Source organism: Astatotilapia calliptera, chromosome 1, assembly GCF_900246225.1.
Source record: "Astatotilapia calliptera chromosome 1, fAstCal1.2, whole genome shotgun sequence".
NCBI classification, from domain to species: domain Eukaryota; kingdom Metazoa; phylum Chordata; class Actinopteri; order Cichliformes; family Cichlidae; genus Astatotilapia; species Astatotilapia calliptera.
The window spans coordinates 337,809-481,987 of NC_039302.1; the positions used below are offsets into that span (position 1 = coordinate 337,809).

General features: G+C 41.1%; 5 protein-coding genes across 6 annotated transcripts in view; 2 read left to right on the top strand and 3 right to left on the bottom strand.

Annotated features, from left to right (window-relative positions):
- The first annotated feature begins 12,703 nt into the window (after positions 1-12,703).
- On the top strand, positions 12,704-27,648 carry tollip (toll interacting protein). Of its 2 annotated transcripts, none has more exons than XM_026181826.1 (6): positions 12,704-12,974; positions 18,357-18,506; positions 20,137-20,319; positions 25,632-25,784; positions 26,155-26,239; positions 26,314-27,648. In XM_026181826.1, the coding sequence occupies exons 1-6, from the start codon at positions 12,942-12,944 to the stop codon at positions 26,535-26,537; spliced, it is 828 nt and encodes a 275-aa protein (XP_026037611.1). In that variant the 5' UTR covers positions 12,704-12,941; the 3' UTR covers positions 26,538-27,648. The 2 variants fall into 2 exon arrangements, with proteins under 2 accessions (XP_026037611.1, XP_026037698.1); XM_026181913.1 differs by having other exon boundaries at positions 12,795-12,839.
- A 96-nt stretch (positions 27,649-27,744) lies between these two features.
- LOC113026898 (mucin-2-like) lies at positions 27,745-68,058 on the bottom strand. The gene is made up of 47 exons (XM_026176205.1): positions 67,991-68,058; positions 67,537-67,578; positions 67,170-67,428; positions 66,620-66,734; positions 66,202-66,286; positions 63,347-63,453; positions 61,008-61,218; positions 60,778-60,903; positions 59,020-59,137; positions 58,476-58,614; positions 58,190-58,300; positions 57,978-58,047; positions 56,747-56,884; positions 56,509-56,673; positions 56,263-56,357; positions 56,055-56,181; positions 54,067-54,303; positions 52,929-53,050; positions 52,666-52,817; positions 50,996-51,134; positions 50,635-50,745; positions 50,148-50,318; positions 49,663-49,902; positions 47,538-47,694; positions 47,170-47,298; positions 46,135-46,282; positions 45,493-45,536; positions 45,133-45,336; positions 43,094-45,013; positions 42,105-42,382; positions 40,152-40,323; positions 39,430-39,674; positions 39,132-39,315; positions 36,923-37,127; positions 34,493-34,665; positions 34,327-34,396; positions 34,024-34,139; positions 33,900-33,931; positions 33,648-33,816; positions 31,529-31,624; positions 31,350-31,390; positions 30,299-30,550; positions 29,096-29,197; positions 28,756-28,884; positions 28,624-28,663; positions 28,413-28,530; positions 27,745-28,115 (listed from the first exon to the last, which is right to left on the bottom strand). The coding sequence occupies exons 2-47, from the start codon at positions 67,544-67,546 to the stop codon at positions 27,914-27,916; spliced, it is 8,274 nt and encodes a 2,757-aa protein (XP_026031990.1). The 5' UTR covers positions 67,547-67,578; positions 67,991-68,058; the 3' UTR covers positions 27,745-27,913.
- A 30,137-nt stretch (positions 68,059-98,195) lies between these two features.
- snrpa1 (small nuclear ribonucleoprotein polypeptide A') lies at positions 98,196-109,192 on the bottom strand. Its single transcript, XM_026182030.1, has 9 exons — positions 108,984-109,192; positions 106,999-107,146; positions 104,097-104,175; positions 103,724-103,770; positions 103,532-103,634; positions 100,330-100,409; positions 100,072-100,144; positions 98,839-98,932; positions 98,196-98,487 (listed from the first exon to the last, which is right to left on the bottom strand). Exons 1-9 carry the CDS (start codon positions 109,063-109,065, stop codon positions 98,327-98,329), a joined length of 867 nt encoding a protein of 288 aa, XP_026037815.1. The 5' UTR covers positions 109,066-109,192; the 3' UTR covers positions 98,196-98,326.
- Positions 109,193-124,165: 14,973 nt separating this feature from the next.
- selenos (selenoprotein S) lies at positions 124,166-136,704 on the bottom strand. Its single transcript, XM_026182159.1, has 6 exons — positions 136,426-136,704; positions 136,034-136,159; positions 133,728-133,834; positions 133,549-133,638; positions 131,370-131,442; positions 124,166-124,817 (listed from the first exon to the last, which is right to left on the bottom strand). The coding sequence occupies exons 1-6, from the start codon at positions 136,517-136,519 to the stop codon at positions 124,738-124,740; spliced, it is 570 nt and encodes a 189-aa protein (XP_026037944.1). The 5' UTR covers positions 136,520-136,704; the 3' UTR covers positions 124,166-124,737.
- Positions 136,705-139,516: 2,812 nt separating this feature from the next.
- The window catches only part of chsy1 (chondroitin sulfate synthase 1), a 30,715-nt gene continuing 26,052 nt past the window's right edge, over positions 139,517-144,179 (top strand). The window contains exon 1 of the mRNA XM_026182265.1: positions 139,517-140,275. Coding sequence (XP_026038050.1) covers positions 139,953-140,275 — 323 coding nt within the window. The 5' untranslated portion in view covers positions 139,517-139,952. The remainder of the gene's footprint in view (positions 140,276-144,179) is intronic.

Consider the following 144,179-nt stretch of genomic DNA (forward strand, 5'->3'; position numbering starts at 1 on the left):
TGGTCTTGGCCATGGCGGAGTTTGGAGTCTGACTGTTTGAGGCTGTGGACAGGTGTCTTTTATACAGATGATGAGTTCAAACAGGTGCCATTCATACAGGTAACGAGTGGGGGACAGAAAAGCTTCTTACAGAAGACGTTACAGGTCTGTGAGAGCCAGAGATTTTCCTTGTTTGAGGTGACCAAATACTTATTTTCCACCCTGATTTACGAATAAATTCTTTACAAATCCTACCATGTGGATTCATGGATTTTTTTTTTCACATTCTGTCTCTCACAGTTGAAGTGTACCTCTGGTGCAAATTACTGACCTCTGTCATCATTTTAAGTGGGGGAACTTGCACAATCGGTGGCTGACTAAATACTTTTTTGCCCCACTGTAAATGCAGTAGCAGACAGATCTTTGCATTAACTGTTCAGAGGAGACTGTGCGAATCAGACCTTTATTGACAAATAGCTGGTAAAAACCACTACTAAGGAAAACCAACAAGCAGAAGACGTGCACATTATTCATTTTAGGGAAATATTGCAATTGAAAATGCAAGTACTGTGGAGATAATCACAAAATAGAGCATGTTATATTACCCTTTCAGAAGTATGACTAAGAAAGAAGACAAAACCTAAATAGAATTAAACTGAAAGTAGATTTAATTGATTTACTTAGAAATAACTCAAGAAGTAACAGTTATCAGGCAAATTTTAATAACGTTAGGCAAGCACATTTATATGACAACATGTAATCCTTAAGTGACATTCTGGTTCAACCACAAATAATTACCACTGGTTTAGCTCAGTGGAGTGAGAAGGCAACAAGCTTCAGTCATATGGTGCACGGCTGAGAGCACCATATGACCCACGTCACTTTGCTGAAAAAGGCTGATAAAAAATAAAAACAGTGAGAAGAAGCACCTGGGTACAGTGGCACAACAGCACAAGCTTCAGCATGAGGGGTTATTGTTGGCATTGCTGTGATTCTTATACATGGTACACTCTTATGCAAACTGTTTTTGTGCCTTCTTGCAGTTTAATTTGAGGTTTATAAACTGTCTTGCTAGTGTTAACCTAGCTTTCGTATCCCTGATGCTCTGTGTGCATAATGCTCCCTTTCAAACCCTGTTGTTTAAAAAAATAAACCCTACAGCTTTAAAACCCTATAAAAGTCTCTCAGTGAAATTTACTGTTGCTGGTTTGAAATGGAAAAGTGACAAGAAGTGCATTTTCTGGAAGTTGCCGCCTTGTTGCCACTGTTAGGTGGTGTTGTGTTCTTCTTTAGAGAGAGAAGATGAATATGCTCAAATTATAAGTTTTCACAATTTATTATCAAACATTTTCAAATTAGTTTTAGATGGCACCATGGACCGCCACCTTTCAGAAACATGAGACAAAGGATGCCTCATGCAAGCAGTAAACACTTTTATTGTATGTGGTGAAATACAGAATCCCAAAGGGTTGACTCTGTTCATCTGGACGTAGCGTTTTAAGTGGGAGAAACATTTTGTCACTCATGCAAGTGACTTCTTCGGTCTCAGCTGACTGAACATGTACATGGAAGAAATGGAGGCTATGTGGGCTTCATGGCGACATCATGATGGGTGAAAATCAAAGCTCAGGACGTACCGCAATTAACGGATCACATTAACTAGGAGGACCAACACATCAAATTCACCAGGGATGATATGAAAAGTTGCAGTTTGCCTTCTTAGACTGTGAGATTTTCCATTTAAATGTTAATGTATACCATAAACCTATACACATACAGATACATACATACATACAGTATTTAAGGTTTGAGTGTAAACATCCACTGGAGCACAAACTGGGTGTCATCAAGATGCTACAACATAGAGCGAACACCATCCCCATTACATCGAGAAGGCCCTGAGTAAATGTGGTTATCCCAACTGAGCTAAACCGGCGCCCTCTGTGGCATTTAAACTCCAAAACACCATGAGTGCCATGTTTTATACATCAGGGAAACCAAATAACCTCTGGCTAAGGGGATGGTGCAACACAGAAGAGCTAACTTGTCAGGCCAGGACTTTGAAAGCCTGTGGAGACGCTTTCAGTGATGAGGATGTAACATCCAGGACAGGGAGGAACACTGGTTTGAGTGGGGAGTCAAGGAGGCCAGTTATGTGAAAAGGGAAAGACCATCTCTGAATCGATGAGGGGGCCTAAGGGTTCATCTGTCACCATCTTACAATGCTGTGATTGCAGCTATTCCCCAACACTCTGTGAATGGGACTCATGGCCATTGATCAGTGGTCTTTGATCAATGGTTGTTGATCAGTGGTCATGACAATTTGCATATTAATGGTCAAGGAACTGACATCACACCTCATTGTTCCTTCAGTGTGCTGTTTATAAGTTTGGGGAAACCTGCAGTCAGCTGAGACTGAAGAAGGCAGAGTGACGAAACGTTTCTCCCACTGAAAAGTTACGTTCAGATGAACAGAATCAACCTATTGGGATTTACTTGGATTACTGAGCATTCATGAAGACATAAAATACACAATGTTAATGTGATTGGTCAGAAAGTTGGGTGAAAACCGCAGTTTCCCTTATTTGGTTTGAAATAAATCCATAACCCAGCTGAAAGCCTCTTGCTGCTCCTTGGTATCCTTCACAGGTGTGATGCTGGACCAAAAAGGTCTTTCTCCCTTAGACCTGTTTCACGGGTCCCAAAAAGTTGATAATATTCTCCCATGTCTCTAATAATAGTAGTTACTGGATGTTACAGGCCATTAGCCTTAGGTCAGTGGTCAACTGGAAATGATGACGCAATTGTTACAGAGGGAAAGAAAACAAAAAAACCTTTTAACCCATGGGAGGAAAATCTCCTATGTCAATATCCTCCCTCCAGTTTCTTTGATCTCATCCTCACTTTCCAGGACCCCCACCATACTCCAACAATGGCATCTGAAGTTGTGTATTTAAGAATGAAAGTGGAGCACAAAATACCAAATACTGAACAAAAACTTCCCCTCAGGAGCATGTCTAAGAACTTCCTATTCTATATCACCATCAGTGATGTGCCATATGTGCCTTATCATGTTCCGCTTTTGCTTTTTAATGTAGGACCTTTATTGCGTCATTATTTAGGAGTTGTGCTCCTGGGATATGTGGAGACCAATCCTCCTTTTCCCCACATCTTCCAGACGTAATCCAATGTTTTTCTAATTTTCCCCTTTTCTCCTTAATAGTAATTGAGAAACTTTCTGGCAGAAACTTGGTCTTGTTAGGAGAGATGTCATCCATTTCTAGAAATCTGGTTAAATTTATTAATCCCTCCAAAACGGGACTATTCAAAGTTGAGACCAGGAAGCAGATGTTCAGTCTTACATGCCTCTCTGCAGCTTCTCTCCTCCTGTTATCCCCCAAAAGCACCATCCCATTAGAAACATACAAAAAACAAACCAAAAACCAGCAAAAAAAAAAAGTGTCTTAAACATAAAAAAATCACAAAGAACAATACAGCATCCCCAGCGGCACCAAAGCGTAAAACAGTGAAATGTGATTTATTAAACATTAAGTCTCTGTCTTCCAAGTCTCTGTTAGCACAGGAATTAAAAATTGATCAACAAATCAATTTACTCTGCCATACAGAAATCTGGTTACAGCAGGATGATTATGTTAGCTTAAATGGATCAAGACCCCTGAGTCACACTATCAGAATCCCCAAAGCAGAAGCTGAGGGGGTGGTGTGGCACCAATATTCCACACCAACTTATTAATCAACCAAAGACCCAGACAGACTTCATTCATTTGAAAGCCTCTACCACCACCCTAGCTGCCACCTATCATCCACCTGGGCCTTACGCGGAGTTTCTGTCTGATTTCCGTCCACCTTCTTATGCCTCCACTCATCCTCCTTCATGTTTGTGTTCATGTTTGCTGTTTAGTAGTTTAGTTTGTCCCAGTATAGAGTCGTTTTTGTTCCATTTTGCCATTTTTCACATTTTGCTTTACTCTACAATAAACCACCTTCACATCTCAGCAAGTGCCTGCATTTGGATCCTCATTTATTTTCTCCACACGGCTCATCCCATTCGCTGTGACAGTGACGGTGTTTTCAGATCCAGTGACAGTATGCAGTACAGTGCAGCCATCTGAAAAGAGGTATCAGAGAGGCCAAGGCAGTGCACAAGAGGAATATTGAAGACCACTTAACAACAATTTGCGACAGGTATGGCAGGGAATTTAGCACCTAACAAACTACAAGCCTGGCAAAACCATGATGACTGAGGGCAACATGGCACTTGCAGAGGAGCTGCACAACTTCTTTGCACACTTAGAGGTGAAGGAATCAGAGGCAGCCGTAGCTCAAACATCGAACGGCAGCAGCAGCCCAAGCCTCGTGGTGCAGGAATATGAGGTGAGGTGCACACTGAGGGCTGTGAACGCATGGAGTTTTCTCCAAGCATGACATCCCAGTGTATTTCAGACCCAGCAACACGCTCAGACAGAAACTGGTTCACCCGAAAGACAAAACGCCAAAACACAGACTTAACAATGTGGTGTATGCTGTACAGTGCAGCGAGGAATGCTCAGACCTCTACATCGGAGAGACCAAACAGCCACTTCACAAGCGCATGGCACAACACAGAACAGCCACCTCCACAGGACAAGACTCAGCAGTCCATCTGCATCTAAAGGTCAAAGGTCACTCTTTGAGGATGCCAATGTTCACATTTTGGACAGAGAGGACAGATGGTTTGAAAGAGGAGTGAAAGAAGCATCTATGTCCACTGTGAGCGACCATCTTTGAACAGAGGCGGGGTTTACGACACCAACTCTCTGCCATCTATAATCCAGTTTTGAGATCCTTCCCAGACGCCTTAACACCCACTCACATCCTGGGCCATCTGACCTCAGGAAATCACATGATAAGGTGGGGCCAGGTTTCACAATGAACACACCCGAAACTCTGGCTGATTGGGACCCACGCCCAGTTTCCCACCTTGGCTCAGGCGATTAGAGGATCATCAGGGGGTCCTTTTGTCCCTCTGTGGGGGGAAACTCCCACTAGGTTTATATCTGGGACTCTCCAACATTTGACCTTAGAACTGAAGAAGCTTCTCGGATGAGAGGTGAAACGTCTTCAAGCAACTTAAAGAAGTCCAGACGCTTTTCTTTCCAAGCTCCTTTGACCAGCCTGATTAATATAAATGTCACTGACAGTTGCTAATATATTGGAAAACCAAAATACTTACCACTGAGTTGATGTCTTTCTGTCCAACAGCAGGAGTGCTGGTCCCGATACTCAAAGACTGTCATGGATCGCTGCGTGGCAGGCGGGAGGAGGACCCAATCGCAAGATTCACAAACACGGGGATGAACTCAAAAGCAGCTTTATTGCTGACAGGCAGAACATAGGAAATACAGAACTCAACTAAACTGGGAATCAATAAACTAACACTCGTAGGGAGACACAGGGAATCCACACAGCAATGAGGGAGAACGCGACGCCGAACAGAGGGAGACGCAGACAGAAATACACAGAGGGTTAACGAGGAAAGTGGGAACACACGGGGAACACAGCTGACACAGATAACCATAACGAGACAGGGCGGGGTGAACATAACACTGACGGGAGACGGGCAGAGTCAAACAGGAAGTACAGAGGTTCAGACAGGAGGAGAGAGAGCACGGGGAAAACACAGACATAACGGGCAGGGGAAACATGGAATAAAACAAGGAGAGACGAGGGCTCACAGATACACAGAGGGGCACACAGGGGGTAAAAACCACGAAGGGAAAACACTTAGGGAACAACATAACAGGGCAACTCAGGAAACATGGCCTAAATAGGGAACAAAATACAAACATACAAGAAAACTAAGAACACTGGGCCAACATGGCCCAGGACCATGACAAAGACAGTAAGAAGCAAGCAGAGGGAGAAAAAACAGAATTTTTTTATAAGCTGATTTGATCCTTAATGTCTGTGAAATCATAATAACTTACAACACAGAAGGTCAATGTAGACCCCATACAACCAAATTAGACGAACACAGGGGTGGGCAATTCCAGGCTTCGAGGGCCGGTGTCCTGCAGGTTTTAGATCTCACCTTGGGTCAACACACCTGAATCACATGATTAGTTCATTCCCAGCCTCTGGAGAACTTCAGGACATGTTGAGGAGCTAATTTAGCCGTTTAAATCAGCTGTGTTGGTTCAAGGACACATCTAAACCTGCAGGCACACCGGCCCTCGAGGCCCGGAGTAGCCCACCCCTGGACTAACACATATAGTATTAAAAACACCATCTACTACTGTGTCTGAATGTGCGGTATTAACACTGTCAGTTTAGGCCTAAAGAGATATGTGTTTAAAAAAAGACCACCTAATTTAAATATAATCATTACATGCTTGTTAAAAGCTAACTTCCAATATATAAGGTTTCTCATAAGCAAAATGACCAGATCTAACATATGGCAGGGTTTATATGTAACATCTGGGGCGATCGTGGCTCAAGAGTTGGGTGTTCGTCTTGTTTCCTTGGGCAAGACGCTTCACCTACCGCCTACTGGTGTTCTGTCAGTCTGCCCCAGGGCAGCTGTGGCTACAACTATAGCTGCCTCCACCAGTGTGTGAATGTGAGAGTGAATGTAAAGCGCTTTGAGGGGTCCCGAAAAGCGCTATATAAATGCAATCCATTAACATAATGTTTCTAGTCACTCCCGATACATGCTCGATAAAATGGGAGGAGCAAAAACACATCCCGGAATTTTTCGCGTTCTCGGCTTCATGTATACTTTGAATTGAAACAGTAGGTCTCCGACGTATCACAAGTCCATGAGAACACAAGTACAAGTACAAGTACAACAATTATACGCATACACAGGCTCCGACAACTGCGATCCTACTTTTCCCCAGATTACCCTTTCTGGGTCACAAAATAAACTTTTAAGATATTTTCAGGCAAGAACGTAGCTGTGTAATGCTCAAATATCTACTTAATTTATCAAAATGTGGCTCAGGAAACAGATTTTATGTGGTACACGGCGCTCAGCAATCTGTCAAAAAATGTTTTGGTACGACTTTGGTAAGCGACGGAGCTGCAGCGCTTGATGGATTGTTGGAGCATTACGGCTACTGTAGTCTGGAGCCTCGCAGAGTAACACGTACTCTGCTTCAACGTAATATTACCGTACTGTGTGTGTATAAGGACCATAAATGGCACCTGTTCAGAGACACGGTTACGAAGCAGATTTCAAACTCCAGGCTGTCAGTCACACAGTGGAACTTGGGAACAGAGCAGCTGTGAAATCTGTCTCTTTGTTATTATGCTCAGCGTCTGTTAGTTTACATTTTGACTGCACAATTGTGAGCTTTTTGTTATGCACAAAAACAACATTGTTTTCTTTTATTTATGGAGCATTATTATGTAATAAATGCTGATAATTTATTTCTGAGTAATGTTTTCATGTACATCTACGCTGTATGTTAATAAAAGTGCCTGTGTGAGATCTGGGACACAGCTTTGACTAAGAACCCTCTTAGTGACGTGGCATTTTCAAAACACATCTTTCATCCTTCTGCACTGAGAAGCTAAATTTCGAGCTTACTTGGTTTTTCTAAGTTAAGACAAGTCAAATAAATTGAGCTGATCAGTGTTTTTGCATAAAAAGTACTGGTAACTTATTCAAATTGAGTTCTAATAACAAATTGATAAAAAAAAATTGAGTTCAGCCTATTTAATATTTTTAATTAAACACAATATTAGATTTTACAGTGTAGGTGGAGTTTGCATGTTCTCCCCGTGTTTGCGTGGGTTTTCCCTGAGTAATAATATCAAAGTGCAATAAACATTCACTCTTTATTTATTTATTTATTAAGTCATTCCTTTACCTTTCTTTTTTGCTCATACATTTCTTCCACTTAAAAAAAATCCCCTTTAACTTACTGTGTTGTTTTGTTAGTGTGTTGTGTTGTGTTTTGTGGCGTTTAGTTGTGCATATTGCTGACGCGGGACAGTTTCCAAGTTTATTGTACTATTGTACTGGGTATGACTGTGCAATGACAATAAAGAGTTATCTTATCTTGAAGGGTAAAGTGTAGTTATGGTCAGTAAGACTAGAACATTGCAGTATAATGCAGTTGATAAGGGCGACATGGGCAGTTGCCCAGGGCGGCATTGTGGTGGGGGCGGCATCACGGGAATCGGCAAAAAACAAAAAGTTGCTCGTACTCATGCTGCCCCGACAACATGCCAGCGCATTTGGGGGATATCATAGGCACCGATTGGTTTTCTATCGCCCATTTGCTGGGAGTAAGGGCGCCCTCCATCCAAATTTAGATAAGGTGCAGTTTTTTAAAATTGTGCATGAAGTCGCAGGACTTTGTGATCACGGGTGAGGTGCGCCTGCTGCTTGCGGCACAGGGAGGAGAGGGGCAGGATGACGGGGGATTCTCTGGATGGCTGAAGCGGCATCCAATAACCAACTCGTGAAATAAAACAAAATAAAAACGAACCAACAAACACGAAAACACCAGACATTATGATACACACTTATAATTTGCACTAATGTTTTTTCAAATTCTATACGCGAAAAGAGAGCACGAGAGCCCTCGGTGCGCCTGCTCGCTGCTGTGCTGAAATCAAAGTAAACTTTATTGTCATCTCTGCTATATACTGCTATATTGGGGTCATCTGAAAGCAATTGTCTATGGTGTGAAGATACGAGATGTGCAGCACCTGAAACTACGGATACTGGATGCCTGTGCTGGCATTTCTCCTGCGGTGTTGCTATCAGTGTGTGAAGAGTGGGAGAAGAGGGTTGCATTGACAATCCAACACAATGGGCAGCACATTGAACACATTTTACAAGTGGTCAGAAACTTGTAAATAACTCATGAAAGAATAAAGTTACATTGAAACCAAGCACACCGTTGTTTTTCTTGTGACATTACCAATAAGTCTGATGTGTCACATGGCCCTCTTCCTATTGGAAAAACAAAAGTTGTATCCAAGATGGCCGACTTCTAAATGGCCACCATGGTCACCACCCATCTTGAGGAGTTTGCCCCCTCACATATACTAATGTGCCACAAACAGGACTTTAATATCACCAACCATTCCCATGTTATTACAGTGTATCCATATAAATGGCCCACCCTGTCTGTCTGTCTGTCTGTCTTGCCTATATATATATATATATAGGCAAGAATACCAGAGGCGAAAAACACCAGCTACTGGTAGACAGAACAGTCAGCCGAGACTGCAAGACCAGACTGACCAACCTGTGCACTGCCTGGATTGATTACAAGAAGGCCTATGACTCAATGCCCCACAGCTGGATACTGGAATGCCTAGAATTGTACAAGATCAATGGGACCCTAAGAGCCTTCATCAGGAACTCAATGGGGATGTGGCGTACAACACTAGAGGCCAACTCCAAGCCCATAGCACAAGTCACCATCAAGTGCGGGATCTACCAAACAGATGCTCTGTCCCCACTGCTGTTCTGCATAGGCCTGAACCCCCTCAGTGAGATCATTAACAAGACTGGCTACGGATACCGACTATGGAACGGAGCAGTTGTCAGCCACCTCCTGTACATGGATGACATCAAGCTGTATGCCAAGAGTGAACGAGACATCGATTCACTGATCCACACTACCAGGCTATACAGCAATGACTTTGGAATGTCGTTCAGGCTGGAGAAGTGTAGTCGGATGGTAACAAAGAGAGGGAAGGTAGTCAGAACTGAGGGGATTGAACTACCAGAAGGCAACATTGCAGACATAGAGGACAGTTACAAGTACCTGGGGATCCCGCAGGCAAATGGGAACCATGAAGAGGCCGCTAGAAAAGCTGCAACCACCAAGTGCCTGCAGAGGGTCAGGCAAGTCCTGAGGAGTCAGCTGAATGGTAAGAACAAGATCCGGGCCATCAACACCTACGCCCTGCCCGTGATTAGGTACCCTGCTGGGGTAATAGGCTGGCCAAAGGAGGAGATAGAAGCCACTGACATAAAGACAAGAAAGCTCCTGACCATGCATGGAGGGTTTCACCCCAAGTCCAGCACCCTGAGGCTGTACGCTAACCGGAAGGAAGGGGGCCGGGGACTGGTGAGTGTCAGCACCACAGTCCAGGATGAGACAAGGAACATCCAAGAATACATTGGGAAGATGGCCCCAACTGACCGAGTGCTCAGTGAATACCTCAGGCAGCAGAAACCCAAGAAAGAGGAGGGAGACGAGGAACCATCATGGAAGGACAGGCCCCTGCACGGTATGTACCACCGGCAGATAGAGGAGGTGGCTGATATCCAGAAATCCTACCAGTGGCTGGACAAAGCTGGACTGAAAGACAGCACAGAGGCACTAATCATGGCAGCACAAGAACAAGCACTAAGCACAAGATCCATAGAGGCTGGGGTCTATCACACCAGGCAAGACCCCAGGTGCAGGCTGTGTAAAGATGCCCCAGAGACAATCCAGCACATAACAGCAGGGTGCAAGATGCTAGCAGGCAAGGCATACATGGAACGCCATAACCAAGTGGCCGGCATAGTGTACAGGAACATCTGTGCCGAGTATAACCTGGAAGTCCCGAGGTCAAAATGGGAGATGCCCCCAAGGGTGGTGGAGAATGACCGAGCTAAGATCCTGTGGGACTTCCAGATACAGACGGACAAAATAGTGGTGGCTAACCAACCGGACATAGTGGTGGTAGACAAACAGAAGAAGACGGCCGTAGTGATCGATGTAGCGGTTCCGAATGACAGCAATATCAGGAAGAAGGAACACGAGAAGCTGGAGAAATACCAAGGGCTCAGAGAAGAGCTCGAGAGGATGTGGAGGGTGAAGGTAACGGTGGTCCCCGTGGTAATCAGAGCACTAGGTGCGGTGACTCCCAAGCTAGGCGAGTGGCTCCAGCAGATCCCGGGAACAACAGCGGAGATCTCTGTCCAGAAGAGCACAGTCCTGGGAACAGCTAAGATACTGCGCAGGACCCTCAAGCTCCCAGGCCTCTGGTAGAGGACCCGAGCTTGAAGGATAAACCGCCCGCAGGGGCGTGCTGGGTGTTTTATATATATGGACCGGCTGCTTCCAAATAGAGCCCATTTCATTCATAATGTTATGAATGAAATGGGCTCTAATCAGCTAATCAGAAGGTCGGTGGTTCGATCCCAGGCTGCATCCTGGCTGCATGCCAAATATCCTTGGGCTAAGATACTAACCCCATGTTTGCCTACTGGTGGTGGTCAGAGGGCCTGGTGGCGCCTGTGTCCGGCAGCCTCGCCTCTGTCAGTGCGCCTCAGGGTGGCTGTGGCTACAATGTAGCTTGCTATCGCCAGTGTGTGAATGTGTGTGTGAATGGGTGAATGACTGAATGTAGTGTAAAGCGCTTTGGGGTCCTATGGACTAGAAAAGCGCTATACAAATGCAGGCCATTTACCATTTACCAATGTTATAAATCCAAGCCCATAATGTATTCATGATTTGAATCCTGGGTTGTGCGAAATCCCAGAAATAAACCCTTAACAAAGCAAATCTGTGAACTAAGGTTTAGATTTATAAGGTCATGTTGTGGTGATCCTCGGGTTGTGGGATGGGTGTTCATACTGGAGTGCAAAATTAAAACCAATGGAAAATGGACAAGAAAAGTTCAAAGCCATCAGGTTCTCAGTTTAGAAAAAAGAGAAAAGAAGAGGAGGAGAAACGAGCAAAAGATACAGGTAAGCAGATGTGTCATTGGATAATGGCCGTTCATGTATCCTGAAACAATCAGAATCAGAATCGGAATACTTTATTAATCCCTAAGGAAATTATGTGGGTTACAATTACTCCAAGAAGAAATTGTAGAAATAGCAACAGTAACAGACTAAACTCCAAACAATACATTATGTTACAGATTTTACACATTTAAGAAATAGCACTAATATATACAGATCACTCAATTATAAATATCAAGGATTAACAGAGGTGATTATAAATAAATATCAAGAAAATTTACAAGAATATTACAGAATAGAAAAGAACGTGTATAAAAAGTGTATCTTTTGCAGTGTTTACAGTGCATTAGATGGAGGAGTGGTACAGGGAGATGGCCACGGGCAGGAATGATTTCCTGTGTCGGTCAGTGGTGCTTTTTGGTAATCTCAGTCTCTCACTGGACGTGCTCCTGTGAGTAGCCAAGCCTTCATGGAATGGGTGGGAGGTATTATCCATGATTATCCTTATCGTGGACAACATTCGCCTCTCAGACACCACCCTAACAGAGTCCAGCTCCATCCCCACAACATTACCGGCATTGTGGATCAGTTTATTTAGTCTGTTGGCATCTGTGACCCTCAACCTGCTGCCCCAGCATGCAACAACATAGAGGATAGCACTGGCCACAACAGGGATACAAGAAGATAACATTAATTAGTAGTGATAGTGAAAAAAAAAAATTAGTAGTGATAGTGAAAACTTTTGTTTACGTTTGTTTGCCACTTTCCTTTGTAGCTTACTGAATCTTTTGGACTGTGTTCAGCACAATATTAATTAGTCAGTGTCAATTGTTGATTTGTCCTATTCTCATTGTATGATGAATTATGATGGCTGTTTGTTAGTCGTTTGCTGTTTGTTATGGGGGGGGGGGGGGGGGGGGGTGCTCGCCCAGGTCGCCAAACAGCCTTGGACCGCCACTGAATGCATTCCATTCATTTGTGGATCAGGTGTGACTCTTCACCTTCTGTAGTAACTGAAAAATCTTGAAGGTGGTTTGGCTAGAGTGGGTCTATTGCCCACTCCAACGCAGTAGGTGGCGGTATAGCACTGTAACACTGGTTGTCACATGACATATATAAAAAAAACAAGCAGGAAGAGGAGGTCTTTCGAAGGGTAAACATCCGTTGTAGTGGACAGTATATGTTGTTTTGTTTTTCAACGCCGCAAGCTTGTGATTTAAGAAAAAATAGAAAATCCCGATAAAGAGGAGACGACATGGCAACTACCATCAGCACCCAGAGGGGACAGGTAGCGACCTCGGTGTTTGTCTAGTTTGTTCGCACTGGCACGCACACAGCTAGGCGTTGCTCTGGATTGTAGTTCTGGTTCATTAAATGACCAAGAAAGAGTTGCACAGCACGGACACTAGCTTAGCATTCAATACCCGTCATTCAAAACGTCGACGAAAGTAATTAACGGATAAGCGTTATCTTAGGTAGCTAATAGCAACTCAAGGATTAAGCTGCCAGGATAGCAACACTGACGTGTTCCGTGTTACACAACAAACGATAAAGAACAGTTTCACTCCCGTGCTTCAGATCTGGGAAGCTGAATTCCAGTTTCTGTGTTGCTGCTTAGAGGACCCCGGATGTTTTGTGATTACAAAGAGTCAGAAAAAATTAAGCCTTTGATTTGTGGTGAGCTGATCTAATGATTACTCAGAAACCGACTAATTACAAGTTAATGAAGTTCTGAGACTTGAGCAAAACGGTGTTCACGTCCAATATTTTCCACGTGCTAGCATTACGTTAAAATGTTGGAAGAAAGGCTAGATAAACATATTAAAGGCATGGTTTACGTCTTTTAAACTCACAAAATCCTAAAAAGTCCTGCTCTTAGCGACAATAAGTTTCGCATCATTTTCTGTGTTTATTCGGGTAGATGAAGACAAACTGATTTACCCCACTATGTCTTGCAGTTTTTTAATGCTACATTCTTTGCTCCTTCTCTCTTGTACAGTTTCACTCGTGGAAGACAGAAAGTGAGAGATATAGTCGGCTGTAATGACTGGGGAAAAAGACTCATGCTTGAACACTGCTAGCAGCATTTGCACCCACTGAGTGAATTCATTTGGATTGGTCAGAGCAGTAAAAAGATCCGTCATTATATAGTTAGAATTTGTTGGACAAAGTTTTCTGTCTGTAAACCACCACATTGGATTTTAAATCGGACAATATGTGATCAGAATGCATACCTTAAGTTTTAATTCTGGAGTTTTTACCAAAAATTTTGGAATTAATTGTTTAGACAGGTTAAATGGGTCCTGTTGCATTGTTATTACATGACAAATAAAGCAGCCATGATATCTGAAGTTGATTCAGAGTGAAGAATTTTGTATTCTGTAACTTTTCACTGTAATTGTGAATATGAAACCCAAGAGATGTCAGATGACAGCAAGGAAGGCTGTCACGAGGCTATTATGCAGAACGAACAAACTAAAGCATGTGGTGATGTTTGTGACATCACGCATGTCATTGATTGTCATTCATTGATTGAAAGGATTTTCAACTGTAGTGGTCTAGATACAAAAACTGAGTCTCTCTACAACAAGTGATGGACCTAAGTGTAGCTAACTAAAATTCAGCAGCATCACCAAGATGTCTTCCAAGTGAGCCATACATATAAATCAACACCTCTCAAACAATTTCAACAAAAGTTAAAAAACCCCCAAACCAAACCAAAAAACCAAAAGTCTCATCATGACTCACTTAATTGACTGTAGGTTGTACCTGCTAGTTAGAGTTCAAATTAGCATGCTGATATGTAAAACACGATTAAGTCCACCAACCCTCATTTGAATACGGGTGTCTAAGAATGTAACGTTAACCGAAGTCCTGCTTGTAGACGGGACTCTTGCAGTAACCTAGAAATACCTCTGGGGACTTTTTCGGGTAGTACTTTTGAAGCATTATCTAAATTAACTTACGTTTCTGTCGTCACTAGTACATCACCAGTCAAATAAGATAAAAACTGCTTCAAATATTTATTGACTTTGCCCCAAAATAAGGTTACAGTACCATATTTACCGCACTATAAGGCGCACCAGATTATAAAGCGCACTGTTGAAGACTGGCTCTGTTTTCATACATAAGGCGCATCGTATTATATGACGCATTAAGACAAACAAAACAGTCAGATAACTTGACCTTTAAGATAAGATAAGATAAGATAAGATAACCTTTATTAGTCCCACACGTGGGAAATTTGTTTTGTCACAGCAGGAAGTGGACAGTGCAAAAGTTATGACGCAAAAATTAGAATACAATAAGAATAAATACAGTACACAACTGTACAGAATAGAATAAAATAAAATACTATATACAGTAGAATAAAATAAAATAAATATACAATAAGATAAAAATAGAATACGAATGCTATATACAACTGAGTAAAAATACAACGATGCCAGAAAAGATTATTGCACTTAGTATTATTGCATATGTATGGATGTGTGTGTTTGTTCAGTTAAAGTCTTTATTATGGAGTCTGACAGCAGTGGGGAGGAAAGACCTGCGAAATCTCTCCGTCCCACACCGTGGGTGCCGCAGTCTCCCACTGAAGGAGCTGCTCAGTGCTGTCACAGTCTGCTGCATGGGGTGGGAGACGTTGTCCAACAGGGATGACAGCTTAGCCGCCATTCTCCTGTCACTCACCACCTCCACTGGGTCCAGAGGGCATCCTAGAACAGAGCTGGCCCTTCGGATCACCCTGTTCAGTCTCTTCCTGTCCCCAGCAGAGATGCTGCCGCCCCAGCAGACCACGCCATAAAAGATAGCAGAAGCCACAACAGAGTCATAGAAGGTCTTCAGGAGTGGGCCCTCCACCCCAAACGACCTGAGTCTCCGCAGCAGGTACAGCCTGCTCTGCCTTTCCTGTAGAGGGTGTCTGAGTTATGAGTCCAGTCCAGTCTATTGTTCAGATGAACACCAAGGTACCTGTAGCTGTCCACAGCCTCAATGTCCATACCCTGGATGTTCAGTGGTTGCAGTGGAGAATGCTTGTGCCTGCGGAAGTCTACCACCAGTTCCTTGGTTTTACTGGCGTTGATCTGGAGGTAGTTCAGCTGGCACCAGTCCACAAAGTCTTGGGTCAGACCTCTGTACTCCTTGTCGTCCCCATCAGTGATGAGGCCGACTATTGCAGAGTCATCAGAGAACTTCTGCAGGAAGCACTGGGTGGAATTGTGGGAGAAGTCTGCAGTGTAGATGGTGAAGAGGAACGGAGCCAGAACCGTTCCCTGTGGGGCCCCCGTACTGCAGACGACCCTGTCCGACACACAGCCCTGAGTCCTCACATACTGTGGTCGGTCGGTGAGGTAGTCCAGGATCCAGGTAGTGAGGTGATGGTCCACTCCAGAGTTCTCCAGCTTGTCCTTTAGAACCGAGGGAAGAATAGTGTTGAAGGCACTGGAGAAATCAAAGAACATGATTCTCACAGTGTTGAGTGTTTTATTAAGCTCATTCACAGTAACTCTTAACACTGTTAAGCTGTAACACATTAAATATTGAAAAATACACTTACTTTTTCCAGTACATTCAACTTCCACAATTCCCTCAAACTCTTCACCTTCCGTGTCTGAGTTACGGTAAACAGCTGGGCAATTTCAGCATCAAGCATGCCCGGATCCCTCTCATTATTGTCTGAATCAGTCTTGTTGCTGTTACTTAGCTGTTCAGTGATTATTCCAGCCTTCGTGAAAGCTCGGACGACACTTGAGACTGATGTTTTGTGCATTTTATGTTCAATAAAGGTATTTGTTGTGCCTGAAAATGAACAAATAAATGAATGAATGAATGAATGATACCTTAGCCCAAGCATCCACGATCCATTGGCAGGTAGCGGCGTAACTTGCTCGGCGTGGCCTCCCTGTTTTGGTGAATGTGTGTTCGCCTTCTGTCATCCAATGCTCCCACGCAGCTCGTAATTTAACTTTGAACAACCAATATCTAGTGGTTGGAGTTCTTTGGTTAATCCACCCGGAATGACGGCAAGCTCCGAATTAGTTTGCTTCACTTGGGTTTTGACAGCCTCGGTGAGATGGGCGCGCATGGAGTCGTAGATCAAAAGAGACGGAGATTTGTGGAAAAAGCCACCCGGTCTCTTGACATGAACTCAAACACTCGCTCATCTTCTCCTCGTCCATCCAGCCCTTTGAGTTAGCCTTGACGATGACGCCGGCCGGAAACTTTTCTTTTGGTAAAGTCTTCCTCTTGAAAATGACCATGGGTGGTAGTTTCTGGCCATTAGCTTGGCAGCCCAGAACTACAGTGAAGGATGACTTCTCGTTCCCTGTGGTGCATATAGATACCGTACTGGTCCCTGTTTTCTTGACAGTACGGTTCACGGGGATGTCAAAGGTGAGGAGGACCTCGTCCATGCTAGTGATGTGTTCTGGCCGGATCTTCTTTTCAGTGATCTCATTCTGGCAGTAGGTGCTGAAAATGGCCAACTTTTCTTTGTAATCGTTTGGCAGTTGCTGTGAGACTTTAGTTCTTGTGCGGATTGAGAGATTATGCCTTTTCATCAAACGGAAGCACCAAGAAGGTCCCCCTCGAAAGTCGCTGATCTGCATGTCATGTGCTGCCGCTGTTGCCTTGAGTCGAATAGAGACTGTAGAGACACTTCTGCCTGCTGTTCTCTGTTCAATAACCCACTCTTCAATTTTGTCCTCTAACTGCGGCCATCGCGCCGTGTTCCCTCGGAAACTCCTTTTGGTCTTCTTTACTTGTTTTAGGTCATCTTCTTGCTTCCTCCACTTGCGCACCATCGACTCATTAATGCCGAATTATGTCACAGCTGCTCTATTTCCATTTTCTTCTGCATAACTAATTGCTCGAAGGTTAAAATACGCTTAAATATGCCATTTTGGAGTCGTTATACACACACAACACGGGAATGTTGTGTTGAAGCACAGTACGTATTACTCTGCGAGGCTCCTGGCAACGGTCCTCTAAAAAAAATTTTGACAGATTTTTGAGCACAGTGTGCCACATAAAAGGTCAGTAAGCACAAACCAAAATTCATCCATAAGGCGCACCAGATTATAAGGCGCACTGTCGATTTTTGTGAAGATTTAAGGATTTTACGTGCGCCTTATAGTGCGGTAAATACGGTATATATATTTTTTACATTTACATACAAAGACCTGAATGAATATACTCTATAAAGACCTCATAATACTATATTTTCTCAATAGAGCACTTTCCTCTCCTTATTTGTGGTTCTGAGAGATTTCAAAAGTAGAAATGGGGGAGAGCTTCTAGCTTACTTGACCCTCTCCTGTGGAACCAGCTCTGAGTTTGTAGTCAGGGTTGGATCACCCTGCTAGAGTACTTCATTTGTTTTCCACTTGTTCTCCTCTTCGCCTTCATCTTAGTTTCAATAAGCACTTCATTTATCCCATATTTAAGTTATATGGCAATACTACATACTGCATGTCAGTAACTTTTGGTTTCTCTCTTCCATAGATTGTATTTTGTTCTTTTCTCTCTCTCAAAAAATACATACAATGTTAAATAATTTGCATGAATTAGTATCTCTCTTAGTACAGCACCAAGCAATCCTCTCTTCCTCCAGCCCCCTTTATGCTGGTTTTTCTGGGTAAAACTTAAACCAGTTTTTTGCTTTCAGGTGTATATTGGGGAGCTTCCACAGGATTTTCTGCGAATCACTCCCACTCAGCAGCAGCAGCAGGTCCAGCTGGATGCGCAGGCAGCCAGGCAGCTGCAGTATGGAGGCTCCATAAGCACTGTAGGACGACTTAGCATTACAGTGGTCCAGGTGAGCACAGCTTCACTATTAGAAGTACAACTGGATGTCATTTCAGTATTTGTACCATTGTGGATAAAATATACACACCAACAGCTTGTTCTTTTATGTTACACATAAAAGCTTCTTGTTTAGTTTGTTAAGTTCTAAATTTTAACTGAAAAGTCATTATAGCAAAAGTGCCACAAATTCTTTATAACTAGGGATGGGTATTGATAAGATTTTAACGATTCCGATTCCATTTTCAATTCTGTTTAACGATTCGATTCTTTATCGATTCTTATTTTTAAAAAAGGAGAACACTAAGGTCGATTAGCTTAGAACTTTGTTTTATATCTTCTCTTTGAACAAGAGACAAATTTAGGAGTAACATGGCCTTACAAACCCAACAGTGAGGTCTTAAGAGATCCAGCCTACGGCTCTTCAATGGGGTGTCACAGGGTCCCCAGGAAAAAAATGTAAATGTAAAATAATAAAATAAATATTCTTCTGTAGCAATAACAAAGTTTAACATAAATTATTCTGTAGCAATTACACAAGAATATCCAGTAATGTCCTGCCTACAATTAAACACATTCACTTACCAAAGTGAAATCGGGGGCATCTGCTGTGGCAAACGGGTGCAAACCTTTGACCACAAACTGAGTCACTGCTCGGTGACATTCGTCTATCCTGGCCTGAAAGGAGACGCTACCGGCAGACTGCAGCGAGAACTGCCAGCATCTGAGCCAGACTCTGTCTGTCTCATCATGGTCACCTAAATGCACAGTAATGGCAGGTTTGTAATAAGGCAGATCGCGCTAACATAATATGCACTGTTAGTTGATTGTTTACCTGCCGCATTAACGGGAGAGGACGTGCAAATGTTACCGCTGCTGCTGGGTTGAGATTCACGAGTCCAGAATTAAAAACACGACATTCCTTTAAGGTCATCGCGTGTTTTGTGAGCAAATGCTTTTGCATGTTCGTAGTGTTTCCTCCCTTAAATGAAATATCTACTTTGCAAGTATTGCAAGTTGCCCTGTCGTCATCCGTTCTCGTAAAGTATAACCAAACTTTTGAGCATTTGAGCCGCTGGTGCCGTGTTTCCTGCCGGGTAAATGACGCTCCGCGACGTGGTGACGTCATTCGGGGCGACTGGAATAGATAAGGGAATCGTTTGCAAAAATGGCAAACACTTCCAAGGATTTGAAACAGTGGGAACCGGTTCTCAACAAGAACCGGTTTTCGATACCCATCCCTATTTATAACAAACTGTTATTTTTTTGGATCTTCATCCATATTCTATGTGCTAGTTAACAGACAGGTTTATTTTGTTTCCTCCTTGTTGAACTAGTCTAATGCAGAGGTCAGTTCACTAACCCAGTGGTGGCGTGGAAATCTTTTTTGTCTTTCATGTAGTTCATGTTTTATGTCTGAAAAACCTTTTGGTTAAAAAGTTCCTCAGACCCCAGGAAGAGTAGCTTCTGCTATTACAGGAGCTAATGGGGATCTTGATAAACTAAACTAAGTTTTAGTTAGTGTTTATGTTTTTGTGTGTAACTTAGATTAAACACAGGAGTACACGTGCTAGCTATACTGTAATACACAAATCTTAAATTAATCAGTTAATTGAAGCCACCTGTCTTGTTTTATTGTGTAGGCCAAACTGGCTAAAAACTATGGTATGACCCGAATGGATCCATACTGTAGGATCAGACTGGGCTATGCTGTCTATGAGACACCAACTGCTCATAATGGAGCCAAAAACCCACGCTGGAACAAGGTGATCCAGTGCACGGTGCCTCCTGGGGTTGACTCTTTCTACTTGGAGATCTTTGATGAGGTGAGGAGGTCACAGAGCTTCTCTTCTGAATGGTTAGACATGGGCACAGCTTTTCAAAGATTAGCTCTATAGGGTCTTCTTCTTTGTTTTCTTCTTTTTTTTCATTTTATCTATTTGTCTGTTTCATTTTAACATTATCATATTGTGCAAGTAAGTGGACTGGTTCTTATATAGCACTTTTCTACTCTACCTGAGTACTCAAAGCGGTTTAAAACATGTTTCTATTCATCCGTTCATAGAAGCACTTTTTTAATCTTAAGTGCTTTGTAACAGTCACACTCTGATGTGGGTGTGACTGTTACAAACTGTTACAAACTGTTACAAACTGTTACAAACTGTTACAAACTGTTACAAACTGTTACAAACTGTTACAAACTGTTACATTGGAGGGCAACTTGCGGTTAGTATCTTGCCCAAGGATATTTGCCATGCAGATTGGAGCAGCTAGGGATTAAACCACCAACCTTTCAGGTTAGTAGATGAGCCAAGCATACATACCTGGTATGCTCAGGCTGTTAACCTAGTCTGACCCTGCTTAGCTTCCGAGATCAGATGAGATTGGGCATGCTCAAGGTAGTATGGCCAAAAGCTGTGAAATATGGCAATAACAGAGCTGACAGTCAGAGGAAAAAAACAAAAGGACAGAAAGAAAAAAGAAGCGGGGAGAAAATAGGAGGAATATAAGAAGAAGATGGAACACAATTAGAACAACATAATGGGTCGGGCATCGGTTTAGCTCACTGGAATGAGCAGGGGAGCATATGCAGCAAAGCTGGGAGCGGCCAGACCAGGTTCGAGTCCGACCTGAGACCCTCTGCTGCATGTCTTCCCCTCTCTCTTTCCCTCATTGTCCCTATCAAACCTAAAGCCATATATATATATATATATATATATATATATATATATATATATATATATATATATATACACATATATATATACATATATATATATAAGATCAAAGTAGCACGGAGGGAGGTTAGCCAACTAACGGAGTTGCAGAAAGGTGCGACAAATAAGGTGCCTAAGAAATACAGCAAGCTGTCCATACCTGAGGCCTTGGAAACTGCCAAGCAAAGACTCACAGCCTTGGCCAGCCGCTTGAGGAGGTACACCAGAGAGATAGAAGGCAGGAGAATAAACCAGCTGTTCTCCACAGAATCAGCAAAGGTGTACTCTCAGTGGCAAGGGAACAATAAGAGAACAGCACCACCAAGGCTGGAGACGGAGCAATACTGGAAGAGCATATGGGAGAAGGATGCAACCCATAACGGCAATGCTCAGTGGCTAGAGGATCTGAGGGCAGACCACAGCGACCTCCCTGAACAGGGTCCAGTAACCATCACAGTGGCAGATATCCAAGAAAGGGTCTCCAGTATGAAGAGTTGGACAGCACCAGGGCCCGACATGGTTCACGCCTACTGGCTGAAGAAGCTGACTGCACTCCACGAGCGTCTGGCAGCACAAATGAACCAGCTGCTAGTTAACGAGAGACACCCGGAATGGCTAACTGAAGGCCGGACGGTCCTGATCCCCAAGGACCCCAAGAAGGGACCGGTCCCCTCCAACTACCGACCAATAACCTGCATCAGTACTACATGTAAGCTCCTGTCAGGCATCATATCGGCTAAGATGAACAGGCACATGGGTCAATACATGAGCGGGACACAGAAAGGAATTGGCAAGAATACCAGAGGCGCAAAACACCAGCTACTGGTAGACAGAACAATCAGCCGAGACTGCAAGACCAGACTGACCAACCTGTGCACTGCCTGGATTGATTACAAGAAGGCCTATGACTCAATGCCCCACAGCTGGATACTGGAATGCCTAGAATTGTACAAGATCAATGGGACCCTAAGAGCCTTCATCAGGAACTCAATGGGGATGTGGCGTACAACACTAGAGGCCAACTCCAAGCCCATAGCACAAGTCACCATCAAGTGCGGGATCTACCAAGGAGATGCTCTGTCCCCACTGCTGTTCTGCATAGGCCTGAACCCCCTCAGTGAGATCATTAACAAGACTGGCTACGGATACCGACTACGGAACGGAGCAGTTGTCAGCCACCTCCTGTACATGGATGACATCAAGCTGTATGCCAAGAGTGAACGAGACATCGATTCACTGATCCACACTACCAGGCTATACAGCAATGACATTGGAATGTCGTTCGGACTGGAGAAGTGTAGCCGGATGGTAACAAAGAGAGGGAAGGTAGTCAGAACTGAGGGGATTGAACTACCAGAAGGCAACATTGCAGACATAGAGGACAGTTACAAGTACCTGGGGATCCCGCAGGCGAATGGGAACCATGAAGAGGCCGCTAGAAAAGCTGCAACCACCAAGTACCTGCAGAGGGTCAGGCAAGTCCTGAGGAGTCAGCTGAATGGTAAGAACAAGATCCGGGCCATCAACACCTACGCCCTGCCCGTGATCAGGTACCCTGCTGGGGTAATAGGCTGGCCAAAGGAGGAGATAGAAGCCACTGACATAAAGACAAGAAAGCTCCTTACCATGCATGGAGGGTTTCACCCCAAGTCCAGCACCCTGAGGCTGTACGCTAAGCGGAAGGAAGGGGGCCGGGGACTGGTGAGTGTCAGCACCACAGTCCAGGATGAGACAAGGAACATCCAAGAATACATTGGGAAGATGGCCCCAACTGACCGAGTGCTCAGTGAATACCTCAGGCAGCAGAAACCCAAGAAAGAGGAGGGAGACGAGGAACCATCATGGAAGGACAGGCCCCTGCACGGTATGTACCACCGGCAGATAGAGGAGGTGGCTGATATCCAGAAATCCTACCAGTGGCTGGACAAAGCTGGACTGAAAGACAGCACAGAGGCACTAATCATGGCAGCACAAGAACAAGCTCTGAGCACAAGATCCATAGAGGCTGGGGTCTATCACACCAGGCAAGACCCCAGGTGCAGTCTGTGTAAAGATGCCCCAGAGACAATCCAGCACATAACAGCAGGGTGCAAGATGCTAGCAGGCAAGGCATACATGGAACGCCATAACCAAGTGGCCGGCATAGTGTACAGGAACATCTGTGCCGAGTATAACCTGGAAGTCCCGAGGTCAAAATGGGAGATGCCCCCAAGGGTGGTGGAGAATGACCGAGCTAAGATCCTGTGGGACTTCCAGATACAGACGGACAAAATGGTGGTGGCTAACCAACCGGACATAGTGGTGGTAGACAAACAGAAGAAGACGGCCGTAGTGATCGATGTAGCGGTTCCGAATGACAGCAATATCAGGAAGAAGGAACACGAGAAGCTGGAGAAATACCAAGGGCTCAGAGAAGAGCTCGAGAGGATGTGGAGGGTGAAGGTAACGGTGGTCCCCGTGGTAATCGGAGCACTAGGTGCGGTGACTCCCAAGCTAGGCGAGTGGCTCCAGCAGATCCCGGGAATAACATCGGAGATCTCTGTCCAGAAGAGCGCAGTCCTGGGAACAGCTAAGATACTGCGCAGGACCCTCAAGCTCCCAGGCCTCTGGTAGAGGACCCGAGCTTGAAGGATAAACCGCCCGCAGGGGCGTGCTGGGTGTTTTACTTTTTTTATAAGAAAAACATAATAGGTCATCCACTGGTGCACCTGTACGGTATCATCCAAAAAACAAACTGCATTTGTAAGAGAAAATCCAATGCAATGCGATTTAAAAACAGCTACTTCAACATCCTCCAATAAAGCACAGTACTATACAAAATATGCAAGAAAACTCTTCCTTCTAAAGGTGAAAGAAATTGTTTGTCTTTTACCACTTGGAGGCAGAAACACATTGTTGAGTACGAGCAGGCTACAAAGGTGGAGGTTAGCAGTTGGTAATGTGCTAGCCAAGTAAACACAGCTCTGTGGAGGTTACAGGAATACTCCTCTAGCTCTACGTATGTCAGGGGGGTGAAATGGTGGATGGAAATTACTTTTGAATAACCCTAATATTTTTTTCAGTTTTATTATGTGACAGTATTGTGAACGCTACTAAAAAGTTACAAGGTTATTTGTTAAGCAGTAATTTTTTTACTTAAGATTTCCAGGGGAAAACTATCTGGGCTGCTTTTATGCTTAGATTTTATTTGCATAGTATTCCTGGACATAATGCCGTGTCAGTGCTATTACAATTCTCCTAGCTCCTTGTTTCTGTAGTTTCACCCTTCAAATGAGGAAATGTGTTGTCAAGGATGGACAAAGTAAATGAAACTACAGTTGAAACTATGTTTTCTTACATTCTGTCTCTATCAACAGTGCATATTTATTGATGATATAGGGTGTAATCATAAGGTTCAGGGAAAAGGCCTACAAAATCTAAAGATCCTGTTCTAATGCGCCTCTGGACCATCTTCAGCATGACTCTTACCTTTTAGATCTCTCGGGGGAAGTCCTGTTATGTCCCTTTGTACTTGTTCTTGTACTTCTTTTTTTGTTCTTCTGAAATACGTGCTGGATGTTCTCCAAACTGCTTGGCACTAACAAGAGACCCCACTCTCACCGCCAGTTATGATCCATTATCACAAAATGTAGTCAATTTGAAACAGAAGTTGAAAGTTTATCTGCTTGAGGTTGAGGTCTATGGTGAAATTACATCAGCTCATCAGTGACTGGCAGTTTTTCTTTTAATTAATTAATTTTTTAACGATGGCTGCCCCTCACTGAGCCTAGTTCTGCTGGAGGTTTCTTTGTGTTAAAAGGGAGTTTTTCCTTCACCAAGGAAAAACCAAGTGCTCGCTCATAAGCGGTTGTCTAGTCGTTGGGTTTTCTTGTAGGGTCTTTACCTTACAGCAGGGGTGCCCAATCCCGGTCCTCGAGAGCTACCGTCCTGCAGCTTTTAGATGCATCCTTGTTCCCACACACCTGAATCAAATGAATGGCTTGTTATCAGGCCTTTGCCAAACACGATGGCATGCTGAAGAGGTAATCAAACCATTTGATTCAGCTGTGTTGGAGTAGGGGTGCATCTAAAAGCTGCAGGATAGTAGCTCTCGAGGACTGGGATTGGGCACCCCTGCCTTACAGTATAAGGTGCCTTAAACTGTTGTTGATATTTGGTGCCAAACAAGCTTGAAGGAGAGACGGCTAAATTTAAATCAGGCAAGCTGTTTGTTATGGGCCTCTTCCCAGAACGTTTTGGTCACATCTTATATTCTGAGCTGAACTGTTGTGTGAATTGTTTTCATACTCTGGTAATTTCCTTGTCTTAAAGCCTTACAAATGAAGAAACCGTTGAATTTGAACTCTGCTGTTAATGATCCAGCAGTATACATTTGCATTTATCCACTGACCTGATAATTGTTTCCATGTGTTGATGTACAGAGAGCATTTTCTATGGATGACAGGATAGCATGGACACATGTCACCATCCCTGAAGGCCTAAGGGAGGGCAGAGTGGTGGATGAGTGGTTCAGCCTGAGTGGACGGCAGGGTGACGACAAGGAGGGCATGATCAACCTGGTTATGTCTTTTGCTGTGAGGACATTTACACGCACCCTTCATCAGATAAGATGGAAAGTGCATCACACGTCTGTGTGTTAAATCACAGATTGAGTTTTGGTTATGCTGTTACTATGGATCCACAGTCGGTTTATTATTCCCGGAAGTATTTGGACAATGACAAAGTTTCCATAAATTGTTTTGTATAGTGTAACAAAACTAATCTTGAAAGCTTGGAACATGATAGCCTGTAATATCTATTATTCATTTTGATTTAGTTTTAAGGAAAAGGCTTTCAAAATGATCAAGTGTTGCTTCACTGTCAGGAAATATCTTGAAAACCATCTTTCATTTCTGTTTCATTTATTTCCATGAAGTGAAATTGTTAACCCTGTCTTTGTGCCAGTCTTTACCAGCAGGAATGATGACTCAGCCTGTCGTCTTTATGCCATCTGTATATCAACAAGGAGTAGGATACGTGCCCATCACAGGTCAGTCAGTGAAACCTTGTATCTAATAAGTTAAAAGCTGGTTCTTGTATAAGCAGTGTCATCTGTGTTCCTAGGAGTTCCTGCGGTCTACAACCAGGGCATGATGCCTATGGCAGTGCCAACTACCATGCCAGCAATTGGGAACCAGGGCCTACCATGCACTGAGCAGGACCTTAAGGCTCTGCAGGACATGTTCCCCAACCTGGATAAAGAGGTGGTTCGCACTGTACTGGACGCACAGCAAGGCAACAAGGATGCTGCCATCAACTCTCTGCTGCAGATGGCTGAGGAGCTCTAACTATACAAGACAGTCTGATACCAGACATGCTAACAGATGCATGCATTCACAGTGAAAGTAGTCTATATACAGAGCTCCACCCCTTCTCTTATAGACATGTTTATAGTCCTCCCACAGTAATATACTCTCACACACTGCAGCAGCAGCCGAGTTCCCAAAAGAGCTTTGTTTCCAGTTCAAATAAGGTCCCTAGAGCTTAAACACAACTCTGCTCCCAAGTTCTGACAGTCATTTTGGTATAGCCACTCAGTGGGTGTTCTACCCTCTAATCACAGGATTGGATTTTCACAGTGCACCAAATATTTCTGTTGATGCTTTTGTAAACAGTTTGTTTTGCACCTGCCATAACTGCAGCAAATCACAACCTCCTGTATTATTGGTATCTGTAAAGTGTGTAGTGCATTTCAAATTATTCATTGTGTATATATAGAGAAATGTATGCAGTAATAATAATGAGTGAATGACTACCCTGGTTAGAAGAACTCTTTTGTCCACTGTGAGTCATTTCTAACAAAGTTAATATAGGTTTACCATCACTAAGTCAGGACATGAAGGTTTTATGTGCAGTTACCTTCCAAATGAGTTTGAAGATGTCACTTTGCTACTGATATCTGAATGGAGGACAACAGTATGACATCTGCAGAGGTTTTAAGACCCACAATGCTCCTTGGTGACTGTATATTCTAATCTTAAGTCTTCTATTCACACCTGTAACCTGCCAACATTTTGTCTGCCAAAGTTCTTCTCCATGAGACTGTCAGTCTGCAAAACTCTTAATGTTGAAAGTGCAGTGGTGTCATGTGATTCTGTTATCTCAGTGTAATACACATCTTTCAGTCCAGGAACTTTGGTATTCCATTGGTGTTTACTGATTTCAGAATATTCAGAATATTTATGATTCAGCATGAATTGCAGTCACATGTCACTAGACAAGAACAAGTAGTGCACATGTTTTTGCTACCTATGAAGCGCCTTGAGGCGACCTTTGTTGTGATTCGGCGCTATATAAATAAAATTGAATTGAACTGAATGTTTTTAAGTGAGAAGGTGATTTAGAAGCCAGCCGATAGCAGATGTAATGGAAATGGAATATAACATTTCTGTAAGATTGTTCCCTTCGCAATGTCAAATTTGTCTTCAAAAAGTCTTAAACCTCCATGTTTTTCAAACTTTTATGTTCAATCCCCACAAAGACTTGGTGTAAATGTTCATGTTGCAGAAAGACTTTAATGTTCATCACCAAGAAAAGACAGTTTACATCACAGTGGTATGTTGTGATACAGAAAAGGAGCATTTGTTTAACCAGAGATAAGAAAATGAGGCACACTCAGTGTCGAGGTGGTCGAGCCATTGTAAAGCATTTAAGTTACTGATGATCAGCGTCTCCTGCGGCGCTGTGGTTTGGGCGTTGTCCCTTCCACGCATTCTGTTTTGCTGCACTGGCATGACTGAACCATGGTGTAGCTGTGCTGCAGCTTAGACCCATCAGCACAGGTAAGCTCCACCTGCTCCACACTTGTGGTGGCTTCTTGGCAGCACTCGCAATTGTGTACCATTGTGTTGGCTTCCATAGAGTACCTGAACACACACACAGAGAAAGACCAGTTAATGAAGTCTGCACTAGTTACAGTAACTAATCAACAGAAAAATCTGAATGTTCTGTACAATGCCTAATCCTGAGTGGGTGATGTTTAAAGATGATCATTACTTTATTGTTGCACTCATATATACTAGTTCTTATTCATTATTCATGAGTTTGCCTACAGCAGATAAATAATAGTGTATTCTTTGGTATGCAATGAAAACAGTGAACATGTAGCAGCCAGTTAAGGGAAATGAAGGCGCTCTCGGTTAAATTTCAAATAATAGACTCACATGGAGAAACTGTCACAGTGTCCAGCGCAATATGTGATGTTAACTGGCTGTGCGCTCTTGCAGTTGTTCAGTTCAAGGATTCTCTGCTCCTTCTGGGTCTTACACAGACTTATATTGCCTGGAACATATAACAACAGTTGCACACTCACGTGAGGCACATTTTTAAACTTTGTTCTTAACATGTATTTAGTTATTTAGTTTGATGGCTTACAGGTTGGGCAGCACCCACTGGCATCTGTTGTTTCAGTGCCCTGGAGGAGGAAGACATTTCATGTTGTGTGAAATATTCAGCAGTAAAATGCAAAATCCACCAATCTGATCCGTAAAAGTCTAATAAACTCACAGGTTCACAGTCCAAGGGGTTAAAGGGAGGACAAGTAGCCTTGGTTTCCTTGGTAACAAGCTGTCCGTTGAGCTTCTCACAGGTATATTGCACACATTTGTCATTAGGAGGTGTGTAAGAGCTGTTGACCTGTAAAACCATGTAAAACAGCAATTCTGGCTCAAAACACAGGGTACCTGTGTGTCATCTCATTTCAAAAAGACTTTTTTGGCTTTGAATTTATAAGCTTTTGTTTTTTAGGTCCTAAATTGCTGATTAGTTTTTAAGAACGAAAAAGAAAGGAGTCCTGCTGTGGTGCTTCTAATGCTAGCATTTATTCGCTGTTGGCTGCAGTACTGACCTCAATAACATGCACCGTCACGTTGTCAGGTGTGGTGAAAATACAGTCCATCTGAACACATGTTCCACAACACTTTCCTGGTTCAGTCTGATATTCATAACCCTGCGAAAGAGTGAGATATGAAGAGTGAGAGAGCTTTGTAAGGAAAGAAGTATGTGTGTGTTTGTGTAGACCTGGGGATGCTGGAATATGCTTCACTGTGGCTGAATTAAAACATGTCTGCATGTGAAGGACCACTTATCACAAATGCTTGAATACAGTTGTTGCTAAGGGGGCACAGCCAGTTAGTAGGTTGAAGGGCCAATGACTTTTTAGCATCGTCAGGCATTCTTTTCTTTTCATTATTGAAAAACTGTATTTAATATTTACTTAAGTTATTTTTATCTAATTTAAAAATGTATTTGACTACCTTAAACATCTAAGTGTGACAAGTATGTAAAAACCTAAGAAATCAGTAAAGGGCTAAAAAGGTTTCATCATTACTATTTGCACAACAAAATGAAAGAAGAAAGCCAGTATATAAAGGATAAGTTAAACACTTATGTACTTAGAGGCTAACTTATTTGTTAATGATGCCTTCATAAAGTTCTTAAAGAGTAGCGTTTCAAAATCCACAGTGCTTAATAACATTTAGTTCATTATCTGAAACGTACTTTTAATTCTTCTCTCACCTTAAAGGTATAAAGGCCAACTTTCTATTGGACGGCTCCACCTCATTAAGAAAACATTTGAACAACAGACGGGTGGTGTTTCTATGTGCCCAGTAAACGTTGTGCACCTGAGTGATATTAGTGATATCCAATGTCAGTGACATCATAGCGAGTTACTACTAAAATAAATAGCAGAAATGCTGTTTAGAGAAGTCTGAAGGATTGCGTGTGCATACATATGTGGCCTCATTATTTGAAGCTACAGTTGTGTTTAATGTAACATAGCAACACCATTTCAGCAATGAACATTATTTTCTATTGCAGAAAATAAGAATAGCTCTGCTTCAGTGTTTTGTTTTGGAGTTTTTTTAACCAAGTTTCACAAAGCTGTTCATTTCAATTCACATCTAAGGTTCTAGTTTTTTGGTGCTATTGTTCTGGACCTTATACTGCGATTTGCTCAGGCTGGCTTGCTGGTGTGAAGTGTGGGGCGATGATTCCTCTTTATGATGTAATGAATGTGTCGTGCGAGTTGGCATGTGAATGAGCTTACAGCAGAACAGTTTTCGTTGCAGACGACAGGTTTGCAGATAACGATGTTCAGCTTGGTGACAGGATCCATTTCGGGGCCACAGTAACATTCCTGGCAGGGCCCGGGTGTAAACGACTCTGACGTTGTTGATATTTCTCCAGCTCCTGATGGTGTTGTTGTTGTTACTGATGCTTGTTCTACAATTGATTGTGCTTCTGGTGCTTCCAGCGGGGGTTCTGATAGTGTGTCTGGTGTTGGGATCTTGGTACCAGGCTAAAGAATTGTATGTTATATATTATATTAATTGCTTCAAGGAATATTTCATACCTCTATATCTATTTTAAGCCTTATCGTAATGATGAGTATAAAACAAAGTTCAGCACAGAGAGAGTTAGCTGGCTTGACAAAATCTAAAACACCAGTCAAAGATAACATATATAAGGGGGTGTTTTACATGTCAACTGAGCACTCCCTAGTCCAATCAAAGATCGTATCAGTGAAGTGAGTAATAGAGATCTATAAAGAACATAAAAATTGACATAAAAAAAACACTTTTCCAACAAATAGGAGAGACTGGTGATTTCATCGCCACAAGTGCGGTAAAATTAACTCAAGCTATAAGCACTTCATGCGGTCTCCGTGCTGCTGTTTATTTCTACCTGCACATTAGAACCCTATCACTTTGAACTGCAGGGCTGAATACACGTTAAAGCTACTTGGTGTGTTCAGCTGTGACACGTGAAGTTTTGCCTACAAATGTAACTGATTTACTTGCTTTCCAATAGCTGCGATTGAAATGAAGACCTAACCATCCATCTGAATACATACATTCCAGCGAAAGAGCCTCACACAATTTTCACTGTTGTAACTTTACAGCTGGGCTTCATTCAGTTTTCAGTCAGGCACAGTTTAAAAAGTTGAATATACTGATGTAAGTCATACATACATCAAGTGCAGGATGCTGCAGTATGCTGCACTTTGTTATGTGTATAATTCAGGACAACAGATGGTTCTTGTTTAGTGTATTAGGGAAAACCACTTCTTGTTTCCAGAGTTTGAACTGTGTGCTTACCTTGTATTCAGTCATGTTATAGACACATACACCTTTAGGAACTGCAGACACAAAGAGACATGGGTTTAGTTAACATTCACACATATGCATTGATGATCTGTTGTAGTTTACATTGTACTAGACTCCATCCATTTATTCATTCACTTCCATTCACAGGCTGATGGATTAGAGTGACATACCACAGTTGTAGGATAGACAACAGGTGCCATTGGTAATGCTCAGTTGGAAGCCCAGCAAGCACGTGGGAGGAGGAGGACACAGGTTTACGTTGCATTCTGTTGCAAAAGGAACGAGAACTTGTCAGAATGTGATGATGAAGATTTGCACAACTTTCCATTTGATAACAATAACTTGAAGAACCAGGAAAGCAACTGTTTACATGATTTAGTACAAGCTGGGAAGGGACTTTGCTGAGCCAAGCTCTCTTTTAATTTAATTCAATGAAATGAAATTACATTTTATTTATATAGCTCCAAAACACAAAAACAGTTGCCCCAGGGCACTTTATGTTGCAAGGGTAAGACTTTACAATATTGCAAGGTCTTACCCCAACAGTCAGATAACCCCTATGAGCAAGCACTTTGCTGACAGTGGGAGGAAAAACTTCCTTTTAACAGGAAGAAGAACCAGCCTCAGGGAAGGGCTTATATCTGCTGTGACTAGCTGCGGGTGAGAGGAGAAAGACAGGACCAAACACAAGCTGTACAAGAGACCCAAAGATTAATAATAACTAATGATTAAATGTAAAGTGGTGTATGAAAGTGTATACCTTCCATTTAACTTTTAAATATCTTACGAACAACAAGTAAGCCAGCAGTCTGAGAGTGAAGGACTGTGTTGACCTGTATTGACCTTAGTACTGTGACCTCAGTACAGTACCTTGGTACTGTGAGGTCCACACATACTCATATGTGCCATTGCCAGAAGGTTGGTTGTGTATTCCAGCACAGTGGAAGGGCTGGACAGGGCCATAGAAGGTCCTTAACCCACGAGTAGGACCGGTATCTTCTACTCAAGACTTATGATGACACCCGGACTGCCGGACTAGCATTGGGATGAAATCCTTGGATCTATTATCAGACCCTGGTGCACAACGATGAACAGGCTCATGTGGATGCAGATAGTTCCTCAAGGATAAAGGAATTAATATCATTGAATGGCTTCTAGGATTACCTGACTAAGTCCCATATAACGCCTCTACAACATTACGCTTTGGTCCATCCAACACCACCAGGTTGCACTTTAGACTGTCCAAGAACTCAGTTATACCCTAATACAGACCTGGGAGGAGTCCCTCAGGACACAGTCGGTGATCCACTACCCTGCACCGTTAAGTGCTTGGCATTTCCCATCATGGTGTCCCCCAGGAGATCCCACAGGAGACCATCTATATATCTGACATTGCCAGATTTAAGCACATGGGCAAACAACTAAATATCATTTTGAGTTGCTGCTAAGAAATTTTACAAAATGGACTAGCCTGCCACATATTTTTTTCACTTTGATTTTTGGGGTGTCTTTGAATTAAGCCCTATGTAGGTTGATAATCTCCATTTTCATCAAATAATATGACACGCTTTTAGTCCTAGAACATTCATCTATATCAGTTGAGAAAAGCAGCGTGATCGTTGTCCCTGAGATCTGATGTTTGTTCCAAAACATTGTAATCAACAGATTAATGTGAATGTAGTCTTTTTTTTTCTAAACAACCATGTGATGATTTCAAAGAACAGCAATAAGTACATTGGCACAAGCTCTACCGATCTTGATTTTTCTGTGATTTTGAGTTTTCGTTTTCATTATTATTCACTGACTGAGATGGAGATTTCAATCACACAGAACCAAGCTGCCTCTGAAAAGCAAACAGAAATGCAAATGTGCATATTTTCCATTAAGCTAAATAACTACGTTATGAATGTGCCAGGCATGAGACTACCTCCAGGTGTTATCTGGCATATTAGGCTCAGAAGGTGGAGTGGGTTGTCCACGAACCGGAAGGTTGTTGGATTGATACCTTACTCTTCTAGTTTGAGTATTCAAGTATCCTAAGTTGCCGCTGATGCATCCAATGGAGTGTGTGTGTAAATGTCAGAAAGCACAGAGGGATGAAAGTGCTGCGTGAATAATGTCTGTGATCGACTGGACGAGTCTTGTAACAAAAACGCTTTGAGATGAAATTTGAGCATAAAGACAGTACTAGTCCCAGGAAAGGCAATTTTCATCAGTGTCAGTCATCCATTTGTGTGATATCAACGGCAAGACATTGTTTAAAGCTAGTTCAAAGACACTAAAACTGACCACATGACTGTGTTGTGCAGCAGTTCACTGTATTGTTGACCAGTTGCTGGCCAGGCTCGCTGCAGTTAGGACTTTGTACAGACTGGCACTGAACAGGCTCACACTGGACGCTCATGGAGTCCTTGTCACAAACACAGGTTTGACAGTCACTTGTCCAAGTCTCGCCCAGCTGTTTAAAAGAAACACACCGATTCAGATTCACACATCTTATTCATTGTTAAGAAGGCATGAACATAAGAGCAGAGTTCTCACCTGTTTGGGTTTTCCATCAGGTCCAACACAGGCTGAAAGGCAATCACAGACAGTAGCAGGTGATGTTTGGGAGAAAAATATTTCAAAGCCCAGCAAAATAGCGTTCTGCAGAATCTGGTCTTACCACAGGTGTCAACACATATGTCATGTACTGTGTTGAATAATGTGGTACCATGAGGACAGAAACAACCTTCCTTAGTGTTGTTACTGGATGCCACTGTTTGGTATGCCGTGTTGTATCTGATGAGAGAAAATGAATTAGCCCATCAAAAATAGAGATTGGGCTAATCTTGATTAAAAATATATATATATTTAATTAATCCTACTATCAAAATATTCCATATCCCCCCCAGAAAATACACATCACTAAATTCATCAGGGTCATTAAACAAACAAAAGTTCTTCACACTGATATGGTTTACGCTACCCGTTGTTGCATGTAGGCTCTACGGATGGACCACAGGGCATGTACACTTTGTTGCTTGGACACTTGTGCTCTGAAAGATGGAAGTATGTTAAGAGCACATTGTTCAGAACTGCAAAAACCAAATAACCAAAAAATCAACTGTATGGATATAATATGTATATCTCACCACAGAGCCCATTGGTAGCATTTCTCCAATCGATACAGATTCCTTCATTAGAACATTCAGTGGCATAAGCCTCCAGACTGCAGCAGCTGTTTTTGCCAAGATTGCAAGTGTCAAAGACACATGATGTCACAAATGGTCCTGGAGGTACAACTTTGTGGCATGGTGCAAATAAACTAGAAGACATACAAGCCAGAGTGTATCAGGAAAATGATTATTCACAAAATGTGTACAAACATTCATACATCATACAATGACTAAAAACGTCCATATATGTAATAGGCCAGTTACTTGTCTCAGTGCTATCGCTTAGCTTATAAACTTCGTACAAAAAGTGAAGAAACTAGTGTTCGGTCAATTATTTCTTTGTTTTTGTTTTTGGTAAAAGGACTGGATAGTGCTTTTACCAAAACAAAAACAAAATTGGTGAGTGGAATGGACAGTGCTTGTCTACTCTACCTAAGCACTCGTGCCTCATAATGTACAACACCCCTCATCCAGACAAGCACTTTTCTTCCTATGTGTGTTAAGTGTTTTCAATCTAACATTCACATGGATCTGATGGATGCATCAGTGAGCAACTTGAGGTCAATATCTTACCCGAGGATATTTGGCATAGAGACTGGAGGAGCCAGGGATCAAACCACCTAACTTTCAATTAGGAGTTGACCTGCTCTACCTCCTGAGCTACAACCACCCAGACTGCTGCTCTGCCCACAAATGTGGGCTCTTTACAAATGTGGTACCATTTTATAAAGCTTGGCCTTCAATTTGGAGACGGTACTAAACCTCTACAAACCACTGTAGCAGGGTCCATGCTCACAGTTGTTTTTGATCAAGCACCAATAAGGTAACCAGAAGCTGAAAACCAGTCAATAGAGTTTGCTGTAAGGCATTTGTAGAGAAGATTTGGCAAGTTTTTCATGGGCGCATACACTAAAGTCAGTGGCTCCATTTAAGGAGAAATAAACAGGCTCTAAAACATTATGATTTATACCATACCATCTATATTTATAAAGCACTTTAACATAAAACCAGAGTTCACAAAGTGCTGTACATATGCAAATAGCATAAGCAACGTAAAAATAAAATTAAAATACGATAAAATAAGATAAAATGAAATAAATAACTAAAATAAAATAAAACATGTTCAAACAAATTGAGTCAATCTCCTTAAACAAAGGCTTCAGTGAATAAATATGTTTTGAGAAGAGTCTTAAACTTTATTTATTGGCAAGAAGCACTGTTACGACAAAGAAATACCATGTCCTTCCTTTTTGTGTTAATTTCAGTTATATCAATAACCAGTTATAGATTATAAAAGCTCCTCCCATTAAATTTTCTTCTTTTTATTTTTTATAAGTATTTCCCTAATGCTGTTAAACAGAGTAAGGCAGCTTTTCCAAATATCCTGGTTTAATTTTTGATGCTGACATTATTTTATGTGCACACAGAAACAAAATATGGTAAGAGTTATTTCATCTAGAATTGATGAATTTGTGGATCTTTTTTAGAGAGTGAGGAAGGTAACTGAAGAAGAAATACACAGTGCATCATGGGAATCCCCCGGCAGCCTACGTCTATTGCAGCATAACTAAGGGAGGATTCAGGGTCACCTGGTCCAGCCCTAACTATATGCTTTAGCAAAAAGGAAAGTTTGAAGCCTAATCTTGAAAGTAGAGATAGTGTCTGTCTCCTGAATCCAAACTGGAAGCTGGTTCCACAGAAGAGGGGCCTGAAAACTGAAGGCTCTGCCTCCCATTCTACTTTTAAATACTCTAGGAACAACAAGTAGGCCTGCAGAGCGAGAGCGAAGTGCTCTAATAGGGTGATATGGTACTACAAGGTCATTAAGATAAGATGGGGCCTGATTATTTAAGACCTTGTATGTGAGGAGCAGGATTTTGAATTCTGGATTTAACAGGAAGCCAAAACAGGAGAAATCTGCTCTCTCTTTCTAGTCCCTGTCAGGACTCTTGCTGCAGCATTTTGGATCAGCTGAAGGCTTTTCAGGGAGTTTTTTGGACATCCTGATAATAATGAATTACAGTCGTCCAGCCTGGAAGTAATAAATGCATGAACTAGTTTTTCAGCGTCACTCTGAGGCAAATTGTATCTATTTAATAGATCAGATTGGAATGGATGACTGGAGAACTGTTTACTAGGAACAGAACTTGGCTAAGTCATTCAGTACTGTCTCAGTTTCGTCTTCATCTGTATGCTCTGCAACTTTATGATACATATACTATTGATTTAGGATATTTGCAGCGCTCCTTCACAGGCTGTCAACTTGACAATCAAACTGGAAAGAAAATACCATTATACCACATTCCCCAAATCATTCTGTTCTACATGTGCAGAATAAGTACATTTTTCTATCTACCAAAATGAAAAGTATAACGAGTTTGCTGAACAGTTTGTGGTTCTCTTTACCTGGTAGTTAGTAGATCACAGACAGCAGGTTCACAAACAGGTGGTGTTGAGTGTGAGGGCTTTGATGTGGTTCTGGGTGTTGGTGGGGTTGTGGGGATAACGCAGGGTGTATGTGGGACCTGCCACTCGCCTGCAGTGTCTGAGCAACTTCCCACCTGGCCATTTGGAGAACGGCATTCATTGCTCTGGGAGTTGTCACAGGTACCTAGTAAAGGAAAAGCAGCAGAATGAAGCCTGAGCAGTAGCCTAAGAAAGAAACTTATTATATGATCAATATCAAAGTTATGTAGGCATACCTGCATACTAACATACTTCTTTTTCTTATCTAATCTTCACTCTAATTAAATTTACAGTTTGTTCAAGACATGTACAGATATTTCTTTAAATGGGAAATTAGTTAACATTTCAGTACAAACATAATTTTTAGCGGCAATCAAAATGTTTTATACCCACTACAGATCAAACGTTTTAGAACACCCCAATTTTTCCAGTTTTTTATTGAAAATTATGCAGTTTAATGTCTCACTGCACTCTGAAATTAAAGCATAGTACAAAATGACCAAAATGTACTAAACTTTTGTCCAGTCAGAACAGCTGGACACCCCTGTGGCACTCTTTCTACAATAGAAATCAAATATTGTTCAGAAGTTCTTCCCATATCTGTTGCAGAAGTTCCCATAAATGAGGCACTGCTTGGTTGCTTTGCTTTGTCTCTTCTGTCCACTTCATCCCAAACCAGCTCGATGGGGTTTAAGTCTGGAGACTGTGGTGTATGCTCAACAGCATACAAAGATGCTGCATGATGAACCAAAGATTTCAAATTTGGATTCATCAGTCCAAAATACCTTCTTCCAGTCTTCAGTGGTCCAACAGCAGTTGTTAATGGCCCAGACAAGCCTCTTTGTCTTATTCTGGCATCTTAGCGATGGCTTTCTTGCTGCAAGCTCAAAGTCTTCTCTTCACAGTTGAAACTGGGACTTCCTTACCACGACCACTATTAGGCTGTGCTTGAAGCTGTTGTCCTGCGAGCCACCAATCACACAAGCTGTTAACTCTCCAAAACTCTGATTCATTTGTGGCTTTGGGTCTGCCAGACCTCTTCCTGCCAGAGTTTGTTTCTGAGTGCCTTTTGATGGTGAAGGAAACTGTACTCACTGACACCTTGACATTCTTCCTAATTTCTCTGTAGATAAAAGACCTAACCTTTTTAGTGTTAAGATGGTCTGTCTCTTCCATTGTTAATTGCATTTTTTGTAGCAACACACTACTTTCTGCAGTACAATATTGTTCAACTGATGCTGACGAGGGTATCGTACCACAGTGTATTCCAACACTGCTTTTATGCAGACAGAGGGGGTTGTAAGCATTCCAGAAAAGTTGGAACACCTGTAGCAATTAGTAGCACCAGCTTTGCAGAACAGCTTTAAATTGTTAACTCATGTTCTGTTCCCTGAAAAGGGCCTTTTTGGATAATTCTGAAATGGACGTCATTTTTCAGTTTTGAGTAACCTTATGTTTTTTTAACCTCTGGCAGTTCACCACTTACCTTTGTACCATTTCAAGCAATTCATTGGACCTGAATGACATGAATTGCAATAAAAAACTGGAAAAATTGGGGTTTCTAAAACTTTTTTTTTTAAGTATATAACTTTGTTTGTGTTGCATTTTTAATTTCTCTTGGTATTTGGGATTAGTTAGATGTGTGAAGTTTAAAAAAATCATGACTCTCAGCTGGAACTGCAGTAAAACAAGGTGAGGAGTTTAATGATATGCAGCAGGAATTACAAAACTATAGCTATAACGGGCTTCAGTATACCAGAGAATTGGTATTGGTCTGAAACTGAAGCTTAGTTCCAGACTTAGTTCAACTAAGGCCCGAGGGCGCGATACCGCAAGCCTCGCCTCTGTCAGTCTGTCCCAGGGCAGCTGTGGCTACAACTGTAGCCTCCACCAGTGTGTGAATGTGAGAGTGAATAGTGGAACTGTAAAGTGCTTTGAGGGCGTTGAAAAGCGCTATATAAATGCAGTCCATTATTATTATTATTAACCAAAGTGTGCTGAGGCTGTCTCACCTTCTAGATTGGATATGGATTAGAGTTAAATTTGATTGCAAGTGGCCCAGGAATCTTTTCTATTATTAATATTTGGCTTATTAATGGTCATTGTTTAGACCTGGGTTAAAGATTGGGAGAAGTATTCTCTAACTCACCACATTGTCCCTCTGTGTTTCCTTCAAAGAGGGAGTAGGGAAGGTCAATGCTGAATGAAGAGCCTGAATAGACTATTTTTGCACTGATGTCTTGTAACTCCAATGTGGTGATTATATCTGTGCTAGTAATGCGCAGGACAGAATTGCTATAGGCAGGATAGATCTTTTGCTGATTGACAAACACCTGTAGGTAACAACACAATTTACATTAAAAAATAGTGTGAAACAAGCATCATACTCATTTGAAAGATTAACCATTAGATCAGCTTTCGCTTGGTCAAATTGAATTATTGCTTACCACATTAGTTGGTATTCCTGAAGACATCAGCTGAGTCAAAACCACTTTGAAAGATTTATATGTAACAGTAAGAACCTTGGGACAGAATGTACTGCTTGATGGATCACAATCACGGTTCACTACAACAGTCAGGTTATATTTAGCAATAATCTCTTTGACCAGGTAGTAAGAGCAATTCTCATTGAAATTGTAGGATTCTCCATCAAATGTTAAGTAGTGGGATCCACACCAGACACTGCACACACCTGCAGGGTGAAAAGAATCATGTATAGAAATGTCAAGTAATAACTGGAACAGGAAAAATAGACAAGCGTCATAAGTTAACAAAAGACCATAGATCTGCCTAAACAGTCAGAATGCAGGCTGATCTAATTTTATTTATAAAGAACATTTAATACAAGGTTGGCCAAAGTGCTGTAGATAAAACAGAGTATTGCACAGTAATGTAAAAACTTCACTATATGGACACGTGCCCACTCACAACAATAAATATGCCACAAAAAGACGATAGACAATAACAGCCTAAATAACTAGCAACAACATGAAGGGTATTCATGGCCATTGATCAGCGGTGGCTTTTCATGTATTTACAAGCCTCAAGGCTCTGACACAAGATTATCTGCAGTATATCAAAGAGACAGATTTCATATTGTGTATTTATATACACCATAAGTACAGTGTATATTTTGCTGTGTATTTATAATATACATTATTTAGCTTACATCGACATTCATAGTGAGGGCAGCATCCGTCATCATCAGAGATCTTAGCAGCACTGCGTCCATTGGTGCAGATGGGCTGCTGCATAGTAGGACAGACTGTTGGCATCGTTATAATCTTCCCATTAATGCACGTAGCTGTGGTGCAGTTGCCGGCATCCCAGGACTCTCCATTCTGAACAAGTATTGACAAACAAAAGATGATTTAGGAGATCATGGGTTTGTTTAAAATACACTGTCTTTCAAGTAAATTGTCATAATCTCATTTAGGTTTATAATTATTCTTATCCCAGACATATGCTCTTTTATTTAGTAATTTATTGCATTTTGCACATATCTAAAATATATGTTTATTTATTTTTGGAAGTTTTTGATCCACTTTTTACATTTGTAAATCTGTGAAGTAACAGTAAAGCTGAAGTCACCAGATTATTATTAATATGTGAGAGAACCCCCACAGGTACAGAACATGCTAACAAAGAGCCCCAAGTTGTTGTCAAACCAGAAACATTCATCCTGTGAAGCAGCTGTGCTAACCACTGCTCCATTCAGCCACTGTGTTTCATTTCTGCATTATATGTTTTTTTCAGCTTAGAGCAGTGGTTCCCAAACTGTTTTTGCTGGGCCCCCCTTTGTTTTAGAAGAAAAATGTTGCCCCCCCCCCCAACACGCAAACACATCCTCCCACCACACAGACTCATATTTTGCTTTCAAACTCCATTGCTGTTTATTTCACATCTCGACTCTGGTCCGATTTCACATACTAACTCTTTTACGCTATGTCCACACCTACACGGTCATTTTTGAAAACGCAGCTGTTTCTATGCGTTTGGGCTTTTCGTCCACACGTAAATGGCGTTTCAAATCACCGAAAACTGCGATTTTTTAACTTTTAACTCCATTTTTGTTCGTCACGCAACGTCAAAGGTATGCGCCTTTTTTCACATCACGCTGTGCGCAACGTTATTGTTTACATGAGATGAATTGCAGAATGATAGAGACAAAATACTGTTAATCTGACTGTCTGCAGGTTTTACACACAGTTACTGTCCCTCTGTTTACAAAGGCAGAGGCGTCACGCTGTGATTATTTTACATGTAGTTGTTTTTTTCCTGTGTAATAATGTTCAACATTGCTGTCAATACATTTTTCAAAAAATGCCTCTCTGTGCAAAATGGGTTCAAAAACATAAACAGCTGTGGGATCCTGTTTGTCTGTGATTTGAACCGAGGGGAATAAATCATGGCAGGATCAGCCTGATGTTATTTGCATCCCACTGTAACTTTATAAAGAGCAAAATGTCAGGAGTAGTTAATCATTATAAGAAGTGTTTGTAAACTAAAAATCAAGAATGTAGGATACTGTTTGTCCGTGATTTGGAGAGCCCAACGCGCGGGGAGATCTACCTCGGCACTTGTGCAGGTGAAGCCAAAGAGAAGATATGCTTCACCATGTTTTCTAGTTTTTGGCTTGGAAGGGAGTTGGTTTGGAAACATATTTGGCGATGTTTCATCTCCTGCTTTGTGTTTGTATGGAAGCCCCGTTAAAAACCTGTCAATTATGCTAGCAGTATCCAAACGTTCTTTTTTTTCCTCTCTTTTCATACCGCGCCCCCCCTGCAATGGCTCTGTGCCCCCCCCTAGGGGGTGGGCCCCACACTTTGGGAACCTCTGGCTTAGAGCATGGCTGTACACAGTGGTGCACTAAGGTAGGCCTATTATCAGCAAATCAACACCATGGACTTGGAATTACTAAATGGTCTATTGTGGATCTACACTCTACAGCCTCTCAACTGGTATTCACCAAGGCATCACAGTGGTAAATGACAAAAATAGATATAGCTATTATTGCAGTCAGGTTCAGGGTGTCACACCAGCACCAAAGTGGTATTTAACAAAAAGCCCATACATTGCCCTCACTCAATAAATAATAAAAACATATGTAATCATGTCACACCTGTCTCGGTGGATACACATCATTGCAGACATTTTGAGTAGATGAAGTTATTGATGTACTTGAAGTAAAGGAGGCAGGACTAGTTGTTGTCAGAGGTACTGAGCTGGAAATTGTGGCCTTTGTAGTAGTGCTGAATACTGTAGTTGTAGAGTGTGCAGTAGTGGGCACACTTGGTGTCACAGGACAAGGACTGGACTGTGTCTCAATTTCACAAGATGCATTGCAAAATGCAGCATAACACCACCCTAACCCATCAGTGACATTGTACACAAAGTCCCCTGTGAAAAAACAAACAAAAACAAAACACAGATAATTAAACAAGCGCTGTACTGGTATCCAACTGGACAGGCTGGATGCGTATGTGTGTGTCAAATTAACAGTTTTTGTTATGTCCATTTCTAACTAAAGACTGATATGCTTTTTCTTCATGAACAGCTCTGGGATTTAGAACAATATGCATTCAAATAAGAACTTCAGATGAGAATATAAAACTCTAAATTTGAGGTAAGATAATGGATGAAAACAACATTAAGGGACTTAATGACCTATATACAGTGACATACTGTGCAGAAAGTTCCCCAATTCCCTATGAAACCCATGTTGGTTTTTGTGGAGACCATTCAGAAAGCCAGACATGCAGTAACATGCAGCTGAAGTTACAATGTCACCTGCTCTGGCCCCAGGAATAGAATTATCTATAGTAGTTGGGGTTTACCATCACGACTCTAAAAATAGTTAGAAATAACCTAATTTTTTCCTTGAAAAGACTGTTGCCAAGTGGGTAAGGTAAAGGTGTACCAAGGGTTATGTTTTGGACTACACATCTTCCTCACAATCAACTGTTTTCCTGGATGCTTTGGGAGAACCTGCTATACGACGGCTAACTGGGTCTAAACTTGAAATTTAAAACAAGAACAGAGGTGTCCTAACAACATGTGTTCAGAATTAAAGAAAAATAAAATGATAACAAAAATGAAAGAGAAACCTACCAGCATGATGCGAAGCTCCATTGACAATGCATACACATCGTGTCGAGGTTGTATTAAGGGGTGATGAAGAAGCAGCTGTGGTTTTGGTCACACTGGGGTTTACACTTGTTGCGTAAACAGTCGTGCTGCCTGGAAGTGTCTCTGTTATGGGAGCAATAGAAGTTGAACCTCTAGATGTTGAAGGTGAAATAGTTGTGTTTAAAACAGAAGGATTTGTAATTACAGTTGAGGAAAATGATGATCCAGTTACAACAACTGAGGTTGATGCAGATGTGGTAGAGGATGTTGTTGGTCCCGATGTAACTATTTTTGGTGTTTTTGTTGTCATAACTGTGGCTGTTGTGGATTCAAATGCTGTTGTCTCTGCAGGTGTTGTAGCTGTTCCTTTAGTGGTAGTGAAAGGCCCAGATGTAATTTCAGTACTCACAGATGGTTTTGATGTAACCGTTGTGGATCCTTGACCTGTTGTTTCAACATGTGGAGTTGTGGTCGTGGTTTCAACAACAGCTGTGGTAGAGGATGTTGTTGGTCCCGATGTGACTATTTTTGGTGTTTTTGTTGTCATAACTGTGGCTGTTGTGGATTCAAATGCTGTTGTCTCTGCAGGTGTTGTAGCTGTTCCTTCAGTGGTAGTGAAAGGCCCAGATGTAATTTCAGTACTCACAGATGGTTTTGATGTAACTATGGTGGATCCTTGACCTGTTGTTTCAACATGTGGAGTTGTGGTCGTGGTTTCAACAACAGTTGTGGTAGAGGATGTTGTTGGTCCCGATGTAACTATTTTTGGTGTTTTTGTTGTCATAACTGTGGCTGTTGTGGATTCAAATGCTGTTGTCTCTGCAGGTGTTGTAGCTGTTCCTTCAGTGGTAGTGAAAGGCCCAGATGTAATTTCAGTACTCACAGATGGTTTTGATGTAACTATGGTGGATCCTTGACCTGTTGTTTCAACATGTGGAGTTGTGGTCGTGGTTTCAACAACAGTTGTGGTAGAGGATGTTGTTGGTCCCGATGTGACTATTTTTGGTGTTTTTGTTGTCATAACTGTGGCTGTTGTGGATTCAAATGCTGTTGTCTCTGCAGGTGTTGTAGCTGTTCCTTTAGTGGTAGTGAAAGGCCCAGATGTAATTTCAGTACTCACAGATGGTTTTGATGTAACCGTTGTGGATCCTTGACCTGTTGTTTCAACATGTGGAGTTGTGGTCGTGGTTTCAACAACAGCTGTGGTAGAGGATGTTGTTGGTCCCGATGTAACTATTTTTGGTGTTTTTGTTGTCATAACTGTGGCTGTTGTGGATTCAAATGCTGTTGTCTCTGCAGGTGTTGTAGCTGTTCCTTCAGTGGTAGTGAAAGGCCCAGATGTAATTTCAGTACTCACAGATGGTTTTGATGTAACTATGGTGGATCCTTGACCTGTTGTTTCAACATGTGGAGTTGTGGTCGTGGTTTCAACAACAGCTGTGGTAGAGGATGTTGTTGGTCCCGATGTGACTATTTTTGGTGTTTTTGTTGTCATAACTGTGGCTGTTGTGGATTCAAATGCTGTTGTCTCTGCAGGTGTTGTAGCTGTTCCTTTAGTGGTAGTGAAAGGCCCAGATGTAATTTCAGTACTCACAGATGGTTTTGATGTAACTATGGTGGATCCTTGACCTGTTGTTTCAACATGTGGAGTTGTGGTCGTGGTTTCAACAACAGCTGTGGTAGAGGATGTTGTTGGTCCCGATGTAACTATTTTTGGTGTTTTTGTTGTCATAACTGTGGCTGTTGTGGATTCAAATGCTGTTGTCTCTGCAGGTGTTGTAGCTGTTCCTTTAGTGGTAGTGAAAGGCCCAGATGTAATTTCTGTTATTTCTGGTTTGGTCAGTTTTGCCGATGTGGTTTCAAATTCAAATGTAGTATTTAATGGAGATGTAGTACTAATAACTGTGACAAAATACAATGACATGACATTAAAACATGCATATACTTCCATAATACAATTCAATTTTCTCAATATTTCTCAATACTCTATCTATATCTTTGAGAAATCATCAGTTTAATACCTGAAGTGGTGTTTAGTATTGTACTAAACGTAAATGGAGTTGTTGTTGGCCCAGCTGTTGTGGTAATAAAGCAGGGGTATATGCTCCTTGTTACAATTCCATTCTCTGCACACTCAGCTGTGATGCAGTTTCCTAGGCCATCAGTTGTGTTGTAGATATTGTCCCCATAGTTGTACATTTTTCCATTAATGATGCATGTACAATCTACAAGTAAAACATTTTGTCTTTTTGTAAATACAAATTAATTCATATACATTTATTATATTATATATAATAAATTAAATTTGAAAATAAATGTTTTTTTCAATTTGCCAAGCAATAGATTTATAGCATAGCTTTACAAGCTTATAGTATACTTACAGTTAACACTGTAGTTACATTGTATCCCCGACATTGTACATAAGCTTGAAAGAAAACAACGTTGTGGTTATTTCATTTGTGTCTGGTTATACACTCACTGTGGCATGTTAAACATCACATTTACTTCTCAATAACTGTATATTTCACATACAGTGCCATGAGAAAGTTTTTGCCTTCTTTCTACTTCCTTTTTTTCAGATCATTGAAATAATAGAGTAATAAAATATTTACATTTACCTAGTCCTTTGCCCCTGTCAAAGTGCAGCAGGTTAAATGATCTTAAAAAGTGATTCATCAGGCCAAAATCTGAAGAATTACCTGAGAAACAACTTTATCATATACAATTCTAAAAAGGGTTACAAAGCCACTATGACAGCCCTTATCCATACACAATGAAAACTTGAACCAGCAGTGAACCTTCCCGGGAGTATAGAGGATTTTTGTTTCACACAAACAGTTTGTCCCTAAAGTTATGTGAAAGACTCCAGTAAGAGGAATCGGAAAGTGGGCAAATACTTTTTAATGGCACCGTGTATTATATTTTATATACTTACATCAAAAGACCACATGTTGAATTCTACGTGCATCATTATGTACTGTGTGCTAAAATGGATTGAATGATGAATCTTGTGTGAGACATACCAGGTGTAGCAGTTCTCTGATGGAACCTTTTCACCAATGTTGTAATGGTTGCCTTGGTCATCATAGCATCCACACTGGTCCCCGGAAACGCACTTCATAGTGTCTTCATCAAAGTAGGGTTGGTTCGGGGGACACTGTGGATAGCAGCCTACGATGTTTTAAAATAGTGGTTAACTTGAGTAAATTTACAAGTACAATACATGCAAAGCTTTTTTGTAAACATTTCACAATTTGCCTCTCCTTCACCTATCATGCTCCAATCCTGGGTAAACGATGCGGGACAGACATGTTCACACTTTTCAGTACACTTCTTTATTGCAGCTGTTGACTTACGCATGTGGCTGCAGCTTTTCAGCTACAGCCTACACACAACAACAACAACAACAACAACAACAACCACAACCACAAAAGGACTTAGTTCATTCTGTTTTAAGCCGGAACACCAGCAAGGTGTGATTGCTGCTCATATACATCCGCCTCCCCCGCAGCCATGCCGCAGACCACGCCCTGCCACAGCTCTGCAGTCAAAAACAGGCTTACTACAGCCACTAAGAGTGAATAGTATTGAACCCTCACTAAATTATATATTTTTCATCTCTGTTCACAAGTCTCTGGATTTCTTTTTTATAAGACTAAGACTGGACTGTATTTTTCCATGTTTGGCAATGTTCACATTCTGTTTAACTTGTTGCTTTTTTGAAGAAGTGGTGTAGACTAAGGAAGCTGTCTCGTGACAAAAGTTACAAATAGTTGTTTGAAATTAAAGTTGCTTGTTTAAAACAAAAATTACTGAAGGATTCATTGTGAATGAGTTCATTATCTAAATACAGTTGCAGGTAGGCTTTTCTGTCATTGTTTTGTTTAGATGGGATGTGAAAATATTCCTTCCTGCCATGTGGGGAATGATGTAAAAAGCTTGTGAACCACTGTGTCATAGGCAGGGATACGGTCTGTTGTTCTGTTGACTTAAGCTCCACATTTAAAACAAAAATAAAGAGTCCACAAAGTGGCATATCAATACTGTGCCTAATGTACCTTCCAGGTTGGTGATGAGTGACGAGCAGTTTCCAGATGGATTCCTACATGTTTTCATGCAATTAGCTCCACAAGGCTTATAGTGCCACTCACATTCACCAGGTGAATTATAGTAGTCACAGAAAATAGCTGCAAGAAACAAAACCATTGCTTATTAGACTTGTAGAGCATTGATGATGTTTTTCCTTCCCACTGTCACCAAAGTGCTTGCTCATAGGGGGTCATAAGATTGTTGGGTTTTTCTCTGTATCTATTATTGTACGATCTACTGTACAATATAAAGCGCCTTGAGGCGACTGTTGTTGTGATTTGGCGCTATATAAATAAAGTTGAATTGAATTGAATTGAATTACATTAATCAGACTTACGACAAAACTTTGGAGTCCTCCATGCAATGCAGGTCCCAGCTTCATTACAGGCTTTAGCATATGCAGCCACCGCAGTACAGAGACATTCGCAGTCCCCACCAGTGTCACAAGCACAGGAGTCTCTCACACAGGAATCAAAATATGGACCAGGGTCAACCTAGAACGCATACAGTAATACACTACCAGTCAGTTTCACAGAACCCCAATTCTTCCAGTTTTTTTATTGAAATTCAGACAGTTCAATTATTCCTTTTACTCTGTAAGCATAGAACAAATAAACAATTCAAGTTAAAAAAAGAATCATGCAATCCATTTTTAACCACAATGTATTCAGGGGTACAGATTGAGGAACTGTCCTTTTGCCTCCTCAATACTGTACAAAGATCATAGACTTCGGATTTTGATTCATTACTCCATAACACCTTCTTCCAGTTTTCATTAGTCCATTGGCAATGTTTCACAGCTCAGGTAAACCTCTTTAAACCTCTTTTTCTTATTCTGAAATCTTAGCATTGGTTCTGTTGCTGCAACTTGACCAGTGTTGGTCAATTACTTGAAAAAAGTAATCAGTAACTAATTACTGATTACTTCCCAAAAAAAGTAATTCTGTTACTTTACTGATTACTTATTTTCAAAAGTAATTAATTACTTAGTTACTTAGTTACTTTTTAAAAACACGATTTACAACCTGAGTAGGTGATAAAGTGATAGATCTTTCAGCCCAATTCTACTTTTTCTGCATAATCCATCATACAAAATGTAATCAAATGAAAAAGTCTCTTTTTAAAACTTGTTTTATTAGTTTTAATCTTTTAACTTTATGCATCAAGAAAAAAATTTAATTATATGCAACATTCTCTGACTGGAATAAATTAGTTTAACATTTAAACCTATTTTCTGCACATTCCAGCTCATAAAATAAAATATTTTGTGTGTTTACACTCAGTCTTTCAAATAGATGCAAGTAAAACACAGCAGAAAATAAATAAAGTCAAAGACTCAGCGGTGCTGTTGCTCTATTTTCACCTGTATAGCAGGCGGAGGTTTACGCTGGTGCAGGTGTGCCGCGGTCAGTTGAAGAATCCGTGAGTTTCTCTGTGAGTTTCCCATTACGTCGTAGCTACTCGGTGCTTGTTCGGAAGTTTAGGGGTTTTTTTCGCTGTAAAAAGAAGTTTTCTTCCCACGCACAGCGGACACTAATGTTTTTGTCACTTTTTATGGAATCAAACTCAAAGTAAGGTCAGTACTTCCACGCTTTAAACGCTGCACGCTCATACTCTCTCTGCACTCGATATGTGATCCATTGTTGATCTGCACACAGCTGTTGTCACCAACGTCGCACTCGCTTACGTCACTGTCGTGAGACATTCTCGCAAAAAATCACGGTTTTAGTAACGCAGTAACGCAGCGTTCCTACGGGAAAGTAACGGTAATCTAATTACCGTTTTTGCAATAGTAATCCCTTACTTTACTCGTTACTTGAAAAAAGTAATCAGATTACAGTAACGCGTTACTGCCCATCTCTGAACTTGACCTGTCAGTTGAAGTTGAGGCTTGCTTACTATGACCACAATTAAGCTCTGCTTCTAGCTCAGAAACTTGTCTTCTGACTCTGTTGAAGTTTTGGTTCTAGTAGACTTTTCCCCTGTTTCTGATTGCCTTTTGAAGATGAAGGACACTTGGCATCTTAATTTCTTTGTAGGAAAGATTTACACCTTTTCTCACCATTTTTATAGCAACACACAACTTTCTGCCCAAATCCTGAGGGTGTGGTACCACAATGTGCTCCAACACTACCTTTATGTAGACATACGCAGGTTTAAGTTATCGCCCACTACTCTGGATTATTCCCACAGTCTAAAGACATGTAATTAGTGGGATTAGGTTAACTGGTGATAGGTGGGGTAGGTTCCAGGCCCCCCACGACCTTGAATAGATAAGTGGAAGAGAATGCATGGGCGGATGGATATCACATATCGTGTCTATTAGGTAAACATTCCTAAATACCAGACATTAAGATAAAAGAACAAAGAGCTCATAAGGGAAATTAAAGTGCATATTCTTTTGTGCATTTTTGTGTGTGTGTATCCATTTCTGTATATTTGCTACCACCAAACATACTGACCTTTGAATGACAGCTCTGGAAGGTGACACTTGTGATGATACTGCACTGTTTTTGAGACCAGGCTGCCCGGTAGCGATTTGAGGCACAGGGATCACTGATTAGCTCTGCACTGGGGCAACTAGATGAAACTTTCCAGCTGTTACCAAATTGTAGAACATCTGCTACTATTTCCTGGGAGCGTGTGGTGAAGTCATTCTTACTGTTACCATCATAGTTTCCACACAGACCACAGACCTGACCCTAAGAGGAAAGGAAGCAGTGGTACAAATTAAAGCCCTCGTTTTAATGCTTTTTTTTAATTACAGTGATATCACAATTATTAATACGTATGAGTATCAATAATTGTGTAATTGTATTTCTATTTGTACTGACTACTAAATTTCTGTTATTGTGAAATTCTTAATATTAACTTTCTTAAGCAATTATACTTCAACAGTAAAAAGAAGTAACTGTCAATCCAGATGTGCAGAAGTTATTTCTTTTACCTGGAACTGTGGACTGATTGTAATGAAAAGACTGGTCTTCTGGTCCCACATGAGAACAAGTCCAGGCTTGATTGTCACCACTATGTAAATGCCCATTTTTTGTACCTGAAGCGCCTGGATAGTGCCCTTTACCACTTGTAAATTGTCATCTTTAAGCTGGAATTCATTATCCTGTGGGTTACAGCAGCAATGAATAAAACAGGAATTTTATTTTTGTAGAATTTAAGCTACCTGGAAACCATATATGTGCAACAAACCTGAAAAGCTGAAAGCTCTTTTGTTTTTTCAAAAGATTTCAAAAAATTGAATCTAAAAACAGTTAAATGATACAACCTTTAATTGATTCTGTAGTTTCTTTTTCTAGTATTAATTGTGCAATTTTAATATTGTTGGTGAAGAGTTCTTAAAACATTTTACTCTACATTCACTCTACATTTTGCAGTCATTATTTTTGAAAATGAGCACAACTGAAGGATTTTGTGTTTACCCCCAAGAAGATCTTGATGGTCTTAGAACAGGTGGTTCCTGTTGTTCCACATGGAACATTTTCAGTAATAATTCTGAAGCTTCCATTGCCATTATAGGTGCCACAGAAGTCCTGAGCAAAGCACAGTGCATGCAATTACTGGATACCAGTGTTAAAGTTAGAATCCTTAAGAGTTGCATAAAATCGATTTACTGATAAAAATGTTGATGTGCCTCTTTCTGTTCTGGTAAAGTAATATACAAGAAACAGTAGCCAGAGTGAGCTTTACAATGAAGAGCTGCAGAAGAAAGATGGTACAACAGTGTGTTGCCAAATCTACCAAGGCTACAAAGTTTTCATTTTTAACTTTTAGCAACCTTACTTGTAGAAGTGTGTATTCGCACTGTCCACTGAAGTCGAACCTCTTATCGTCAAAGGTGACGTAGTGACCATCTCCATAGATTCCACAAACAGCATCACACGTCTCGTTGGTACATGTGAACTTCCTTCCACTGCAGGAACTGGGGAGAAACACATACAGCCGACAAAAACTATTAAATTAATTTCAAAATATTTGTAATATCTGTGTAATCAAGAATACAAAATACAAAAAAAAAAAAAGAAACCCACAAAAAAACCCGCTGGTGATTAATTAACTACCTACCTTTATGTTTTTACAAATATAATTAAAACAACTTTTTCTATTCAAACATTTGAAAAGTACAGTGTATTTGGTGAAAACACTGCCAAATTGTATCATTTAAACCCTGATTATTCCTGAATTAGTGTTATTTTACAAGATGGGGGGAAACTTCTCACTTGTATTGGCCAAACAAGTATAAGTGCAATGACAAAATTAGTAGAGACATAACAGCAAATATAGCTGAATAGTGAAAATATAGTGACGTTTTTATTTAGTAAACAAGTTTTATAATAGAAACCCAACTCCCAAAAAGTTGGGACACCTTGCAAACGTAAATAAAATGTAAATAAAAATGATTTGCAAATCTCAGAAAGTCATACCTTTTTCACAGTAGACCATAGAAAACATGAAATGTTTGAATAAATGAAAAGGTCATTTTAAATTTGATGGCAGCAACACGTTGCACAAAAGCTTGGACAGAGTGTTGTTTACTACTGTGTATCATCCATCCCCTCTTCTTTTAAAAGCAATTTGCAAATGTCTGGGAACCAAGACCATCCCTTGGACTTTTGGAGGACGAATGTCTGATATTGAATTCTAGCAGTTCAACAATCTTGGATTTTCTTTGTCATATTTTTCATTCATGTTTTCAAGTGTAATTTCTGGAATGCACGCAGGCTAGACCCGTAGCCAGAGCCTCCTACTACAGAGCTATACTGTTGTTCCAGATGCAGTATAAGGTTTAGCATTGTTTTGCTGAAATATGCAAGCTCTTGCTGAAAAAGACATCTTTTTGTTTTTTTGTTTTTTAAGAGATGAAGGCATTTGGACTGAGTCCTGATAACTTAGTTGCCTCTAGTGTGAAGAAGACAGTAGCCATTTTATTTTGTGGAAAACAAAAGAATTGGAAGTTTTGATTTATCAGACAACAGAACAGTTTTCCACTTTTGTAGTTTCTTATTATTCATTTTAAGCATGTTAGTGACATGTTGCCAATTAAACTACCTAATTGCAAAATGTTTCTCCAGCTGTTATTTTAGTACAACTTACTTTTTCAGTCTTGCATTGCCTTATCACACAAACATTCATGCAGTGCTTTTTATTTATATCCAAACTCATTTAACACACCCTCAGCTGAATGCACTGGGGGCAACTTTGGGTTTTTTCCCAAAGATTCTTTGATTGGATTGATCTCCAGATATTTTGATTGGTAGAAAACCTGCTCTGACACGTGAGCCTTGCCAGCAGTGGCGGCTGTGTCTCAAACAAGTACTATGAGAAACAAGTCACCTATTTAACTGACGTTCTTTATTGTAGTGGAAATATGTATAAATTCTTCTTATAACCTATATACTGCTGTTGAATATTTAAATATACATCTTTGTATGCTTGTAAAGAAATGTACAAACCAGGTATTGCAATCCACTGTCAGTGTCTCTCCAGGCTGGTAGACTTGTCCATTGTGCACACATGGACAGCTGGTCTCATTGACGCAGCCTCCTGCTCCATCTGACAACAGCCCATCTGGGCATATGCAGCCTGATGTACAGCCTGTGTGGATCTGTATCCAACCAGAGTGAAAAATGAAAGGAGAGAGTAAGTCAAGCAAGACCTGTGCGTGTACTGCACATTTAAGCACACAGCCAAACTGGCACAACTGTGCTGTACTTACACAAGCCATGTCAGCGGTGCTGCAGCTCTTTTGACATTCAGTGCCAGTAGCCCCAGGTTGAGCAGTGGAGCAGTCAAAGTACACCATGGGATATTCGCATTGTGGTGAACCTAATGGTAAACCTGGGAACAAAATATAACAGCTTCACATTCATAGTTTTATTGTCATTGTGAATTTATTTACAGTTCACTGAGTGAAAACTTCATAATATGAAAGAGAACTGAAGATGTTTGGCTACTAATTTTATCAAACAAATTAACGACAATAGCATTTAATCTGTGTGCATAATGTTAATTACGGTGCCTACTTAGTAGCTGTGTTCCTCCAGAGCAGCTGAGAATGCCTTGTCTGCAGACACTGTGAGAACAATTATGAGGGAACATGAGAAATACTTTTATATGACATAATATCCTCAGTCATTCTTTAACCGTGTAGTTTCTTATTATTCTTTTTGTTATTTAAAATGTTCATGGGCAAAAAACATCCTAGTTGTACTGGTGCATTCACAACATGAATTTATAGAATGGAACAACATTTTTCCTCTAACTTGCAAGTCAATGCTTTGTAGTTGGTATATATACAGAATACGGCTTCCAGCATCCTGTGTTCCCCAGTTCAATATTCGTTTAATCCTCCTGTTTTGTTCGGAGCAAACACGTCCCTGCCATTAACACGTGTCATATTGAGTGAATACAAATCTATTAGCTGAGCTTCACTTTGTTTTTACAGCAAATTAACTTTAGCAAATGAACATTTTAGGTTGGTGATGGTAAACATAAAAATCCAAGAAAGTTGATTCTGTTCTAGCACCGCTGATTAAGAATGGTCAGTTGGTCAATTTCATGGTCATTATGATGCAAAATCTCATGACCATGGCCATGAGTACTATCCATAGAGAGTTGGGGACTGGAAAAAACATAAATAGCACATTTGCATTATGACTAAAAGTAGCAAACATTGCTAAACCTGCAGTCAGCTGAGACTGAAGAAGTTACTCGGATGAGTGACAAAATAGTTCTTCCACTGAAAACATGTCCAGAAGAACAGAATCAACCTTTGAAAATTTCCTTACCTGAATGATTCAGCATGAATTAAGAAAAATTAGTTGGCGTTATTTACCATGTGCTGCCATCTTTACTGATAGTCTGTCCAGGAGGAACAATAATGCCTTCAGCATAGCAGGGACAGCTTTCACGGGCTACACACTGGCCTTCCTCATTCATGTAAGTTCCTTCAGAACAGCCACAGCCATCCACTGTGGTGAAGTTGACCTGACAAGAGTAGTCAGTCTGGCCGAGGGAACGGCAGGTACGCCCACAGCTGGTCATGTTGTAGTTATACACAGTTTCTGCTGCACATGATGTGCTGAATGTCTCTGTTATGAGAGATATGAGATGTTTATACAATGAGCCAACAGTTCAGTTCAATTTAATTCAATTCAAATGTTGCAAAAATGAATCAAACACAGATGATTTAGTAAGATTTGTTGTATTCAAATGACCTGCTACTTCTGCCATTATTTAAAATAGATACCAAAATATGTGCCATAGCTGTGGTACTGGAGACAAGAACTGTTCATGTAGTACGAATGGCATGGAAAGATGTCTGGTGGGTTAACACCATAACACAGACATGGTGTCAGCAGCTGACCCATGCTGACAATGTGATGGTAATAATAACATTTATATTAACCCAAATAATTTAGAGTTTCCTCAAATTGTGACTGCTGCTGCTGACTTTAATTTACAGGGGCTCTGACACATTTAATTGTCATGGTCATCGAGGTACAATATTCCTGTGAGTTTAGCACTAACGTTGTTGATTTAGCACAGATTATTCGATTATTTTACATACAAGTGTACTCCAATTGCAGTATGAATGCTGAAAACTGAATTGTTTGAGTTGAATTGTTGTAACTGCTCAATCTTTGCTGAAATCGTTGAAGCTGGCAGGTTGACCGTTTTTAGATGAGCTGAAAGCTGAAGAATATATCCAAATAAGCTGACAAATAATGAATGTTTATCTGAAATTGATGCGAAAACTGATACATTGCATTATTACATTTAAGAAGTGAATCTAAAAAAACTGTAGATGACTTAATGATTAGACTCAAGGATCTTAAATGAAAAGCCAGCATATTTTCACATGTTTGAGAGTTTTTATTTTTTAAAAAGCTCTTTATTTGATGTGCTTGAAATGATATTTAAACAAAAATTTAAAGACAAGGACTGATTAAAGTAAGTTTTAAAAAATTTCTAATGATCCAGTCAATGAAGAGCTCATTCAAATTTCATGAAATTCGAATCCACAAATGAAAAATAGACCTAAAGTGTAATCAACAAATCAGAATGACCTATTATTCTCATACATTGATTGCTGGTATAGAATCAGTCTGTGGGAAATTGCTGTTAAATTTCCCTTTTTGAACCTGTCGATAAACTGCTTCCAAATACAAAACCAGAACTCATATCATAATACTTTTTTAAAAATAAGGACCAAGGACTTCTTCGACATGACAGTGGGTCTCGCCGCATTTAATCATTAGTAATCATCAATCTCTGCTGCTCTACCACAGCATGTCTTTTGTCCGGTCTTCCTCCCCTCACCTCAGCCAGTCACGGCGGATGGCCCCGCCCCTCCCTGACCCTGGTTCTGTTGGAGGTTTCTTCCTATTAAAAGGGAGTTTTTCCCTCCCACTGTCGCCAAAGCATTTGCCCATAGGGGGTCGTGTGATTGTTATTTTGTCCTCTGTTGTATTATTGTAGGATTTTCATTTCCAATCCGGTCTACCTTACAATAAAAAGCACTTGAGGTGACTCTTGTTGTGATTTGGCACTTACAATATAAAACTGAATTGAATTAAATTGAATTAAAAATTGGGTTGTGGGGCCAATCTAAAAACAAAAGGGTTCAGTCCTGTTGTCGAGAAAACCCCCTCACTAAAAACACAATGTGCTTCAGCGAGCATTGGCACATCATGTCAAGAAGAAGAAGACAAATGGTCCTATGTTTTGAATGTAAAATCATGCCTGTGGACACAGCAGCAGTTGAAAGAGAACATGTTCAGATAAATTTGTTGTTTGAACCCGTGTTTCTCTTTTCAAGGATGCTTAGTGTTTTACTTACCACAGATGGTTTTCCTCCAGCCACTGATGTGGACTCCTGCTGCTGAGCAGGCATAGACATATGAGGAAACTGCAGCACACATGCAGTCCTCACTTTTTTCACAGTTACAGGTGTCATACATACAGTTCTGTCAAAAGAGTATTCATGAAACGATTAACAAGAGTTCAGCTGCAAAGTTCTCATTAAAACTTTGCATGTACAGACCTACATCTTTATATGTGCTGGGGCTAACAACAGCGTGGCAGGGAGCAAATACTCCCTCGGGATCAGTTAATTTGGAGCACCAGAAATCAGCATATTTCTCTAAAACACAGAAACATTCAGAATTAAACTTGTTATATATCATCTGTTGTTCAATAAAATCTTGAAAAACAGCAAGGAAGTATGGTATTTTTCATATAACATAATAACTTTTATAAGATAAAACATAATAATACAGGAGTTTTATCTGTACCTGTGAGGATGTTGTTGTTACAAGGGTCTCCAAAATGTGATATAATGTCTGGGCAGCTGGCTCTGGTTTTCCATGCATTTGCAAATGCAGCAGCAGTGCCTTCCACCAGCCCACTTGTCACTCTAAAGTCGTCACTCATGATGTCGTTGAAGTTTCCACATAAACCTTTCAAATAAGAAGTTCCACAGTTACACAGATTCCAGACGTTCCAGACACTAACAATAATGTGGAGACATACCAGAGGTGGTTCCTGTGAGGGACCTGTCAGCTGAAATGAACAGCTGCATTATGGGAGACAGCTGAATCATCAGTTGTATGCCCACTGTGGTGCTTACAAGGATGTAGAAGGAAGATGGCTTAAAGACTCTCAGATCAGCTGTAGAGGTCAGAAGACATGAAAAATGTAGCAATTAATTCAAACACAAACATACAAACGTCAATGACGCAGATAAATAAATACAACTAATGAGTGTGGTGCTTTTGTTCCAATTCTTTATTACATATTTTGTAGTGAGTTGAACAAAATTCTTTTGCAAATACTAATTTTGCTGGCCCTTAGCTTATGTAAATTGAAAGTCACGTTCAAGCACGTTCAATTTACCTGTGATAAATTGTCAAGTAAGACAAATTGAATGTCACATAAAACAAAAGCAAACAAAGAATGCATTAAATGATTATATAAGTACTTGGATTTCTAATAAACCTATAGTGAGGGTGCGTTGGGACTGCCTGACAGAAGGCTCTGTCTGTGAGGTGGCAGCTTTCCAAGGTAGGCTGAGAACATTGAGTCTGAATCAACAATGTTCAGCATCTCCATTGTTGAGGCTGCTGCAAAAAGTTGCAGCTGCGAGGTGGTGCCTGTCATGGTGGTAATCCTTTAGCCAGACTGTAGACACCTGAGCAAAGGGAGCTTTCAAGCTGAAGGTGTCCACAGGTTAGCCTGTGGGGACTTTGGAGGAAGCAGAGCGAAGCGGGCTGCCGCTGCAGTACGCCGGTCTTTCGTGGTGAAGAGAGAGCTTAGTGTGAAAGCAAAGCTGCCGATTTACTGGTTGATCTATGTCCCTACCCTCACCCGTAGTCACCAGCTTTGGGTAGTGAACAAAAGAATGTGACTGCAGATAGAATTTGCTTTCTCCAAAGAGTGGCTGGGCTCCCTACTGGCAGGAGGCTGATGGGGTAGGCACACTGGAGAGATTACATTTGTCTGCTGGCCCAGGAACACCTTGGCGTTCCTTTAGATAGGTTGGAGAAGGGGGATAGGGAGAAGGAGGCCTAGGTTTCTCTGCTTAGGCTGGAAAACCCTCAACCCGGGGTCAGAAGAAGGCAGGAGGCAGAAGAAAACGGATGGATGAATGGGTGTTTTTTTAAAAACATTTATTACTGAGGAAAATGTGCATACATAGACTATGATCATTATATTAAGAAGATGTGTTTACTATATGTGGACAGTGAAATGTGAGATAACTTACCTGTAAACAGTGGAAGCTGAGAATGAATCTGGTTCACATAGACCTGCCCAGATGCCTGAACTTTAACAACCTGTCATTTTGCAGAAAGACACATTTTAGACACACCAGGATTTGCAAATTCTTATTGGTGAGAAAAAGCACAAGATTTTGTGAGATCTGGATTTTTTTCAGACACAAGGAGTAATGATGATGTTTTTATGCCTGCAGCTTACCACAGAATTGCTGCCTAAGGCCAAAGTTACAGTTCTGAGGCAAGTCTTTGTGTCACTTAGCCCGCACTTGACCAGATCCACCAGCACAGTGTAGGACAAACCATTACTGTCCTGCAGAGCACATCAAAACAAAACATGTAATCAGTCACCAAAAAAAAAACCATTACACTACACATGTATGTACTCAAATCATATTATTATATTAGCATATTATTTTCTGATGGTGCATCCGGTTTAAGATGCTGCTGTTATGTGTATGTGGAGAAGGACTAGCAGTGAGTATCACCTTAGCTAGAACATAGGAGCAATCGCCATGAAATGTGTAGACTTTTCCATCAAAGGTGTTAACATGAGCTCCTCCTTTGACAGAACAGATTCCTGGACAGTTTGTCTCTGTACAACTCCACTGACCGCTTTCACATACACTGTCAAGACACACACACATTTCATTTATGTATTAAAAATTATTAATATGGTCAAATATTCATATAACTGCTTTAGTAACACACTGCATTACATTTTCTACTATGTCTTAAAATAAACTCACTAACGTTTGTAAAACTTTAAAAAGGTAAAATTGTCACATAAATGTACAAACTGTAAATGTGAGGAGACTGCTAAAACATTCTTACTTGCAGTACCTCCGACGTACACAATAATTTTGTGGGAGATTGTAATTGTGTAACTTAGAAATGGCTTTAACACTTAATCATCCTATCAAAGGTACTCTTAGATTCATGTCTTTACCATTTCTAGTATCACATACACAATAAAAATGTTTTATTTTCATTTTTTTAACTCTGCAACAAAGTGGCACAAATTCATTTTACCAGGATCCACAGTGGTGCGAGTAGGACTCTCCTGGCTTGTAGATTTCGTTGTTGTGCAGACATGGACACTGAGAGACTGCGATACATCCGCTGTTACCAATATCATCAAAGACCATCCCTGAGAAAGAGACGCAAAAAATATATATTTATATATATATATATCCATAGGTCCCTCATCCTATTCACGTAACCCCTTCCACCAGGGTTACTTGCGTAGTAGCATTCCAACAACGCCCTGTTTTCGTCTCTTGCCCACCGATGCCTTCTTGTTCCAGTAGCCCACTTCTCGTCAGGGTGCCCTGGTTCCTCAACACCTGACGCGGACCTTGTTGATCCGGGCGACGTCCGAGCCAGCATGCCTTCATATTTATCTATTTAAAACAGGCCTGGCCCGGATCCGGCATCAAGCTGGCACTTCTGACTGAGTGGTGTCATGGCAGGGTGTATGTCAACCAGATGTGCGCCAGGTCTGGCAACGATGTCACTCTTTATGTGATGGCATGCCATATCTGGCCCGATTATGGTTTGGTTTATGTGGCCCAGGCCCATAGAAAACAGCTCTGGCCGGGATCCGGCATCAAGCTGGCACTTCTGACCGATGGTTGTTATGGCAGGGAGTATGTCAACCAGATGTGGGCCAGGTCTGGCAATGATGCACTACTTATGTTTCTGTTTTCCTATTTTAGTTAGAAGACCCAAATGCCATGTTGCAATACTATACTACTATGGTAGCCGACGTTTCAAATGCAGGTTTGACAGATTTGTGAGTTTACACTTTATCCAAAACCTAGTGAGGGTTTACTCATCCACACATGGGCCAGCAAAGGGCCACCAGTGTGTCTGCAACTGGCCTTGTGCTGGCCCATGTGTAGGCCAGATCTGGGCCCCCAAAGGGCCGTCATTCTGTGTGGTATGTAGGTCAAGTGTAAGCAAATTGTGTGGGCCAGATCGGGACCATACCAATTTTGCTATTTGGGAAAGGTCTCAAATATCACTACATGTAGGGGGGGGGGGTGTTGGTTTTTTTTCTACTGTTGTCATCCCTTTCTCTCTTCTGGTCCACTTGTCAACCAATCAACATTTGGCAGAATGCAAAGTAGTGTGTGGTCGAAACTCTCTCCCCTCTCTGTCCTACTGAAATCGTGTCTGCCGATGGACACAATTGTGGGACCATAAAACAATCTTTATCTGTTGGATATGTGTGGTACATTGTGTTTCAAGTTCCCAGTCAGAATATTTATCTGGAATGCCACCTCAACTCAGAAAATCCAAAAACTCAAAACAAAGAAATAAAAAAATAAAAAAATTGGAGCAACCCTACCAACCCTAAGTTAAAAATCAAAGATGGTGGCAGTGAACATAAACAGTGGTGAAACTTTTAATCTGTACTGCCACTGGTATCTAATTGTGACTTGCTAAATAATCCATACACAGAGTGCTTATCAGGTTCTATCATAAATGTGATACCATGGTGTTTTTAAGCACAAAAGAGGTATTATGCTATATTGCTAGTGATGCATGAATGGCTCAATCCAAGAAGCAAAACAAACCCTGCTTTTTTTTATCTTCTGACTTCATTAAAGGGATGTGCTGACTCAGGAGCGACGTGGCTCCCGAGTTCCGACATCTGAGATCCGAATTATGCAGTTTTAGTTTTGTGTGAACAACCTGGCTGCGACTGCCCAGAATACTTTGCAATTGTTTTCTCTCTGAGAGACAGAAAGCAAGAGATGGAGTGCAAAAGGAGTGTGGACATACCAGCAGGGCAGCTGCAGCCATCATGACAATGGCTGTCACATGTCTGGCTGGCCTGAGGGGTGGAACAGCTGTCAGGACATGAACTGCTACATTCCAAGAACACCATGTTGTATGGACATTTCTTGTCTGTGGACAAAAGTTTTTCAATGTCAATTAAAGAATTTTGCAAAGTATAAGGAAAAAACACTGCCTATGATGGAGACCCAGAACTGTAAATGTTGCACCCTTACAGCAAAATGTATCGTTCCTCCATTCTTGGGGTTTGCCACCTGCATGGATGCACTGTCTGGAGAACTCTGAAAGTGTTTTGCAGAGGACAAAAGTAGTGTTGTCTGTAGAGTTGCACGTGTCCACCATACAGGCTTTACTAAAGGATTCCACGTCAAGAATGTTTTGGCAATCAACAAAGGGATCACTGGAGAAAGTCTGGTCACAGAATTGCTGAAAAAGAAGTCAGTCAGTTAAAAAAATACATACTGCCAATCATTTTTAGAAGCCTACAGTTTGAACCCTCAAGGTAGCAAGGTAACATCTGTTTGAGTTTACAATAACAGTGCGTTGAAAAAGTGTTCATACCCCTTGAACTTTTTCACATTTTTGTTACAACCACAAACATGTCACAGTTTTCAGATTTTAATTTGCTTAAAATTTTGAAAACCGTGCATCATTTCCATACCACTGCACAATTATGAGATTCTCTGTATTGGTCTATCACAGAAAATCTTAATGAAAACATTTTGGTTTGTGGTTGTAAGGTGACAACATTTCCAAGAGTTTAAGGGGTATGAGTACTATAATACTATATATATATATACTATATACTATAATACTATTAAGAGAGCAGTGCAAATCAGTGCAAATCAATAATATAAATGCATTATAACACAGTATAAATCTAAGAACAATAGCTGCATTAAAGACATTTGTGTGTTATCATATGCCTGACAGATGTTGTCACCTGGCACAGAATGAAGAGTTATTATACAGGTTTATGAAGGATTGTAAAAATTATTTCGTGGGTTGAATTAGTCTGTGGGAGAAGGTCTGCTGGGTTAGGGTTAAATAAACACACTCTTACTACTATACTCCGCACGTCTGAGGCAGCTGCAGTGCAATATTAAATAGTCTCTGTATTACTGCTACTGTTTTGCTTTTACATTTTTACTTTTCTTTGTATTTTTAATCACAGGTGTATATATAACATGTTGCAATGTTTCACAGTGGCACTTTAACCTTGTTGTTTATTTGTTGTTTTCTGTAGACTGTATAAATAGTATAACTACTTGTCATCACAGTAACAGTTTTAGTGAAGATAGCATTAGTTAAACTACAAGAATGTCTTTAAGATATAAAGAACTTAATGACCTCTAATTTCCTGCTTCTCAATTCAGATAGAAACTAGTTCACGCACAGTGCAGTAAGAGTTCTGACAGGGTAAAGGCTCCGGTCCATTCGCACCAGAACCTCTCGCCATAAGAACAGTTTCTTCCCCTCTGCTGTCGGACTCATGAACAATAACCGTATGACTGTTCCCATCACTAACACATGACCCTACGCTGTGTTCACTGCATCATTCCATGTTTGGCACTGATCACCACCTGCACTCATCTATATATCATCTATATATCATGTATATATCTATCTACTTAGCACTTTTAATTCTTATTCTCATTTTTATTTTCATGTCCATTTAAGCTTAATTTATAACAGTATTTATAACAGTATGTTTGCACTGAAGCACCGCAGCAATTTCCTAATGTTGTAAACCCGCTCAACATTTGGCAATAAAACCCTTTCTGATTCTGATTCTGATTCTAAAGAATCAGATAACATATTTCTCCAATACCAGCTTATCTTCATTGGCTCCCTGTTAAATCCAGAGTCAAAGTTAAAATTGAATCTTCCCTTTGCTATCCTGCTTTGGGCCTAGGCTGCTGGTGGCTTTCCATGATACACTGTTTCCGCATTCACCTCTTTTACCCATTATGTTTTTATAATAATAATGGATTGGATTTATATAGCGCTTTTCGGGGCCCTCAAAGCGCTTTACAATACCACTATTCATTCACTCTCACATTCACACACTGGTGGAGGCAGCTACAGTTGTAGCCACAGCTGCCCTGGGGCAGACTGACAGAAGCGAAGCTGCCGTATCGCGCCATCGACCCCTCTGGTCATCACCAGTAGGCGGTAGGGTAAAGTGTGTTGCCCAAGGACACAACGACCAGGACAGAGAGCATGGGGATTGAGCCGGCGACCTTCCGGTTACAGATGCGCTACCCAACCCCCTGAGCCCTCTTACACAGTGTGTCTTTATGTCGTCTTCTGCCCCTCACCCCTGAGGTGAGGCCGGATGACTGACCCTGCTAATGGTTTCTTCCTGTTAAAAAGGGAGCTTTTTCTTCTCACTGTCACCAAGTACTTGCTCTCAGGCAGTCATCTGATTATTGGAGTTTCTCCATATTACTGAAGGCTCTTAAACTTACAATATAAAGCACCTATTGATTTTGTATAATTAAAACTGAATTTAATTTAACAGTGTTGAAAATGAGAAATAGTGAAGACTCACCTTATCACCACAGCTCGGGACTGGGTTGATGTCAGTCTCCTCACAGTACTCTGTGGGGCCATTTATCTTCCAGGTCTCAGCATAGTCCACCACAGACACTGGGGTTCCTGTAGTACAGCACAGTCACAATAAAATGATCATGAAGCTTATTGGGGGGCTTCTTCATTACGTATTCTATTTCATAATGAACCAAAGAGGTCACAGGTCTGCATCTAGACTTTCAGTACAGAACTATGCTATTTAAAAATGGGGAAAATTATGCTAATTGAATGACAGTATATGTTGCTCCAAATCTAATAAATATAAGTCAGTATTATAGGGGCCCTCGTAGATGTGTAAGCTAAGACGTTTCCAATGTGCACTAACCCCCATGTAGATTTTTTCAAAAAGAAATTCACTTTTTTTTTCATCAAACCGAAGCATTTCAGGATCCTTTAAAATTGCATTTATGGATGCAGCAACTAATGGTGGTCAATGACAAATGGTTTTGAAAACCTATGCAATCATTTCTGCTACACAATTATGCCTATTTTCAGTGTGCACGCTTTTGAAAAGGGGCTGAAGATCGCAACTATTCAATATTGTTGACTGTGATTTGTGCACAGAGAATTGTTGAACTATTTGCCTTTGTAGTCTTTCATAGAGTGGAGCTCCTCCCTGTCTTTACTTCTGAATGACTGTGAACTTTTTTGAAAAGTTGCTGCTAACATTAAAAGAAACCAGTGGTGTTCTCTCAGGACAAGCAAGGTGAACAGTGACTGACTTGTCAAATCTAGAGATCATTAAAAGGGACAAAAAAAGGCTATTTCTCTCCTCTCTCTCAGCTTATTCCATGCTCACAAAGTGTAACGTCTCTGCCTTATGAGCATGTCCATCTTGCTTAAGGATACTTGATCTCCACAACTTGAGAGTGGGGCAACGTTTTCCCCCCTTGTGTTTTCTCACATCCACATTGTGGATAGACAGTAACATTTTAGAACATTTTAGAACATTTTAGAACATTTTAGAACATTTTAGAACACGGTCTGCGAATAAGGCTTAAGTACCCTGTAATTACGTGCAATTTGCAGGCAACAAGTCATTCTTTCTGCAGGAAACAATGACACAATTATAGACTGTAAGACCTGCGACTAAAGTGCGGGTAACCTGTAGGAAATGTGTTAATCAATACTTAATACTTATTTTATTAGTCTTTCTTTAGTCACCTAAATACAATAAAAAATATACAAAAATTGGCATTCACGTGTATTTACAGTTTTTGTATTTATAAGAACAGTTTATTCAAACAACACCTTAAAATAAATGCATAAAAAGCATAAAAATAAATGTTCCACCTAGTTTATTTACTTTATTTCAAAAAGGTTATGTGTTCATTTTTAGGTGTTTAGAAATGACAACCATGTCATTTATATATATTTTTATGTAATACTAGTGTAATTTCCCAATGCAACACAGTATTTTATTTTATTTCATATAGTATGTTGTTTTATTTTATTTTATCTTATTCCATGCTATTGTTTTTCTTATTTTTTGCTGTAACTTTGTACTGTCCCCTTTCTGCCATGACCAAACAAAAAGTGTGGGACTAATAAAGGTTTATCTTATCTTATCCTATATGTCACCCTAATCACTCTTTCCAAAAAAAAGATTTTCTTGTTTTATTTTATTTTCTTGTTTGGTTTTCTCTCAAAATGTTTTCCTCCTGATTATTTCATTGTAGGATCTGGAAAGAACCGTGAAGCAGAACAGCGGCGTTATCAGTAGGTGTGGTTTTCCTAGCTAATGGTCTGCAATGTTTTTCCCCTGTTTGTAAAATGCTAAAACTTTATGTACATGTCTTTGCTTTGTTTAAAAAATGATAATAATTGGACCTTAACTATACTCAGACATTTCAACGCAGCTTTAAACAGACTGAATGTGTTTATTTTGTCTTTCTTCTTTTAGAGACTGCCCTTGATCACTTAATGCACAGGTACAAATGTATTATGAAAAGACACCAGAAGCTGTGAAACTGTTCAAGAGACACTTAAGTATGACAGTGTGAACAGGACAACCCTGTCACATATCACTGTTGAGGTACAGTGTGTGCAATGCATTAAAAATATATATATTTAGGAAGTTATTGCACTATCTGTCTTGCTGTCTTGTAAAATATTATACACAAAAGCCATGTCCACACTTTTAATTTTTAACAGTCTGAGGTCATTTTGGACATTTGTTCACAAAGAAAAAAAACTTGCAAATATCATGTGTTTCAGGGTGTAAGTATTGTTTTGTCTGCTAATGTATTTCTAAAGCTAATATTTTAAGGGTTAAGGAATAGTTTCATGTCCTTGTTTTTAATTAAAGTTTAATGAAAACAACTCACATTGTTTCCATCATTATAGGCACAGATGAGCCTATGCTATGACTGTAAATATCAATGTATGATTTCAAATAAGAAATGAAGAAAAGTGTTTATCTATGTATCATTTTATATGTAATATATAAAGAGTTGAATACTGAAACATCCATTAGGCACAAAATTAGTTATGTAATCAGTACTTACTGAGTAAGTAATACTTACTCAGTATTTACTTAGCAGGATTCTTAAAATTACTTACAGTACAATTTACACCTCTTTCCCTGTAAAATACCTAGAAGTTAGACGAGATTAAGCGACTCCACAATACACCCCGCTCCCCAGAAAGTACAGGGTACGGTGTAATTGTAAAAAAAAAAAAAATCTGCAAAACCCTGACTTGTTGCCTGCAAACTGCACGTAATTACAGGGTACATGCACGTTATTTGCAGTTTGTGTTATAATAACTACAGACTACATTAGACTACCTCCTGAAATATTACAATTATCTTACCATCATTCAGGAATTCATTGGATATGCCATCAAAGTTTCCACACAGTCCACATGTCTGAGTCCGATATTTCTCATCTATTTCAATCTGTGAAGATAATCAATTACACAATAGGTAACTGGCAAAATCACAAGACAGGACAATATTAATTGAACTCCAATATATGGCATTCTTTCCTTGTAATCCATTAAAAGGTTAAAGTAGGACATTCACATGACAATTTGTCTGCATTCTGAGCTCATCTGAATAGCAGGATGAAAACCAGAACAAACAGCTTGTAGAACTAAGGGGTCATATATAGATAAGAATCGGAAGGAGCATATTTGGAGGCGACGTCCCTCTCCTCACATCCTGATAATTTATCTCCAATAAACAGCCAGTCAGATAATTTATTTTTGTATGTGAGAGAAGGCTTCATACATCAAGGGAGTCGTCCAGGTTCCAGATTGCCTTTATTCCCAGATTAGCTTCAACAGAGATACTAGATGCGGTCCCCTTGACAGTCACTCCTGATTTACTGAATGGAAGAGATTCCCTGGTGCAAACAAAGAGTGATATTTTAAAAATGAGTGTAAAAATTAAAACAAATTCACATTACCCTTGTACTGCTGCTCTTTAGTTATACAAATCAGTCATTAACAGACCAGACAGACCCCTAACCCCACTGCCACAGAATATTGCTAGGGCTTTGTTTGAGCATTTGAAAGGACAAGATAGTGTCCTATGGAGGGATATTGTAGATTTGCAGGTTGCAGCGGATGCTTACATTTAGGTTGAGTGCTGCTGTCATTAAAGCAGAATAAATCTCATATTAAGATGGTACAATGCTGAAAATGTAAACAGATACAATTGGACCTACGTTTGATATTGGATTCTGACTCCTGCACCCCCCTGAATATATAGTAGTTAAAGTTACTGAAATATTCTTGGAAAAATGTCAGTACAGTTGATAGGTCTTTCCCGAACTTACATCTTGCCATTGACAAGCACTGAGTTGTTAGAGAGCTCCACCTCAGATCCTTCCAGCATCATGATGATTTTGCTGATTGTGGGGATGTTGTTGACTAAGCGCCGCCGCATCTGGATATTAAAGTTTTCATAGCTGTCCTTGCATTGTATTGCAAGGACATGGTTACAACTCGAATTCAGCTGGAAGAAATCGCCATCAAAGGTTTTGAAGTGATAGTATCCCCAAGTTGTGCACACTCGGCCAATGTGGGATGCATTAGCTATAAAATTAATAAATTAATAAATTACAAATTCTTTTTGAGAAATCGTTTTAAATTTACATGAAGACCTGAAGAAAAAATAACCATATTGGACATTTGCAAACTTACCTGAAGTCATGGTCAGTGTGTTTGTAGAAGGAGCAGTGGTCACTGTAGTAAAGACAAAAAAAGGTATTTATTAATTTAGATGTAGGAAATTAGAAATTATCAACTGACAATTCACTGATATGAAACTCAAATACTCAAACTGAAGATTGCCAAGACAGTTAACTGTTGCAGATATCCCAGAACCGTATGTACTCTTTAACACCAGAAATGGCTTCAGTAGATTTAACCAAGATTGTCTGCAGCAAACTGCATTACAGTTTCTAATTAATGTGTTGAAGCTATGAAATAAATTCTATATAAACCAACCCAAGCATGATATAATGTATCTAAATTTACATCATCAGTTGGGATTCACATCAATGATCAAAGTAAATATGACTCTCTGTCCTCTTCCCAATATCTTATAGCACATCCATTGAGTGTGAAATTCTAATATTTCCAGCACATCATTTACCATTCTGAGTAAGTGAGTCGACTATCAGCGTCAGATAGATGAGCCATGATATCAATTCAAGCCCTTTGGCCCCCATGTTGGTCAGGAGGACTAACACTACAGACGATAGGATTCACCTGGGGAACAAGCTCCTTTATAATGCGCCTCTGAAGGTGGAGCTACATTGCATCATATTTCATATTGAAGCAAATCATCAAGTATGTTTACTCAGCAAACATCATCCCCACCACCATACCGAGCAGCTTCTTCACTCTATATACTTCCAACTAACTATATAAAAACAGGAGGTTCTGATGGTTACAGTCCTGGCATTGCTTGACTCTCAGTGCACTAAGACATGAACAAGCCAGAAAACAGAGGGGAAACCGAATTGGTCTAACGGTTTAAATAGTTTATCTGTGCTATTTGGTTAACAACTAAAATAATTATCTGGTATTGAAAAAGTCAGTCCTGACATGAAACAAGTTAAACTAAGCTTAACAACACCTGGAATACAATACTGATCTACGCTTTGCTCCTGACATTAACCCAATCACCCAAACATCTAACACAGAATATACATTGTAAACTGCATAATGCAGATGCACCTTTTTTAGAAGTAGTAGCATTCTCGCTAATACAACTGTTTTTGGAACGTCTGTAGATAAAAATTTAATTACTGGTGCCACACATTTTGGCATCATATACAGCTCGGTCCATATCTTTCGAAAATGACTCATTTTAGTCATTTTTGTCTCTGGACACCACCGAGAATTTGAATCAGACAATAAAGCTACGACTAAAGTACAGACCTTAAATCAAGTGAAGGTTGTTCGAGAATTATTTGGACAGATAAAATCAAGGGTAGGAAGAGAAAACTATGGAAAAGAAAAAGCACAGCTTATAATCTTAAATCTACCACATCAGTTTTCAAAACATAGTGAAGGTAAAATTAAGGCACAGACATGTGGAACTGCATCATTGGTCTCTATTGATGATTTGAGTGCTGTTAGAAGTAGGAGGGTGAAATCTCCGCTCAGATTCAGCCAAATGCTCCAAGACCGATTGGGCAGTGCTTCATAGTGCAAAACATGTTCCCAACATATATTCCAAAAGTAACCCAAAAGTTCTTAAAGCAAATAAATAGGATATGCTTCAACAGAAAATGCAGAGATGAGTTCTTTATGGTACTTTCTGCACTAGTGTGTGCAAGTAAACATTTAGCTCAGCTAACAGTGGAAGATAAAGGTAAGTCCTTCGCTAGTAATGAAAGCTAGAAGACTGCACCACATTTTGCTTTATGATAAATCGGCACACAGTTTTGTCATGGATATACAACATGTCAACTGACCCCTGGACAGCTGGTTGTCCACATACGTCTGATTCATGGAATCATCCTATATAGAGGTCCATCTGTCTCAAACAGGTTATAAAACAACAGTACACAGATCAAAAATAGAGTTTTCTTTCAAGAAAACACTTAACAGTCAAATGTAATGGTTGCTGTTTTTATAGTCAAAATGTTATTTTTCAGATGTTTACAGTGTTGAGGGCAGCAGTTGCCAATTTGAATTTAGATCAGTGATGCTGTTCACTTTTTACTGGCTAGGGCTTGGAAGGCTGTTCTGATGTAACATCTGCTTAGATGATGTTCATGTCAATTGGTTAAATCCACAGATAGCAGTGAACCTCATAACAGCAGTAGCATCAGTCACCTGATCACATGCTGAAAGAAAATCTGCAGCAGTAGTAGTAATGCATTGTAAGAAGGGTGGGAATCTCAGGTGGAGGAATATCTGGTGTAGAGCTGCAGCATAGGTCCCTTTGAAATAAGCCAAAATTTATTAATTTTATATTTTTGCTGTCAACCTCATTAAATAATGTTTTAATGACATTGGAAGTTTTAATAGCCTATTAAGCCTGCTGAATTTACCAGGGAATTTTAAATAAACTTTATCACCCACATGTTTCTGAATAACAACTTTTTATGGTAGTAAATAATAGCAAACCTAACTATGTTGCACTTTCAGTGATTTTTTATCAGTGGGTTTTTCAGTTTGCAAGATACTGCAATATCTAGCGGTCCGCACCCCTCCCTTAGAAAAAAGGTAAAACAATATGGCACATTGTTCAGGTGCAAACATGACGAGTGTTGCTTTAAGGAGGAGAAGGATTTTGGACTTAATGTGGGAACCCTGTGTAAATAAGTGACAGTGACTCAGCTAACCCCGTCCAGGATATGCATCCTGTGGTCTATTTTTAATAAACTCACTTTCTTTTCTAACTAGAGTGTGTAGGTTGTGTCACTAGAGATGGTATTATTAAAAGTTCACATGCCATTAATTAACTCACAGAAAAAAACATGTTGTTGCATTCAGAGAATTCCTGAGCATCTATCCTTTTTTATTGTAATTTCAGCCGTTTATTTAGACTTTTTCTTGATAAATTTGACAGTCAGTGTGATCATCTTTAAGATCCTTTTACTTCTTCTTCATATAAGGTCAGCCAGAGATGAGTATACTGAAGCTCTTATACTGAAGCTCTTATACTGAAGCTCTTATACTGAAGCTCTTCTTTTAATTGTTTCTGTCATTGTTTATTTATTTTTGTTAATCTAGATTAAGTGAATAAAGTCATTTTGTGTTGGCTCCCTCTGTTGTAGAGTATTGCTTCCTGTTCCTGTTACAACACACATTGGTGTTTTCGTGTTGTTTATCTGTGTTGACAATTGAATTACTGTTCGGACTACTAAAAACTCCCTGAAAAGCCTTCAGCTGATCCAAAATGCTGCAGCAAGAGTCCTGACAGGGACTAGAAAGAGAGAGCAGATTTCTCCTGTTTTGGCTTCCTGTTAAATCCAGAATTCAAAATCCTGCTCCTCACATACAAGGTCTTAAATAATCAGGCCCCATCTTATCTTAATGACCTTGTAGTACCATATCACCCTATTAGAGCACTTCGCTCTCACACTGCAGGCCTACTTGTTGTTCCTAGAGTATTTAAAAGCAGAATGGGAGGGAGAGCCTTCAGTTTTCAGGCCCCTCTTCTGTGGAACCAGCTTCCAGTTTGGATTCAGGAGACAGACACTATCTCTACTTTCAAGATTAGGCTTCAAACTTTCCTTTTTGCTAAAGCATATAGTTAGGGCTGGACCAGGTGACCCTGAATCCTCCGTTGGTTATGCTGCAATAGACGTAGGCTGCCCGGGACTCACTATATGCTAATAGACCTCTCTGCATTTAATCATTACTTGTTAATATTTGTCTCTCTTCCACAGTATGTCTTATGTTCTGTCTTCCTACCCTCATCCCAACTGGTAGCAGCAGATGGGCCTGGTTCTGCTCGAGGTTTCTTTTATTGTGATCTCTGTTATAGTGTTACTGTTTTTTAAGAGACATGTTTTCATTGTGTTGCATGAAAGACGTTGAGTGTGTCTTGAGGGGGTTAGTCACCAGAGCTGGAGAGTGAGTTATTCAGGAGAACTCTCCACAGCATTAACTGCCCTGTGACTGTACCACCTTAATAAACTATGGTTAAGGCAAATCGTCTTGTGCTTAAGAGTCTACGTGTAAGTTACAGAATATATGTTCAGTGCAGGTAGATATATAGTGTGTGTAGTTATATAGGTATACATGTCATCCAAAAATCCACAACATTCCCTCCTGTGATACCTAGAGGTACCACATCAAAACCCCCATGAACACTAATCCACACAACACACACATAATACAAAGATGGATTATATGGCACCATATGTGAAAATGAAAATAATACAATTAAACAATTAATTCCCCGTGTTGGACTTCAACTTGGTCAGTAAGCAAGCAATTTATTTATATAGCACTTCCAGAACAGTTCTGTACACTTGACATGCCAGAAATGATAAATTGAATAAGTTTAAGAAAATAAAGATGAAAAAAGATCATAATTAAAATGACATTTAAAATAATAAAATTAGCACAAATAGCAAAAACATAAAATAGTATAAAATGATAATTAGAATTACATATAAAACAATAAAATCAGGGTCATACTGTGTCATATGTCAAGGAGTAAAAATGGGTTTTAAGTCGTGTTTTAGAATTTTAAAACTGAACTCTAGAATATACAGGCAACCGATGGATTGAAGCAAGGATGGGAGTTATGTGTTCTCTTTTACGGGTTCTGGTTAAAAGTCGTGCAGCAGCACTTTGGACTCCAACATATAGTGTGTTACAGTAATCCAAACGAGATGAAATAAAAGCATGGATTACTATTTCAAAATGCGGCCTAAAAACTGGACTTGACAGTAGCCCTAATATGACTGTCCAATTAAAATCAGTGTCCGTCTTGGTCAGGTGCAGCTTCTTTTTCTAAACACATTTCTTAGTGTGGGCTATGAAATGTCACTTCAATGTTGACAGTTTCTGCAGTCAGCTTCAAACTTTACTCAACTTGTGTCCCTTTGTCAGTCCCATATTTCAACCAATTTATGAGTCCGAGAAAAGTCTCTCTTGGTGCTTCTTGACGGCTGGATCTTGCATAGCTTCTAAGAATACTTGAGACGACTTGGTCCTACTCTTGATTTAGCTCAGTGTCTGCGATGGATAGCAGTTGATCTTGCACATTCCATCATTTAGGAGCAGGTTTTGGCACTGGATCGCTCCACATGGGCTGTAGGATCTGCACTAGATTCAAGGGCTGTTGGATGTGTCGTTGTTTGGCTGTCTGGAGCAGCCTGTTTCACTCCGTTGTCCCCTCGCACTCATCATCAGATCACCAGCACCTGATCCAGGACCTCTGCATCTCCATCTGTTATCCAGATGCTGTTTCTACCTGTAGAAAAATACCCTTGCAGAGTGCATTAGTTGTGTTCACAGTTCCCACTGTACCTTTACAGGCCCTTTATGAGGGCTTATCTATGAACCTTTGTGAATATGCCATGCAATGTTAGTTGTTTTAGTCTTGTTAGTTCACGACTGCATGCACCTTAGTACTAAAGTTAATATTTGTACCCAATCGACCTACTCATCACTCTCCTTAGCAACGTCACCAACTGCTTTATTTTGTGAAGCACTTTGAAATGTTTGTCCCAAATGCTGTTATAGATAGAAAACTTTACTAGATACCTCCTAAACTGATAGCTACGTAAAGAAAAGTAAAGCTGCCACAAGAGTACCTGGAGTAGCTCACTTAGCTAGCTTGTCTTTATTTAGCTGTTAAGCTGTCAGTTTCCCGGTGACCTGGACATTTAATCACAGTCACAGCACTAGGGAGCTTTAGGGCAACTACTTGCTGAGTACTTGTCTCTTTGTTCCTAAATACTATTAAGGCACATGTCACATATACAGTGGGGCAAAAAAGTATTTAGTCAGCCACCGATTGTGCAAGTTCCCCCACCTAAAATGATGACAGAGGTCAGTAATTTGCACCAGAGGTACACTTCAACTGTGAGAGACAGAATGTGAAAAAAAAATCCATGAATTCACATGGTAGGATTTGTAAAGAATTTATTGGTAAATCAGGGTGGAAAATAAGTATTTGGTCACCTCAAACAAGGAAAATCTCTGGCTCTCACAGACCTGTAACGTCTTCTGTAAGAAGCTTTTCTGTCCCCCACTCGTTACCTGTATGAATGGCACCTGTTTGAACTCATCATCTGTATAAAAGACACCTGTCCACAGCCTCAAACAGTCAGACTCCAAACTCTGCCATGGCCAAGACCAAAGAGCTTTCGAAGGACACCAGGAAAAGTATTGTAGACCTGCACCAGACTGGGAAGAGTGAATCTACAATAGGCAAGCAGCTTGATGTGAAAAAATCAACTGTGGGAGCAATCATCAGAAAATGGAAGACATACAAGACCACTGATAATCTCCCTCGATCTGGGGCTCCACGCAAGATCTCATCCCGTGGGGTCAAAATGATCATGAGAACGGTGAGCAAAGATCCCAGAACCACACGGGGGGACCTGGTGAATGACCTGCAGAGAGCTGGGACCAAAGTAACAAAGGTCACCATCAGTAACACACTACAACGGCAGGGAATCAAATCCCGCAGTGCCAGACGTGTTCCGCTGCTGAAGCCAGTGCATGTCCAGGCCCGTCTGAAGTTTGCCAGAGAGCACATGGATGATACAGCAGAGGATTGGGAGAATGTCATGTGGTCAGATGAAACCAAAGTAGAACTTTTTGGTATAAACTCAACTCGTCGTGTTTGGAGGAAGAAGAATACTGAGTTGCATCCCAAGAACACCATACCTACTGTGAAGCATGGGGGTGGAAACATCATGCTATGGGGCTGTTTTTCTGCCAAGGGGACAGGACGACTGATCCGTGTTAAGGACAGAATGAATGGGGCCATGTATCGTGAGATTTTGAGCCAAAACCTCCTTCCATCAGTGAGAACTTTGAAGATGAAACGAGGCTGGGTCTTCCAACATGACAATGATCCAAAACACACCGCCCGGGCAACAAAGGAGTGGCTCCGTAAGAAGCATTTGAAAGTCCTGGAGTGGCCTAGCCAGTCTCCAGACCTCAACCCCATAGAAAATCTGTGGCGGGAGTTGAAAGTCCGTGTTGCTCGGCGACAGCCCCAAAACATCACTGCTCTCGAGAAGATCTGCATGGAGGAATGGGCCAAAATACCAGCTACTGTGTGTGCAAACCTGGTAAAGACCTATAGTAAACGTTTGACCTCTGTTATTGCCAACAAAGGTTATGTTACAAAGTATTGAGTTGTATTTTTGTTATTGACCAAATACTTATTTTCCACCCTGATTTACCAATAAATTCTTTACAAATCCTACCATGTGGATTCATGGATTTATTTTTCACATTCTGTCTCTCACAGTTGAAGTGTACCTCTGGTGCAAATTACTGACCTCTGTCATCATTTTAAGTGGGGGAACTTGCACAATCGGTGGCTGACTAAATACTTTTTTGCCCCACTGTATATGCTGAATCTGGATAAACATTAAATCTGTTACATGCTGCTAATTCATAATTCATCATTAGTACTTTTAGCTCTAGATGTTGTGTTGCTGACTGAATGGCTGATCAAACTCCCACTCCTCTATAACAGCAGAATCTGACTTTTCAAAGCTAAGTTAGACAATGCCACATAGACCTCACAGTTCTTCAAGTTGGCAGTAGTTAAACCATCACTCAAAAACCATCTCCTGACCAGTGGTCCTAGCCAACTATAGGCCAATCTCCAACATTCTTTTTATCTCAAAAATCTCAACTGGAGCAGTTGTATAAAAAAAACGTAAACATCTGCAAAGGAAATGGTTAATTTAAAGATATTCAGTCAGGTTTCAGAGCTCATCACAGCACAGAAACAGCTTTGGTGAAAGTTAAAAATTATCTTCTTAAGGCTTCTGACCATGGATTCATCCCTATGTTCGATACTGTTGACCATAATATGTTATTAGAGTGATCAGAGCATCCTGCAGGCATTACAGATACTGCCCTGCAGTGGTTCAAATCAGACTCCAGTTTGTTAATGCAAACACAGAATCCCCTCACACACACATGACTAGCCATTGAGCTTCACAAGGTCCTACTCCAGGACCAGTTCTGTTTACATTACACATGCCTCCTTTAGGTAACACCACATAAGGCACAACATACCTCTGCAATACTGATGACACCCTCCATCTCATCTATGCATGAGAGGTTCACTGACAACACACACCAGTCAGTCAACCTGCAGGAATGCCTCCAGAAAACAAAGATATGGATGACCACCTTTTGCTCCTAAACGTAGATAACACTGAGTTTATTGTACGCTGTCCTAAAAAATCTTAGACATATATGGTAACTAACCAGATACTCTGGATGGCATTACATTGGCCTCCAGTAACACTGTGAGGTTTCTTGGAGTCATTTAAACCACAGTATGGACTCCAATGCACATATTGATGATTGCCTTCTTCCAATTCTGCACAAGATAAGATAAGATAAGATAAGATAAGATAAGATAAGATAAGATAAGATAAGATAAGATAAGATAAGATAAGATAAGATAGAACTTTATTAATCCCTCGGGTGGGTTCCTCTGCACTATCACTACACTTAGAAACATCCTGTCCCAGAGTGGCGTTGAAACATGAGTTCATGCATTTATTACTTCTAGGCTGACCAACTGTCCTTTGTTATTATCTGGATGTCATACAAACTCCTTGAAAAGCATTTAATTGATTTCATTTGTTATAGCATAAACATTGATAGGAACTAGAACAATAGAGTATATTTCTGCTATTGGCTTCTATTCACTGACTCCTTGTTAACCCTCCTGCCATCCTTTAAAAAACTCACACCCATCACCCTAGGGACCATTCTCAGCCACGCCATAAAAAGACCATATATCCATATTTTATTCCACTTTAAATTAGCCAACCTTGTAAAACTACTTCTCCCTGAAATATTCATGTAAAGTTTTAATTATATTTTCGTTGTTTTAACCCTTCAAATCCCAGTGTTATTACATGAGCGCCCTGTGTTATAAGCCCCAAAAACCAAAAAACGAAACTAAATATTTCCACAAAAAACCAGTTGAAGTAATATGTGATTGTCATTATAAGTAGGCCTTTAGATGGACCAAAGATTGGCACCAACATACATTTTGACCTGCCATTATTTTTTTTGCATTTTTTTTGCAATTTAAAAATTAAAACTTCAAGGCCCTGAGTCTTCATTGACATCCAAGAAAAGAAGAAAAAATAAAATCATATGATGATAATTTGGGGTTGAAAAATAGCGTTTATAATGGAAGTCAATGGGCAGAAAATGGTCCCCAGGGTGATGGGTGTGGGGATTTCTGCTGCTCAGCCATTTTAGGCTGATTTAAGGAATTCACACTGGAATATTAACATTGACAGGTAAAAACTATCCTGTGGCAAGTTTGGTTATATTCCACTGAACACAGTGGAAATGGCAGCCATTTAACACATAGCAGTGGCACAAAAAGGTCCCAAGAAGGCAGGAAGGTTAAATCTGTAATTTAATTTCAACATCCTGCTCCTATAGTACTATATCTCTCCATTATAACACTTCACCCTCAAACTTCAGGCTTACTAGAATATTTAAAAGTAGAATGGGAAGATGGGCCTCTAGTTTTTAGGTATCTCTTTGGGGTTATTATTAGTTATTATCAATCTCTGGTTCTCTTCCACAGCATCTCCTTCTCATTCTCTTCGTTTGCAGCAGATGGCCACTCCCCCCTGTGCCTAGTTCTGCTGGATGTTTCTTCCTGTTAAAATGGAGTTCCTTCTTCCCCCGTTCTCCAAAGTTAATGCTAATAGGGGGTCAGAAAATTGATTGTGGTTTTTTAATGTTTTATTATTGTAGTTAATTCTTGCATTATAAAGCGCCTAGAGATGACAGGTGTTGTGACTTTGTGCTGTTTAACCTTGAGTTGAATACAATACAACATGACACCCTTTGTTTTTAAAGTAAAGTAGCCATAGAAAAGCTAAAATAGCTGTGTTGCACTAATCATACAAATGTTCTCAGTCATTTCAGTTTATAGAAAATAATCATGGACCTTGTTACATATTTGGGCGGTGGACTCCAAGGCAGACAAATTACTTCACACCCCATTTTCCTCAACTTGAAATAATACATGTAATTGCTTTTATGTTTATAATACACCTGGATGGCCATGATAAACACTGAGACCTCCTGACAAACAAATAGTACAAATAGCAGGGTAAAAAGTCTACTTCAACAGTTTTTGTATTGTAATAGGTCAATAGCCGCTCACTTATAGAGGTTTAATCATGCTACATTAACCCTGCCTTACCTTAATCTTCTCAGTTTGCCCCATACCAATGAAATGTTCTCCCTTTCGTCTTGATTGCCGAGTGCCCGGTCAGACTTCATGTCCCTCAGTGGTTCAAACTCTACCTCTGCACACTGTAACTAGAATAGAGTTATTTAATCAAGCAGATTTTGATACAATATGCATTTGGGCAATTTATGAAATTTCCGCTTGTGGGACTAATAAAGGTATATCAAATCAAATCAGTCCACAGACAACTGGACCCTGCAACATACGGGAAAGAAAATTTAGGCCCTGTTTTTCTAATTTGGGGATTGCTCACAGTTTTTATATGGGAGGAGCTTTTGGCCTCTTTCCCTCCAAATTGTCTGAATTTAGATTTTATCCTAAATTGTTTTGTTGGTTTATTTGTTGGCAGAGTTATCAGTTTAGCTCTGGTAAGCTTGATGTATCCCCCATTTGCTAATACAGTTAAGATAATGACAATATGCTTCTCAGTTTCTTTCATCTCCACACTGCATTCATTGATCTTTTTTCTTCCTTTTGAAAGGAACTACAAATTGCTCACACACTGAATTACAGCACTGTGGATGGTTTAGTGCTGCAAGTAGCATCCTATTAACTAATGCTTTCTATTAGCATCAATACATGAGCAGAGGTAGCTGCCACTACTCTAAATGTAGCAGCACTGAAAAAGATAAAAGATAGATTATTTGACATATCTGTATACAGATTCATACCTTTGCACACATTTACACCCACCCCCAAGAGAGACATACCTGGGTCAGAAAGAGCAGATGTCTAAATTTCCCATTTCTTTAGAAAGTATGGTGCTACTGGGGGTCCTGAGTTTCATCAGTACCCCAGCTTTTAGTAAATCCCCATGTGTACGTCTCATCCCTTCAATAATGCGATGTTCATTAGGTGTCATTTCTGGATTAATACTTTCTTTAAGTTTAGTTTATACAACTATACTAATTTACCTGCCCCGTGTCTAACTGGGGTTTAATCCTGTCTGTGTATTTGTTCTAGTGTCAATAAGAGGCATGTCTGTGCCTTTTACCTATTGAACTGTTCCTAAACCTTCAATAATATTTTAATGTAAGAGTGTTAGTAATGAATATGTCTTTAATGATCTCCTGTCTAATGTTTACATCTGGCCTAATTCCTATTATTTGTGTTCTTTTCCTATTGGGAGAGTAACACAAGGGGTGGAGCCCAGGGATTTAAACGCATTCGTTTGTTGGGAGCATTACTGATGTAGTTGTTTCATTTGGTCAACTGCAGATATCACACATAGTTAGGTGAAAGTTCTTCCCCCTTTAGTCTGCAACTTATTTGTCCATGCTGACTTCAGAGCATGTTGATCCTTTTTCTGAGCAAGAATCCTGACATTCCTTCACTGTCCAAATGTGTTTAACTTGTTTTTTGGCAGCAATAAACATGACAGTTTACTTCTTTTAATTTAAGACATGTTTTATTTTAATTAAGTGTAAAACTTTTTTATTTAATGCAAAATTATATTTTGTTTTAATTTACTTTCAAATTCTTCAGTTGCTGAAGGGGCTGCATAGTTTTCATATTGCATAGTTCAGAATAGCTGTAATTGTACCAGATGGTTGCATTCAGTTAAGTTGGACTAGACTGTAATACAAACCGTTCAGTTTGTCAACAATAAAACTGAAATGAGAGAAAGACTGAGTGTGAGACTTTGATATTAGATAAAATGAATATTGATAAAGTTTACCTTTATGTACAGAATCTGAATGTCGCAATATATTTTTTAAAAATTGCAATAATATCGTATTGTGTGTTAAGTATTGTGATAATATCGTATCGTGGGATGTATGGTGATTCCCACCTCTACCGAAGTCCATGTACTGAAGATTTCTCTTGACAGTTGTTATCGTGCTGCCCACATTCAGAGGTAGACTGTGCTGGCTCTTAGAGGACACAAAACGTTGCTCCGCAGCTGGTTAATGAATACGTCAGCTAACTAAAAGTGTATTTTCATACACTTTTCCAGCCCTCGGCCGTTACAGTCTTTCATTAGCCTCAAGGAGATGGAGCAGCCTCTATCTCAGCTTTATGTGGATCTTCCCTTGGACGTCCCCTTACTGCATGAAAGCCCAGGAACTCTCTGGCTAACTCCTCCACTCCACCTTTCCACAGGCCTTATTGGTGGCATAGGCCTTCGCAGTGCCAGTGTTGCTCTTCTCCACAGGCTCTTGGCCTGGTGTCTTCCACTGGTGATTTGTGTTTCTCCCCTTCAGTTGGTGAGCTCCTTCATCTGTGAGGAGTTATTTCTTTTTCTTCATAACAGGAGAGTCATTGTTTTGAGTGTGTGCATACATCAGTTCGTAAGTAACTGTTTCATTTGTTCCAGTTTTTCTTTTCTGAGCTTGACCTCATGTTACTGTCTTTAATCTTATCCTCTTCTTTGAATTCGCCTATATAGCTTACTATATAGCTAGCTCTCACTTACAGTTTTCCCTCTTTCACCCACAGCTTTCTTTGTCCCACACACTTAACAGCTCCTTAAACTGACTTCCTACATCTCTGACTTTCTCATGTTTTACTTTCTTCTTGTCTAAGCCATAATCACTTTTCTGATATCATTTTACTTCCAAAGGCTGAACTTTAGATTTTTGCATTTTTGATCCATGTGTTTTATTTTTAATTACCAGCTTTTAGTGGAAAAAAGGCTATGTCATCCCCTCCAAACGCTGTTCTTGTGTACCTCCACCAACTGCACGATGCACACTGCTTATTCAGGGAACTTTGTGTGTTTTTTACTGGCAGCATGATTTATACCATATCTGCTGAATTTAATTTTTCGTTTAGGATCAAACAAGATGGTAGGGGCTTTATTATTATAAATAATGTTCTGCTTTTCTGCTGAACTTTCTCGTAAAGTGACAAGATGCAGCTGACCCTGTAACCATTCAAAACCCTGATTCCTGAAATAATTGCAGAAGAATTGCCATAATACGTATTGAACTTGACAAATTAAAAGAAATAATCATTCAATAGTAATTTTGCATATGTGAGTTTTAATTGCATTGGATTTGCTAAAGACAGCATTTCGCAAATTAGTCCTTAAACATATAAAGTGCTATTTTTTTATTCTTTTACTTTCTTGGCCATTAAAAGTCACTCTGATATTGCTGGACTCAAAAATTAAACACTTCCTCCTTCATTCGCACTCAAATAGATCAGCTAGCAACATGGGGTTAGTATCTTGCCCAAGGATACTTGGCATGTAGATTGGAGCCAACCGGGCTCAAACCACCAACCCTGGTTGGTAGGTGACCTGCTCTACCACCTGAGCTACAGCCACTGTTAAGTCTAATTGTTGAATGTTGCCATTGTGTTTCTTAAATTTGTACAGTCTTAGTTCAAGCAGTAGGATCAAAGCTTTGATCCTGACCACCTCTCCAACCACTCTGTGCTGGGGGAGGTTTTATTGTAGATACATCCTATCTGAAAGATCTGTTTCTTTTGATGTAAACTTCCTGGGTTTACGACCCTTTGGTCAGCAGGAGGTCTGACACACACACACACACACACACACATTCTCACATAACACACACACACACACTCTTACAGAGGTTCACACATATACATACAAATGCTTTGTCTCAGAACCAAGGGGGCGTGGCTTTGTTCTGACGTGTTTTGTGTGAACTGTGTCTCAATAAAAAGGGCAGCAAGGGAGGTCGTGGTCGAGGTCATTTTCGTGGTGGACACAGGCAAGTGTTTGATCGATCGACTGTCTTGTTTTCTTCATGATGAATAAGTCTCTAGAATTAGCGGGGCTTGTGGAAACACAGACCCAACACCACCCACTTTGGCAAAAAAATGTCGGCTTTCATTCATCTACACTGTCTTTGCCGGTGGACCCTCAGATTCCCACTGGGAATCCCAAGTCCCCGCGTTACTTGCTAGGAATTTATCACCATATATCCCAAAGGCCTAAACAGCCCATCTACCTTGTAATTCATTTGGTTAACCTAGTTATCCTTTGTCAATTTATCAACCTGAATGAATGACTAGGTCTCCAGCCATATCCACCTAAAGGGGCCTACGTATACCTTACTTTTTGTCACTTCATCACTTCAACTTCCTCTACTTCACAATGCCTATTCTTCAGCCTTGACACTTTAGAATAGCGGAAAAATAAAAAACAAACTCCCCCAACACAGCCCTGGAGTCCAACTCAAGCACAGGGCAGAGCAACCTTTACACAGATACCCACATTCACACACACAGCGCTCACCCGCACTCCTCAGCGGTTCACACAAGAGCTAGTTACAGGAAACACACACACACACATATGAAGCAGCATTAAACTTTGCTCATTCAGTTTCTGCAACTAACATTATTTCTTACAGTGTAACACTTTTTTTTAAAATAACAGTGACCCTTTGATTAAAATCCTTTTCAAGGTTAGGTGAAATCTACTTGGAAACAAGGTGGGAACCCCCCTTCTGCACTCAGACAACACCAACATTCTGCAGAAAAAAACTTTGCTTACGTTACGTAACGGCCACGTGGTGTCCTTTGATGCGCAAAAGCTTTTGACGTTCCAAAAAGCTCCCAGCAATCACCTTAATTCCTTGTCCCTTCGTGGTCGCCAATTTTTGTTGCAAATTTTAAAGCCAACATGACAACCTCATCCCACCAACGATGTGGAGATCCAGCTTTTTTAGATCCAACTGAAATCCTTCACTCAAAAAGAAACTCTGGAAAAGAGTAGAATTCTTGGAATAGAGTTTAATACACTGAATCGTATGGACAGCAAGAAAGTACATACAAAGAATAGCAAGACAACACTTAGCAAAGCAAGCAAAGTAAACCCCAGGTTGTAGGGCCTTAAGCACAGACAGCAGAGGCCTACAGAGAGAGATGGAAAGAGAAAAGCCCTGGGGTGTCCTCTGGTCCCTTAATATAGGGACCAATAACCCTGCCCCCTGCTGCTGGGTAACTTTACACTTGTCCTCCAGCCAAAAAAAGGAGGTGCAGGGTCAGGTACCAGCAAAAGGTCCTGGCCCGGGGCCGGTCAGGACTCTGGCTAATGGCCATGCGTAGAGGGGCACCCTTTGATTAAACCCTTGCGTTGGCTTATCACAATATGTAATGACACGGGCAAACGTTGCATTGTGTTAGTCCCTGGAGCGAAGTGAATTATTCAGGAGAACTCACCCCAGCATTAACTGCCCTGTTACTGTACCATCTTAATAAAGCATGGTGAAGGCAAAATGTCTTGTGCTACATGAAAGTTACAGTATATATGTTTAGTGCAAATCTATAGATTATAGTCTATATAGTTAGTGTATATAATGCATGTAGTTATATAGGTATACATGTCATCCAAAAATCCACAACAGAAAGCAGTGCCAATGACAGTTAAGCTAGATTAAATTAAGTTAATCAACATTTGGACAGTGACAATACTTTTGTCTCTGTACATCCCCAAATAAATATTTGAAATAATAGTACAAAAAATATGATATCACTTTTTTTAAATAAAATAGTTTTTGTGTTTACACTCAGTCTTTCAAATAGATGCAAGTAAAACACAGCAGAAAATAAATAAAGTCAAAGACTCAGCGGTCCTGTTGCTCTATTTTCACCTGTAAAGCAGGAGTGGGGTAGGCGGAGCTTTACCCTGGTGCAGGTGTGCCGCAGCGGTCAGTGGAAGAATCCGCGAGTTTCTCTGTGAGTTTCCCATTACGTCGTAGCTACTCGGTGCTTGTTTAGGGGTTTTGTTCGCTGTAAAAAGAAGTTTTCTTCCCACGCACGATGGGGAAGTAACGCGTTACTGCCCATCTCTGCTTACAACAAGCAAACAAGTACTGAACAGGTAGTAAGTGGGGTGCAATGGGATGTCAGGGGCAGGGTGGTCTCAAACCGAGCAAAGAAGGTATTCAGCTCCTCTGCTAGTGTCAGGCTGACCTTTGAAGCTGGAGAGGGCTTGGATGCCTCTCCACACCTGGTGGGGGTTGTTGTGTGTGTATAAGCTCTCTATCTTCCTCCTGTAGGCCTCCTTGTACACTGTACACATGATCCGGTGTCCTGTCCCTACTTGTAGGAAACCTAACATGTTGGTGGAATTTGGGGAGTACAGATGTCAAACGTGCCTTATTGAAGTCCTCAGCAACAACATGGATGCCCTTTGGGTGTTCTTGCTGCTGTTTGCTGATGACAAGTTGGAGGTGGTTGAGGGCTGAGCTAACATTAGCATCAATGGGGATGTAAACAACAATAACTACGACTACCATTAGCTCGCCAGGTAGATAAAAGGACCTTCAGTCAATGGACATGGCTTCTACTGTCTATAATTCTGTGGTTATGGCACCAGTTCTGAAGAACATAGGCACATAGCCCCTCGCCTCTTCCCCTACCAGAGTCTTTGTAAATGGCCTGTATTTGTATAACGCTCTACTTGGTCCCTAAGGACCCCAAAGCGCTTTACACATTCAGTCATCCACCCATTCACACACACATTCACACACTGGTGATGGCAGCTACATTGAAGCCACAGCCGCCCTGGGGCACTGACAGAGGCGAGGCTTTGTCCTGCTGGTCCCTGTCCTGGTGGTGTAGAGTCTAGCCTGGTAACTCCAGTGTGGCATCTCAGAATTGTGGATGGTAGAATGTAGCTCCTTCATTTTGTTTTTGAGGGATCTGACATTGGTGAGGAATGTCCATGATGCACTTTATTTTAACATTCATGTTTTTATTAAGTAAACTGACTGATCCTTATATAGTGCTTTTCTACTCTACGTGAGCACTCAGATTCCCATTCAACCATTCATACAAGCACTTCTTGTACACCTAAGTGCTTTTTATCCCACAATTTCATAATCCATTGAACACAATGAAGAGCAACTTGGGGTTCATTATCTTGCCCAGGATACTCTTGGCTGCAGAGAGGGATCAAACTACCAACCTTGTGATTAGTAGATGACCTACTCGACCTTCTGAGCTAAAGCCTCCCCTGTGGCCGAAAGATTATTATTATTTTATCTGATAGAAACAGGACATTGTGGAGACAAAGCGTAAGGATGACATGCAACAAGTAGTTAACTATGAGCTAGTACAGAATTAAGAAGAAGATCAGACTTGGGCTACTTCTACACAAATCCGGATAAATATGAAAACAGCGATTTATGGCGCCGCGTCCACACTATTGTTTTTAAGTGTTTCCAAACAGTTGTTCATCCACACTGAAACGATCGAAAACAATATGTTCCTGTATTGCGCATGGATGAAACATAAGACGATTCGACCTGCATTATTTCTGTCTGCCGCTTATTTATTTCCCAGCTCTTTGAAACGTCACGGCAAAATGTAGAGGAAAAGCACCGGGTTTTTTAAATGGTGGAGTTGTTGCTGCAAGTAACACAAAAGTACAAAGTTGCAAAAGCGAGTGAGAATTAAAGAATTTGAAGGAAATCTATCTGGAGCATGTACAAACTGATATTAATCTTTAACAGGGCTGTCATAACTGAGAGCAAACAAAACAACTGCTGTATAATGCCTGTCATCGTTTTAAAAAGTCTCCATTTACGCAGTCTACACTGCACCGCGAAAACAGCTTTTTCAAATGTATCTGCTTTGGAGAGCGTTTTCAAAAAGCTCCATTTTCCTTGACCAAAAACGCCGTCTCATTGTGGACGGAAGGCCAAAAAGAAAAAAATGGGTTTTCAAACGAAGACGTATTAGTGTGCACATGGCCTTGCTAAACATTCCTAGGTAGGTGTGGTGATATACTGTAAACGCAGACACTTCTAAAAAGAGAACAGGAGCTTAGCTAATAAGTGCTGGATTTAAGTCTGGAATGGCTTTTACAATATTGTTTGATTGGATCTATTGCAGCTCTTCTTGTAATTGTTTTTTTTTTTTGTTGCATATTTAATTTCTTCACCATGAGACAAAATTATCCTAAAGGTCATCTTTTTGATATATGATCTTCGGCATACGCCCACAACACCAGCAGAATTTCATTGGCAACATGACAAATGACACTGATAATTTAGGTAACATCACCTTCAAATTATTCCTTTATAGAAGACGGCTTTAAAAAGTCGCAAAGTAGTTTAAAATATAAGATCATTAAATAATTATTGACGAAGCCTTTTACAGATGCCCTTTGGTTGCATCTTAGTATAGTCAGTCACGATAATTTGCCTTCACTGACGTATCAAGTTGGGTAAATGTTAAATTGAGTAAACATCCTTATTTACCAAGACTATGAATACCTTCCTTTTCCACCCTGGCTGTGAAAGATCTAACTTGGGGGGTGTGTCTGGTACTGGCTTGCCTCACCTTGGTTTTTCCACTAGGACTATTGATGAGGATTTATGTGTTCTTAGCAACACTGTGTACCTCTCTCTGCTTCCAGAGACTGTGTTTGGTTTGCTGTTATTACATTGTATTTCACAAGTCCTGCTCAAATACTCCAAATCAGGAAACGAATGGAAAGCAGGATGTGGCCTGTGCACAAACACACACACAGAAACACACACGTTGTTTTATATACTTGAATAACAAGTACAAAAGATGATTTTGTCCTCATAAATGTCATAGACACTCTACTCTCTTACAAGAAGAATGAGACATTACACTTTGCAAACAGTACAAACCACACTCTGTGGGGAAGAATTTTCTTTAGAATGTTGTGGTAGCCATCCTGGTAAAAATTACAATTATTCAGAAAACTTTAGAGCTCCCTAAAGGGGGAGTAGAACTTTAATGGGATTTTGAATTTATCAGAGGAGAAAATTGTAAATAGTAAATTAATTGGTTCTTATATAGTGATTTTCTACTCTACCTGACCAATTCAAATCGCTTTCCTCATTCACCCATTCACACCCATTCATACAAGCACTTTTATCTATGCTTTTTCAAAATGGAAAGGCAACCTAACAAAAATTTTGACACAGATTTACAATCACTGGTATTTCTTGACGTCTAGTGTTGGTTGAAAAACAGCTCCAAAATGAAATCTGTGCTAACTGGGTACATCGCTCGAGTTGAGGATTTTGCATGTTCAAATCAACTTGAGTATCAGTACCCAGTGTTAATTTTGTCAGTACCTATTTTGAAATAGTAGCTTCAAATGATCAAATCTTACCAAAAAACTGAAACTAAAAACATTTCTTATTTTACTGAATTTTACACACCACACTATGGGATCAGAACGATGCCACCTTGAAACGAAACCGAAAAAAATATTGAAACCGAAAAAAAATATTGTAACTGAAATAAATGTACTGAAAAATCTTCTATTGAAACTGAAAAAAAATGTGATAGTGAAAAACAATTAATTGAAACTTCAATTTTTTTTGTTTTCGCTTACAACTTTTTTTTCAGTTTCAATAAAAAAAAATTCGGTTTCAAACCGTTTTTCAGTTTCAAACCATTTTTCGATTTCAATCCATATTTCGGTTTCAAACCATTTTTCAGTTTTTTGGGGTTTTTTGGGGGTTTTTTGCCTGTCCCATTTGGTTCTTTAGCCATCAGAATTGTTGTCTGAAGACCAACAAGGAGACCCAATGGATTTACTTTGCCAAATGGATCATCGTGGCATTGCCGTATTGGTCCATTTGATCGACCTTTGTTTTTATTATTTATTATATTTTATTTTCAGATGTTACAGACGGGACAGACATGAGTGAGGGATAGGAAAGGGAGAAAGAAAGAGGAAGGAAAGGAAAAACAGAAGGGGAGAGGGACAGTGAGAAAGGGGGGGAGAAAAAAAATAAAAAATCTCCTGGATCACCTGTTGAGAGAAGAATAGAAAACAAGCAAAAAAAAAAAAAAACCAAAGCAACATGCTAAACACAACACCATCACATTAATCTAGCTAAGTGTAAACAGCAGTTAATACTAAATATTCAATGTTGTTGTGCAGCACGCAGGACAGACAGCGCACAATGTGCTTTGAAGTAGCAGCCAAGAGAGGTGTAATTTAAGTCTACGAGCAGTGAACAATTTACTCACAATTCGAAGTTTTTAACTCCGGATCCGAGCTGGCCGAGTGAGATCTTGAGGGAGAACAAAGGGAAGTGGCGGCGGCCTAGAGGGAAGCGAGCCGGCGTCAGGAACAGGCTGAGAGCTCGTGCACACCGCACACCTCTGCCTAGCATCCTGCTCGCCAACGTCCAGTCACTGGAGAACAAGCTTGACGACCTCAGGGCCAGGATAAAGTTCCAGAGAGACATTCGGGACTGCAATCTCCTCTGCTTCACCGAGACATGGCTGAACCCAGCGGTGCCGGACCACGCCATCCAGCCGACCGAGTTCTTCTCGGTTCACCGCATGGACATGACACGGGACTCGGGGAAGTCAAGGGGAGGCGGCGTGTGTTTAATGGTGAACAACAACTGGTGCAACAGTGCGAACGTTGTTCCTCTCACACGCTCCTGCACACCAAATCTGGAACTACTGTCCATCATGTGCCGTCCTTTTTATCTACCTCGGGAATTTACATCGGTCATTGTAAGTGCCGTTTATATTCCACCACAAGCGGACACGGTCACCGCCTTATGCGAGCTGCATGAGGCACTCACACAGCACCAGACACAACACCGGGACGCTGCGCTTATTGTGACGGGGGACTTTAATAGTGCCAACCTCAAACGCGCAGCGCCGAACTTTTATCAACACATCACCTGCCCCACCAGGGGTGAAAGGACACTGGACCACTGCTACACTACGGTCAAGGACGGCTACAAGGCACAATCCCGCCCTCCGTTTGGCAAATCTGATCACGCCGCCATCTTCCTCATGCCAAAATACAAACAAAGGCTGAAACAGGAAGTTCCGGTTCAGAGGAAGGTCGCGCGCTGGACGGATCAATCGGTGGCCGCGTTACAGGACGCACTCGATGACGCAGACTGGGGCATGTTCAGAAACAGCTCCGACGATGACGTCAACGTGTTTACGGAAGCGGTTGTGGGATTCATCGGGAAACTAGCGGATGATACCGTGGAGACAAAGACTATCACAACGTTTCCCAACCAGAAGCCGTGGGTGGATAAAACCATACGCGACGCTCTGAGATCCCGCACCGCTGCCTACAACACGGGACTCACGACGGGGGACATGGACCCGTACAAAGCCGCGTCATATAACGTGCGGAGGGCGGTGAAAGAGGCGAAGCAGCGCTACGGGAGGAAACTAGAGTCACAACTCCAACAGAGTGACTCTAGGAGCCTGTGGCGGGGACTAAGGACAATAACGGACTATAAAGCACCAACAACCGGTATGACGAACGCGGCCGTGACTCTGGCAGACGAGCTGAACACTTTCTATGCTCGCTTCGAGGCTGCAGCTAAGGACTCCAACAATGCTAGTGCTAGCGGCGCTAACGGCTGCAGACAGGAAGATACTGCCAGCACCGGAAACGTGCTCGTCATCTCCGAGCATGAAGTAAGGAGAGCCTTCAAGAGAGTGAACACCAGGAAAGCAGCAGGACCAGACGGCATCCCAGGTCGTATCCTCAGAGACTGCGCATACCAGCTAGCTCCTGTGTTCACTGAGATATTCAACATCTCTTTATCTCAGTCGGTGATCCCCACATGCTTCAAAGAGTCCATCATTGTTCCTGTCCCGAAGAAACCCCACCCTGCTTCTCTCAATGACTATCGCCCTGTAGCCCTCACCTCAGTAGTGATGAAGTGCTTTGAACGCCTGGTCAGAGACTTCATCATTTCTTCACTACCAGACACACTGGACCCACTACAGTTCGCTTACCGTCCAAATCGTTCCACAGACGATGCCATCTCTCATCTCCTCCACACATCACTCACTCACTTGGACACTAGAAGGGGGAATTATGTTAAAATGCTCTTCATAGACTACAGCTCTGCATTTAACACCATAATTCCCTCCACACTCACCACCAAGCTGGAGCATCTGGGACTCAGCTCATCTATGTGTCAGTGGATCTCCAACTTCCTAACTGGCAGACCACAGGCAGTAAGGATGGGCGGACATGTCTCAGCCTCCACCACTCTCAGCACTGGAGCCCCCCAGGGGTGTGTTCTGAGCCCCCTGCTGTACTCTTTGTACACATATGACTGTGTGGCCACTACCAGCTCCACCACCATCATCAAGTTTGCTGACGACACCGTCGTGGTGGGCCTGATCTCTGATAACAACGAGACGGCCTACCTGAAGGAGATTAGGAATCTGGAGAACTGGTGCCAGAGGAACAACCTCCTTCTAAACGTCAGTAAGACAAAGGAGCTGATAGTGGACTTCAGCACTAAGCAGGAGAGGAACTACCAGACCCCCGTCATCAACGAGTGCCCAGTGGAGAGAGTGGACAGCTTCAAATACCTCGGAGTTCACATCACGCAGGACCTGTCATGGTCCTGTCACATCAACACCGTGGTGAAAAAGGCCCGACAGCGTCTCTACCACCTCAGACGCTTGAGAGACTTCCAACTGCCCTCCAAGGTGCTCAGGAACTTTTACTCATGCACCATAGAGAGCATCCTGACGGGAAACATCTTAACCTGGTTTGGGAACAGCACCATGCAGGACAGACGAGCTCTACAGAGGGTTGTGCGGTCAGCTGAGCGCACCATCCGCTCCGAGCTCCCTGACCTGCACTCAATCTACAGCAGGCGGTGCTGGACCAAGGCCAGGAAGATCGTGAAGGACCTCAGCCATCCCAACAACAGACTGTTCTCTCTGCTCAGGTCAGGAAAGCGATTCCGCTCCCTGAAGACCAACACAGAGAGACTGAGGAGGAGCTTCTTCCCGCAGGCGATACGGTCTCTCAATCACACCACCACACAGTACTGACCCACACATATGGTTCTTACACACACACTGGACTTTCTGGACATTGTTTTCACTTCATCACTTAAATCACTTTAAGCATATTTGCACTGCACAAGACATAATGTGGATCGCACAACACTGGACATTATATTCTTCATTTCCAGTTAATACTTGTACAGCTGCTGTTATTGTGTATATATTTATTTATATTTCTTCATACATTCTTATATAGTTCTATATTGTGTATTTTGTTGTACAGTTATTTTATTTTCAACTTTAATTTATATATTTTATCTTATTCTTTCCCAGTTAAATTTACCCTTCATTCTAATTTGTGTTGTACAGTTATTTCATTTTTAACCTTAATTTATATTTTATTCCTTCCTAGTTAAATTTACCCTTTTTAATTTTTTATATTTATTTCCTATCTTATTCATAGCCTTTTCCTTTTTTTTTCTTTAGGTCACGAGCAGTTGTCTAAGCATTTCACTGCATATCGTACTGTGTATGACTGTGTACGTGACAAATAAAATTTGAATTTGAATTTGAATTTGAACACCCGTGTGCACACCTGTGTGGATCAGCGCGCTTGTATTCTAATGGTTTCCACATGTAATGGTCTGCTAGAGGATGTAGCGAGCCATAGCCCCGTCCCCCAGGGCATGAAGCAGGCATGGAGGAGATCCAGGCCCCAGACATCCAGAGGCCCCAGAGTGCGAGAGCCCAAGGAGGACCACCGGAGGGGCATCTGTGCCACCCTCATGGGAAGGGCTGAGGATCCCCAGACGAGGCGTCACCCAGTAGCCACCGAGCAGAAGCTAGAGGGGGCTGCACCGGCGTGCCCGCCGACTCTGCTGGCAGCCAGCTGTGCCGGAGTGAACCGAGCCGCAGGCCAAGAGGCCGGAGGCCCGAGGGCCCCCTTTGCCCCAGCAGAGGCCTGACCGACCAGGCGCCAGGCCCCGCCAGGCCCCGCCAGGTAGCCACCGGGAGTGAGCTGGTACATGCCTGAGTGCCCAGCCCCGGACACCAAGAACCACCAATGCACCGACCCCTGAGGGCATCAGTCACCGGCAGGGAGTGTGGTGAGGGGAGATAGGCCTTGGAGGGCCTGGGAGTTCCCAGAGAGGTGGAGTCTAAGACCCGACCTGACATATAGACACAGACAAACAGGCACACACAGACACAAACATGCATTCCCACCCTCATGCACACATATACAAACACTCAGCATTCACCCAACGTAAGGATTGACATAAATGGACATGTACACACAATCACACTCCCCAAACATACTCTATACCCCGGGTCCAGGTACCCTCGCCCCCAGAGGGGGAAACAGAACCCAGACCCAAGAGATGTTACCCTTCCCCCCGGGGTGGAGGCATTTTTCAGTTTCAACCTGCTGGCACTGTTTTGGCGTCCGGGGGCGCGCTGGGGGGGCGGGGATTCCGGCCCGCATGTATTTGCATATATTATAGAGGCCACTAGTGCTGACCAAGCTGCCATCTTTCTCTCTTCCCATCTTTCAATGGCTGCTTCAATTTCAGCTTGACCCTCCAAACCGCAAGTAAGTAATCATTTTTGTCATCTTTCATTGCTGTCCCACTGGGCTGGACATTAGTTTAGTTTTTTTTAGCTACATCTGGTGACGTTGAGGTAAAATGCTGGTATTAGCCTATTCGCCATAGCAAGCTAGCCTGAAGCTAATATTAGCTAAATTTAGGGACACCCGTGTCTCTTTAGGAGTTGGAGGCCAGTGTTTTAGGAGCGGCACAAGATCTCATCAACAGGCAGTGTTGGGGAGTATTTAAAATACAAAATATGAGTAAATGTATCCGTTACAGTTACCGTTCAATAGGTGATATTGAGAATACAGTTAGTTTGTTGAAATAAATGGATTACATGGCGGTATTTTCCTGTTTCATATGTTAGGTTATGGTCTTTCTATTTTTGGTAATTCCACACTGGTGGAAACCCAAACAAAACACACAATAAGAGCCTCTAAAAATTATTATACAAAAATGATTTAATATGAAGGCAACAGGCAGAGTGTTACAGGAAAGAAACTATATCATTCGGATTGTCTACATTCAAAGGAACTACTTCCTCTTCCGCCTTTCATAAGGAACTGTGCGAAATACATCTGTATAAATGTCTCGCAGCCCCTTGGCGTGCGCACTCACAACAATGGCTGAGCGTAGTTGAGTCATGTGTGGACTTGTTTTACCTCCACAAAAAGCTGAGACGTGGTTTGCGATACATGTGGCAAAAAAGTGAGGTGTTGCCAACCTTGAGACCTCAGAATTAGGGAGACATTCAGAGGGGCTGTTTGGGGGGGATAAATATATTTTACAGTGTTTATTTATCAGATAAAATACGTTAAATGTCACCATTATTATTGGTCGGCCCGGAAACAGCGCGGGTGTCCAAATTCAGAGGCTGCTTCCACCTGAGGACCGGCCTTCGTGGTCTAAAGAAAGCCGGGTAGTACGGCACGAGCTCCCTCGGTGGAGTGAAACTCTGCCGTCTGCTCCTTGCTATCTAAAATATAACCGGGCGCTGGCATAAACTCTCGACCGTCTCACACTTTGTTTAGTCAGTTTTCTGTTTGTCATTTATTCAGCCGTGTGAAAACCCTGGAGGAACCCTCCCGAGGGATTAATAAAATTAAATTAAATTTAATCTAATCTAATAACTTTAATCTCAGCCAAACCGATTTACTCACGAACAAATAAAACACTGAAAAAGCCAAACAAGAACATTTTTAGGTTATCAAAGTGACTTATATATCATGTTTAACGACCGCGGGGGTTTGAAGATGATGTGTCGGCTCAGATATTTGAAGTTCACACAGCTACATTCTCACCTGACAACATGTTAAAAGTTTTTTGCGACCCAGAAAGAGAAATAAGAGTGATATTAAAACTAAGTCGCTGCTGCCATTGTTGGAGACTGGAATTGGCTGGGCCGCGCTATGAATTCTGCGATATGGTTTTTCAAATTTGTTGTCCTGGAAAATCGGGAGAAATTTGGGAGAATGGTGGCTCCGGGAGATTTTCGGGAGGGGCACTGAAATTCGGGATTCTCCCGGAAAAATTGGGAGGGTTGGCATGTATGGTTGTGGCAACATCACTAACCTCGTCAAACACCTCAGAGTAAATCATATCACAGAATATGACGAGCGTATGTTGAGACTGAAGAGGAGGACAGGGACAGGTGCTGCTAGGGCGAGACAGACGTCTCTCACGGAGTCCTTTAGTGCTGCAGGCAGGCAACGTGTTCAAATAGCACAACTTCAGGTTTTTTATTTCTACATGATGAACTCTGCATTATTAAGTGATAAGAACAAGTAATCTGATGTCCTGTAATCATTATGACGCTATAATTTGAGATACAATAAATAAAATAAGTTTTTGTTAAAGTATCGGTATCGGATCAGTATCGTCGATACCACCCTGAATATTACTTGGTATCGGATCGGAAAGGAAATCAGTGGTATCGCACCCGTTATGTGTCTGTGAGCGAGGGAGGGAGAGAAAGGAAAAGTACGAGCTGTCATGGAGCAGAAACGGGAGCTGGAAGCATGTAAATATAATAATAACCACTGCAGCCAAGAAGAGTGCCTGACGAGCCCAGTTGTAAGTAAGCTATCAAGACTCGACTGTACACCGTGTTCGTGTTTTCCTCTGAAACAATAAGTTCTGTTGGAGCAGCCTTTCAACGCCTCTCTCTGTCTCTCACTAGCAAAGTTGACCCAGACAGCGAGTGGTCAGACAGCGAGTGGTCAGACAGCGAGTGGGGGACGTTGACTATGAAGAGGAGGAGCCATGCAGATTTAACACCTCAACCTCCTTAGATCCTGGAGGGAGGCTGAAAGCGCTTCTCTGGTGAACCTGGTTAAGGAGAGAGATGAGTTTGACCCGGAGGTGCCAAAGTCCACCATTCCTGCCTCCCTCCATTGTGATAACCATCTCACACAGGCCCAGAGAGCAGATGTTGCCAGGTTGCCACAGCGCTTTGCGGACGATTTCTCCCCCTTGCCAAGCCGAACGTCTCTCATCGAGCATCGCATTAAAACACAGCCAGGCATGACAGTGTGTTTTCAGCCGACATGCTGAAGATGGGAGTAATAGAAGAGTCGCAAAGTGCCTGGTTTAGCCCCATAGTTCTCGTGGTGAAGAAGGATGGGTCTATATGGTTCTGTGTCGATTATCGTAGGGTGAATGATGTGTCACAGTTTGATGCGTACCCAATGCACCTTCACCTCTGTGAAGGTGCAATAAACCATGAGGTGCACTGTGATAACATCCTACATGCCTACAGCTGGTGACAGGAGTGATTTTGCTATTACTAAAGTGTTATGGTTACAATATGTGATCAATACATAGAGATTTTCCACTACATCTTGGAGGTTCCCACTTCCCTTGTTATCCTCCTGTGTCTTTATGTCAACGTCTCCCTCGGTTCGGTGTCTTGATCTTCCTCATGGTTGTGTGTTTCTCCAAGTGCTTCCCTGTGTGTTTTATTCTTATAATTTCCGAGTCTAGTTTTCTATTGTTTTGCCATTCAGCAAAAAAGCTGGTTTTTTAAGTTACTTTTGCCTCCGTGAGTCTGCGTTTGGATCCTTTCCTGAGTGCTGCACAACCATTTCACGACACATCATTGTTACAGTGTAACCTCATTCTATCCATCTAGCCATCAATTTTCTTCCAGTTATCTGGGGCGCTTCCCAGAGGCAGCAGCCTAAGCACAGAAGGCCAGACCTTCCTCACCCTAGTCACCTCCTTGAGCTTGTCTGGGGGTACACAAAATCTTCCCAGGCCAGCCAAAAGATGTAGCCTCAACGTGTCCTTGGTCTGCCCCGGCATCTCCTCCCAGTGGTACATCTCGGAATACCTAACCCAGAAGGAGCCCAGTAGCTATCCTTGTCAGATGCTCCTGGATGATCGAACTCCTCACCCTACTTCTAAGGGAGAGACCAGCCACCCTTCTGAGAAAGCTCGTTTTCATAGCTTGTATCTGCAATTTCACATTTCTGTCACTTATCATAAATCTCATCTCTCCTCTCCTTCTTTTTAGTGGAATGACAATACCCAGAAAGCCCTTTTCAACCCTCCAAAATCTGTTTGTATCAGTGTCTGTCCGGAGTTCAACCCCACCACCTGGCCGGGGCCTCTCCGTGTTTGCATGGGTTGTCTCCGGGTACTCCGGCTTTCTCCCAAAGACATGCAGGTTAATTGGTCATTCTGCCCAGAGGTGTGAATGTGGGTGTGACTCCGAGTGTGAATGGTTGTTTATCTATATATAGGGATAAGCAGACGAGAATGGATGGATTAATGGATCTCTCAGTAAACTATAAATCAATAACTATTAAAGAACAATGATCAATGACAAATGATCAGGCGATTCACACAGAATTGGTGAATGGCTGCAATCAGAGAGTTGTACCCTTAGGCTTCCTCAATAGTGCCGACCCTTGTTTGTGAAATGGGTGGAATGAAGATAGTTCCAAGAGCAAATACACTCGGTTGGTGCTAATAGTTATCCTGTAATCTTTTAAAACTATGTCTACTGCTTCAGTGACTGGGAAACAAATGAAGTGAGATGTAACATCATACAAAATCATTGTTTCATCTGCCTCCATAAGGACATCTCTTACCTTCTAAACAAAATCTGTAGTGTTCTGGATGTGGTGTTCAGAGCTGCCTACTAATGGGTTGAGGATAGAAGCCAGAAACTTTGAGATGTTATAGGTGACCGAGTGGATCATACAGACAATTGATCTTGAAGGTGCACCCTGTTTATGTATCTTTGGTAAACTATACAGACTTGGTGAACCTTCCCCCGGTGGTGTGAGGTCGGGTCAAGAGCATTGTCTTGTTCTGTCTCAGACAATCTATCACCCTCTTTATGTAACCACTACCTCTCCCCCATGCTGATGTTGAATGCTGGAGGCCATTTACGTGAAAAGGGAAAGACCATCTCTAAATAGAGGAGGGGGTCTAAGTCACATCTTTCACCAGCTTACAGCGCTGTGGCTGTGCTAAGATTGCAACCCCAACTCTCTGTAAATGGTACTAATGGCCACTGGTCAATGGTCATGACAATTTGCATATGGTAAATGTCCTGTATTTGTATAGCGCTTTACTTAGTCCCTAAGGACCCCAAAGCGCTTTACACTACATTCAGTCATTCACCCATTCACACACACACTGGCAATGGCAAGCTACATTGTAGCCTCAGCTGCCCTGGGGCGCACTGACAGAGGCATATAACTGGAACAAGAAACTGACCTCACTAGTTTCAGTGAATATGCAGATTTATTATTTTTAAGTTTGGGGAAACCAACCTCAGTCACTGGGACGAGTGATGAAACGTTTCTCCCACTAAAATGTTACGCAGGCTGAAGAGAATCAACTTTTTGGAAGACAAGTGATAATAGCTTTAATTTCTCTATCTACTGTAAATCAATGACATTTCAATATAATTTCCTGGTCAACTCAGGGGCTTTTCAATAGTGGACAGATGGGAAGTACCACTTTGAGAGGGGTGTGCCATGAAACAGTCCAAATTGATCATAGCTTTAATTTCAGGTCAACTACAAATAGATCAATCAATTATAACAGGAGAACTTTGGATCAGTGTTATTCCATTGTCATCACTATTACTCTGTCATGGGTGTTTTAACATTGATTCAACATTTATTTAGCATTGACTGAGATAATTCAGATGAAAAATCAAATTGATGTCATCTTGCTATCTGGGACAGACAGATGCTGCTAGCATGAGAAAGACATTGCTTGCGACGTCCGTTGGTGCTGTGCTATGGTGCTATCCAGGGACAGAAAGAAAATGTCAAACTGTTGCTGAATTTTGGAAAGTGACTTGTGTCTAGGCTTAGGTTTTTGTATTGATGAGCAGACAATGGGAATTCCCCGCATCCTTAAAAGTAAGTAATGAACCTGTCCCAAATGCTCTGGACCCCAGACTGGGACAAAAGAGGTTTCTTCCACGAGGACCTGAAGCGCAAGTCAAGCCAAGACAAGGGACTGGCTTTGGGGCCACTGCGGTGTCTGCCGCAGCCCAGATTTGAACCCGATTTAACAACTCAGGACAGATTTGAAAATAGCTATGCAGACACAAGCTCCATCAAGCTGAATGGGATGAGAGGTTCTGCAAAGATTGGAATAAACTGTCAAAAAAAAAAAAAACCCAAAAAAAAACAAAAAGGTGAGGCAAGCTTGTAGCAGAATACTTAAATATAAAAAACAAAAACAAAGATTGAGGCTGTAATTGCTGCCAAAGGTACTTCATAGTACTGAGCAAAGAGTGGGAGTACTTTCTTTTTAACAAATATGGATGAATTTGAAGCATACCTTTATTCTCTGCACTGTCACTTTGTGTGTAAAATTTTGAGATGAAAATTGAATAACCAATTTTGGAATAAGACTGTTACACAATGAAATGTGGAACAAGTGGAGTGCTGTGAATACTTTCCGGACGCACTGTATGAATCAACAGTGGTACTGAATCTTTGTCCCCTTTTGTGTGTGGTACAGTGTAAACATTGGTATTGGATATATACAACACATAAAAGACCTTAAAGGTCTGTAAACATGGGGATTTCTTTAATGATAAAACAGACAAACAAAAAATATTCCAATTCAAATCAGAAGAAATCACTTTAATGAAAGTCATTTTATACAATTTAAAAAAAAACAAACACACACAGCCATGGTAAACATATCCAACACAAGAACTCTAAGGAAAAAAATGTTTTCAGCAAACTCAGGATCCATTAACATGTGACCCTGTCTCCATATTTTTATCATCCTCTCCTTGATCCATGTTCATGATTTCCTCTTCAGAAGTGCCACCCATGTGCGCCTCCGTTTGTGCAGGGCCAACCTCTTCCTCTTCTTCCTCCTCCTCTTCTACCACAACTGAACCTAATTTTATACATGAATATATCCATTCATACATATAAATCACCAAATACCATGACGTTATACCAATCAAACTTCATGAATCTTTTGTTAATAGACATTTTAAACAACATTTGTCTTTAGTTTTTGTTTCTTTAAAACAAACTATTAAAAAGTGTGTTAACAAATCTATAAAACACAAAAGATGGCTATACTTTTTAGACATAATGCTACTTAGCAGAATTAATTTTGGGGTCTGGTGTTTTTCCATTATACAGCGCCTGTGTGAGTGGCTTCCAATACCACTGCCCCAGTGCACATTTCCCCACCATATTCTCTAGAATTGAATTCTTATAAGTTTTAGTTCGTACTGACCTTGTTTGAGATCACGACCAGGAATCTGACCGGCCTGGAGCATCCCTTTTAATCTCTCTACCTCTGCCAATGATGAAGCATTAGCAATGGCATTCTGAAATACAAGCAAAGATGGAACACTTAGCTACTATACTCTGAACACATTCTGTTATCACTAGCCCTGAATGCTCTTCACCAAATTTATTTTAGTACATCATTTGTTTTGATTATTTTATAAACCCATAGTAGCGTCCCCAGCTACTATAGGACAAGAAGCAGCAGGTAAATGTGATTTCTTGCTGGTATACAGACACGGTCTTCTCCCTTTTTGCTGGAAGTGAGGAATAAACTTTCCAGCATGTCTCCTGTCTGCAGAGAAGCAGTTCTGCTCTTCTGTCTGAGCCACCAAACATTAAGCAGTAAGCATTATAGCAGGTAGAAAGCCCTCCACAAATCAAGTGCAACATACCCGGCAAAAATGCTGGTTAACACATGCAATTAACTCGAGTGATAGTGGCTCAGAGAAACATGAAGCTAGGCAGCTGAAAACGAAATCTCTATTATATAAATACAACCCCCCCCCTCCCAAAAAAAAAAAAAAAAAAAAAGTCATGCATGCCTGCATAACCTCTAAGATCTCATTGACATACTGTGTCCATCGCTCCATGCACATTTTAAGGTTCAGCTTAGAAACCTTAACAAAAACAAAACATTGCTATGTTTTCGTTTCCCTTCTATTAGTGAATTGTTACAGTGCAAATAATGCAGCATTTACATTACTAGTCAGGCTGCAACAACAAATCGGTGACAAAAAGAGCCCAGCAGCGGCTTGACTTCCTGAGATGACTGATGAGGTGCGCCTCCCCCTTAACACCTGTAGCGTCCTAACCAGCTGCATCAGTCTGGTATGGAAACTGCCACACGTCTGAACACAGAGCAGAGGATTGTGTGGAGCGCTTGAGTGCTCCTCAACACCATGCTGCCCTCCTCCATACACGTCTTGGACTACATGACACTCTCTTCTAACTTCCAGTACTTCTGTATTGCACCATTCCACTCTGTATATGCACTATTGTATTATTATTCATTATTAATGAGAACAGGACAGCATCCTTTCTTCTCTGGCCCCATATGAGGAATTGATGATCACTACTTTAGGAGTAAAAGTGGACCCTTCTCTAAAGTTTGATTCTCATGTGAACACAGTGGTAAAATCCTGCTTCTTTACAATTGAGGCGACTGTAAAAACTGAACCTTGATGGCTTCCACATCAGCTTGAGAGGGCCCCATCCTCTTCTCCAGCTGTACTGCCACTCCAGGAGTAAATCTGAAAGGGACACACTACATTGAGACCTTTTCCACTTGTAGGGATGTTTCAATATAGAACAAAGATGTTCACTCTTTAACACACAGCAATAGTGTGCATTCCTTATTTCTATGCAGTACAAAATCTGTTTTTTCAGCTAGGATCCAGTGATGGTGAGGAAGTGCTGTCAAGATATTTCATCTTACGTTTTTGTTCGCCTGCCAATATCCTTTGCAAGTTGAGCACCCAGTTTGCCTTTGAACATTTTCTCCGCTTCCTGCCGTTCCTGCAGCAATATCAAACAATGAAAGTCAAAACCTTATTTACCCAACATATTTACAAACTATTACTACTTTAGTGAATAAGAAGGTTTTAAAATACCTCTAATAATTTACAAGTTAATTATGGTAGAAGATGAGCATTATGAAAAAGTTACATGATAAAGTGTGGACTTAGTTATTCTGAAATTTAAAAGGAAAAAAAAAAAAAAAAAAAAAAGCACTCAACGGGAGAGACTGAACCGTCACTGCCAGGTCATCCATCACAAATGTTCTGATTCGCCTAAAAATCTTATGCTCAAAAGTTTGGACACAGAATGATTGTTGTGAAATTTTAGCTTTATATATCAAATACTTTAAAGTACATTTTAAAAAGAGAGTTGGTGATTTTTGTACATATTTAACAGAAAATTTATATTGTGCTTGGAAGAATATATAAACTAGTATGTAACTGAAGCTCACACAAACTGAACACTCTCAAACTTATGACTCTTAAAAATACACAGAGGCTGCTTTGTAATTATCTGGAGGTGCCACATTCCCTTACTATATTTGAATATAGAACGGTAACGTTATGCACCAAACTCGCTCAAGCATGTCTTTATATTGTACAGTAATATTAGAACAGGAAGATGCCATGTCCACACTGTTTCCACAAAGTTGGGAGCATCAAGTTGTCCAAAATGTCTTGGTATACTGAAGGGTTACGATTTCTTTTCCCTGGACTAATGGGCTGTGCCCACCTCAGGAAAAACAACCCCACACCATAATGTTCAAACTTTACGCAGTGCAGTAAGTTTGAACATTCTCGTTGCAACCGCCAAACCCAAACAGAGAAGCATGATTTGTCTAAGAACATGTCTTTACTGCTCTAGAGTCCAGTGGTGGCGTGGTGAAGAGACACTTTGGTAAAGTAAGGCTTGGATGCAGCTGCTTAGCCATGCAAACCCATTCTGTGAAGCCCTCGACTGCACTGTTGTTGAGATACATAAAATTTGTAGCCACTGACTTTACAGAGAGTTGCCTACCTCCGTGCCCGATTTGTCTTTTGGATTGTTTTTATTTGTGGCCGAGTTGCTGTTCTTCCCAATCACTTCCACGTTATTATACCACTAACAGCTGACTCTGAAACATTTAGTATGGAGGAAATTTCACAATCAAACTTTTTGCACAGGAGCCATCCTATCATCAGTCTACACTCTGGAATTCACCAAGCTCCTGAGAACGACCAATTCGTCATGTCATCCTTGTTGTGAAAATCAGCTACAAGAAGCCCTCCCTCCTAAGCCTCCTTTCCACCAGTACCAACTCGGCTCATCTTGCCCCAACTCGAGTCAGTTTTGGCCATTTTCAATTACAACTTAGTAACACTTCATGTGGGTGGGGTCATTTTAGCAAAGCACTGTGTTGTGATTTTTGTGAAGGACTCATGGAGAGATGCCATTGACTGGACAATCGGTAGCATGCAATCTGTTCAAATGTAGTGATGAGAATAACGGTGTTACAAGTAACGGCGTTACTTTTTTCAGTAACGAGTAAACTAATTACTATTTCTATCGTTACAACGCCGTTACCGTTAACAAGAAAATGCGGTGCGGTCGCGTTACTATTCTTCAACAAACAGACGGTTGAAGCCCTCTTCAGCTTACAGCATCTTATATCAGTTACACGGAAGTAGCTGTAAGTAATCTGGGCGCTACAGCTTTAAGCAGCTGCACGCTCCCGCGGACGACAATCACTTTCTGCCCGACGATCACTTTTTGGCAAAACACCTGGAGCTCAGGGGGCAAAACAATCGCATGAGTGCTGCTGTTTGGCTGAGGAAGAATAAAGTAGTCGTGGTAAGCCTATCACATGACCACTTCAAGATGACAAAGCAACAAGGTGATATATACCCGTCTTTGTGTTGATAGGCCACGCAAAACTAGAGTCATGATAAACAATACATGGTTTTTTTTCCTGAATACTTTCGTCCCTTTTACTGTCTAAGGACAGCGCAGCGAGCACTCTCTGCTTATGAACAAAAAATAAATAAATAAATAAAATCCAAACGAACAAACAAAAAACAGCCCTTTCATGTTGGTGGGGAAATGCACCACGTCTACCAATTAAAAATGATCTGGCAACATGACATCTGGTTGTTTAGGAAGAGGGGGACGTTTCAGGAGTGATGGCGAGAGAAGGCGAGAGCGCGCACGCGTTTGGAGTGTGTAGTTAGTGTGTAGAGCTGTGGATAGTTTTGTGTCAGAACAATGAGGTGACTGCAGGTATCAGGCTGTGATCTTCTCCTTTATAGTGGACAGAAATTTTTTGAGTGGCACAAATAATTTGTGTGGCATCTTACTGAATGCAGAACAGCTGATTGTTACATAAATAGTTTGAAATGGTTATTTAAAAAAAAAAAAAAAAAAAGGTAAATGTAAATGGCTGCAAATAACTTTGTTGTTTGCAAAACTTCTGCGTATGATCTTAAAATTGACAATTTATATTTGCATTTAAAGTTATGAAATATGATTCATTAAACATGTTTGTGGTTGTTACAGTAAAACATAACTTTTTCTACTCTGATTTTATGTTTTCTGTCTGATTTTAGATCAATTGTGTTAATACAGTACATCAAAATGAAAACATAACTGTAAATTCAGACACGTGAGGTTGTGCTGAAAAGAATGAGACCAAACAAGGCAAAGGAAACAGTTTTTAAAGGTGAAATGTGGAGGAAACATCAGAAGTATTGAAAAATGGTCAATTATACCCTGGACCCCAGACCGTTAAACTTTTTTTTTTTTTTCTTTTTTTTTTTTAAACTAACGCAATAGTTACTTTTCAAGTAATTAATTACTTTTAGAATCTTGTAACTCAGTTACTTTTTTGAAGAAGTAACAAAGTAACTTGCCCAACACTGTTCATATCACATTTTCGCATCAGCTCAGGTCAGAACCCCAGAGCAGGGAGTAAAGGAGGTACCTGCAGAAACCCATTGTAAAGTCCATAACGTTATTCTAATTTCTTTCTTATATAAACTGCAGGCATGGTGTTAGTCGTGGCTGCAAACACTGTACAGTTCCATTGAGGACACTATTGCACAATAATTATGTTTAAATGAGATTTTTAACTTGTCATGACTTACCTTGAGCTTTACCTTCTGAAAGTCTAGTACTCTGATCTGTGGGATTTTGTTGATGACATAGAGCCTGTAATGCTTCTTGTTTGTCACTGGATTTCTCAACAAGCTGGAATGTCAGGAATTGTTGAAACACATATGAAAGACTTGTGGTGAAGAACACCGTTCAATAATCAGAATGTGTTTGTTTATTCAGACCTGAGAAGGGTCAATGTCTTCACTGAGGCCAGTGGGTCCAGATCACCCTGCAGGAGAAGAACAATGTTAAAATGAGAGGCTAAGCTTCCAAAGAGATTAACGGGACATTTCCATCTGTAAAGTTAATTTGTGCAGCTAAATATACTAAAATAATACATTAAAATAAAAATGCAATTCAAATAAACATTCAATTATTTAGCTCATCTTACTCAGTTTTTTTTTTGATGACGATGGCAGAAATGTATATAGTTAAATCCGTTTATTTGTGTGCAATTCATCTAAATGATTCTCTTATTAGTCAAAGACAGGAATTCTGAGAGGGCAGTAAAGAAAGCAAAGAACCCCGGTCCCATTGTTCCTGAGATGCACTCACCAGCTCCTGAATGTTGTTGCTTGTGAGGATCAGCTCTGTGAGACTGGGCAGAGATTGCTCCAAGTTCTCACCTATCCGACTGCAAGGAACATGTCATAAGGTTACCAGCACACCAATGTTAGCAAAGGCAGCTTTTGTGTATGAAAGTTAAATACCAAAGACTTTCCACACTTCTTACAGCTTCAGCAGATAGAACAGAGTTGAGAGAATGGCACACTGCATTTATACACCATTTTTAAACTTTGGATTTGGTATATTCACACAGGCACATATAGTCACATGTCTGTATATATCTTCAGCTCTTGGTACTTCTCGATCATCTTGTGTTCCTTCTTCCTGATGTTGCCAGGCAACCAAACACCTTTGGTTGAGTTTCCCTGGAGACTCAGATGTTCCAGTATACCATCCCAGCCACTTGCTTGTGCCTGTCAGTATATACTGCCCCAGCTTGCATTTTGCATCCGGCTACTGTCTGCTGGACAGCCTCTGGGGCACCTTTGCCTACTCTACAACTTGGATCCTATCTCTGCTGTGGTCCTCTCCTGCCTCTGTGGATCTGGTGCTTTGGGACTGTTCATGTGCTATGATGATCAGAGCCTCTGTGCTGTCCTTTAAGCCAGCCTTTTTTGTGGCCACTGGTAGCCACTTCCTCTGTCAGTGGTACATCCTATGCAGGGGCCAGGTTGTTCATGACGTTTCCTCCTTGTGTTCCTCATCTGTCTTCAGCTTAGGGCTGGGCGATATTGCCTAAAATCCATATCACGGTATAATTTAAAGCATGTGCGGTAACGATATATTCTTTTCTTCTGTATAACGTATTTTACACACTATAAGGCTCACTTAGAATCCTTTAATTTTCTCAAAAATCGACACTGTGCCTTATGTATGAATTCCGGTTGTGCTTACTGACCTCGAACCAATTTTATGTGGTACACCGCGCTAAAAAAAAAAAAAAAAAACTCTGTCAAAAATGTTTTAATATGACTTTGCTAAGCTACGAAGCCGCACCGCTTGATGGATTGTTGGAGCATTACGGCTACCGAGGAGCCTCGGAGTGATACGTACTGTGCTTCAACGTAATATTACCGTACTGTGTGTGTATAAGGACCACAAATGGCACCTGTTCAGAGACACGGTTACAAAGAGGATTTCAAACTCAAGGCTGTCAGTCACGCAGTAGAACTTGGGAACAGAGGAGCTGCGAAATCTGTCTTTGTTATTGTGCTCAGCGTCTGTTAGTTTACATTTTGACTGCACAATTGTGAGCTTTTTGTTATGCACAAAAAGAACATTTTATTTATAGAGCATTATTATAAAAAATGCTGATAATTGATAATAATAAGAATATCGAGATATGAATTTTGGGTCATATCGCCCAGTCCTAGTTAGGAACAAATGCAGTCGCATGGCAGGATGCTGTAAACGGACCAAACTTCAGTCAGGAGAACAACTGAGATAATCATTAATATACTGGAACAACATGGGAACAGAGCAGCTGCCAGAGAATTCGGCATTAATGAGTCAAGTGGAGGAAGCGCAGTTTTCACCTTTACCCATACTCAAAAAGTGCTTCGTCTCTTTGCTATGACTGTCGCCCGGCATAATTTGCAGCTGATTGTTTGGCTGACTGTTTGCAGCCGCTGCAATACTTTTGACTACTTTTTTCTATCCACAAAGATTCACACTCCAATAGGTTAGTCGCCATGGCCGAGTGCTATCCCAGGTATAAATAAAAATAAATAAATACATTTATTTATATAGCACCTTTCAAGACGGAATCACAAAGTGCTGCACATAAGATTACAAGTCATAAAAAGATTTAAAAAGAGAAAATAAAACAGGCAAAAAATTAACCAAAAGCAGTTTTAAAAAGGTGAGTTTTGAGTTGTTTTTTTAAAAACAGCGACTGAGTCCACAGTTCTTAATGTTTGGTGGGGAGAGTCCACAGTCTCGGGGCCACAGTGGCAAAAGCTCTGTCACCCTGAGTCCTCCTCTTAGTATTTTTAAAGCAAGTAAGCCCTGATCAGACGACCTCAAAGACCTGCTGGGGACATCAGGCTGTAGCAGATCAGAGATGTAGGCTGGTGCCAGTCCGTGCACAGCTCTGTAGGTCAAGACCAGGATCTTAAAATTGACCCTAAATTTAACAGGAAGCCAGTGTAACTGAGATAACAACGGTGTCACATGTGAGTACTTGCAGGATTTTGTCAAAAGCCTCGCTGCAGCGTTTTTGCGTATTTGGTTATGGTGTTCCACTTATGCCCTTGGATTACGTCAGGGGAATCTCTACACAGCCTGCACCCGAGGTCTTTCCTGACGTGGTGAATGCCTCAGTCAGTCTTATGCTTAGAGCATGTTCCTGTACTCCCATGATTAGTGCCTTCATACTGTGTTTCACCCCACCTTTGTCTAGCCACTAGTAGCATTTCCCAGTAGCAATGGTACATGGCATGCAGGAGCCTGTCCTTCCTCGGGTTACACAAGAAGCTTTGTTGATTCGCCCTGGATAGTGGTTCTGACACTCAGGCTTCAGCCATCTTTCGGCTAGCATATTTTTGCAGAGTACTGGATTTGAGATGGTAAGGAGTTTTCTTGTCTTTATGTCAATATCTCCTCCTTTGAGCACCTTATAATCCAACCAGGGTATCATCTACGTGTTTCACAGCCGACTCCTCAGAGTGTAATCACACCAACATCAATAAGAAGGAACACAAGAAGCTTGAGAAAAGAGGGTGAAGACAACAGTGGTCGCAACACACACACACACACACACACACACACACACACACACACACACACACACACACACACACACACACACACACACACACACACACACACACACACACACACACACACACACACACACACACACACACACACACACACACCTCTAACTTACCAAATCCTGTTGTTGTTCATTAGCAAGGTCTTCAGTCTTTTGAGCAAAGGGAAGCCGTCCAGTTTTCTGACTTCATTATCAGAGAAATCTATAGTGTCAAACTGATCCAGAGTAGCTCCAAGATTTTCAAGCACTGGGATTTTATAACCTGGGCAAAAACAAAAAAAGAAAATAATTAAAATACAGATAGCATCTTCCCTCTCTTTGGTACCATCTGACTACACATCTCTGTTCAAATTGACATTCTGAGATCATTGTTGTAGATCAGTGACCTGATGTCACTCTCACTCCTGGCATAAGGCTCGATGCTCTACCAGTAGCCGATCTTTTTCCCCTGTGGTGTTTCTGTCAGTTCCCTTCAGGACCTTACTCATGTTTTGAGCCTGCTCATCTTGCCTGCTATGATGCATGACAGGCGTTTCCATGCTAAAGGCACATTATTGGCCTGTAATTAGCCAATAACCTTCTCCAAAGGGTGCATCAGCTCTCTCTCAGCATAGTATGAGGAGTTCGGTCATTTGGGAGGGGCTTAAAGTAGAGCTGCTACATCAAAAGGAGCCATTGAGCCTGTTGCCTCCTGGGTAAGGTGTTCTGGCTGGGCATGTCCTACTGGGAGGAGGCCACAGGGTAGATCCAGGACATGGTGGCTTTCTTGGCTGGCCTGGAAACGCCTCAGTGTTTTCCCTGGATACGCTAGAGAGAGCGATTTGCAACAGAGAGGTCTGGGCTTCACTGCTTAGGCCCCGCGACCTGATTTCAGATAAGCAGATGGATGAATTATTTTATTTTAGATTTTAACTTTTATTAAAATGGTTGCCATGAATTGTAGAATAATGTGCATTACTCACAATGCACAAGACAAGGCACCACACCTTTCAGTCGCAATTTATTCGTTTTTTGGATGTTAATGTGTCGTATTTTAATAATACAGGAACATCTCTTGAACTAACATGTTTTGTTTGTAATGTTATAATCGTTGCATTGAACTGAGGGTAACTTGTGTTTCTAAAACAAACTAGACAAAACATCAATGCCCAGTACTTTTCAAATAACTATTTGATTTTAATAGATCAGATTCATGGTTAAGTTGAAATTAAAGTACTTCAACTGCTGTTAAAAAGCATATGTAAAAAATAAATAAATAAAACAAGAAAACCTTGTGTGTAAACAAAACATCCTGATACTACTAAAATACAATACACAACTTTTTAACTCATTGTGAGATTATGCATATAATGCGATTAATAGCAGGAAGTCATCACGTCTCCTCACTAACACACACATAATGTGTGCAGATAACTATGTCAGCTCTGACAATCATCTACAATCATTTTGCATATCCAGTTATTTTACTGTGGGTTTTCTCTTTCTATGAATGCAAACATTGGCTTGCTATCAGAATGCAGCTTGGTAATGATGTAACCTGAATTAACAGATATTATTCAAATATAATCAGGAATGTTTTTAATAATTAATGTTTTTTTGTCTGTTATGATGGGATTTGTAGTCCATACTAGCTGACCACAATTAGCCTTTTTGGTGAGAAAACACAAAAAGTTTATCTTCAGAGATATTTATGTTCAAACATATTCTCAGATTTCAATTCACCTAAAATGAAACAAAACTTACAGAAAGTCTTCATATATGGAAACAAAATGTAATCGCAATTATTACAAACGTTTTAAAACATACAATTTTCAGGTAAATCCGAGTTGGCTGAGCAGAAGATGTTAAGGGTTTTTATTTGCTCTAAGATTTCAGATGGAATGACTCAACGTACCCTTTTAATATGCAGCATATTATGGTGAAATCAGCCTTGCTGTGTCTAGACATACGCCAGCATTATCTTTGCAGCAGTTCGCATGAAACTGAACACTACCCGGTTACGTTTTTGAATCAGGCTCACGTTAAGGCCCGCGTAAAATGTGCGTAAGCTAATGAGCACAGGCCTTTCTGTGAATGCTGTAATAAGGACAGTTTCTCACCTCGTAAGTCCAACTCTCTGTCTCTCACGGGATTTGTATATTGAGCAGCCTGCTCAATAAGTTCCGCGGACAACTTCACCATCTCAGCGAACAAAAAGGAACCTTATCACGTCTCGAAACTCACAGCAAAACGTCCCAGAGCGTACACCGCTACACCAAGCAGCCCGGAACAAAAGCTTTAGGTCTTTCCTATCACGTGGCGACAACGTGTGCTTTGTTTTTTATAGCGCCTCCCGCGGAGGGAGGCTGGTGTTGCATGCACATTTCGGTTTTTGATCCTTCCACTTTGCTTAGGAGTGGTCCTAACTGAGGGCGTGACCCGGTAGATTATAATAAGAGCTGTTTGTTCGTTTGTTTTTAAGCGCTTTACTAACAGTGATGGATAGATGACGCCTGGTGGAGTGTGTGGCACAAGTGTGTCGACAATAGTTGATTACGCAAGTCCGTACTTGCCTTTTGTGTTCAGTGTTTTTACTGCCCCTCGTAATTTTACTGTGCATTTTTTTCAATTAACATTTGTATTTTTCAGCACAAATGACTGGCTAGAAAAAGATCATCAACGTGAAACAGTTGCAAAAGGTTGCAGAGAAGCCTGCCTGCCTTTAGTATTCATGGCCATTGTAAACATCCAGAGATTTATATGATCTGTCTAATTAGCTAAATACAGTTAAACACTCATAGTTAGCCTACTACATGACTAAAACACTAAACGATAATAAATACATTACACATGTGTACACAACTCATGCTACCTATTGAATTTTAAAAAAACGGATCTGATGTTAGGATTCTTTTATTTTTATTTTAGTAGATGCCCAAAATGTACAGCTGGTATTTGCAAGAGAAAACACGTCATTTGGTCATTTCTGGAGCAGTGACATAACGTTTCTACAACATTTCTGTCAGCTCAAAAAACATCAACAAACACACAAACTGTTCCTGTTAGTGCTGTGTGATACTACAAATTTTGGTATCAGTCTGGTACAAAGTAAATTAAGGAAAGTATTGCCAATACCAATACTTTCCTTAATTTAGTGATACCGATTGTTTTAACCTATAAAGGGAGCTTGTGTAGGTCAGTGAAGAGAAAATCTCCGTCCCGGTTTCCCTCCAAGGCGTGAGCACCGATAAGCAGAGTTTTGTCCTTTCCTTATAAGATTCCTAATTATTCAAAGTAACGCTCAAGTATGCCGTTCAGCTGGGTTAGTTACAGCGCCGGGAGTAGCTTGGGAGAACAAGGAAACACAGACTGCTTCAGGTTGCCTTCCCAAACCAACTCAAAGGTTTATTCAGTACAAAACAGCTTATATAGAGGAAAAAAAAGGTTCGTGTGTCAGCAGGTTCTCAGTTCAAACCGGTACAGACCAAATAAGGAAACGTCTTCCTGCCCTCTGAGCAAAGAAGTATCCTTTGTGTAGTTTATCTCTTCAGTTACAATTTATGATCATCCCAGCAAAATACACTCCTAGACATAGAATACAGAGTTCTTTCATTAGTGAATTCTGAAACAAACCACCTGGCCTTTAACAAGCCTTTTCTAGGAGATAAAGAAGGGAGGATGGGAATAAGGAAGTGGTCTCGTCTCTGTGGTATTTTCGACCTTGGGGTATCAGCCTGTGAGTCTTACACATCAATTCTTGGGTCAGAGAGAAAGAGAAAAACAACTAGTAAATGGGCCTTATTGAGTAACTCTTTTCTGTATAATATCACTACAAAACAATATCCTGTAAATGCTACCATGGTATCAAAATATCACAACAGTCAGAGCAGTGTGTCATGATTGATGAGCTAAATCAGCTTACATTTGCCAATTCTGAAGATATTTTAAAGAACACCAAACGGCAGTGTTGTGATTTTTACTATTCACAATAATTCGCTAACACAGTAAAATAATACCTTTCAGCTTTTCTTATAAATTGATACTGTGTTTTTTAGACACCTTTAATGTAAATTTGCATGTCTTTAAAAGACTTTGGGTCAGCTTCGGTTGTTTAAATGTGCTATAGAGTAGTTTGTGCTACATTTGTGCTAATTTGAGCTATATTTTTTCATTAAAAAATATTTTTAAAAATATACTAAAAATGTATTTAACACAGTTCAGTGGGATTCATACTGAAAACAGAGGATAGAAAAAAAGTATCAATCCAATTGCATTAGCATCAGTCTGATACTGATACCAGTGTTGGTATCGATACTGTCTATATGTGGATCAATCTGCCCACCTCTAGTTCCTGTGTAATTTGTTGCACAGTGTGTTGCTAGATAAAGGTCCAGCTGCTGTATTTCCAGGGAGAGGAAAGAATGAGAGCTAACTTCTGTCAGAGATGGAGAACGATTACGTACTTTGAGTAGTTACACTTCAAGGACTATACTATTTCACTTTTGAGTAAAGATACTAAATCAGTACCTTTACTGGAGTATGTTTTTAACAAAAATATCTCTTCTTCCGCTTAAGTGGAGAATGTCTGTACTTTTACTACCTCTGACGGAGTCAGGTGTTCTTCTCGGTTCTGGTGAGCTTTGTGCTCTCAGTCAAATTGGTGACCCTGTGGTAGACTTGCTTTTCAGGAGCCACTACGGACTAACCAGGAAATAAACACTGTAGATTTCAACATTGACATTTTGTGACATAATCTAAACACAGTTCGCCATTCTTATTACTCTTGACCAATAAAATATTTAAAACTTTCTCAAGTTTGCCTGGTAATATTCCCATCTATGAGGTAACTGCAGAAACAGCAATTAAATACAGGTCACTACATCGATGCTCACAAGACCGCAAGAATTAACTATCTGGAAAACCTTTTCCTCATTGTTATTCTAGAGATCTCCACTCCTATTGTTCATGATGATTTTAGAATTTATTTTATTCCATAACAAAGAAATATGCCTTAAACAAATATAACACAGTAATATTTGACTAGTGCTGTAGCATCAAATGTTTTAGCATAGTCTGTCTTTGTCTTTTCTTGTTTTTGTTTTTTTCTTGGTTCTGTCTTTGTTAATTTAATATGTTTTTTGACTTAGCAGGAGGAGGAAGCATCTGCGACAACACTGCACACTCATTGTAACCGTGGAAAGTTTAAATTACAGTTTCCTTTTGCAGAAGGTGCATAACTATCTCTGAACTGAGAACGTTCACAGATAGTTTGTGTTGATGTTTTATTTTTCTCAATATTCGGCACAAAAAAAGCAAATGTACCTCGTTTCCTCAGCACAAAGCTGCTGGAGTTTGTTTGTTGTCTGATCTGGGTTAAAGATGCCAAACAGGATTTAAAAGGAGCAGTGGCCATATTTACCCATAACATTTCCCATAACACCTGGGATTGATTATTTAAAGATGATTTGCTTTTCACAATAACCATCAACTGTCTGTGACTATCACTAGTTAACCTAGGCGAGTTTCCTGAATATATTCTTATTTTGAGAGGTTGATATTTAGTCATCTGAGGAGATTGGTACACGGGTACCAATCCAATTAATGTGCATCATTATATCTATTTATTTGAACTGCAAATTGCCCAAAGTCTCATTAAAGCAACAGGTTCATTTATAAAGTGCACTGTAGTTTTCCCAGTGTCCAGTCACCACTGCTCCTCTTAAATCCTGTTTGAGTTATTTAAAAATTAAAATAATGTCACTGTTGTCTGACGATGATATTGATATGTGTATGCATTTGCAGAGACATATCAGATAAGATAAGACACTTTTGTGAAAATGACGAATCTGGATTCAACATCTGGAAAATAAAAACCAAATAGAATAACCTTATGTCTTATGTTTTATTTTACCCCAAGTCAAAAACATACATAAGAAACAGACTATACATATAAGCTATAATATATTCTATATAAATGTACCTGTCCACTGATCAATTACATAGCAATTACACAGCACATGCATACAACCTATCAGAAGAGTCTGTTGTTATGTGTTTTTATCTTATTTATCTTTATTTTTAGAAGTTTCAAACAATCACAAGCAAAGGGAGAACACACCATGACACATGTTTAAACAAGGAAGGTTTATTTATCAAAATTAATCATAAATTTATTTATGATAATTTTTTCATCCCCCAAAAACACATGTGGGTGGGACTCATTCTGAGTCCCCACCTCTGGCTTGACATTAATTAAGACTCCAAGAGGCTCGACATTAATCTTTTAATCACCCACCTGTCTCCATTGTGTTCATCAGGCCACACTAAAGGTAGTGGCCAGCATGCATTCTTTGGATCATGTGTAATAATCCATCATTACGTTACATAGTTTCCTTCCCCAATTTCTGGTGATTCGTAATTGAGTCAAGAGTTGAGCTAGCTTTCTGCACAACCATGATACCAATCTTGCATTCCACTACATCCCAAAAGTGGTCAGACCTGGTGGCTATGGAGACCATTTCAATACAAGACCTCATTGTTATGTTTAACAAACTATTCAGAGATGATTTGCTCTTGCATTTGTGTGTGCCATTGTTAATGTCTAAGAACCCGATAGCTCAAATTTTTTTAAATGTCTGTCTGAACACCAACAAAGACACCCAACGGATTTACTTTACCAAACGAATCGTCACGGTCCATTTGATCGACCTGTTGTTGTTATTTTATTTTATTTTCAGTTGTTACAGACGTGACAGACATGGCTGTGGGATAGGACAGAGAGAAAGAAAGAGAGGAAGGAAAAGAAAAACAGAGGGGAGAGGGGACAGTGAGAAAGGGCACTTAAAAAGAAAAATCTCCTGGATTTTTCCGGAGGAAAAAGAAAAAAGAGAAAACAAGCAAGAAAAGAGAGCAACATAATAAACACAGCATCGTCACATTAATCTTGCTAACAGTAAATAACAGTAGAACATGTAACGATCTGCTAGAGGGTGTAGAGAGCCATAGCCCCGTCCCCCAGGGCATGAAGCAGGCATGGAGGAGATCCAGGCCCCAGACATCCAGAGGCCCCAGAGTGCGAGAGCCCAAGGAGGACCACCGGAGGGGCATCTGTGCCACCCTCCTGGGAAGAGCTGAGGAGAGCCCCAGAGTATAGTAGACATTCAAAACAAGGTATAAAAGAACAGATGACCAGGAACACTGAATAAAGACATATTTGTTCTTTTAACTTGATTCAATGATAAAATTCTATAAACTGCTATTTTTGTTTATTTACTTTAAAAATAGCTTATATATAATACTTTACGTGTCATTTGTAATTCTGTATCCTCATTTAAATATGTACACTTCAACCATCAAAACAGGTATTATTAACTGCTGAACCAACTATCAGTTACAGCCAGACAAAAGCAAGTAAAGTATAACCAGGCACTTGGAAAAGCTCGGTAAATAAAGTTAGTAGTATGATCCCAAGCAAAACATGACTTAGTATTTGCACACATCGCAGGATGGATTTTGGTACAGTCCTCTTTACAGAAACTGGACGCAGCTCAGTATCATTTTCAGGGCTAACAAGGTCGAAGTGTTCTTTCTGTAGTTGGCCTCAGCCTGAGTCCCTAAGGAAGGCGGGTCCACTGAGCTATGTAGAATGACACAGGTGTTAAGAGGGCAATGCTCGTGTGACATGGACAGCTGGGTTTAGCTGTGTGGGCACATAATGCCATTGCTGGGTCTATGGTTATGCACATACACATAAAAGTCTCTTTTCATCAAAAATGTATCCAAGGACTACCTTAGAGTTTGTGTAGAAGTTCACTTCATCTATTGCAGAGTCAAGCTCCTGCTGGACCATTTCGGCCACTACTGTGGCATGGTAAGTGGTATGTCATCCAGATATGGGCCAGGCCTGGCGTAGATGGCACTGTTTATAGATGGCTCAGTTGTGGTTTGGTTTGTGTGGCCCAGGTTCATGGAAAACAGGTCTGGTCCAGATCCGGCATCAAGCTGGCACTTTTGACTGACTGGTGTCATGGCAGGGTGTATGTCAACCAGATGTGTACCAGGTCTGGCAATGATGGCCCTGTTTATATTCCTATTTTCCTATTTTAGTTAGAAGACCTAAATGCCATGTTGCTATACTGTATTGCTATGGTAGCCAACCTTTCAAATGCAGGTTTGACAGGTTTGTGAGTGTACACTTTATCCAAAACCCAGTGAGGGTTTACTCATGCTTCCTACAGGGTGGCTGTAGCTCAGGAGACAGAGCAGGTTCCCTACTGATCGGAAGGTTACTGTTTTGATCCTTCAGTTCCTTCAGTCTGCATGTCAAGAGTGTGAATGTATATGAATGGGTGAATGTGGCATGTTGTATAGAGCACTTTGAGTAATCCGGGAGAATAGAAAAGCACTAAGTCCATCTTTCTTTTGCCCTATTATGTTCTGGCACATGTTGTTATTGCATGGCTTGATTAAGGTACACATTAGGCTGACATCTGGGGCTGGAGCTGAATCTGTTCTGGGCCAGCACAGGACCACCAGTGTGTCTGCAACTGGCCCATGGCTGCACACAACTTACACATGGCCCGTGGCACCAAAGGGCTGTCATTCTTTTACGGTATGTGGGCCATGTGTAAGCACATTGTGTGGACCAGATCCAGGCCATACCAATATTGCTATGTGGGAATCTGGGAATGGTGATGTCTGGTTTTGGAGCCAGGCTGACTTTCCCAAAGAGAAAACCAACATCACTGAGACCATTAGCGGCTGTGAGTTTTGTAATAATGTGAATTATTGTAAACAGGCTGAGTTGTGTTCCACAGTAGGCTGTGTTGCTACACGGACGTTTTAGAGTGTGACACAAGGAAATGAGTGTGTGGGCCAAAACGTTGTGCTGTATGTTGTTGTGTATCGCAGCAGAGTCAATTGGAGTCACGTGACTTGTTAATAAATCTTACTACCCCATTGGGTAGGAAACAGATATTCTGGAGTCTGTCATAAATGAGACCAGAATATAACATGGTGGCAGCAGTGTAGCGGAGCAAGCTGAGCGGGGAGAGTGAACCTCTCGGAGAAGACTGTCGGTACAGTGAGCAACTAGTGGCTAATCGAGTTAGCACTGCTGCAAAGAATGGAGGGCCTTAAAGCACTGCCGATGCTGGTATTGGACTCCAGTAACCTGTCGAGGACATGGAAGACCTTGAGGGAAGAGTTTATGTTCTATGTGGAGCTGACCGGGGACCCAGATGGCGAACAGAAAAAAGTAAGCCTGTTCAGTTACCTCGTCGGTAGGAGTGGCAGGGAGCTGCTAGACACGCTAATGATCGACATGGCAAGAGATCAGTGGACAGTTAAGGACATTATTAAGGAGTTTGATGATCACTGCAATCCCACAGTTAATGAAACTGGGGAGCGTTATCGGTTCTTCATGAGAAACCAAGGCGGCAGTGAGACAATCGACAGTTATGTGACGGAGTTGAAGCTGCTGACCAAAAACTTGCGATTCTGGAGTATCAAGGGACTCACTGAATTGTGACAGGATTTTATGTGGATTTAACAACCCGAGCTTGAGGGAGAGGATGCTACGTGAGAAAAACACGATGCTGGATGCGTGCATACAGCACCGGAGAGCTGCAGAGCTTTTGCGGGAGCACAGCAAAGTCATTTCAGGAGCTGCAGTGGAAGACATACATGCAGGGTGGGGAGCTGTGTGCCAGAAACAGATTGGCGACACAGTGGACTGAAAGTTTTGGGGCAGAACACATGAAAAGAAGAAAGAAAAATTTCTGGCATACAGACAAAAAATTCAAAAAGTGTGGCAGAGAAACCCAGTTTGCAGTTAAATGCAAGGCCCATTCAGAGCAGAAGAGAAGAACAGCGTGACAGTATGTGAGAGTGATGAGTACGAGGACCTCCTCTGTGTTACAGAGGCAGACACACAGAATACAATAAACACAGAGAAAGTGAGAGCCACTAAACTCTTTGCAGGCATGCTGATTGGCAAAGAGATTGTAAATTTTTAGATGGACTGTAATGTAATGGCAATTCACATGCTAAGCCTGCACACACAGTTAAAGGACACACAGACAGTGTTGAGGATGTCCAACAAAAGTAAGATAAAGCTGTTGGAAAAGTGCAAAGTTAAGATACGCAACCCGAGAAATCAGAAACTATTGGTTGGAGTTTCAAGTGGTTGACAAAGAGTGTGAAGTACCACTGCTGGGCAAGATCCAAAACCCTCAAATAAAGCTCTACAACGGAGCCATTTTCCATTGCCTACCATTGAGGACATTTTGCCTGATCTGTCGAAGACTAAAGTGTTCACTGTCTGCAACATGAAGAGTGGATTCTGGCATGTCAAATTGGAGGAGGAGTCAAGCTCCTTGACGACAATTCAATTCAATTCAATTTTATTTATAGAGCACCAAATCACAACAACAGTCACCTCGAGGTGCTGTATATTATAAGGTAGACCCTACAATAAGAAATACAGAGAAAAACCCAACAATGACCCCCTGTGAGCAAGCACTTTGGCGAGAGTGGGAAGAAAAAACTCCTTTTAACAGGAAGGAACCTCCAGCAGAACCAGGCTGATAGTGTCCTCTGTGTTCTTTCTTATACTTGAACCCTTGTTTAATCCATGACTACTGCAAAGCATGAGGAAACTTTTCCACATTTGGGTTTATTCCTCTTGGACTGTCGAAAAGTCTGAGGCTGGCAGATATCCATCGATTTTTTATTGCTCCCGAGTTCTAAAAGGAGATCTGCAAGCTCCTGAAAGAGCTGTCTCTCGGAGCAACTCTGGGAAAGCTCTGTAGGCATTTGAACATAGAAGCTTTAATTACTTTAGATGAGCCATAATACCTGTGTAGCCTTTGCCATAAACGCTGAAGACCCGCTTCTAGATTATTATGAACAGCCCTAATTCTCAGAGAAGGCTGGAGAGACTCACCGCCAAGCCACTTTGTGAGTAAATCAAGCTCTTCACTGCATTTTAGATATAAAAATCTTCAGTGGCACTGTGGAACATAGATCTCCATGATATATGAGTCTCAGGCTAATTATCAAACACTGTCAGTCCTGGTATCAGTAGGCCATGACGTGAGAGGAGGGCAGAGAGGTCTGATACCTCCCCTTGTCGCTGTAGTGTGGCCGCTTCAACGTGGTTGGGCCAATGGGGAGCTGGAAATTTGGGCTGCCACACAAGCGGAGAGCTAGCGGGGTACTCATGTGAATATGCAGCTGCTGTTGATATGTCTGGCCTTGCGTTGTCCGTCTTCCGCATTAGTGTCGTTGTAGAAGTGGGTATCTACATACGCGTGCGACCGATGCCCATGGCTATAATGGCAGGAAAGTCTGGCGGGCTTCACAGACTCCACTTAGTCCTGAACCGCATCCTCTAGCACCCTTCCTGCTGAGAGCGCTGCTTTGCTGCCTCCATTCGGGCCTTTTCGGCCTCCTTGTCTATTTGGTTTTTAGCGCATTCTCCTCTGGCTCAAGCAGCTTCACCATTGGCTCGTGCTTGTGCTCCACTTAGGCTCGCTGCTGAGCCACCTGACCGGCATGATCTGCACTCTGCCCTAACTTCCAGTTGGGAAAACCACAAGGTGTCTCCTTGGTTGGACATGTCTGCTGTTGCTGGAGGGGAGTGTCTATGGATCTTGGCAATCTGCTTGATGTGAGGACAATCTTTTTACTCTTCTTCCCTCAGCTGAATGCTTCTATTCGGCTTGTGCACCAAGCTAAACATAAATGGCTTCAGTGACCACTCAGGAGACCAAGAGTAAGGTCCATTTAGTGTACATAAAAAATACATAAATGCTACATTCAATACTGCTACCATATGTAAAAAACAAACAAACAATACGAGGTCACAACATAAGAATAAAAAAGCATGGCAAGTAGTGTAGCAAATCCCATATGCCGTATGGCGTGTTTTTTCCATGCTAACAGGCAAAACAAAGCATGAACAGCTAACTTACACCAGTAAATGTAACAAACTCCATAAACACAAAAGAAGGTCATCACTTCACTGGACAAGGTACTAATAAGCTGTACAATAAATCATTCCGCCAGATTATGCCATCTCAAGTGAAACAGAAGCAGGAACCATCAGAAGCACGAAACACCGGACCTCCCTGCTGAGTGCTAGGAGCAAAAACGGCCTTAATATGAACTTCTGGGATCTTCTGCTGTTGACCCACTAGATGGCAAGCTTTTGCCAGGAGCATCCCAGGAATAAACACGTTCGTTGACAGATCTATTCAATTACTTACAGCACAAATGACTATGACCCGTCCTATAACTACCGTATTTTCACAACCATAAGGCGCACTTAAAAGTCTTAGATTTTCTTCAAAAAGTGCGGCGCGCCCTATAGCGCAGTGCGCCCTGTGTGTTGTAAGGAGGACGTAGTAGAGAACACCATGAGAACGTTAAAGGGTGAAGTGTGGGCGTTGACTTTATTGCACATACCTGTATAAAAGAACAGGTATGTGCGTTATGCAGGACATCGTTGTTTTAACAACCCTGAAAATGGCAACGAGACACGCTTACGAAGCACAGTTTAAACTGAAGGCCATCAGCTACGCGGAGGAACATGGAAATCGAGCAGCGGCGAGAGAATTTAAGATTAATGAATCGATGGTTCGCATGTGGAGGAAGCTGGAAAACAAGCTCCGGCAGGTCAAGAAGACGCAGCTGAGTTTCCGCGGACATAAGGCGATCATCGAGCAAAGAACGAGCGGGAGAAGCGTTTCGACGGTCACCATTCGGCTAAAAGCAGTTTCACTTTCACTTTTTATGAAACGGTGCCATTTTTCCATCCGGACCAGGACTACGGTAGCGCAGCAACTTCCAGCGGATTATAAGGAAAAGCTGGCCATCTTCCGCTCCTACTGCAGCAAACACATCGGCGACAAACACATCCAGCGATGGATGACCGATGGAGACCACAGTTTCACTAAGAGTGGAAACCAGCGCCGGGCGAGTTACGCCATAATTTGCCAATGGATTGTAGATGCTTGGGCTAACATGTCTGCTGGCACTGTTGTTCGAGCTTTCGCAAAAGCCGGCATCGTTTCCGAGGAGCCGCACAGCACGGAAAGTGACTCTGACGGTGAAGACAGTGAACCTGGCATGTTTGATGAAGATTTAGCGCAGCTGTTCAATTCAGACACAGAGGATGAGGACTTCGATGGGTTTGATTGATGATAAAAATGTGAGTACCAAACTTTGTTTTGCTCCTGCTTTATTTTTAAATACGCACACTTGTATGCTTGTGTGTTGTTGATGATGACGATTACTGGTAATAAAAATGTGAGTAAGGTACCGAACTCAGGTTTGCTCCCGCTTTATTTTTAAATACGCATACGGTACTTGTATGCGCCCTATGATCCAGTGCGCCTTATGTGTGTGTTAAATACAGTAATGGCACACATAACTGAGACTGCGCCTTTTAGCACAGTGCGTCTTATGGTCGTGAAAATACGGTGACTCATAACATATCTCAGAAATCATCCGAGGGACAGAATACATTACAATAACAGTTTTATTTTTGTCAAAAATAGCCAAGGTCCCCAAACTTTAAAATGAAAAACCAAAGGGTTTTTTGTTTGTTTTAAATATTAACAAAAAAGCAAGACAGGACTGTCGAAAGATCTAAGGATGTACAACTACGAACTATTAACTCATAAGGCAAACCTAATAAAGGTTCTGAGAATTCTGAAAACATTTTTATGAAGACCAACACAACAGTATTGTGATTTTAAATACCTACAGGGTAGTCCAGGGTGTAACCCACTTAAACCCAAGACAGCTGGGATAGGCTCCAGCTCCTTCCCCTACATACTAGACTTAGAGGGAGGGCTCTAGACTAACTATTTGCCACGGTTGCACTGGTGCGCCTAACGTTGTTTTCTTAGGTGCACCAGCGCAAAAAAGTTTAACATCGTTTAACACCGCAGTTTTACATGTGCACTTTTTGGGAGTGGGGGGAATTGCTGTCCATACAGACAGTATTGATTTGGAGCACCATTCTACAAGAAAGATAAGTTACTGAAAAGTGCTTGTGCTTAAAGTGCTTTGGCACTCTTTGGCAATATTGTAGGCAATGTTAAACCTAATCATCATCTCGGCCTCCTCTGACAGCCTGTTTACTGCTGCCTACCACTGAACAGCAGTGGGGAGAGGGGACACTTGGGCAATGCATTTATCACAGCATAATGTGTTTTCTGGTTACACTGTACTTTTTCAGTGTTTCAATTCGAAAAGTATTAGCACCAGTCACAAATGCAGTATTGCCGGCCAGGGTCTTTCCACATCATGACAGTAAATACAGTGCATCATGTTGTCAGCTTTACTGTATCTTAGCCAGTGAAACTGGTCAAGCCACTCTCTTCCAAATGTATAACCTTTCGACCTTTTGCTTTCAGTGGGCTCTGGCTCGGAGTCAATCATACAGTGGGGCAAAAAAGTATTTAGTCAGCCACCGATTGTGCAAGTTCCCCCACTTAAAATGATGACAGAGGTCAGTAATTTGCACCAGAGGTACACTTCAACTGTGAGAGACAGAATGTGAAAAAAAATCCATGAATCCACATGGTAGGATTTGTAAAGAATTTATTGGTAAATCAGGGTGGAAAATAAGTATTTGGTCACCTCAAACAAGGAAAATCTCTGGCTCTCACAGACCTGTAACGTCTTCTGTAAGAAGCTTTTCTGTCCCCCACTCGTTACCTGTATGAATGGCACCTGTTTGAACTCATCATCTGTATAAAAGACACCTGTCCACAGCCTCAAACAGTCAGACTCCAAACTCCGCCATGGCCAAGACCAAAGAGCTTTCGAAGGACACCAGGAAAAGTATTGTAGACCTGCACCAGACTGGGAAGAGTGAATCTACAATAGGCAAGCAGCTTGGTGTGAAAAAATCAACTGTGGGAGCAATCATCAGAAAATGGAAGACATACAAGACCACTGATAATCTCCCTCGATCTGGGGCTCCACGCAAGATCTCATCCCGTGGGGTCAAAATGATCATGAGAACGGTGAGCAAAGATCCCAGAACCACACGGGGGGACCTGGTGAATGACCTGCAGAGAGCTGGGACCAAAGTAACAAAGGTCACCATCAGTAACACACTACAACGGCAGGGAATCAAATCCCGCAGTGCCAGACGTGTTCCGCTGCTGAAGCCAGTGCATGTCCAGGCCCGTCTGAAGTTTGCCAGAGAGCACATGGATGATACAGCAGAGGATTGGGAGAATGTCATGTGGTCAGATGAAACCAAAGTAGAACTTTTTGGTATAAACTCAACTCGTCGTGTTTGGAGGAAGAAGAATACTGAGTTGCATCCCAAGAACACCATACCTACTGTGAAGCATGGGGGTGGAAACATCATGCTATGGGGCTGTTTTTCTGCCAAGGGGACAGGACGACTGATCCGTGTTAAGGACAGAATGAATGGGGCCATGTATCGTGAGATTTTGAGCCAAAACCTCCTTCCATCAGTGAGAACTTTGAAGATGAAACGAGGCTGGGTCTTCCAACATGACAATGATCCAAAACACACCGCCCGGGCAACAAAGGAGTGGCTCCGTAAGAAGCATTTGAAAGTCCTGGAGTGGCCTAGCCAGTCTCCAGACCTCAACCCCATAGAAAATCTGTGGCGGGAGTTGAAAGTCCGTGTTGCTCGGCGACAGCCCCAAAACATCACTGCTCTCGAGAAGATCTGCATGGAGGAATGGGCCAAAATACCAGCTACTGTGTGTGCAAACCTGGTAAAGACCTATAGTAAACGTTTGACCTCTGTTATTGCCAACAAAGGTTATGTTACAAAGTATTGAGTTGTATTTTTGTTATTGACCAAATACTTATTTTCCACCCTGATTTACCAATAAATTCTTTACAAATCCTACCATGTGGATTCATGGATTTTTTTTTCACATTCTGTCTCTCACAGTTGAAGTGTACCTCTGGTGCAAATTACTGACCTCTGTCATCATTTTAGGTGGGGGAACTTGCACAATCGGTAGCTGACTAAATATTTTTTTGCCCCACTGTATGTGGCTCATTATGTGATGCGGTCTCCGAACCAGTGGTAGACATAACCTGAGAGGTCAATGGCTCAGTGTCAGTGCACTGGCTACGAATTTGCAGATGGAAAATGTCACAGAGGAGCTGACAGCTTATCACTGCATAATACACCAGGAGTCGTTATGTGACATGTAATGACCATCATAACGCGCGCAGTTAACTTCATCAGAAGTTTAAATCACCGCCAGTTCAGGGCATTTCTGGGAGCGTTAGATACAGAGCATGGTGACTTGCCCTATCACACAGATGTGCGATGGCTAAGCCAGGGAAAGGTGCTGCAAAGATGTTTCGAGCTTCGTGAGGAGATCTGTCTGTTCATGGAAAGCAAAAGGAAAGACACAACAGAGCTTTGAGATGAAACATTTATGTGTGAAATGGCGTTTCTGTGCGACATCACAAGCCATCTGAACGTGATGAACCTGCAACTGCAGGGACGGGGGCGTGTCATCTCTGATATGTGCAGTACGGTGACGGCGTTTCAAACCAAGCTGAGTCTGTGGGAGACGCAGAAAGAAACCTTGAGCCACTTCCCCAGCTGCCAGACCACGAAAGAGAAGCGCTCTACCGCTCAACATACTTGCCGCCGAGTTCCGACGCCGATCTGCTGACTTTGAAGCTCAAAGAAGCAGGTTTGAACTACTTGCCAATCCTTTTGGAGTTGATGTGGAAAGCGCACCACCGAACCTCCAGATGGAGTCGATTGAGCTCCAGTGCAATGACACACTGAGGGGAAAATATGAGAGAGCGGGTGCCGCCGAGTTTGCACGTTTCATCCCCGACACAATGCCGCAGCTGCGCATCCAAGCTGCTCAGACGCTCTCCATGTTTGGCAGCACACACCTGTGTGAACAGTTGTTCTCTTTGATGAAGCTAAAAACATCACACCGGAGCCGTCTTACTGATAAACACCTTGACTCAATCCTGAGGACTTCCTCAGCTCAGAGCCCGACCCCGAACATTGATGAACTTTTGTCTGTGTGAAATGAAAAAGCTCAAGGTCATTTCCTGAACGGCTGTTTTACTTTTCACACTACAGTGTTTAGACTCCACACAGCCATTTGTCTTTAAGAACACTGTGGTGTTACTGCTGCTTCAGTAACAACAACATTCAGTTCTTCAAAGATATGCTGTGGAGTGTCTGAGAAGCACAATGTACTGGTTTCCACATTACACACAATGTAAATAATACAGTAACTGTTAATAAGACAACACATTTAAAATCCTGCAGACTGTATTCTTTATTGTATAATGCAAATGAGCACAACAATGTACAGAACCTCCTTCCATTTTTATATATCAATTTTTTCAACTATATAATCCGAAAGTTCAATTTCATTCTGTTTTATCCACCAGCTAGAGTCCTGGAGTAATATAAACTATTCAGCTATAGTGGCACACTTAGGTATAAACAAAATAAAATATATAAGGAGACCCCCCCCACACACGCACACACACACATACATACACTGGTTGTGTGAAAATCATCAGCCAACCCTACTGGTTATAACCGTTTATAGGAATGGCTTCATGACAAGCAAATAATTTTCAGTTCAGTTATCTACTAAAAGCATACAATGGGTTGAAAGTGAACACCGAAGAGAAATAAAACATGGTGCAGGTACATGTCATCAATTATGCCAACTGATCAACAACTATGAAGTATTCTCAACTCTAATAAAGCATGGGATAGGTGACATTATCAGCTTAATTTCCACAGCCAGTGTGTACATCAGGATGTCAGAGGTCAAAGGTCCAGCAGTCCAGCGCCTCCAACCTTTTTTAACCTCATCCACCAGATGAGGGTCCTCTCCTGCCAGGTCTCCAGGAACAAGAACCTCCTCCCTGTCCAGTGAGGGGATTGTAATCTGTAAAACATGCAAAGAAGAAAGGAAGCAGACAAAAGAAACATTTAACACATTAAAACAAAATTAAGCTTTTTGTTCTAAAACGCAGAGAGTTGAGGTTTTTTGAGTTTTTGCTTTGTAATAAACTTCAAATCAGTGTTTCAGCTGATCTGTTCTTAAAGCCAATATTCCAGTAGGGAAAAACTATTTGATCATTTGTTCACTTTCAAACTTCTTTTCAAGTGTGCTCACCTCCAAAGGAAAAAAAAAAAGAAAAAAAAGAGTCTAATTTTTGATGGTAATTCCATTCATTTAATTTCTTAATGATATAGAGAGAATATCAACGAGAAATGTCTCGATGCAGTTAACTACGATGACCTGGATGACTGAGAACCTTCACAGACTTGATGCAGTTAAGGAAATTCCAAGTTGACTCGGTTCCTCTGGATATAACGTTATCACTGGGAGAAACGTTTCGTCATCATCCAACTGCCTTCTTCAGTCTCAGCTGACTGCAGGTTCCCCCGCTCAAACTCAATGTGTATATTGTCATCATTGAAAAAGTTTCCACAACGTCACATGATACAGTCAGACTGAGCGGACGGTCTTTCCTCAGCTCCCACTGGTACATGTTCATGTTTAATGATTCCTACTTTCTGTACAACCTCGAAAAAGACGCCTCCCACAAGAGCTGCAAAATCTGTATCCAACAAATCTCCTGAAAAGTCAGAAGTGAATGAGGGCTAAGGAGGTCTATCTGATCATTCATTAGTAAGCATAACTATTTACCTGCCTGATTTTGACCCTTATTCACACCAGCGGAGGATGACTGCATATTTAACAAACAGTCCTGTATTTATTGAGTACATCACTAAACAGTGGAATGTTTTTATATAAGTCCATCGACAAGAAGCTTGGTGACAACTGTGATTATTCAGAAACAGAAGAAACATCAATAACCCAAGGTCTGGAGCTACATGCACCCTTGCTCATGGTGTGAGGACGATCATGAAAAAGGAGGTGGATCAGCCCTGAACTGCACAAGAGGAGCTTGTTAATGATCTAAAAGCAGTTGGGACCGAAGTCACCAAGAACACCACTGGTAACACATTATGCCATATTAGACTTATCTTGCAGCACCCACAAGATCCCCCTGTGGTGTCGCATATACGCATATATTTTTAAGACTATGAGTTCTTTTCTAAATGTACCACAGTCGACCACCCTGAAAGCCTTTGCTGACGTATGTAATCAATTCCTTTCTTTGTAAACAAGGTTGAGTCTATCAGGTCAGGAATAGTATTTTCTACACAATCATTTCTTGGGATTGAAGTGTTTTGAGAAACTGGTCCGACGCCACATGATATCCTGGCTGCCACCCAACACTCTACCCACTCCAGATCGCATACAGCAAACAGATCAACTGAAGGCACCACTGTTACTACGATCCACACCACAATCTCCCAGCTAGAACAACAAAGGGCGTTACACCAGGCTGCACTTTGTTTTTGTTTTTTTTTTAAGTATGTTTATTGAGATTTTTTGATATAAGGGAAAAAAAAGACAAAAAAGCAACAGACAACACAGCAGCAAGGGCAAAAACACACAAATAAGGCAAAGGATTACACTGCAACGACAAAAATACTACTTCAACACTGGCAATAAACAGAAATAAAACGCTAAGGTGGTAGGCTGAGTTATTGGTGATCGATCAAACAGGACTTTGTTTTAATACATGGTCTAAAAATGGCTGCCACACATCAAAGAAATTACTACTAATCCTCTCCATGGGCAGTAGAGCAGTCAGTTCTGTCAGCCACATTTTGAACTGAGGTACAATATACGGCTTCCACAGAGTCAAGATAGTTTTCTTAGCAATTACCATTCTGAACAAAACTGTAGTTTGTGCAGCAGAGCTGAGGTGTAAAAGGGAAGAGGAAGATCCAAACAATGCAGTTATTGGGTCCGGCTCTAATGTGCGATTATAGATACCAGAAAAACATTTAAAAATGTCCAACCAATAGTTATGCAATTTGGGACAAGTCCAAAATAAACGAGTGAGAGAGCCTTCTCCAAGTTTACAACGATCACATATCGGACTGATAGAAGGAAAAATCCTGTGGAGTTTAGTTTTTGAATAATGACGTCTGTGAAGCACTTTGAATTGAATCAACCGATGCCTGCATTTATAGAGCAACAATGGATCCTACACAGACTCCTCTCCCACACCTCATCTCCTATTTGCAAACCAAGCTCCTCCTCCCATGCCATCTTCAAAAAGTCAGATTTAAAATTTAAATACTCAGAAAAAGCTTTCACAAAACCAGAAACCAACTTTTTAGAATCCGGGGAGCTCAGAAGGAGAGCAAAAATTGACCCCTCTCCCAGAAGAGATGGAAAATTTAGGATACTCTGACGAACATAGTTTCTTATATCGTTAGCTTCATAGCATAAGTGCCTAAGTCATTTGACTTAGTCAAATGACTTAGGCAATTATGCTATGAAGCTAACGATATGTAAATAATGAAAAAAATGTGACGCAGGGAGAGAGAACTTGTTCTGCAACTGAGTAAATGATGCAAACTGCCTGTCAATATATAAATCTTTGAGAGTAATAATACCTTTCTGTGTCCAGACCTCAAATAAGGCGTCTAAACATGAGGGTGGAAATGCATGATTACAATATGCTGGAGTATGGATCGAAGTGTCCGGTAGAGCACAACCTTTTTTGATCTGACGGAAGATTTTAACGCAGTTCGAAACTATAAAATTATTGACCTTGGTTCGCGGATTAGAGGACGAAAAAAGAAGAGCAGGGAGGGAACGATTCTCCACCCCACCACTCTCTGTGACCACCCGGGGTGGGGTCTCGGCAGACATGACCTTTCTGTACCCTTCCTGCCAGTGAGCAGGAGTTCTGGCGTTTGCAGCCCAATAATAAAACTGAAACAGTGGCAGAGCAAATCCACCCGTAAGTTTAGACTTGCATAGATGAACTTTTGGTATCCTGTGAGCTTTAAAGCCCCAAACACATGGTAATACTACTGAGTCGACCACTTTAAAAAGTTGCTTATTCAAAAAGATAGGTGAGTTTAAAAATAAATATAGAAATTTAGGAAGGGAAACCATTTTGATTACATTAATGCGACCTACCATGGGAATAGGGAGAGCCCTCCATTTCTCAATGTCCTTTTACAGTTTTTTCAACTTGTTCAAGATAATTCAACTTAAAGATCAATTTAGGATCATTGGGCAAAATAACACCAAGTATTTCAATCTGTCTGTAATTTTAAAAGGCAAAATTTTCAAAAGATCAACATCCAAGTTAAAGCCACAAACTCACTCTTCTGCCAATTAATTGTATAACCTGAGATTTCCCCAAACGACCTCACCACATCTAAGAGTACAGGAACAGATCGCTCAGGGTTTGACAAGAACAAAACAACATCATCTGCATATGAAGAACAAGCTGCTCTTTGTTGACTTTAGTTCTACGTTAACTGATACAGACGGACAGTAAAACTGCTGCATATTGGACTTCCTTTTATCAGAAACTTCTCTTGGCCTGTGTACAGAGAGTTAGAGTGGGACCTCAGCTTTCATCAGCCTTTACACCGGCTCTCCACAAGGCTGTTTACTAAGTCCCCTCCTGAACACTCCGTACACACATGACTCTGTCAGTACCCAACCAAGACAATGCAGTCATTAAGTTCACAGATGACATCACCGCTGTGGGGCTCATCTCTGAGGGAGACGAAACAGCGTACAGAGCTGAGGCTCAGATGCTATTGGATTGGTGCGCAGACAACAACCTGGTATTGGACTTCAGAAGGACGAAGTCAGTGCTACAGCCCATCAGCATCAACAGGAAGTGTTTGGAAAGCGTGTCCAGTTTCAAGTTCCTGGGTGTGCACATAGACACCGACCTCCAATTGAGCTCAAATACCTGAGAGGTTTTAAAGAAGGCCCAACAGCGTCTCCAATTTCTGAGAATCCTCCAAAAATGGACCTGAAGAGGGAGCTGCTCATCGTCTTCTACTGTTGTGCCATTGAAAGTGTGCTGACATACTGTACTGTATCTCCAGCTGCACCATGGCACACAAAAAGGCACTTGAGATGGTCATTAATATGGCCCAAAAAAATCACTGGACAGCCTCTGCCCTCCCTAAAGGACCTATGCAGCGCTTGCTGCGCTTGCAACATCCTACAGGACTGCACACACCCAGGACACCGGGTGTTTAAGTTGCTGCTGTCTGGATTCAGGCTGCTGAGGTCACAGACAAACAGACTCAAGGACAGCCTTTACAACAAGGCAATAGCCCTAACCAATGCTAACAGCTGACCTGATTAGCTACCTCCCTGGGCTTTTCTGGTAGGAAATAATGTGCAATAAACATTCATTCTTTAATATATTAGGCCATACCTATTTGCACTTTTTATCCAATCTAAAGTTTACTGTGCTCTGTTTTGTTGACGTGGGACAATTGTCCCATTTCGTTATACTACTGTACTAAGCATGAATGTGCAATGATAATAAAGAGTTATCTTATCTTATTGTGCAATCAAAGCTTCATTATGATCACACCCCCTTAACCTGAATGTAGGGAATAACCAAGCAAACATTTATGGGAAAGAATGGTCTGAATCCTGACGATGAATAAATAAACACTTTAATAACACAACTTGTTAAATGTATTACGTAGAAGAATAGAATAGAATAGAATAGAATAATCCTAAAAAACAAGGGGAAATTTGGTACATCTTAACAGTAGTTTTACTAATAATGTGTGGATTACATACATGGATTTAAATTCAGTGAAGTGCCTGCTGTAAACCACTTGAATTTTTTTTAACCCTTCTGCACCCCTCTGATAAATAGCTGCAGTAGGAGACCGTTAAGAGAGCGCAGAGTGTCATTACCATCACAGCAGATTCTTTTGACACACATCTGGTGATCGTTCGAACAGCTCTCCAACACCCATAGAAGGCCACCGACTCCACATGTAGACCATATTCCATGAATCATTGACAGGAAGTATTTACAGAACACTGTTATAAAACCAGTCCTTTTCTTTGTATTCTCCCGAACTTCCCGACGTTCAAATTAGAGATGGCACAATACCACTTTTTTATGTCCGATGCCGATATCCTAAATTTGGATATCTGCTGATACCGATATGAATCCGATATAGTGTAATTTTTAATATCTTGCTGCATTGTGTATAAGTTCATAGTCAAGTTTTAAAAAACAAACAAACACTAAAGCTATTCTGCTATACCTGTATTCAAAAAATACACTGCACCCAAAATGTTTCATAGTTAGCAACACTCATCAATCTAATAAACTTAAACCTGCACCATCCTCCCTATTCTGGTGTTTTAAAGAGTAGTTAGCAGGAATATTAAACAACCTAACTAATAGGGTTGCAAACTCCCAGCAAAAAAAAAAAAAAAAAAAAAAATAGGGAACCACCCCTCACCTCATGATGCTTAATCGATGTAATCAACTTTACTTTAATGCATGTGTAAAAAAAAAAATTGCACAGAAATAAATTATTTTTCTACAATAATTAAATAGATATAACATCTTTCTTCTACAAAACTGCAGACTGCACTGATTATATCTTCCCAAAAGTACTATGGCTTACTAGAGTGTATTAGACTTAACAGTTACTATATACAGTAATTGACTTCTATATATTTTACATCAGGTAAAAACTTTGGGTGTAAGATTCAGATAATTATTTATTAAAAGCTCGACATTTTAAATGAGAATAAGAAAGAAAAGTATGTCTTTGTGCCCCCTTTTCCCTGGCTAAACTTTGCTAGATTCGCCCCTGCACAGTTACGTCAGCTGTAGAAAAAGATCTTGGTGTAGAATTTATTTAATATTACTTTCTAACAACAGCTTATCAAGCTTAAACGTGCTGCTGTTGTTCAGCCGCTGGTTTCCTCTTTCTGGTGCAAAGTGGGCCAAAAACAAAGAAGAGAAAAGCCGATCAGCTGATCACAGATCAGTTTCATGATTGAAGTAGCAGCAAGAAGAGGCAGTCGCTCCATATATCGCTTGTTAAGCTTAACGTGGGAATGCTTTACTAACATTCAGAGATGAACTTACACACTTGCTTTACTTCTCTCTGGGAAACCTTTCTCGGAGATGAAATGCCGGGTTGGTAGCGAGGCTACAAATGCTAAACCAGACCGCCAACAGGTCTTGCACGCCACAGCCGCTCTATCACGTGAGCACACTGCTCTGACGTGCAAAGGTTATCAGCTGAGTTACGGCGTGTTGCAAGTTTTGTGAGGTGCTTTCGTGATATTTAATGGATCGATTACATTTTTTATTTCTCTCCGATATCCGATCCAGTAATTTAGGTCAGTATCGGACCGATACCGATACGTAATATCGGATCGGTCCATCTCTAGTTCAAATGAGGGATTTTTGTTTTTCTTATTTTAGTGCCTGTTGTTCAGCTGCCGTGCTTCATTTGCATATGGGGGGGTTGTAACTGTGTTGCCTCCTCAGCACATATGTCAGTCATATAAACAAACCCTACCTCATCTACTACGTACCTGCATTGCGAAAAGGCCTCTTGTCCTTCTTTGGTTTCAGCATCGTCTGGGATGAGCTGGTCTCCTCAGTAGTCTGCAGTGACACATATTAGAATAAAATCTTTATTGTCACTGTTACAAGAACAATAAAAGGCAGTTTGGCATCTCTCCATGTGTGTGAGGAACACAATAGCGTAAGTATTAACTAGGGGTGCACCGATACACAAAATTCACGGTTCGGTTCGATACTTTGGTGTCACGGTTTGATATTTTTTCGATACAAAAAAAATGTTCATGCCTTTTTAATTTGTTATTTATTAAAATTATAAATATATATTTTAACTCAAAAGTACAGTTTTTAAATTTAATGTTGCTGAAACAACAAAGTAATAAAAAAATAAATCTGATGGAGAAATCCCTCATCTTTGGAAAAGAGTCCATTACAGAGAAATGGCTCTTTCCAAAATAAAAGCTATACTATCCGCTTCTTCTGGGCTATATTCTCAGCAGCATATTAAACATAGCAAGGCAAGGCAAGGCAAGTTTATTTGTATAGCACAATTCAACAACAAGGTGATTCAAAGTATATCAGGTTTTCACATGAAAACCAAAATAGTTCCAAACGCCAGATCTGAATGAGGGTGGGGGAGGTTCAATTTCGGCTAGCGTTGAGGCAGTTGCCATGTTGCAAGGAGCTTAACTTCTGTTCCTGTCACTACCCGATCCGGACCGTAACGATAGTTACGGGTCAGAGTATCTGTTGAGATGTTAAGAATAACAAGCATCTCTTAAAATGTTTCCAATAATGAAACATTGTAATACAATGTAGACAAAAACGATAAATAAAAAGATAGTGACAGATCAGGACTCCTCGATCCTTACTGCGCATGTGCAAAGTCGGACCGTACAAATCGGGTCTACCCGATCTGTACCGCGCATGTGCAGGGGTTTTCTTCTTCTTCTGTTCGTTTAATGGCAGTTTACTCCCCAGTGTACGAGGATACTGCCACCTGCTGACCGAGCGGTCTAACCCTATTGTAAACTGAATTAGCGTCATTACAAACATGTGTTAAATTTGATTTAGTGATAATCGAGTGTGTTTATGCTTGTCTGTGTGGAGAGGATTGTTGGAATAGTGATGATGATGTCTGCTGTCACTGTCAGTTGTCAGTAAACACTTCATCTGGCTGCTGAATTGTCACGTGACATGTTACAAAGTCTGTATTATTAACTCTGTAATTAGGCGCCATTCTTCTTATTTTACGGCGCTGTTGCTCAATCGGGGGACGCTCTCTGTTGAGGAGAAAAGCATGAATTTCTTTGTATACCGATTATCCATTGTTTAAATGTCCCGGGCAGTCGAAAAGGAGGCAGAGCTGTTGAGAAATGCTAGGAGCTAACTGGGCGCTAACCGTACCATTCAAATATATTGAATGTCGCAATGTTGGCAAAGAGAGGAAGATTTGCGCATGCGGGGTACCGATCGGGTTTCCGGTACGGATCGGGTAGTGACAGTCCCGCTAGCTTGCGCTGCGCTCAGTGGATCTGCGCTCGACAGTGCAGCCTAGGCGGAGTAGTCGAGCGCAGATCCACTGAGCGCTCAACACAGACAGCATCGTCAGAAGAAAAGTTGATAAAATAAATTTAAAATGTTGTATTGTTCCATACATATGCGTACCGAACCGAAAGCTCTGTATCGAACGGTTCAATATCGATACGAGTGTCGTTGCACCCCTAGTATTTACACAATAACAGACACATTTACATTTACACTAGAACGATATGTACAAGTTATACATACACCTGCACCTGCAGTTGTGCATGTAGCTAAACAGGAAAAACCTTCTAAAATCATGAGTTCGAGGAAACTGTAAGTGTAGCTTACATTACGAGGTGAAATACTAGGGAATCGATCTGGAACAAGAAGTAGAAGCCAGAGATGACACCTGGCTATACCCCTTCAACAAACTAATTACATTGTGATGTATGGCTGCGTGGAAACTGCGGGAAATCAGATCGCTTCTTTATTTCAATGTGAGGCCACGTCAACAGCTACATGAGTAAATATACTTTAACTTCACAAGCTTTACTGAAATTGTCTAAATAACTTGTTAAATGAACGAGTATCATAACAGCCGTACTTGAGGACACACCCTTTCACAGAGCAGCACAAATACAAATGTTTCAGATGAAAAATTACCTGAGAGAGTTTTGGAGCTCCTTTATAACTCTTTCCCTGCTGCATACTCTCCCACATCTCTATTTTCTGCCTCCTCTTCTCCTCTTCTTGCTGTCCACAAATTAAATAAAAACAGTGTGTTGACATCTGATATTGACAGAAAATCATCCTTCTTTGATTTTCTTTTTTAGAAACTCTACCAATTTCTGTTTCTCTCTAAAGATGGACGCTTTGGCATCAAGCTCTTCTTGCATCTTCATCCTGGCTGCTGCCATAGCCTCTTCTCTCCTTTCCACCAGTGTTGGATCTTTATGTAACAAACAGAAATCGAAAGTTAAATCAGGACGATGCAATAACATATCTAATAACATATCTTCAAGAGAAATACAGGTTACCAAGGGCAGATTTTTCTATATACCTACAGATCAGACACTTCGTAAAGACAGATGTAGTAACCGAAAAATCAGACTTGTGTCTAAGGACTTCCAAGTCAAATAATATTGCGTGACGTTCTAGCTATAGTACATATAGTACATATAGTACATATAGTACATATAGTACATATAGTACATATAGTACATATAGTACATATAGTACATATAGTACATTACAAGGACAGAGACAAACAAACATGGAAAGAGAACTGAGAACAGAAAAATTCAGAAATATGTGGAAAAGGTTTTTAAACGTCATGTGTCCCAAATTTGTTTTCAAAGACTTACAAAATGCATATAACACCAGATCCCCTTTAATTACATAGAGAACACAGCATCAACTCCTTCCCTACAGCCACCTGTGTGCAAACAAAATGTGCACCTCATCCCCCCTTCTTCTCCCACATGTTTGCACTGAGTTGGAGATGCTCTGGATCTCATTGTACATCTGTATAGTGACAACAAGTGCATTCTATTCTATTCCTCTCTAAGAAAAAGCTGTTGTAACCCTTGAAGCCTGGATAACAACAGTGACCGATACCCACAACCTAAACGGGATTCGATACATCAAAAAGAGAACGGACTGGAGAACTTTGAATGGGCCTGTGATCCATTACTGTTGTAAATGATTTAACTGATTAAGGACAAGACATTCTAACACACCTGAGCCAGTGTGACAATGTAATTGCCCCCTAACCTAATTAATGGTTGTGCAACTCTTGCCAGCAAGAACCCCAGTGGATCGTTTTCAGTGACAGCAATGCATATTTGACATCGCCTGGGGGGGATTTTTTTCTTTTAAATTAGCTACACTGTAGAGTTTGAGGATGAATAGTCTGTTTAAGGTCATGTTGAAACATTTTAATCTGACTTTGATCAGGCCACTTCAAAAACACATTTGTTTCCTAAATTAATCATTTAGAGGTGGTCTTGTGAGCGCGTTTCAGGTCATTGCCAATAACCCAAGTGTGCTCAAGGGTACAAACTAATTGCTGGATGTTTTTCTGCAGGATTTTCTGGTACAGAATAGAATCCACAGTTTAATCAGCTATGATGTTCAGGTTCGCCTGTTCCACTCTGCATGTCAAATATCCTTGAGCAAGATCCAACGTCAAGTTGCTCTCAGGCAGGCTGCATAAAGCACTTTGAGTGCTCAGTTAGAGTAGAAAGCACTATATAAGAACCAGTCCACATCATGTCATCAGCACAGGAAGTCACTGCAGGGTTCTACTGAACGATAGGCATTACCGCCACATACACGCTCTTATAGGAAGAGAAGAAGTCAAAATAGGAAGCGAAGTCTTTGAGGAGTGCTTTTTGCAAAGAGTTTTCCACAAAGCCTCGTGGTTTAAAAAGTCTTTCTACATCTCTAAATGTATACATTTGTATATCCCCAAGTTTCTGTAGTGGAATTTAATTAAAATGGCAGTAAAACCATTACAGTCAGGGAAAAAATATTTGAAGCCTAATTCATTTTGTAAGTTTGCCCACTAACAAAGGATCTGCCTATAATTTCACTGGTAAGGTTATTTAGACAGAGAGATTCAGGACAATCACAAAAAACTCGGAAAAAATTCGCGCTCAATGGATGTGGCGCAACACACCGGGTTACAAAAATCACTGAAGCGCCACACAGTGTGACGTCAAACTCAGAGCACGAACCAGGTGGTCAGCACCATACCTCCCTTGTGGGAAGAAAACAAATTTCCACCGCTTGGATCCGAGATCTCGTTCTTTTGATGACGACCCAGAGTTTGTGACCATACACGAGGACAAGAATGTAGATCAACCAGTAAATTATCCAGCTGGAGGTAACAACTTGTTCCTTTCATCACTTTATCTGGCTGAAGACTCAAACGTAGAGGTGCTACGTCACACTCAGCTGTTAATTGCCACAGAGCGTCCTACACCCACGAGGAACAAGCCTGACTTGTTGCTGAAAACGTTGAACAAGCTCTCACTGTCCTGCTGCAGCATAACATTGGATACGAGAAGCTGCACTTCGTGCTGATATAATTCTTATCTTTGTAATACTGTGGTTGCTGCACGAATATAAAGTGAGTTGTGCTGACCTTGTGAGGCTTGTGGCGTTGGGCTGCGCTGGCTTGATCTCCTCTTGTTCAAGTGCAGAATGAGCAGGTAGAACATCACAGCTCCAAACACCAGGTACCAGCCATAATGGGCCACGAACTCCTCAACTACAGCAATTCAGTTACAACAGAAATAAACAATAATCTAAGTAGCTGTGACATTTTAACAACGAAACGATGGAAACAACATTTTTTCAATAAATACAATCTTAAAAGAATAAAATACTAAATGTTTGCGGGTTTATGTACAGCTCAACATGTCGCCTTCATCCCACCTTAACATGAGCTACAGACAGATACGTCTTACGAACGTTAGTAACTGTATTCCTATATTCTTTATCATTTAAGCTGGTTAATTAAACGTACACGCTTACCAGTCAGGCTCAGGGAACTCAAGTCTTGGTTTTTTAAGGGTGGCTTCTTCACATGGAAAGTGGAATCATCGTCTTCGATCGTTACATCATCCATTCCACACTCAGACGAGCTGACCGTCTCACACAGCGTCGCGTACAGGCTTCTGTTAGCTCGTAACTGCTTTCTTTTCCAAAGAGCTTCTTTAAAACAAAATGTAGATGGTTATTTACGATGACGTGTTGGCGGAAGCCAGATGAATCATTCGAGCACGCGACCGTGTCGCGCAAAAGAGGTCACTTCCTCTTCATACCTTTCATAATAAAAGTTAGAGACACAGATCATCAAACAAATTTAAATATTGGAAAAAGATAACACAAGTAAACACAAAGTGCAGTTTCTAAATTATTAAGGTTACCAACGAGCTCAGAACAACACCAAAGAATATGATCGTCATCAGGAGGGGACAATGCAAAGCAAAAGAAGTCCCTGTTTTACCTCATGGGGTTCAGTGTTGCTGTTGATGGGTTGTTGCTGATGGTGCTGGGGGGCTGAGACTGTAGACGTTAAAATCTCCAAAGGAGAGCTGGTAGCTGATTAAACAAGTGTTATGGGATAATAATTAAATGCAAAGATCTGTGACAGCGCTTGGATCCACGAGGCAACAGATTTTTTAAAAAAGTGGGAAATAAACGAGGCTCTGCCTGTGACTCGCTCTCTGCCTCTCTTCCTCCTTCACTCTCCTCATCTCATCTACCACTGTCCGTTTGCTGTCCATCTGAGAACAAAGCACAATTTGTTATTGCATTAATCTGTTATTTTATTATCCACACTTAACAACTCTGCACCATTAATCCATAATAAAGTAATGATAGAAAAGTGTTATAGAACCAAAACATTGTAGTTGTGTTTATTGTTGTTTTTCTACTTGAACACTCCTGCAATGCAACAACTGGTACGTGTGTTATTGTTACCTGTGCTCTTTGTGATCCAGCTGGTGAGAGATCCACTGTAGCTCATGTATTCACTGTTTCCTCCTCCTCTCCTTACAGGGCCGGTCTGGACAGTGTTATATCATGCGTGATCATTTTAAAATATCTATACACATAAAACACGCACACCCACATGCATGTACAGTGACATATTATACCTTCTCCAGAATACTTTACATACTACAGCAACAGGTTTCGATCATGGTGCTGATCCGGAATCATTTCCTTGTTATTTATCTCCAGTGCTATAACAATAAAGTAATAAATATAAAATAATGTATTTATAATGATTCAGTTTGTTTGACTATCCACTCGGTGCAAGGCTTTCCGCCTTATTAGATGCTTAAACTTTAAAGATAATAATTTTGCTGCTATAAAATCAGCACTTGTCATATTTGAAATATAAATCTAATATAATCTGTTTCTTGATGTATTTTCTTTAAAATAAATGGGGGCAGCACGGTGGCACGGTGGTTAGCACTGTTGCCGCACAGCAAGAAGGTCCTGAGTTCAATTCCACCATCAGGCCGGGGTCTTTCTGTGTGGAGTTTGCATGTTCTCCCCGTGTTTGCGTGGGTTCCCTCCGGGTACTCCGGCTTCCTTCCACCGTCCAAAGACATGCAGCTTGTGGGGATAGGTTAATTGGATAATCCAAATTGTCACTAGGTGTGAATGGTTGTCTGTCCCTGTGTGTTGGCCCTGCGACAGACTGGCGACCTGTCCAGGGTGTACCCCGCCTCTCGCCCTATGACAGCTGGGATAGGCTCCAGCGCCCCCCGCGACCCTGAAAAGGAGAAGCGGAAGCGAATGGATGGATGATATATCTTCTGCTTGTTGCTTTTCCTTAGTAGTAGTTTCTTGGCAGCTACCTGATTCACACAGTCTCCTCTTAACAGTTGATGTAGAGATGTGTCTGCTACTGGAACTCTGTGTGGCATTTATCTGGGGTGCTGTTTTGTGATTTCTGAGGCTGGTGACTTGGATGAATTTATCCTCAGCAGCAGAGGTGACTCTTGGTCTTCCTCTTCAGGGGCGGTCCTCATGTGAGCCAGTTTTGTTGTAGCGCCTGGTGGTTGTTACGACTGCATCCTTTTAACAGGAAGAAAAACCCAGACGATAAGGCTTTTCCTTACCACTTTTGGCAAACATGTGATCATTGGGGGGCGTCTGATTTTTGTTATTTTCTCCCTATTATTGCAGGGTCTTTACCTTATAATATAAAGTGCGACTTGCACTATAGAAATAAAATTGAATTGAAATGACATGTATATGGGAGGTGTACTTTTGGAGAATTAAAAGTAAACATGGTGATATTTTGTGCTCAGTATTTTTTATTATCTCAATTGAAAACACAAACAAGAAAAATCTTGAAAATAAATCTTCTTAATTTTTTTTAAACTGTTAATAACAAAGGATTTTTGTCATTTACTTTCAGAATGTTCAGTTTGACATTTTTGATAAATAGGGAAACCATTGTTTCTTAAGAGGGTGGTGTGTGTCAAAAAAAGAGTGCCAGGAGTCTTTCATGACGACTTTCATGAGGTTTTCCCAGCAGAACGTTGCAGTTCACAGAGATCGTCAGTTTAATACACGCCAGAAGCGCTTTTTATTGTCACTTATTGACGTGGCCTAAAAAGAAACATGCTGTAAAATCTTCCACAATGAAGACAAGGCAGAGTTTTCGACGTGGTGACGAACGCCACCACAAGCACTTGGGGGCGCTAGAGTTCAGAGAACAAGCATGCTGCATTTAAGGACGTTAGACTTTCAAAACTTTATTGTGACTCGTTCTTTTATCGGCCACAGATCTTAATAAATGACGGCGTAATAAAATGACATACTGATACAAATTTTTGTCTTGGAAAAACGATTTTATGTTAATAGGCTTTAGCATTATCAGCATGTGTGTACACAATCAAGCAATGTGACTTTTGTTAGAACAGTTTCACGCAATAGCTCGTGCATTAGTGACACTTATAGTCACTAACTATATAACTACTGCTGCTTTAATGTAAAGTGTTATTAACTATGGCAGAAAGAAGCTACGCTTTGGCTACATTTACACAGCAGATGAATTTAGACGTGTGAGTATGGTTTCACACGCAGCTTAAAGGCAGCACCGTCGGGCCCACGGGGGTGGAGGCGATTAGAAGATTTCTACGGAGCTGCCGTTGGGTCAAACCACTGTTAAACCCTTCGCGATCCTTCTTCTCGACAGACATTCTTGCCATGTCTAGATAATGGTGAGAGTCGGGCCACTACTGAACGCTAAGTGATAAAAAGCTACTGCGCTTTTCGATCGCTGTGAAATTCGTCCATGATCGACAGCGGGGGACGGCTTGATCGCCCGAAGGACCAACGACAGAGAATTGTTCAAGTGACGGCTTCAGTAAGACTGTTGCGATGCTACGTAGGCATCTGGAAGAAAAGGGCTTTTCTACCATGAGAGATTGCGCGTGAGCCCGGTTCTCTGGCGGAAAACGAGCTCTATCGACCCAGTCTTCAGTGTTTGTATCGAGACGATCGAGTCTTGCTTATCGCTTTTACCGACAGAGCTAATGAAGTTTGGGGGAATGGCAGGTCGAAGTCGAAGAGCCTGGTTTAGTGTTCTGTTGGGACTGGTTGTTGGGTTCACACTGGCTTCCAGGCTGATTTTACCCAAGGCGAGTGAGTTGAAGAAAGCTGGACAGAAAAGAAAAGCCAACTCTGCCGGGTGTGGACTCAACGGGGGTCTCGGGAAAGAATACGGGGGAGTCTTGTGGCCTGAAGTTAACGGTTCACCGCCGACTGAGAAATCTGCTTCCAGATCGAACAATTTCCTATTTGTTGGCGTCATGACTGCCCAGAAGTACCTGAACAACCGTGCCGTGGCAGCACACAGGTATGTGACGCCACTTACAGAACAATGCCCGAACCTATCAATTTAATATAAAAGAACTAAACTTGGAAACGCACGGGCCTCTTGTACAGTAGCCTCTTCAGTTAACCGGCTATACGTATTATAACGTGAAACATAATGATATTTATATGTTAGCACACAAATATGCCACATTATGTGACACGTATAGCAATGTTCTGTCCGCTACCAGCTCGTATGGAGAGTAAAACTGCTTTAACTTCGACTGGTCGTGGCTGAGGAGGTAGACGAGATCGTCAGCTGTAGATAATCAAACTGGATCACGACGAAGTTCATCACAATTTCTTCTTTTCGTTTTGTTTTAACATATTAGCAAACAGTTGACCCTTTTAAGCAGACATACCTGATGGCAAACAGACAGGAAAAACCTTAAACTTTTAAAAATATATTTCTAACAAAAACATCAAAAATCAGTCTGTTATAGGCTTGAAAAGTGTGACCAGTTTTCTGAGAGCTTTACTTGCATGTAGTGCCCACTTCAAATTTCAATTGGATTCAAGTCTGGACATGTACAAGGTAATACCATAAACCCAGTTTTTGCTTTTTCGCTTTTCAAGCCATATTTTGCTTAATTTACTGCTGTGCTTAGGACGGTGATTCCTTTTTAAAGTTGTAAGTCCAGTTCAATTAAATCCAATTAAATTGACAAAGTCCCAGTTCACAACAATCTCAAGTCATTTCGTATCAAAAGGTATAGACCCTACAATTTAGAAGAAAGAGAAAACTGAGTAAAACCCAACAGCCAGATAATCTTTTATGAGCAAGTGGGGAAGTAAAAATAAAAAATGTTTCAACAGAAAGTTCAGGCCATGACCCAGGCGGAAAGAAAAGAGGAAAGTACTCTTCTTTCTTTAGTACCACAGTACTGTAGACAGCATGTGTGCCAAAAACTGTAGTTCATCTGGAAGTGATGAGAGCACATGGGTACATGTTGTTTTTTTGTTTTGTTTTTTATAAATGGTGAAGAAAAAAGATGGAACTGTGACTGCAGTGAACAAAAAGCAGTGTAAGATAATGTCTGACATGTTGTAAGGGTAAGTATTTAAAAGAAGTGTAGCAGTGTTACCTTTCAGGTTACTCTACATTAAAGATTACTTTTGCTTTTATGTTTATTTTTGGAGAGGAACCATATTCCATCAGTTTCAGTGTCATTAAAACGTTTAGATTTACAGTTTGAAATAATCTTTATTGTCCTTTACTGGCCAGTAATTCCCACAGAACTCGACTGTGGTTGTGGTGATATTGAGGCATAATGTGTAGGTACATAGACACCCTGTATGTGTGTATGTTTGTAGAAAGAGGCACTTACATGGTTTCCTAACTTATTTAATAAATAATACCATATACAGACAAAAGCTAACTTTCCTCTGATTGGCTGTTCCTTACTGTTTCCAGAGTTGAGATGTCCACATCTTCTCTAACTCTCACAGCCTTTGGTATTTCTCAAGCTGCTGGTAGAGCTATATCGTCACAATGGGCGTCTTCCTCTGCTTATCCACAACTACTATGTCATATTGGTCACCTACCACCAGCTTGCCCGTCTATACCTGGAAGTCTCACAGGATTTTAGCTTGGTCAGTCTCAACCAACCTAGGGTGTGTATCCCATTTTGACCTTGGGACATCTAGACCATACTCGGCATAGATGTTCCTTTATGCTATGCCAGCCATTTGGTAATGGTGTTCCAGTATGCCCTGTCTGTGCTGAAGTGTCTAAGGTGCATCTTTGCACAGGCTGCACCTGGGGTCTTGCCTGGTGTGGTAGACCCCAGACTCTATCGCTCTTGTGCTTAGGGCTTGTTCCTGTGCACCTTTCAGTCCAACTTTGGTCCAGCCATAGGATTGGCTACTTTTTCTATTGACCGGTGAAACGCGGCGTGCAGCGGCACATGAACAGTTACGGCCATTTTCCTGAAGTACTAATGGATCTATGTTGTTTTATCCTGAATAGTGCTTTTGGCACTCACTTGTCCTCAGCTTTCTATCTTCGGCGGAGAGTACAGTTATAGGGTGCTGGACGTGAGATGAAACCATCCATACGTAGTAAGGAGCTTTCTTGTCTTGTCATGATGATGTCTAAGGCAGATGTCATCATCACAAGAGCAGGACAGGGAGGAAAAAAGAAAGGTGGGGGATAGGGGGAGATGAAATAAAAGGATGGAGTACTCTGGTAAGAAAAAACAAACCTACAGCATCTGGAACACAAATTCCAAAATGCAGAGATGTACAAATCAGCAATGTTCTTGTAGTGTGAGAGAGCGTGTTAAGCCCCTTTTCCATTAGGACCTACTCTGATCAACTCTGAGTGGTTTTCCATTACAATCAAGTACCAGCTCATGTGCGTGGTCGCTGTAACGGTAATGCAGCTTAGCGTTGGTGGCGTAATTAATATGCGACATGAAAGGTACAACAAAGGTGGGCATCGAGGCAAGAATATACCCGCTGCCCGGTCTGTGACACGGGAAGTGGTGGTTTTGATTTTTGTAAATGAGACGCTCTTGTGACTCATCGAGTGATGTCACCGACCAGCCAATCAGTGGCATGCAGTCAGACATCATCACATTTTTGTACCTGCTCGTATCGCTGTGACCTATGACACCCGAACAGTGACAAGTCCGTCCGATCCATACAGCTTCTGCACACCTATCCCAGCAGTATAAGAAGGAAGCCCCAGGTCGGGTGCCCACGTCCACAGCGGTGCTGCTGCATTACAGCCAGCAAAGCCACATGAATGACCTTATACATTGTGACCTACGTGGAGCTGATGAAAGGCTTTTTCACAAAACTATTATTCTAGGTCCAGCCAATTTATACCTAGAGCTCTAGTGTTACCTGACTGTAGTGGAGTAGTTGTGGCATTTCGAGAATTACAATTCAGAGGCAGGACTGTTAATTTACTTCATCTGGTCCTGGGGCTCTATTGTTTAGGAGACGCCGTAGGGCTTCATGGAATTTGGATGTAGAAAGAGGTGAATCCAGAACCACAATCTGTTCGTCATTTAACTTTGGTGGATTTGTATTGTTAAGAAAGTTTGCAATGTCAGCGTTGGAGGGATTCATCTGTATAAAGTCTTTAAAAGATTCATTTATTTGTTGTCGATCATGAGTAATGTTCCCAGTGGAATCCTTTATAGAGTAAATAGTTTTCTTCCTTTTATAGCTTTAACAGGCTCTTTAGCAAGGACTTTTCCAGATTTATTACTATGTTTAAAGTCCTCCAAACGCAGCCTTTGCATCAGAAATTTTGTTCTCTCGTTAAATATTTCATTTTATTCTAGTTTTCTCAGGTTGTTAAATATGTGTGCTCTTGTGGTGAGCATAGGTATATTCTAATGATTGAATTGTTTGTGCTATTTCTAATACAAGCGGGGGTGGGGTTCCTTCTTATATGAGCAGTAAGATAATGTTTTGCCACACATTACTGCTTTTCTTGCTTCCCATAGAACACATGGCGATATTGCTGGTAGGTCATTACTATCTAAATACGTCACCCACTTGTTTTTGAATTATTTAAGGAAATCTTGTTCTTTCATTAATGATGTATTAAATCTCCAGGTCCTCGTGTCAGAGAGAGGTTGATTCCATCACTCTCAGCAATCATTCACCAGTATCTGAGTGTCTGTGATATCACTAACTCAAAGATAATCTAAGTGAGATCGTAAGTGCTGTACTCTGTACTCACCACCAGTGAGTGTACCAGTGGCCACTCTTTCAGTGACGAGCATTTGCACTACTGGCAAACAATGCTGCAAGTTTTAGTCATTACGTAACTGTACTGTTTAAACGGGAAACCTGCACCTCCAAGGACATTTTAACATGTGCCCTGGATAATGCAGGGATTGAACCACCAACCCTCTAGTGAATACAGT

Bases quoted from the DNA above. Each gene is read 5' to 3' on its own strand.
- tollip (XM_026181826.1), top strand. From the start codon at position 12,942: ATGGCAACTACCATCAGCACCCAGAGGGGACAG. The intron at 12,975-18,356 runs GTAGCGACCTCG...TTTTGCTTTCAG, and splicing joins TCAGCACCCAGAGGGGACAG to GTGTATATTGGGGAGCTTCC. The intron at 26,240-26,313 runs GTCAGTCAGTGA...CTGTGTTCCTAG, and splicing joins AGGATACGTGCCCATCACAG to GAGTTCCTGCGGTCTACAAC.
- LOC113026898 (XM_026176205.1), bottom strand. The intron at 33,817-33,899 runs GTGAGAACTCTG...TCTTTTAAACAG, and splicing joins CTGATGGAAAACCCAAACAG to CTGGGCGAGACTTGGACAAG. The intron at 30,551-31,349 runs GTAAGCACACAG...ACAATTCTTTAG, and splicing joins ATAACATGACTGAATACAAG to CCTGGTACCAAGATCCCAAC.
- snrpa1 (XM_026182030.1), bottom strand. From the start codon at position 109,065: ATGGTGAAGTTGTCCGCGGAACTTATTGAGCAGGCTGCTCAATATACA. The intron at 103,771-104,096 runs GTGAGTGCATCT...CTTCTCCTGCAG, and splicing joins GCAACAACATTCAGGAGCTG to GGTGATCTGGACCCACTGGC. The intron at 98,488-98,838 runs GTCAGTACGAAC...GTATAAAATTAG, and splicing joins TGGTCGTGATCTCAAACAAG to GTTCAGTTGTGGTAGAAGAG.
- selenos (XM_026182159.1), bottom strand. From the start codon at position 136,519: ATGGATGATGTAACGATCGAAGACGATGATTCCACTTTCCATGTGAAG. The intron at 133,639-133,727 runs GTAGAGTTTCTA...ATTTGTGGACAG, and splicing joins TTAGAGAGAAACAGAAATTG to CAAGAAGAGGAGAAGAGGAG. The intron at 124,818-131,369 runs GTACGTAGTAGA...CATGTTTTACAG, and splicing joins GAGGCCTTTTCGCAATGCAG to ATTACAATCCCCTCACTGGA.